General features: G+C 33.5%; 1 protein-coding gene across 4 annotated transcripts; it reads right to left on the reverse strand.

The window, feature by feature from the left end:
• Positions 1 to 7274: 7274 nt before the first annotated feature.
• Positions 7275 to 101759, reverse strand: LOC123566287 (hepatocyte cell adhesion molecule-like). 4 transcript variants are annotated; one of them, XM_045360239.2, is made up of 8 exons: positions 101100 to 101759; positions 16803 to 16918; positions 13201 to 13414; positions 12532 to 12555; positions 12150 to 12260; positions 10138 to 10326; positions 9459 to 9482; positions 7275 to 8244 (listed from the first exon to the last, which is right to left on the reverse strand). In XM_045360239.2, the coding sequence occupies exons 1-8, from the start codon at positions 101185 to 101187 to the stop codon at positions 8090 to 8092; spliced, it is 921 nt and encodes a 306-aa protein (XP_045216174.1). In that variant the 5' UTR covers positions 101188 to 101759; the 3' UTR covers positions 7275 to 8089. The 4 variants fall into 4 exon arrangements, with proteins under 4 accessions (XP_045216174.1, XP_045216172.1, XP_045216173.2 ...); XM_045360237.2 differs by having other exon boundaries at positions 9453 to 9482; XM_045360238.2 differs by having other exon boundaries at positions 9459 to 9485.
• Positions 101760 to 144179: the final 42420 nt, after the last annotated feature.

A 144179-nucleotide genomic window follows, 5' to 3' on the forward strand; every position in this document is an offset into this window, starting at 1 on the left:
TAACACTAGTCAGTAGTAGTCACGAGAATAGATAGAAAGAGCTTTCTCTGATTCCAATCTATTAATCAGTTTAGCGTACGAAAATAAAGCATAAAACTACTTCAGGTCAAGGCGAACAGAACCCAGAAAACCTCCGTTTATAACGATTTTCCTCAACTTCCCTACCATGGAAAAGTCGGAAAATCTGTACCTTTTATTTGTTGTTGATTTAGGTTTTACTATCTACCAACTCAGTACAGATAATATGTCGCAAAACAAAAAAACAAAGAAAAATATCTAACAGGGAATGTCACGCACCAAAAACGTAGCCTCCTCAAAACGAAACCCCCAAGACTAAACTGTTTGGTTCATGTTTTATTTTTCTTTTGGATGCAGAATAAACTGCACTGTTGCATAGGTAATTATATTCATCTGACACTTTGCTGGTTGTGTTCGTTTTAATTGCAATCGTATTTTCCGGTCACCATTACGCGGACTCATTGAACGATCTTTTCGAATTAAAAAAACACACACACACACTCACTTGTATTTGTTTAATATTTATTCAAAAAATATAAAGGTACATTTGAGTCGGCCGTCCAATCTTCCACCCGCGTATCTGTCAAGCAAAAATAAACAACTGACCTTCCATTTTCTTTTCGAATCAATATGTAGTTTTGCACACTATTATTAACAGCTTGGAAGTTTATATTTTGTCCGTCTGACTCTTTGTACTTGAGAGTTTTAATATAAAATGTAATCAAAGTAGAATCTGTAATCAAAGTAGATCCTTGCATATTACAAGTTTTGATTTTTAACACAAAAAGTCAAATACATTTATCATTTTTTTCGATCAAACATACCTTTAGGTTACAAGTAACTCTTTTTAATGTCCAAGAACATAAAAATGTGGAATATGAATACATGTAAAATGATAAATGAATTCGTGAATATTTGACTTGCACAGAAACTAGTCTAATAACAAGAAAAATGACTTCAGTTACATGAATGTGGCACTGTACGGTCGGGTTTAGCTGTTGAAAAGCAAAGCTACGTTTGTTTCGACAAGAGTGTAGGTTCATGGTTGTAAGGTTGTGCATTGGTTTGCAGTACCATTTAGACAACAGTAACTTGCATGGTACCACCAATCTACACAAACAGCATTTTTTAAATTAAATTAAACAGAATCTTCTCCTCTGGAATGTATACATCCATCAATTTACGTAGCTAAAAATTCTATACAATTATAATATAGTTATATAAGATAAAATTGAAATGTTACATCAAATAACATCAATATGTTTTAGGACAAACTGCTTTTCTAATGTTACGTCCATTAACAGCATTCTGAAATAGGATAAACGAAACATACAGAGTTGACGAAACACCATGAAATCCCGATTGCATGAACATGTAAGATGAAGTACTTAATAAATTTTTTTGAAACCTATAACTTGATAAAACTTATACATTGGAACATACTATTCAATATGAAAATATTCTTAGGTCAAGAGGGAGTAAAACTATTCTCATTTAGTTAGTTAAGAACGCTCTACATAGTAGGAAAAATTTAATCACGGTAAGAATGTTATAATTGACTCAAAAATACAGTTTTATTCAAAAAATATTATTCTAGTCATTTTCTACAAGATACATCAAAGGAATGGTGTGATACCAGCAGGACAGTTTAATATTTATATTGCCTTGCAATGCAACAGTCGTTTAGCCTGTAAGTAATGTAAGTGCACGAGAGACTGAAACTGATAGCATAACATGTCAAGAGAGTCTGAAAACGGCATAATAAGAAGGTTACGTCTTTCTTCTGTCTTTTGTTGTTGATTCCGATAAGTCCTGGCAATATTCGATTATTATTTTTTAAAACTACGATCCCGAAATCCTATCACCATATAGCAAATTGAAACAAGCAAATTCGATGAATTGGTATCTCCCGCCGAAAGGGTCTGTGGTGAAAAACGGCAAAAAAATATATCCTGCAAAAAGTTAAGAATGTTACAAAGAAGCAAATAATTTCATTGGTTAAAATCAAATTAACAGAAAATGAATGGGGTTTGTGTGTGTGTGTGACGGGGGGGGGGCGGTACAAAACTTTACATGTTGATTATAAATATTGATGGAAAATTAAAAATGAAAAAATAAAATGGGGGGGTGTGGGTTTGTTGGGAGGGGGAGGGGGTGTGACCAAGGCAAGGTGGCGGCCAGGTGTGGGTACACAACTTCACATGCTTATAATGAATGTTCATGGAAAAGACAGAAAGAAGTTTTATGAAATTCTTCCAATTGGTTGGTTTGTTATGTACAAATCTGTGGATTTATAAACCATTAAAGGGCAATAACTGTATGAAAAATTGACCTATAAAAAAAGCGAAAATGACGGGCATCATCAAAGTATTTTGGTTCATATTTATTTAAAATTTCATGAAATTTTACAAACTTGTTACTGAGAAATGGCTGCAGACGTGTATTTTTCATGAAATCAAGGGCAATAACTCTAAGGGTAATTGACCAATAAAAAAAAAACTTGACGGGCATCATTACAGTATATTGGCTCATATTTATTTCAAGTTTGATGAAATTCTACCTGCAAGATACAAAAATATACTGAGAAATGGCTGCGGACGGACATTTTTGTGCATTTTTCATTAAATCAAGGGCAATATCTCCAAGGGGTAATTGACCAATCGAAAAAAAAAACTTAAAGGGCATCATCGCAGTATCTTGGTTCATATCTATTTCAAGTTTGATGAAATTCTACCTGCTAGTTACTGAGAAATGGGTGCGGATGGACATTTTTCATTAACTCAAGGGCAATAACTCTAAGGGAAATTGACCAATAAAAAAAACTTGACGGGCATCATCGCAGTATGAAATTCTACCAGGTAGTTACTGAGAAATGGCTGCGGACGGACGGACGGACGGACGGACTGACGGACAGACAACGCCATTTCAATACCCCCTCCCGATTTCATCGGTGGGATAAAAAGCAGTGTTGTTCTTGTTGCAATAAAAAAATCCGCTACTTTATCAGAAAGATAAATCACATAATGGTTTGAATGACTGAATGGGATTTAGTTCGATGTGACTCAAACTTCCAATACTCTTTGATTAGAAGGACATTTTACGTGCAAAAGAATCTTTTTCTAAGGATAGATTTACGTGCAAAAGAATCTTTATCTAAGGATATATTTAAAACATCTATATCATCCTGCAAAACAGCTGTCGTGGTAGTGACATGCCGGGTCTTTTTTGAAACAGTGACCTATAATGACGCACAGCAACGAAGTTCCTGTTGGTTTTATCATTTGAAGTGTAACGTTATGTTTTTTTTCTTAAGGAGGTAGGTTACTTTCATATTTGTATGTGCGCATGCCCAACCGGAAGCTAACGTGACGATTTACGACAGCGTTTACGACAAACCAAATGTGTTTGTATATCCATTCGTCAGAAAAGTAAACATGTACCTGTCTCCGATCTGATGCTTAATGGTTTAATTATGCAGAAATAATTAATTAATTGCCGCAGAAACGCTTCAAAACATTGTAGCTTTTAAATAACGTCATTGACGTCATGACGTTACGTGTCAGTTACCGCGTAAAATTAATAGCTTTTATTTTTAAAGTACGTAATTCTGTGCATTTTCTTTATTTGAACTATTTTTAAACAGCCATTATTTACTGAAATATTTTTTATGTATCTTTCGCTCTGAATAATAATCAATATTTTGCTTCTTCTATATAGTTAACTTGAAATGTTATGCGGAATGTAAGAAAATGGATGATGGTAACCAATGTTATTGGGAATATAGCTGGGTGAAAGACTACTTAATACGGCCATTTTAAAATAAAAATTGGGCAGTTTGATTTGTAATACCCATTTTTCAGTTTCCGTTGATAGTTTGTTACTTGTATATTAAAACTGAGCTCTAAAATGTTCAAATTTCACTAGAAAATTGTGATTTATTGAATTGAATTGGTGTTACCATGGACACGAAGCCCGTGACCTATATATCTAAATGTAAAATTCAAAAGCGTTAACACAGGTCTATTTAAGGAACACAGCTTCGGCATTTTATTTTCATTTCATAAATATCCATAATAATAATAGCAGCATGCAGAACGATTTTTTCCATAAAAGATGTCAGACATGGAGTACTGCTGTAAGTATTTTAAGCTGTGAAATTTGTTTAAGTAAATGCAAATAACACGAAAATATTACTTACGTTAGAATTAAAATGTTCTAAAGCTACATTAACAAGAAAGATTATCTTATTTAATATTTTTTTACAAGAAATTATGATAAAAAGCAAGATATAAGCTATTTTAAACATCTCTGTTGCCATGGTTACTTTAAACTTTAAGAAAAATAGGGTACCATGTAAAGTGTTTGGTATTTTGCTAATAATATTGCCCAAATATTCCATGTTGGTCATTGACAGAATGGCACTAAAGCCGTCGAAAAACCTGTTTTCATACATAGTTGTTTAAAAATGAGAGAAAATGCGTTACCATGGAAACACGAGCCCCGCGACATATATATTTTATGCTTATATTAGAAAGCTAACGCGCATACTAGTAAAATTATTAATTATGCAGACTTCTACGGATAACAATGAAACCAAAATGCACTGAAAACTGTTAAATATACGTATTTTCCTTCTTCTTTCTATATAAAATACCTTTAGAGGGTCATGTTCTTCAAACCTGTATAAAAATTGTACTTGAAGGGCCAGAGATAAAAGAAATTGCAATTGTAGCAGTCAAAATATTAAATTACACGAAATACAAAAAATGCTGCGGTTAAACTAATTTGAATTTACCCTGGTAACAAGGTAACCTACCTCCTTAGATGAATTGTCATATGGCATGGGGGTGTCAGATAGGTTTGCCGGTATGAGTAATCCCACAGGAAACGCCAGTGTACAACCACGTGTTTAAGTGGTCATATAGACTAAGGAAACAAACAAAGAACTGGTGCTTTATGATAAAAAAAAAACATAGTGCAAAAGTCGTAACTCATGTTCTTGTAATAGATAATGTTTATAGTAAAAGTGAAAGATACAATATGTTCACTCATTGCAAACTTGCTTATTTACTGAATTCAAGGAAAAGTGGCAATCATGTATTAATTCAGAGACTGGAGTCAGTGGCCGTAACAGTGGCACTAACCTTAGAAAATATAAACGATTCAAGGCTGAATACAAAACTGAAGCGTACGTTACGTCAGGAATCACAGAAGTGCTCTTACAAAATTTAGGTGTGGCGTTGCAACTGGGCGATATCAAGCTTTACCAACTGAACAAAGAACATGTTATAATTGTCAGACTGCAGTTGAAGATGAGCCACGTGTTTAAGTCATCGTCCCCTTTACAAATTCCCTATACAAGAACTTTTTAGAAATGTCACAAAATACAATATGTCTTTCTCAATGTAGATGATGTATACTGATTCTGAAAAATTTATTTATTTGCTATCAAACGAAAATATTGTTAAATACACTGCCAGAACCTGCTTTGAAATATTATGTGAAAGACGAAATAAACTGTATATTACTTAACTTGTACACACATTTGTTATTTTACATGAACTTTTAAAGATGTATACATGAATATATGTATGTACTATTATAAGGCAATTAACATGTATATCGTTCTAATAAAACGGTCTTACCGGCATAGTATATTTAGGTGCTATTTTAGATCTTTAAGAAGTTTGCGTGTATATCTTGATATTCTATATTTTTAGTGCTTCACTGTCTTAGGATTCTAGACTCTCATAAATCTTATAGAGCGGTTTTGTACATGTATTTATATAATAGAACATGTTTTATTATATGTAATGTGTGTACAAATGTGAGACTAACATAAACTATTGTTGTTGCTGTTGTTGTACAGGTATGCAAGAATATAATAATCTGTCAATTTTTGTTGATGCAGATTTGAATATACGGTTCGAGGGCAACTAGTTCCGCGGTAACGAGGTTCGATCGGTCGTGTTACTGCAAAAAATTTACACTAGAGTCGGATATTTCTATATGCATCTACTCCCAGTGGTGGATTATTTTTCTTCCATACCGTGTTTTACAAATTAGAGAATAAATGAAGCAAAAAGAAATACTTTCTTTCAAGTATTCATTCTTATAGTAGCGTATTTAAAGCGCGGAAAATTAACGTACATAAACAGAAGTGACGTTTAAATGACGCGCAACAACAAAGATCCGGTTTAGTCATTTGTAGCGTTACGCTACGTTTTTACCGTGAACTAATTTATTTCGAATCTAGATATATACTATAAGGAACAAAGAACTATGAAGGTATATTTTTGTTTTGAAGTTTACATAAACAGAATATAATCAATACACGAATCGTTAGTTATCATTAACAGCACGAGGGTCATCCGGCATGGGGGTTGTCAGATGGGTTTTGCCGGCATGGGTGAATTCACAGGGAACGTCAGTACGTCAGTACAATATTTATTCTTCAACTGTTTTCACATAAAAAGGACAGAATCCTGTTCATGTTCTTACCAGAGTCATCTCGTCTTTTCTTGCAAATGACAGTCTCGAAGAGAAATCACTGACAATAAAACTAGCTGAAAACTGTAGTAAATGATGTTTTGCACTTCAAGTATGGGCACTTTATTAAAAATGCACAGAAAAAGAAGACATGCAATGACTCTCCAAGCACGGTGAGATATTTAAGGTGATGAATTATGCAAAAGTGTAGCCCCTTTAAGAATCAGAATACAAAGGGTAAGGCAAATAGAAGGCAATATTGTACATAAAAATGTAATATGAAATCACTATTATTTGTGGCGAACTAATTTCGGCTGATATCCAGGTAGAGTCAATCCATGGCATTTAATCCCGACGTACAAATAAACATCCATTTTGTTTTGTCTTTGCAATTTAAAAATCATAAATTTAAGCCAGCCCCAACCCTCCTCCGACCCCTTGTGAAACGACATTTTTTTGCGACACCGCGAAATTCGTTGCCCACGAAATTAAATGATTCTATACTACAATGTACGTGTTTTACATAACAACGTTTTCTTTACATCTTTACACGATTTGGTGATGTTCATTGACCATCCATCTAAACGTTCATTCATCAAACTATTGTATCTTTTATTCACCAACGCTTTCCTTGTAGGTACAGGTAGCTTTCTAATATTACTCCTTCATACAAGGATCAAATGAATCGATTTGATGGATATATGATTAATGATGGAGAGTTTTACACAACAACAAAATAGGGGTATGTTATGAAAATATATTTTTTTCGATCGATAAATAATACATCAATATAACTGCCTAACCGATGTATTTACATATTTACAATAAAAGTTATTCATTATATACATATAATGTTGAATTCATGAGCAATTACATTTCGTTTGCATCAGTAAGGAAACAAAAGTATTGTCCGAACATGGTTCCAGAAGGAACTGACATTTCTATTATACAAAATGGATTTATTGAACAAAAATATATCTTTAATACACAAATGTCATATAAATAATATCAACAAAACAGAAGAAGTACAAAAGCGCCTGACATGACTCATTGACCCACATGTAGAAATTTGTTATGATTTGTTATGATTATGGATGGTACGTGTTCTTTAAACATTGCCACATATTTACTGACTTTGTTATGACGTAAACACTCATTTTGCCTTTTCCTTCTCTGTGAATCTAAGACTTTACAAAACAATTTGGAATAACAAACAGTTTTTGAGTAATATTATTCGATATTTTGTATAATAATATACAGCATAGAAGTTTGTTCATTCTTTTTAATACCACTTCGTAAATAACAATTGCTATTAATGTTTAATTATGATGGGACTGCAATATATTGTCGACTACTTTTATATGAAATTTCTTGAACAATTGAAACATATAAACTAACTGTTATTTCGTCGAAACAATTACGGTAACCATGCTTTCTTTTTATTTCTCAGCATGATTTTTATTTCAGGAAAAAGTAACGTTGAACAGAAGCCAGGATTATCCTCTTTAAATGAAAGCTGCACGTGTCTTGTTTCGATTCATATATATGATACAAATTTAACAAGATTACTTTGAAGTGTATGCTATCGAAAATGAGTCACAAAGTAAGATAAAAATACTACTAAGTGATGTAATTTTATACGTCTATATATTTGTTTTATATGTATGTCTGTTTGACCGGAATATCTTGGATATCCTCCGATATTTCCTGACCCTCCGTGTGTTAACGCTTCATTTTCTGTGAAAAGATAAATGGTACAATTACACAAACAAATATTTCGTAATCAAACTGCTCCTGCTTAATTGATGGCTGGAGTTAATCGTTATTACTTTTTTGTATAAAATCATTACATAACTTACTTATAGTAACATTCATTATTATTCATAAAATTCTTTATCACATCCTTTTCAGTGAATTTTCGAAATATTAGTGTGAATTATATGTAGTATTTTCACAGTGAAAAGTATCAAATATATATCTTTACGTGTAAGAAGTTTTAAAATGAGCAAATTTGGTCAAAACATAATAAAAAGAATCATTGTTTGTTTTACATAAAGATCAAAATATCTTTCACTTTTGAATACCACATCTTATAATTTCACCCACGGCTATGTCACTCGTAAAAATTTGCATCTGGTGTTCACTATTGAAAGATATTTCAATAAACAAATATCCTCTCTATATATCATCACGTGTAAAATTAGAAATATGCATTTGCGTTATTGACAGGATGCGCGCGATTTATGTATCTAAGCTATCCTTTTCATTTCATGCTTGTCAGCGGATTAATAAAATATAGCGGTAAATTATATTTATCTATTTCACTGTTTCAATTAGAGAGATTTTCAATATGATTTTCATTGTTACAGAACTATACTTGAATGCGAATGAATATGTATTATAAATAATCAGAAGGTCTTACATGATTATATAAATACCTATTAAATACATAAAATATTTGCACCGTTGTATTAGAATGTAATTTAAATATCAAAATATAAGATCACATTGTGACGTCATGACTGTTTGCGACAGTACACAATACAATTAATACCGTTTGATAAAAGAATGACATGGAAAAAAAGGAAATGTGTTGTTGTTTTCCTAAAACATTTCGGTTGTGATCATCATTCGTGAATATATTACATCTCGGTGACAGATATGTCAATATCATATTGAAAGAAACAAATAAAATTTATAGCGTATATCAGCTAATATCTATATAACATCATATAGAAACAAATAGTTTATAAATAATATTTATTTAATTAAGCTGTTTACTAGTTCTATACCAGAATGGCATTTACGCATATTTGTCTCCTGTTATGACATCTGCTAAATCCGTCTGACTCTGCAGATATTATGACAAGATTCCAGTATAAATCTTATTTCATGCTCTAAAATTGTTTTCTATGAAAAATATGCTTATACCTATCTGCACTTACCCATACCTCTTTTATCTTTTCTATCGGGGTCTGCTGAAAAATAACACAATATAACAGCTTTACTATAACTATTCTGCAATATACATGTGTAGTAAGAGTAGTACATTTTAACAACGTTTAAAGAGTAGTCCATGCCACTTATTCAGCAACAAAAAATTGTAACGCATTCACACTTACTGCGAATTGTTCATTGTTATTTTTCTGAATGATGCTGGCATCGTACAATACATCGTTATGAAAGACAGCCTATTATCTTAGCGTTTGTGTCTACTTACACTGAACATATAGCAAGTAAAATATGTCTCAGATTTGATACAGAAACATTTCCCGAAAGATTTCAAAATATTATCTACAGTTTGATTAAGAATGATGTTTTATGTATTTGAAAGTATAACGTCTACGTAGTTTATTCCAAGTAGTAAACAAGTTGATGTAGCATTCAATCATTTAATGATAAAATCAATATTAACGATATTATTGAACAAGCAGGTGTAACACTATATCCTTTCCCCCTCTCCCTCATCCATTTTAATGGTGGGGCATAAAAACAATTTCGAATTGACGATGATATACCACTTGCAAACGACAAATGAACTTCATAAGTATATACTTACTTGGGTCAGGCTTTGCTTTTTGAAAATCATGACAACATAGTACTTAATAATTAATGCGTGTTCGTCCTTACCGTTTGGGTGGTTTAATACGTCCACTTTGAACGTGGCAGTCAGTAACTCCGGTGTTCTACACACAAACGTTCCTGTATCTGACATATATGATTTAGCTATTGTCAGCCGACTTACTATCATTCTTGTTGTAAACGATATTTGTTTTTCAATAAGTAGATCACCCCTCTTTTCTGTGGTTAATATATTGCCTGAAAGCACAGAATAAATAACATCTTTAATTTTCTGTCAGAAATTAGTAATTCGTTCACATAATTATTTTAAGTCAATCTACTGTGTGAGGACGTTCGTTTCTACAACAGTTATCGACATACGTGATTCTTTAAAATGTTCTTGCAAATAGACATAAATTCTGTCAAACTGTTCAATAAACTAGATAATGTAATTAAAACTATTGCAATAAGTTCAACAGACAAGACCTATTAGGAACAAAAAGGTACATGTACATTGGCCATAATTTGGAACTACGTCTTATAATTGAAATAATCTGCTCGAAGCAGATGCTGTTCTTCTACAGGCTGGTATAATTTAATATTATCTTGTATAACTATAAAAAAAACTTTTTGTATATTTTTTGATGAAATAATGAAACTATTGATAAAGTATCATGTTGCGTTTTTATCATTCCTTACAGCGAATACTTTCTCTGTATTTTCCTTGATTAATCCACGTTTCTTATAATTATACTTCAATTTCTTTTTAAATATTTGATGTACTTATTTTTAATGAACTCCAAGAATTTCCTGAGCGCCCACATTTACCTTTAAACTAGAAAAAATCTTATATGAAGTTTATGAAACATTTTCAATATGCTCTTTCACATACAAAGTCAAACTATCAGTAATTTCATATCCACGTGCGATGGCTTCGGAATCATCTTAAGAAAACAAATCTGATCTTTCTTAAATGTAAAATAACAATCTAGAATTTCCCACCAGTTAGTAATTATTTTACAGTATGTGAACGAGTAAACGGTTTTTCAGTAAAAAGTATGGGACAATAATTATCATAATAATATTATAAATCAGGTGTCAGTACCACAACCGTTTATTGTATTTATTCCCGTGATGCTGTAAATTGTGATAATAACTTCGATATTCCAAGATTTTATTCTGTAACGTTGGCGAAACCATGAAATATGCGGAGTGTCTTTGCGATATAAACTATTGAACAATTGTTGCACGCTGCACGATGGAAGATAAATTACCACTTTTTCATATGCAAAGTACCCATTTACTGAACTGCACGTTTTAGATGAGAAATGTGCGATTGAAATGGGTTAGTATATTTTCCCGTTCATAGCCATGGTTCTTATGATATACCTAAAGCTACAGTCACACACAGGGATATGTCCGTGCGTTGAGGTACGGTACGGATGGAATTGGTCTGTGGGGGCGGACACAGATAGGTACGGAGCAGTATGTCTTAGTACGGGAAAATGGTGATAAATTCCCCAGTTACACATACGACGCGGATAACTACATCTAGCTATGGATAGAAACGTAGTAATCCGTATCGATCCGTACCTGAGCTGTGAATAAGTTTCAACCAAGTTGGACTAAAGTCACGCTCAAATTGCTACGGATCGCTCAAACTTTCGTGCATGTTCAAAAGTTGGAGAAACGTGCAAGTTTAGGATAAGTCTTGAATACGTTTTGACCAAGTTTTGGTACGGATTAATACGGATTATACTTTGAGGTAACATGTACAGTGGCTTTTCCTTCTGGTCTGGTGCCAGTGGATATCGCCACTTTGGTGCCCTTTCTCAATCTAAATATCGGAAGTCTATCTATACTTCTAATTAAGCTAAGGCCATTTTAACATTGTATCCATTAGCAGAAAAAAGGAAAGTTGCTATAAATCTTAATAAAATAGATCTTGGTGTTAAAGTTCTGTGAAATACGTTTTCTGTCATTATTTTATTCTACGTTGCACATGAAACAAATCACAAAGCATTACTCATTTCTTTCTTTCTTTCTATAATGGTGTTTATGACATACAAAAATAGGTATACCATCCTTATACCAGTCTATTCCCTCTGGAGGAGAAGTTGTTCCTGATGCTTGACATGTCAGATGTATACTTTTGCCTTTTTCTACAACTCTGGTCCCTGTTATTGATATTTCTGAAACAAATAATGACGGTGACACAATGAACTACCGTATTTTTTTCATCAACTTAAATACAAATACAAAAATACCAAGTATTTGAAATTTAGCTAGGAATCTGTAAGGACTCATTTTATGGGAGTTTTACTTTTCATCATTTATTTAATAATTTAAGGTTTGTTAAATTAAATGTATAACGCTATTCAATATGTAATGTAAATGTATAAAAATAGGTGTTTAATCAAATCAATCAGTTTCAGTTTGTATTGTTCAATTTTGAAATCTTACCTGGTTTCAACAGTCCACTACTTTCTGAAATGAAAATGCATTTTATCAATTAGTTTAAATAGAGTCAAACTTGCTCGAAACACCATATCTATTCAGAGACCACTTGCATTAAGATACCACGTTTTCGGTTCCTTCTTTATGTTGTTAATGAACAAATTATTCTGTATTAAGAAAGCGGTGGTGTTAAAAGACCACGTTTGCACTTCCCTAAGATTGTCTGTTAATACAAAGTGTACTGTAAATCATATTCTATTCATAAAACTTCGTATAATTGGGACCTGGAATCTATCTGTTATCTCTGTGAACAGGAGAATAATGCACCTGCCTCTCAGACACTAAGTGTATTTCTAACTCGTAATTGATTGACTGCAATGCCTGCTCAACGCCTCATAACATTATACTTTGTCTTAGGATCCTTTTGTAGCAACACATCATCAATTTATACAACTAGATAATACAAAGATAGTAGTGCAAAATACCGTTTTCTCGAGTAACTTTACACAGGAACACGTGTTATAAAAGCAATCATTATTATACGATTGTGATCTAGATTATTTGTATTAATTGATTTTAATTTGGATTAAAGGCCGGAACAAATCAATACTACAAAATATCAGTCTACGAGAACAGTTAAACGATTAGTTTGGACTTTACTTTAATACAACATACCTACAACATTTAAAGTAATATTTCGTCGTAAAACCTTTTCAGTTGAGCTTATCTGACATTCGTATGTACCCGCATCGAATGGCTGAACATTCTTTATTAGAAGATTCCATTCTTCCCGGTACGGGACATGACTTAAATAAAACCTGTTTATTTCAACAAACTGTTCTTGACCAACTGTTATTGGAACATTGTAAGGTTGTTTTCTCCATATGACCTGAAATGTAAAGATCCACACAACGTGTATCTATAGGGTCATAAAGTTAGATATTAATTAGCATTATTTCTTTTAATAGAGTTCACGAAGGTGTGCGTGCATACTGTCTGACTATTGTGTCCAACAGTTATCTGACTTAGCAAGCCATTATATTTATTTTGCAGCACTGCACGCGTTCAATACAGTTTACTGTTACTGACTGCATGTTTAATCTTGCTTTTAAAGTAAACATGTAACTCAATATCTAACAGTTCTGCTCATAATAACACAAAAGTTCGTAGAACACAAAATGCCCAACCCCCACTTGATGCATTCAGTAATTGCCCAAGGAACAGAAATTACTTGGTCACTGTGCACTGGACGTTTGACGCACTGACCTCAAATCAATAATTATTCCTAAGTGACCTCCTTAACAAATGTGATCTTAGACCAAAGCATTCTCTAATTATTTGGCAAAAAAGTTCTACTGTTCTGAGTCGAGTCAGTGTAAACTTAACCTTTGACCTACTGACCTCAGAATTAATAAGGGTCATCTGCTGGTCATGATCAACCTCCCTTTAGTTAGTGATCCTAGACCCAAATGTTCTCAAGTTATCTTCCGGAAACGGTTTAACTGTTCCGGGTTACTGTGACCCTTGACCTAACAACCTGAAAATTCATAGAAGTCATCTGCTGATTATGACCAATCTCCGTATTAAGTTTCGTGATCCTAGGCCCAAGCGTTCTCATGTTATTGTTCGGAAACGGTTTAACTTTCCAGGTCACTGTGACCTTGAGTTTTGACGTACAGACCTCAAAATCAATAGGGATTGTTTGTTCGTCATGACTAATCTCCCTTTTAAATTTCGTGATCCTTGGTCTAAGCGTTATTAAATTGAAAGTTATTGTCCGGAAACGGTTTTACAGAAATTACTTGGTCACTGAGCACTGAACGTTTGACGCACTGACCTCAAATCAATAATTATCGGTCATTTACCAGTCATAAGTTTGTTTGTTTGTTTGTTTTGGGTTTAACGCCGTTTTTAACAGTATTTCAGTCATGTAACGGCGGGCAGTTAACTTAACCAGTGTTCCTGGATTCTGTACCAGTACAAACCTGTTGTCCGCAAGTAACTGCCAACTTCCCCACATGAATCAGAGGTGGAGGACTATGATTTCAGACACAATGTCGTTTATCAAATAGTCACGGAGAACATGTGCCCCGCCCGAGGATCGAACTCGCGACCCCGCGATCCGTAGACAAACGCTCTTAAGCCCCCTTTACACCAAACTAGTTCTCAAAACGTCCCAACCCGTCCTAAAATATTGTAAAACGGGTTGCGATCTGGCTAGAACGTTTGTACTTTGGCCGGAAAATATCCATAATGCGATGTAGTTAGTTCTTAAACAGTTCTCGATACGTCCATCGCGTCTTTATCCCGTCTGAAGTTCGTTAATAGTAAGTTCTGTTCAGAAAAAAATGCCCATTCACCTCATGTGGACACCGTTTGTAGGCAGTCCAAGTCCGTCTGTAGTCAGATTAAAGAAGTTCGTAACTAGCCGTACTTCGTTCCGAGTACGTCGAAATACGTTCTAACTAGTTGTTAACTCGACCAACTCGTTCACAGGCGGTTTAACTCGTTCTGATTACGTCCTCATCTCTTCCCTAGTACGTTCAGAACGTAAATTGCAATCACGTTCTCATCCGTTGGCTAGTACAAGCCATCACGTTTCGCCCAGTTCTCATTCTCGTTTGTCTCTTCAACCTCTCAAGACACAAAATCTCAAGACACAAAAAAATCCACAGCAAATGGACAGTATGACTGCAAAGAAAAGTGAAGCCAAACAGAGACGGGTTGTAAAGTGTTAAAGCAGTAACAGATGAATGTCTCACAGTAGCCGATACAGAGTCTCCTGAGTCAGCCCCTGAATGCGAAAGTCGAGAGGATGAGCGTCGTAATTTATTCCCTGCACCTTTTGACGACTCTGTCTCCAAGTCCGAGGATGAAGGAGGACAGTCAGAAACCAAAGAAGAAAAAAGCAAAGGCATAAACTTGACTAAACCTTGTGCCCAAATCTTGAACCTGTACGACAACGGCATGTTTTTATACCCTAACTTGTGTAATTGTACTGCAGACGGGATCGACGTTGTAGGAACTGTGAATAAACGTACTAAACATACTAAAAACGTGTGGTGCGTGCTGAGAACGTATTGAAATTCATAGAACTATTTAGAAACGTAAATTGCAAACTTAGTATTTTATTTTGATCGTATTCAGACGCACTAAAGATGTAATGCGGTCGAGTTAAGTCTTTCTATGAACGGGTTAAACGAGATACAAACGGATCCGGTCGGTGTGCACACGTACTTGATTTGATGCCCGATCGCATTACTTCATACCACGTCTCTAGTACGATCGAAGTACGGCGGCTCAGTTCTTAGTACGTCCATCTCGTTTTAAGTACGTTGTCAGTACGTCTAACTGTAGGACGGAATGATCGGCAGAAATTTTTGAGTAGGCTCAAAGTTCTGGAGCACCATTCCCGTTCAACCCCGTCTGAGCCAGTCCATAAATTTCTTAGACAGACCGTAGATCGTCGCTACTACGTCTGTTCCGTTGCCACACAGTTTGAGCCCGTTCGGCTACATTTTTAGAACGTACTGTAAACGAGCTTGGTGTTATGGGGGTATTACCTACTGAGCTAAGCGGGCGGGCTTACAAGTCCTTAGTTACCTCCGTATCAAATGTGATGTTAGACCAATACATTCTCTAGTTATCTGGTAAAAAAATGTTCTGCTGTTCTGAGTCAATGTTACCTTGACCTTTGACATACTGAACTCAAAATCAAAAAGGGTCATCGGCTGGTTATAATTAACCTCCCTTTTAAGTTTCGTGATCCTTTGCATTGAAAGTTATCGTAACTATTCCAGGTCACTGTGACCTTGACCTTTGACCTACTGACCTCAAGATCAATAGGGGTCATTTACTTGTCATGATCTACTTTTCTATTAAGTTTCGTGATCCTAGTTTCATGCATCTCAAGTTTTCGTCCTGAAACAGTTTTAACTGTTTCGGGTCACTGTGACCTTGCCCTTTGACCTACTGACCTCAAAATCAATAAGGGTCATTTACTGGTCAAATCCAGCCTCCCTATCGAATTTCATATCCTAGGCTTAAGCTTTCTTGAGTTATCATCCTGGAAACTGATTGGTCTATGGACCGACCGACATACCTACTGACCGACTGACCGACATCTTCAAAACTATATACCCCTTCTTCTTCGAACGGGGGGCGGAGGTGCATAATGAATTATAGTATTTCGGGAAAGAGATGGGTCATCAGTGTTCTTTGGAACCACTCATGACTTGATACACCTTACACAACTTGTCTTCTTGAACAAAACTCACCGTTTTGGTCCCAAGATTTTCAATAGAGCAATAAAGTATTGCCAGTCCTCCTTTTTCATAGGTTACGTTCGTAGGGGTAGGATAGAATTTTGGTGGAAGCATTTTTCTTTGAAACTCTGCAATAAAAATCATAACAAATTACCACAGGTTTATTATTGCATGTGTCTTGGTTTTTACTGCACATTGTGTTTTAAGGTAATACTGCAAGTTTGAATCAAACTTTATTCTACAATTTGATTTAACCCTAATTTTTCAAAACATTAAGATGTACTTAGAAAATTCAGCAGGTAAATAAGATAAGGGTAGGGTGCTTAACTTTTACTACACTGATTTGAAAAATTTCGAACTGACACAAGTTTTCATAACGGGCGTTCGGGGGAAAATCACAAGGTTGATAACATTTTCGCGAATAGATTATTTCTACAATGTAGATTTGTATGGAACTTTGCACAATTGTAAATAAACATATGATCTTCCGGTGAAATAAAATGTATAGGTCTGTGTGCTTGTTTTTGAGATATTTACCCTTAATAAAAAAGATAGTAACGTTGTCGTTTCCATAAACTTACTCACAAGTTGCCATGTAGAATTATTAATAAAACGATTTTTACCATGACCAGGCTTTATTCTACGTTTTCCGGATAATACCTCCTATTTATCAAACGTGCAGAAATTCCTTAAAACAAGTCTGTGATATATTTAATTCTTAGCGGACGAAAGCTTAGGAAACAATGGATTGATATCTTTTCGACAATTGCGTGGAATATTAACATTATTCTTCATTACATATAAAATCGTTTTGTTTATATTTACACTGAATAACGCATGATGTACACATACATGTATATTAGAATTCTGATATGTGTTCTGTTAAGAAGCATCTCCTTATTTTGATAAAGTCTTAACAGTCACAAACTATCACAATATAACCGGCGATAACAATCAAAATAATATTCTAAATATACTAATATAATATACTATAATAAGACATAACTGTTACTGTTAACAACCTATTTACGTTATATTTGTGTTGCATTTAAATATTGAATTCTGAAAGTGCGTTTGCTTTCAAATACACTTTACTATTTCTTTTATATTACATGTATCTTTGCTTGATATTCAAAATTGTAATATCGTTGATTTTACTTGGAACCTTCCTCCTATAGACCTGTTTATACATTTTCTATCTTTTAAACTTTGCAATTTGTTTCTCTTTCATCATTCTGCTGAATGACCTTGCAATTATTTCACACACATTGTGTTACGATTATGTCGTGTTGGTATTCTGTTTGATCTCTTAATCAGTCGATCTAAATTTGTTTTGATCATCACTTATTTGTATAAACATGTTTTTTTGCCAATGACAACAATTTGGAACATTTTTATTAAAATCAATTTGGCTTGCGTTCAATTTTGGTACTATTCTCAGTAACAAAATAAGACACAGTTACAAAGATTCCCGCTATTTGATAAAACAAAGTTGTTCCTATATTGAGACCTTATTATGTATTATTCGTCTTGAAATGTTAGAAAGATCTTTTTGAAGATTTTAGTTATCTTTGTAATTGTCAAATTGTATGGCCAATGAAGAAATTTAGACCATGAAAAATTGATGGATTTTTTTGGGGTTTTTTTGTTCAAAATTCGATTTTTATATTGATATTTTGCCTGTGTGTATTCGTTCTAAAATAACAGGCCTATTCTATAACAATCAATAAAATATCAAGTCCAAATGGCAAATATATTATATTATTTTGATATATTTGAATTTTATAATCAATACCATAGTTACTTTCATTTCGTCAAAAGTCAGACTAAGTGTATTTGTATAAAATTATACAGAATTAAATCATGTTTTGATTCAGAAAAAATATAGTATAATAAAAAATATGTATAGTCATGCCATTCAGATTTATTAATGCATTTAACGTTTCAGGGTTATATTCTGTTTGTGTAGATAAATATTCAAATAACACATTTTATTTCTAGTTTTTTTCAAACGCTAAATTCTAAATAAAACAAAAACTGTGTCGGGATATGAACTTAAACATAAGATTTAAATGCTCGAGGGGAAAAATAAACCAACGGTAAATTCTGACATTTTGCAAGCAAATTTGGGGAGCTTTGGGACTGTGGGGCTGGAGGTGGGGGGGGGGGGGGTGTCGTGAGCTGAAAATAGGGGTTATTTTACCTAAGCAGCAGCACTTCTAACCTGACTTGTTATGAAAAATACTCTCAATTATTACTCTCAATGACCATTATGGAATACTGTTTAAAAGCTGAAACAGTGTTCCTTAAATAGACACGTGCCAACGCCTTTGAATATTGAAGTTAGCTATATAGGTCGCGTGGTTCGTTTTCATGGTGACGTTAATTTAGTTCGCGATATCACAATTGTCTACTGAAATATGAACACTTTTAGCACAGTGACTAGTATATAGCATTAAATTCTCAATGGAAACGAAAAACAAAATAGGTATTACAAATCAAACTCTCCTGTTTCATTTTGAAAATTATCAAAATGGCTGTGATGATTAACCTTGCATCCGCGTATTTCCCAATTATGAGGTTGACCCAACTGGAAAAGGCAGAAATAATTATTTAAGCAAAGGCTTCAGCCTGAAGATTATGTTACAGTCTATATACCCACCAGACATACAGAAGCATTAGCAATGTTTAGATGTTATGTAGCAGCCCCAATTCGACTAGAAAGAGAGAGATACCAGGAAATATTTTGCCCTATTTGTCATAATTCGATTGAAAATGAAATACGTGTGTTTTATACTGTCTCTGAGTGTCAGGAATTAGTTAGCTTCTAAGGCGCTGACCACTTAAAGCTCTTTACATAGTTTATCTGATGAGAATAAATCACAGTTTTATGTCTCCAATAAAACTAGAATAAAACTGTTATGTAAGTTTTTTAAATAGACATACTTACAGAAACATCATTAGTACATACCGTAATTTTGATTTAATATTAGCAAGTTTTATTGTTATATGTATATCTTAATCTCTTTTATTTTCAAATTAATACTAAAATTGTTCTAATTCCTTTATACTGTTATTTAATATTCTAATGGTAATTATGCGTTTTATACCATTTAAATGAGTAAGACAAATGCATTATTTCTATGTTTTAAATTTATCTGCCTCTTTGTTTTATTGATAGAAATATAACTCCATTTAAATGAGTAAGACAAACGCATAATTTCTATGTTTCAAATTTATTTGCCTCTTTATTTTATTTATAGAGTATCTGATATAGGGTAAAGGTAAGATGCTCCTCTTGATATTAGAATGTGTATCATCCGCCAAGAATTGTCCTATTTCTCTAACTACGGTCTCTTAGATATCATGGCTGTATATTCATGAAACGAAAAACTATATATACCTATCCAAAATAATAATAAATATCAGTCATCTACATCTACTTTCTTACATTCCGCATGGCCGCTTAATACAAGTATAAAAAGTACTTAAACGTCGCAAATTCTTGACCATTATTCAAAATGGAAGAATCGTGAAAAATAGAACCAAATGCTCTAAGTCTCGTACATTCAAGATAAAAGCTATTAATTTTGCACATCCTGACGTCTATAACGTGAATTAAACACAACAATATTTTGTAGCAGCTTTCCGGTAATTCAAGTTACCATTCCAGCATAATCAAACTATCTACCATTATGTTGAAGAAGTGTAATTGTCCAGAAGAACGAGTACAAACATATTTATTTTTGTCAAGACTTTTTGTAAAGAAAGTTTGTTTTAAATTCTCACGTTTTATTTCCGGATGGACATGCGCACAATTGAATTATGGTATACTACTTCCTTAAATAGACGTAGAAGGTCTTAAGAGCGAACACATTAGTGAAGTGGTTGCATTTTCAGACGACGAAACTAGAGGTCGTTAATTCGAGTCCCCGCTCCTCCAACTAAAGATAATATATATTGGAACAAGCGACCCGTGTATGCGCGCCTAACATCTGGCACGCTAACGAAACAGGCAAGCTTCTTGAATCGAAACGTCTCCTGTATATTGCACTATCCTTCCACTAAAATTACTAATATTCTGCTGGAGAAGTCACCCACAATGTTAAGCGACAGTATCTATTAATAAACATTTAAACAAAACAAAAAATAGAAGGTCTTACTATTCTCCGCCGTGAAAGTGTGTACCTATAATTTGTTCAACATTCGCTAGTAATTTGATGTTTTTAGCATCTGTTACTGCGAGGCAACGGCGGTCACAGTTAACAGAAGTAAAAATGATAATGGAAAACATCCATTGTGAAAGGCAATTTACTGGTAGCTTTAGAGAAATATGTTATTAAGTTTGGCTCCCAATTGTCGATCTCTGGTCGCGTTAGACAAATGTTGCTTAACACAAACCAAACAGTCATTTAACTGAACAAAAACAAAAGAATAACGACACTCGTTAAATATACGTGGTTGCATGCGAAAATATGACAGTATTTGATGTCTGTTATGGGTTATGTTTATGCATAAATTAAGACAAAGTTTGTAGCAAGACAGTGTTTAACATTATTTATACACGATGGGTGGTTATACGCCGAGCGTAATTATTTCACGACGAAATAGTCCAATTGAATTATTTCGTACGACGTAAAACCGCCGGAGTATATAAATAGTGTTAACACACGGTTTTTATTGTAAAAAAATAGTTCAAATGTGATAGAACTGTTTCTTCGCGGATGAATGACATCACCTGGTAGGTCGTCACGCTCCTTTGTTTAAACATGCCTGGACCGGAAATAATAATACGTCTTGCGGAATACTAGTAGTTCAATTAGAGTTCAAATGATGGCGAGTTATTCTGCACAGCGAATTACCTAGTCAGTATGTGTGTAAATTAGTCAAAACAGTTGTGTTATGTGACATTTTGTTTAAAATGTGTTTTTAAGTAAAAATATTTATCAAATTTGAAAGCGCTATTTCTCGATGCGTACTTGGCGCTATATATTTTGTCGACGTGACGTTAACATAGTATTGTTCTGATGATTTAAGCATTGCCTGGTCATATGAGAATGCTCATTCAACAGTCACATTTACCTTAAAATTCAGTTTCTTGTTTATTGTGTCCTCTTTGATTATGATATTTAAAATCATATTTGCAGCAGTCTGGTAATGAATTTGCTTACGTATATATTGCCTAGTATATAGAGGATACTTGTTTGTTTCACGAGTTGAATTAGTCTGTATTCAGACCCCATGTTTGTTTTTCAAAGGAGATAACTCCTAAGTCTATCAAAAGTTTGTATAAATATGCCCCTTTGCTTTTCAAAACATAGAATCTATCAGATTAAAAACAAGTCAGAGTATATAGGAGAAATGATTAAAAAAGATTGTCTAGTTGGTAGCCAGACTACAGTTGAATATTCACATTATTGAAAAAGCTTTGATAAAAAAAAGTCGGAATATTGAATGTTAGACGTAAAATGTTAACATTTACGTCTAGTGGTTTGGAAGACTATCAATGGATAATCGTGTTCTACATTTTTCCAAGCAGGAAATTAAGTAAACAACTAAATTGTTTCCTAATTCATATATTAAATTAACTAGACACATCTTGTAGGTGGCATAGTAAAATCCATCGCAAATGCCAACTGTGAATGACACTTTAGTTTTCACAGAAAAATAATCCATCGAACATGCATATTTAACTCAACCTTGTTAAAGAAATTTCTGTTCTAAATCTTCGCCGCAAAAAACAAAAAAATGGAAACTGCAACTAAAGACCATCGCACTGACTGGCCTCGTACAATGGTCTAAAGAGTCAAATATAACGCTCTACGTGAAACTACATGGTCAATGTTTACCAACGACATAGTTATTGTACATAAGAGTGTAAATAATCTGATCAGTCAAATATCTAAGTAGGTAATTAATTTCTAATTTAGGCACTATGCACGTAAGTAATGATACTATATGAAGCTACAATAGACGCTTTCTCAAAAAGGTGTTTTTCTGTCATTATTTTTTCAGATATGATGAGTTATGTACAATACTGTTCCATTATACCTAAAATCGGTACTCAAATGATTTTATTTTTATTTATTTTGTTGGGTTTAACGTCGCACCGACACAATTTTAGGTCATATGGCGACTTTCCAACTTTTAATGGTGGAGGAAGACCCCAGGTGCCCCTCCGTGCACAATTTCATCACGAGCGGGCACCTGGGTAGAACCACCGACCTTCCGTAAGCCAGCTGGATGGCTTCCTCACGTGAAGAATTCTACGCCCCAAATGAGGTTTCGAACCCACATCGATGAGGGGCAAATGGTTTGAAGTCAACGACTCTAACCACTCGGCCACGGAGGCCCCGGTACTCAAATGACGAGCAATATGTTATGTCACTGGTAGATAAATAAAGATTCCTTCTTTCAAGTTTTAGAATGAGAGATGCGTTTTTGTAATTACTGGAATATGTTCTCATGTCCATATATAGCATGCATACTGAGGCAAAGAAACTAAAAAGTTATTCCTTTCAAATACAAAAACGGTGACTGTTAGTTAAAACAACGTGTCAAAGTTTGTAAAGGTCATTTTATTAATGTAGTAAGAAACAGCACGTATTTCTGTGCGTGACCTTACGTACTGTGGTTTCTATAGTAGAGTGTACTGCTCTGTATAGCTCTTACACATATTTTGTTTAATTCTTTTGAAACTTTAACTGATCACAATACCATCTAGACACACTCCTCAACGGTCATGTGTTCAAGTGGTCTTTTGATAGCAACGTCAAATTCAAATAAAACCCAAAAAATACTGTGACTGCAACGCCCCGTTAACATTTTATAACCTTTCTCCGCCATGTTTAAACTAGAAGAACCAAGCTCATCTGCTGCTTGAACTCTGGTAAAATTCTACGTAATATCCGTTAGCTAGAGACAGTTCGTTGGCATAATTGTTAAACTATATAAAAACAGGTGATGAGTAGTCATGTGCTTGAAAATACCTCCCAGTTGCAATTTTTAAAATCTACTCAAAATACAATTAAGAAATTATATTATGATATATATTTAAAACAAATTTTGCATGATAAGTACAATTTTTTTCCCACATGTCATACTTCTTTAGCAGAAAGTATAAATCTCATACATTCAAAAAGAGTAAAAATAATAACTAAAAGTTATCTTATAAATGCAGTCTGAAACCAAAAACTATACAGTCACAAAGAAATTAGATACAGGTATGACACAAATGTACTAGAAGACGTTCACATGTTTCATTTCTAGATAAATTTAAAAAAGACATTTTTATATTGTTTATCGTCTGCAGACGATCTTAAAGACTCCTTGTAATAGATAAGATTAAGATAATAAATTGTCTCACATCTTAATTCCCAACAGAGTATATACGTCTAGTTTTGACATAAATGATGGTTTGCAATGTTCAGACAAATGTACAAACTTTGTTTGATTTAAGGACAGAAATGTTTTCTTTATTCAGTTGATTGCTAAAATAATACTTGAGACAAGTACAACTTGTACTCTTGTATTATTACTTATTTTAGATAGCGCGTACTTACGTTGTGTTGCAGTAATTGATAAATCTTAATTTGTATAATACCGCGCCACTGTAAAATTTCGAAGCTATGCTTAATAGTTGAAGTAAGGTAGGAATATAAGGTAAGGATATACTTTCACTTATATTGATACATTTAGGAAATGTTTACAGTACTGCGAAAATCATTAAATTGTGTGGTTTTCATCAATGAAAACAGCACTTAATTTTGTTTCGAGGGAATATGAATTCGTGGACTTCAGCGTATGAACATGAGATGACTGTGAAGATTTGTTGTTCCTTTGGGATTAAATTTAATATATATCAAATAGTAATGAATAAATGTATAAACCAGCGGAAATCAAGAACTGCCGACACTTCCGCTGACACGCACACTTTTTATATTCTTATAGTGAACAGACGAAAAACGCCATCAGTAACCTAATCTGCTTAATTATGGATGAATGCATTCGCCTGTTTTCCTTCCCACTCAGAGGTAAAGTGCGCATAACTAGACTCATTTGTCTTCCGTGCACGCAAACAGAACTACATACGGGCGTCAATTCTTAAAGCTACTCCTTCATCAGCAGGTGAAACTTTCCGTTTGGGAGGTGAACCTCTGGGTTTTTCCCTGCTTACTACTCACTTTGAAAAATTTCCGAATTGGAAACTTAACTCCCCGATCAGGCTCATTATATAGATTAGTATTGAAAGCTACTACTTCATCCGTTCTGGAGGTCAACATCTAGGTTTTGTCCCTATTTCCAGGACGGGAAACTTGGTACTAAATTTAGTAACTTGCTTCCCTTTCGGGAAGTAAAACATCCTTTTCTGACTTGTTTCTTTCAAAAGACCCTACGCATAAAAATATGCATGGTATCATTAAATAAAATGCAACATTGTAAACCTGAGAAATATATCTAAATTACTAAATTTCAAAACTTCCCGCATTGGAAATTTAACTCCCTGATCGGGAAGCTCATTAAATATAAATTGATATTGAATTGCTTGTTTTTCAGAGTACTTAAGTTACACAAATAATACTAATAAAACACTTTCTAACATTGTCTTGCTTGATAATTGCTAAAACAAAAAATATTTCAAGATTCTGCAACACTCATTTCTAACAAATACACAGCTTATACTCATACATTATGTACACATGCAGTTCTTTCTTTAAATGTTATGTTGCTTGAAGTTAGACTGTCCCAGAATGCCTTTATGCAATAGTGTGCATCATAGAAGCTTTCATAGATTTAACTAATTTTCTTAGTGGAAAAAGAGGTCATAATTCTGACTGAATGCAATTCAATGTTAATATACATATCTATGTTTCCCAATTGATTGGGAAGTAACGTTGCTTTGAAACATAGAGATTAAGAAGTTATTTTAAATTTAATAAATAGAATTACATTTAATGACACCAAGTATACTCTTATGCACCGGGCGTTTTGATGGCAACAACTAACTTACAATTTTTGCTTCCCGAACGGGAACTTAGTTACTATATGTACACAGTGTGACAAGAAAAAAGAAATGAACATGTTCACATATGAATAATTGAAATAAAAGTGCATTTTAGCTCCTACTTGTTTACTGTTGTACAGAACGTGTTGGCACTTCTGGTCTGTAGCTGATTACATGAAAACGTTGGCAAAACAAACAGTTCATAACCATAAGCCAGTTCGTAAAATCATTTTTTGAATTTTCATTTTACAAATATTGTGAAAACAAGATATCGTTTTCTTAAATTGATTAACATGCGACGGTTTCAAAGAAGGACACTTGATAATGTGCAGTCAGTTAGTTTACATATATATTAATAATTGATTACTTTGTGTCTGAGACATGTACCTTATTTCGTGCAGTTAGAAGTAAGTGCAAGTCACTTAATATTAAAACCACGCTTTTCTGCAATATTTTTGTGTATAACATCTAGAAAACAAGAAATTTAACTTCAGTCGAACATATAATTAACTTTGATAAAATTGACAACTTTTGTACCTTTTTACCTTAATATAGTCGGTACATTTGTTTCAGGTACATAATGTATACATGGTGTATTGCGTATATAAAAATATTTTTTATTTTAGTTTGTAGAGCACTTTAGAATCACTGTAAAATCTTGTAGATACCACAAGACATGATCATTTGATATTAAAGGATTCTTAGCGGAAACTAAGTTCATACACAACCATTTCAGTTAAGTGTCTCATTTAAGTTAATGTTACTGTACGCGTCTGTGTATGTGTGTGTATGCGTGCGTGCGAGCGTGCGCGCGCATGTGTGTGTGTATGTGAAATACTTTTCTGGTCTTAAACATAGTTTCCACTTTTCCTTTGCCTGTGTTAGTACTGCTGAGTTTCTTTAGACATTTTAGTATCGTGCTGATGTGTATGTCAGCCCTTGGAAATTTATTTTTAGGTCATTAATGAGCACCTATTTATTTGAAACGTGGATTTTAGGCATTGGTGTTGAAATTAGTTCCTCTATTTAAAAAGTAGAAAAAAGGTATTGAGTAGATTGAGTCAGCTGGAACTGGATGAGACAAGAATTTGTAACTGCTTGATGTGAAGATAAAAAGGTAGGTCTTCTTTAAAGGTCGTTTTTCGTGAGCAAAACTTTGTTTAAATTTTCAGAATATGCAAATGGATTTTTGTTTGTATTTTAAAATCCCTGTACATATGGGAAAGCCCTTTTATTGTTAACAGTATGGAAATAACTATCACCTTAAAAATACATGTATCTACCACTGAGCATTAGACAAGCGAACTGTAACAGGGATCTACTTAAAACTGTCCGATAGTTTATATTTCTCATATATGTGCTCCGGTTTTAAAATGGGTGAGTATCTAACACAAATTTTGACGAAGGTGAATATTAATGTTTTTCGAATTTTAAAACTTTAACAATATGTCAATGTAGCCTTTAATTGAAATGGTATGCTCAACATCTCTATAATTTTAGTTCTTAAAAAGCAACCGTAATTGTTTTTTCTTTGAACGCGGATACAAATGGCAAATATAAAATCTTTACTAAATAGTAAACGAGAAATGCAGTAAAGGCTATTTTCAGTTTATTGCTACTGCAATAAGATTAATTATTCAAGCATTAATTAACCCTGAAACAGAAAGATTTATTGACACAGAGCAGTATCTAGTGATTAACCTTGACTTCCACAATCAACGCAAATATTATACGCAACGGAACCGTCCTACTGGTATACCAGGGTGTTCTAAAATTTGTGATACTAAACTTATAACTCACTATTAATCAAAATAGTGCGAAATATCAATAGAAAGGCATGCTTCGAGTTTAAAAATGATATCTTTATGCTTTACAAACTTAATTACAGTTGTTGTGCAAGCAGCGTGTTGCTGTCATTTCTATGAGGAACTCAAGTCAGTACTATTGATTTTCACAAATAAGAAAACGTGGGTAAATGCAATGCTTAGAATCAATATTTTATCCGAGTTAAAATAGATATACCTTACAGCTCCATACTTTAATCCTTATCATTGTCATTAAGAATTGGCAGTGCATTCATATTTTGTTTCAAAAATAAAACATAATTCGAGGTAATTTCAGTGAGTGGCTTGTTACAATTACAATAACGAAGTTAGTGTTTTTTAAAGGATCTGGAAGGATTTAAATGATCTTTTTACAGATTTTGTTATTTAAATTGATAATCGCAAAATTAGTGCAGACCGCTATGTGGCAAGTCGTTTTATCTGCAGGTAAACCGGTTTGCTGCGAACTTTGCACTCAATAAGAGATAGAATACGCCCTTATTTTGACAGAGGATTTTTTTTCGAAAGTGTACATTAGTTGATCGCAAAACACCAGTTGTGCAGAAAAGAATTAATATAAATTACAGTCCCCATTTTTTTACTGTCGTGTTACGAAAATCACTCAAATCAAATGTGACAATAAAACATTTCAGTTGTCCAAAACATAATTCTTTACTTCTTTTAAATTTTTAGATGGCTGCAGATATTAAAAAATGTTTTCGCTTTTGCTTAAGTGAAACGTTAAATTGTATCTTTATGTTTTCACGTGAGACGTGGTAACACTTATTTAACTTACTTTTTTTATTTACAATTTACTTATTTATCATTTACAATGTACTGTTCTCCCATTGCGTAAATAACGAGAGGTCATTATAAAACAGTTTACGTAAATATATTAGGAGCTAAACAGCGAAGCCTAGTATCGTCATTCCCTACAACTTAATCATTAGACTGGTGAATTGTTTTCTTTGCTGTTTGATTAGTTTGTACTTAATCATGCAGGCACGTAGTTTCTCGGATAATGGTAAATTATGGTGAATTGAGACGCGCTATTAGGACTCTTATTTATTTATGTAATATAAACACTCCAACGAAAGACAAATTTATCTTCAAAATTGGTTTTAAGCAGTATGCAATTGCTTTGAAATTTTCGCGAAAATTTCTAACTTATTCCCTAAATGAGACACTTTGTTTTCATTATCTTTTATTATGTAAATTTTTTGTTATGTAAATTAGAAAGAGAAAAAGCTTTTTACACACGAAAAATAAATACTCGTGTTTATCCCATACAGTAAAAATAATTTACAGAATGCTTTGAAGTAAATATATTTGACTTTATCACATTTTTTGTCTGCATAATTGATAAACAGAGACAGGTTCTTTTGTAACTGTTCAAATGCAAAGATGTCTGTGTCCAGGTACCATTTATCTATAAGAATATTATTCAATTTCGCCATATTTGTTCTTAGGCGTGAAATATTCAACGGACATGGTTCAGAGGTTATATTCAGCAGGCTCCAACCGCTGTTTGTATTGCTAAACTCTGCATAGCTTGTTCAAGTTCGTAGTAACTTAAAAGAATCAGGTCATTTTGAAAGCTGACATAAGATTATTTCTTGTAACTTATTTCACTCCTTACACAAATGTACATGTTTATATTTAATGAATATTTATTTTAATACTATTTTCTAACAGAATGTCAGTCATTTGACGTCAACCGATACATAATACTAGCTTTTCTTGATTCTGTAACCACGCATAAACAACAAAATAAATCAGATGAATAAATGACTGTATTCTGAGAATAGATAGTTGGCCGGATGGTCCGGGGTTCGAATACCGGTCCAGGCACTGGAATTTCTGAGATGCTCTTGAGTGTCTCCCACCTAACTAAGAGGCCAATAGTGATTCTTCCCAGGATAGACGGCTGCGCATGTATCGTTGAGGATGAATTCAGCACCGTGAGTGGCTGCCTTTGCGCCATTTAAAGCACCTTTGAACGTGTTTTTCACGAAAAGGGCGCTATATAAATCTGGCATAGAATAATATATGTCGTTGAGAAAAATTAAAATCTTAGCAATGGTATGATCTCGAGAATTCTCGCGGAAATTAAGGAATTTACCGGCCGGCCCCGCTGACTGAGAAAAAGCATGAACCCATATGTATAAACTCATATATGCTGAAATGACATTATAATAGGAACCTTGCTAATGAAACACCTTATTATTCACTGAAAACATCTGTATAATATATATTTTATCTGTACATTGTTAAAGTAGATTTGTATCAATGATAATAAAACAATATCTAAATATCTTTATCAGGAACGTACAATATCTGGTGTGCAGGTATTAAGCAGAGTTATAGAGTAAATAAAGATGTATTTTCATCTACAATATACATGTATATATGTTCATACACACAAGGAATCTTACTGTAAAGTTTATATTAAGGTAGTTATGCACGTTTTACAAACGTGGTGTAATGGCGTAACGTCATTTATCTGGAAAAAGTAGAATGAAGCCTGTACTCAGTATGCGAAAATGAATATCATTTCATGAATTGATAGCAATGCGTGAGTAAATGTATTAAAACGGTAAATTTACTATCTTTCTAAAGTTAAAATATTATATTTAAACGTTTGACATGTTGAAAATTCCAAATAATGTAATTTTAAAGTGTATAATGTACGAATCTCTTTAATCATGGGCAATTATCTTAAAAATAAGATCACGGACCTACACATAATATTGCACCATATTTTAGGTTGGTTTAAACAATATTTTATTCATATATATTTACAACATGAAACGTTACATAGTTACAGCATGAAGGATTGAGTAGAAAGCCAAGCTTATTTGAAACTCTCTCCTTACGTATTTTGGTATTTTATTTTGGTAACATGTTAACTTCACAATAAACAGTATTGTATGTAGACCGGTTAGACATAAAATGAAGGAAAATAAATATACGTGTATTCATTTAGTATTTAAAGCAAATGTAAAGACAAAAACATATCTATGAGATCGTACAGGAAAGAAAGGACAGAAAAGCAAGAAGCAAGAAAAGATTTGTAGTGGTCACTTTAGAGCACTTGGTTATGTTTGACGGATTTGTATCATACTCACAAAGGGTCTGAATTAAGAAATTAGATAATTTGGAGTCGTGTTATGTTTTGAATCTGTTTGTTTGCTGTATATATTTTTGTACGTGTAGAAAGATAGAATTATTTAGTGTGTTTGTGATTGATGAATTACCATATAGCAAAGTATGTAGTGTTATGTTGGAAATTAGTTGGACGCTGTTGAATAATTCCGCGCGCTCTCTTGTGTAAATAGGACAGTTGAAGAAATAGTGGTATGTATTTTCAGCCTCGCCACATGTACATAGTGGGCTATTAACGATGTTCTTGGAAAAGAGGTCTTCATTTAGAGAACTACAATGTGTTCTGAGTCTACAATGGAGAATTTGGTATTTGCGGTCTCCAACATAGTAATGGTCGGGGGCTTTATGTCCTCCAGAAAAGAGTCTCCTTTTAAAGATGGCTAGTGTGGGAGAGTTTCGCAGATCTAGTGGTAATTGATTCCATTCGGTTATGGTTGATGGTAGGAAAGAGTTAGCATATAGTTGTGTATGACACTGAAAGTTTCTGATATTGTTTGCATTTCTTAGATTGTATACAGATGTTTGGCCAACGGCATCTGGAACCAAGGAGGAGAGATAATGGGGAGTCAGAAGATTAGTCATTTTATAGAATAGGATCAGTTTATGTTTGTTTCTCCTGATTTTAAGGGGCTCAAATCCAGTATCATTGTACAGGTTCTCAAAAGAAACTAATTTGGTTGCTCCAGTAATGATTCTGCAGGCTTCCAGTTGAATTTTCTCAAGTTCAAATTCTTCCTGGTGGGTAATATTACTCCATACCACATCAGAATACTCAAGAAGAGGTCGTATAAAAGACAGATAGATAGTTTCGAGGGATTTGCGATCAAGAATAAACTTTAAGGTTCTCATGATACCGATACGTTTCCACGCCTTTTCCTTGATACTATCTATGTGTTCGTGCCATGTTCCGTCTTTAGAAAGGACAACTCCAAGATGTTTGTGGGATTCAACCTCATTGATCTGGACATCATGCATGGTTAAAGGAGGATGTAAGGGTTTATTAACTTTACGAGAGATAAGAAGAGACTCTGTTTTTCTTGGATTAAAGTCTACTAGCCAGTCATTCGACCATTTAGTTATTTTTAAAAGATCAGAGTTCAAAGATTCAGCAGCAGATATTGGATTATCTACAATGATATATAGACTTGTATCGTCAGCAAAGAGTTTGATGGTAGAGTGTATGTCATGAACAATATCATTGATGAAAACAATGAAGAGAAGAGGTCCCAGAATAGAGCCCTGTGGTACACCAGCAGAGATTACAACTGTATCAGAAGAACCACCAGGAAGAACTACTTTTTGTTTTCTTTGTGATAAGTAGTCACGAAACCAGTTTAAAAGACGTCCAGAGATACCTGTAGATTCAAGTTTGAAAAGAAGACCTTTGTGCCAGACGCGATCAAAGGCTTTAGAGATGTCACAGAAGACTGCACGGACTTCTTTTCCTTCATCTAGTGCATGACAGAATGTATTGTATATCGATACAAGTTGGTTTGTTGTTGAGTCGTTGGGGACAAATCCAGATTGGAGAGAAGAAATAAAGTTATTTTCTAAGAAGAAATTGAAAACATGTTTGTGGATGATTTTTTCTAATACTTTACTGATGGTGCTAAGTAGAGATATTGGTCTATAATTTGATACTAATTGCGGGTCATTCTTTTTAAAGATAGCACAAACGTGTGCAAGTTTCCATTGTGATGGTCATTTTCCAGTGTGAAGTGACATATTAAAGAGTTTACAAAATGGATTTGCTAATTGATGTGATAATTCCTTTAGGATTCTATTATTTACATTGTCTGGTCCTGCTGCTTTTCCTGTTGAAAGTGAATTGAGTGTTACAGTTATTTCATCTTGTGTGATATTGATAGAGTTTAGTATTGTGTGATTCGGATTTAATTGTATGTGTGGCAGTGTTTTGTTATTGTCGTTAAGTAATGTTTGCGATTGGAAAAAGTTATTAAGTAGATTTGCCTTGTCAGTGTCTGATGTGATAAGATTACCATTATCATTTAAGATTTGAACTGCTGGGTTAGTTAAAGGTAATATGAATTTCTTTAATATCTTCCAATAATCTGTTGGTTTAAGATTTTCATTTTTTAATTTATCTGACAGTTTTTGAGAATGATTTGTTTTTGCATTTCTGAGGAGCTGGGTTGTTTTATTTCTTATTTGTCTGTATTTGGTCCAGTGATGTTCGCTCTGTGTACGTTTTGCCTTGTCGTATGCTCTTTTTCTTTTTCTGATGAGTTTTCTTATTTCATTGTGCATCCATGGAGGGTCGGCTGGTCTAATTGTAGTTATTTTATTAGGAATATGTTTTTTTGATATAGAAATGATATGTTGAGTGATATTATTTGCATATGTATCAATATCATCATCTGCTAGGGAGTCCCAGTTGGTAGATGCTGCCTCTTGTCTTAAATTGTCGTAGTCACCTTGGTCAAATTTCCATACCATTCTTTTGTAAGTCTTTAGATGGGGCTTAGAGTAGTTGAGACAACAATATATCGGGCAGTGAAATCTGATATTTTGATCAAGGAATGGATCTCCAACACCTGACGTGTACACATCACATGAGGATGAAACAAGAAAAAGGTCTATGAGAGAGTTAGATGATTCAGTGAAATGTGTGGGTTCATTTATTAATTGTGTCATGTTATATTGTGTGGCTATATCATTAATTTTTCTTTGTGTTCCAGGCTTAAGCATATCTAAGTTGAAGTCACCTGAAATTATAATGTTACTTATGTTCGTGTCAAAAGCAAGACCAATTGAGTTTTCTATACTGGACAGAACAAGAGGAGTGGAGTTGGGAGGACGATAGAATGTTCCATAAAGAAATTTCTTGTGACCAGTTCTAAGTTCTATCCAAATACATTCAATTCCATCCGGCTCCAGGTCATATCTTCGAATAGCTGGTATATGACTTTTTACATAAACAAGGACCCCTCCATGGTTATCTCCTGATCTGTCTTTTCTGAATGGAGCAGTAAAATTTTCAAAGCTAATGGAATCCGACTCAGTATTACTTCCTAGCCATGTTTCGGCAAAAGAAATGACATCAAAATGTTGAAGTTCTCCTTGCAAAATATCCTTTTTATTGAAAAAGCTTTGAACATTATAGTGTACAAGCGAGAGAGAATTTCGAAAGTCTTCTAAGACTTCAGAAACAGATAAAACAGATGAGAGTGTGCTACATGAATCAGGACCTGGATTCTTATGAATATCACCAGCACATAATAGTATCATGGACATCCAGGTTATCAGCTCAAAATTTGTAAAGTGGCGTAGTCCCTTTATATTCATCTGAAAGAAGGCAAAGAGTCCAATCCTCACCCTATACATGGTTAGTTCTATAGCCATTAGGTAATACCAGGACTAAATGCTTCATAGGGTGAGGTTAACCAGTATCTAAAGTGACTAAGACAAAAGGGTAGTAAAACAAGGATAGAGAGAAAAGTAGAGAACGGATCAAAGATATAGAGAAGTACGAGTGCGCAACTGGACATAATAAACATAGATTTAATATACCTCACAACAATTTTGATTTTTAACAAAATATATTTGTTATTACATGCTAGAACTTATTCGACTGTTCTGTATTTTAATTCTCATGGTCATTGATGTGTTTTGATTGACAGGGGTTACACGGGATGAAACAAGTGCTTTTCATTGGCCGATACTGCCAGGCAATTACATGAAGTGTGTATGTTTCATTGTTTGGTCATCGGATTATCTAATTAGTAATGGATTAAGTGTTTTACAACCTGTTACTACTATAATTGTCCAAATTGTGGGTACATGGAATATAATAATAAATTTAATACAGTTTCAAGTTTTCAACATTACTTACAATTTTGTATGAATATATTTATATTGTGTGTATATTAATTCTCGTGGTCATTGATGTGTTTGATTGACAGAGGTTACACGGGGTGAAACGAGTGCTTCATTTTCATTGGCCGATACGGCCAGACAAGTACATGAAGCGTGTATATTTCATTGAATGGTCATTGGATTATGTAATTAGTAATGAATGAAATGTTTTACTACATGTACCTGTTATTTTATAATTTTCTAAATTGAAGGCATGTGGAATAAAATGATGAATTTGACACAATTTAAACATTGGTTACAATTATAAATGAATATATTTATCCTGTGTGTAAGTGTACAATATTGTGTAAATTTCAAAAATGTGTGCTCATCGTCAGAATTTGTTTGTGTAAAGTGGTTATTTTCAAAATGGATTTACTATGGATTTAGTTGCAGGTGCGTTGGATATAGCGTGCCGTACATCTCTGTGAGTAACTTGTATATTAAATACTTTGGTATTACTATCTTGTAACGTTAGAAAGTATTGAGTACAAAATGTATATAATAATATATGTTTGACAGGGATGACACAGTGAAGTTTTATCTAAATCAGTTAAAGTCTTGTTTTTTAGTTTCAAATAAGCTTAGCTCTCTACTACATACTGGTACTTACTAAACATTTATGATACAAATTACATAATACAGTGTATGATATAAAATAATGCTATTTCAAATGTAATATTATAGCACAAATTATAAATCACTCCATACAGTACATAATACATTCTCACACAGAGTACTTAAAATTCACAAAAAAATACAAATGTTTCATTTATTACAAATCTATCAAATATATGACTATTTAATTTACACATTATTCTAATGCAGATCTTATTCTAGATTTCATATCAGTATTCCTAATCATCATCATATTATTATTGATATTATTGTTGTTATTTTTATCATTAGTATCATTATTAATAAAAAGCAAATCATCACAGAATAGACAATTGTATTCTTATAATTTGACCTACATCTCATATAATCATTACACTTATTTCTTAACTGTCACAGTAGTAGTAATCAATATCATCATCATTATCATCATCATCATCACACACTCATACAAATATTTCTTTTATCACAAATCTATCAAATATATGACTATTTAATTTACACATTTTTCTCATGCAGTTCTTACTCTAGCTATCATATCAGTATTCATCATCATCAGCAGCAGCATCATCATCTTATTTTTTTTTTTTTAATTATTATTGTTTATAAAAATTTATTCATCACAAGACCTACATTTCATGTAAGCATTACACTATTTTCTTAGCTATCACAACAGTAATCATCAATATCATCATCATTATCATCATCATCACCACACATCACACAAACATTTCTTCTATTAAAAATCTATCAAATATATAACTATTTGGTTTACATATTGCTCTAATGCAGTTTTTATTCTAGCTATCATATCAGTGTTCATCATCATCATCATCATCATCATTATATTCTTATTTATAAAATTTTATTCATCACAAATAGACAATTGTATTCTTATTATTTGACCTACATCTCCTGTAATCATTACACTTATTTCTTAGCTATCACAGCAGTAGTCATCAATATCATCACCATTATCATCATCATCATCATCATCATCACCACACATCATACAAATATTTCTTTTATCACAAATATATCAAATATATGACTATTTAATTTACACATTATTCTCATGCAGTTCTCATTCTAGCTATCATATCAGTATTCATCATCATCATCATCAGCATCATCTTATTATATATATATATATTTTTTAATTATTATTATTTATAAAATTTTTTCATCACCAGACCTACATTTCGTGTAAGCATTACCCTATTTTCTTTGCTATCACAATAGTAATCATCAATATCATCATCATTATCATCATCATCATCACACATCATACAAATATTTCTTTTATTAAAGATCTATCAAATATATGACTATTTGGTTTACATATTATTCTAATGCAGTTTTTATTCTAGCTATCATATCAGTATTCATCATCATCATCATCATCATCATTATATTCTTATTTATGAAATTTTATTCATCACAAATAGACAATTGTATTCTTATTATTTGACCTACATCTCATGTAATCATTACACCATTTTCTTAGCTATCACAAAAATAGTCATCAATGTCATCATCATTATAATCATCATCATCACACATCATACAAATTTTCCATTTATCACAAAACTATTATATATATGACTATTTCATTTTACACATTATTTTCATGCAGTTTTTATTTTAGCTATCATATCAGTTTTCATCATCAGCATCAGCATCAACATCATCATCATCATCTTATTTATACATTTTATCATCACAAGGTAGTCAATTGTATTTTCATTATTTGTCCTGCATCTCATATAATTATTACAATAGTTATAAGTAATCAACATCATCATCATCATCACCATCATCATCATCATATACAATGCAGATAATTATACCTAATATTTTAGGTTAGGCTATATGGTTGGTTATTCACGAATGAGAGAAGTTTCAATAAAATCTGCCTTACAGAAAATTTTTTTTTAGAGAAACATGTTATCAAAATTGTGATTTTCCTATAGACGTCCATAATCAAAACCTGTGCATGGTTGAAATTTTCAAATCTGTCTAGCAAAACATCAAACATGCGATCCTGTCTTTTCTATTTCCCGAAGTTTCTAAATATATTCTGGACCTAAAAGAATTAGGCAGGTTTTATCAAATGTTTCATTGTAGAAAAATGATCCGAAAGTGCAGACCTACATCAAGCAATAGCGGTTTCAATCTATAGAGTAGTGCAATGCGATATTGTCTGTTGTCAAATGCGTCTTATTTCTAGTATTTCCTTTTTAAAGTTTTATAGATCTTTTGCAATATCCAATACTTCTGACACTAACACCAACATATGTTAAAGTAGGCATATACTAGACATAGTACTAGAGATCAAACAATGACACAAATATTAATCCTATCCTGCATTTACCTGTTCACCTGCATGACACAAGTCAATAGCAATAATGAAGTAAATGTATGGTTAAAAACTTAGTGATAAGTCATTATACTGTAATGTCAATTTTCATGGTAAATACTGAAAAGATTTTTCTTGTTTTTATATATGACGTGTGATATGGTACAAATAACATTAAATCTAAATTTCAGCTGAAACAGTGGGTCTGGATTTATTTAATTAGACTTAAAACATTTTCTGACGTCACAGAATAATTTTGCACTTGACAACATTTTTTCACTGAGATAAGTTATTCCCGCATTAATCCAGGTATAATTGGGGATTAAATATTTATCAATGACTTGATAGGTAGGACTATCTGCAAGAGCAGATACATGGAAATTAAATAAGAAGTTTCAGAAAATCTGAAATAATATGCTTCAAAATGATCAAATTAAGAGTGAAGAATTATGATTATTTAGTCTTAAATGTTACATATTAGCTGTTTTTCATAATCTAAAATTTTAGGTACTATCTCTACATATACAATGTTTTCTTTATATTATCAGAGTGCATTAGGTACAAATAAACTGCTTTAAATTGTCTCGAGATAGACGCAATTACGTTATTGCAACAAATTATTGGTGCGTCTGCAGCATCAATTTAATTAATGCTTAATGCACGATTAACAACAAAAAATGCTTTTAACCGAGTTACGTCTTCTTGTAATACACGTCTAATTCATTAAAATCACCATTTCAGTTTCCTTTGATAAAAGTTTAGTAATATCTTATTACTGACATTCCTCAAATATGTGTGCTTTGACTGGCTTTTAAGGAATTAAAGTATCTAATATTCTCTATATTTAGAAAGAAATATCACCACTTTTAGAACAGCGAGTAAATGTTGCAAAAGTCCAAGTGCAAATAGCTTTTCAGTTTATTTAACTATATAGAAATTGCATCTATGCTCTTAATATTGCAACTGAACGTGTTTCAGGCTTTATGTGAAGAGGCAATGACATTAAGTATAATAAGTACTATTTATGTTATATTTATTTCACGGTGGGCTGTAATAATCTGATGTTTGAAAACAGAGTATTAGTAATCACGCGACTAAGTTTATTTTCCCTGCACTTTGTTATGAAAAGAAATACTGTAAAAGTATGGAAAATCCATACACTTCAAGTCTTTAGTGAATATACAATTTCGCAATTTGTTTGGAACCACAGCTTATATATAAAACGAAAATGAACTTTTTGTTGAGGTACTTGGATTTGGGTATGTGACTGTTGAGATGCTTATTTGAAAGTGCCTTATCTAGTTGTTTATGACAAGCTTAGCTTATTGTCGTCTCTATTGCAGAAATAAGTAATCGGCTCCGGCAATCAGGTCGCTAGAGCTTCAAGTCATCCTTACAGGCGGTCAATCGGCTTTTGCACAAGTAATGGATTTGTTCAGATCTTTAACATCTGATCATTTATTTCTTTAATTTGATACGCTCCATCAAGATAGATTATTTTTAGCATAAAAACTAACTGGATAAACATACTTAGTCGAGGGTTTTATATGAATGTAAGAACTATTTTATTATATTTGCCAAAGATTAACATTGATATTTACATTGACAATGATATATTTAGACAAGACTGCTTTGAATTGCCTTTTGTAAAACTATTATAACCTCCTTTTGCTAAAATACATCGACGACCAAGGTGAGCTTTTAACGAACAATGTCGTGTATGAACAATGTCGTGTATTCTCTCCCTTAGTTATCTATTGTGTTAAAGAAATTCCGTTTGATTAGATGGTCTCCCTTACTTAAGCTAAAGCTTATCATGCAAACTCTATATTGTTTAGTTTCGTCGATTTTGTATAACCTTGCTTTGAGCTCGATATCACTCCGTAGTTCTGTACTTGAGTTTGTTGTTTTTTTATGACCATTTTATTCAAAACATGGTTAAAAATTGGCACCCAAATTATAGGCGAGTTGCTTTAATTTCACGCCTAAGGGTTGCTGGCCATAAAGGTGAGCATTTGCATACTTTTGACGGACAATACCTTAGAAAAATGAAAGTCGCACTAAAGGCAAAATCTCCTACTGCACACGCTCAGAAAAATCATGCTACTATCACGTTTGTTTGTTTGTTTGTTGCTGTTTTTTTTTTGTAAGTTAATTAGTTCAAGTTTGATTTTCAGTGCTAAAATGGGCATCACTGATTTCTTCCTGATCTATACAGGTTGTTGAATTCCTCTTGTGTATTCTATTTCAATACATGTACCCTCTTCCTTTCCCCTCTCGCAAGCTTTCTTCGTTCATCAAAATTTCAAATGAAAAAATTTCCAAAATCTGATTCTTAAGGACTTTTGCCTCTTTCATCAGACATTTCCAAAGTTAGATGGATATATAAATGCACTACGCTTGTCTTAAAATATGTCGTTCCATAGCTTTACACCTGAATGTCACTGTCAGTACTACTCATAAGCTCATTTTTACATTAAAATTTCTCAAAGCTACAGTTTTTTCAATATGCAATAATATTTTCGTATGATCATAATTTACAGTATCATTTAGGTATTTGCAATTCGCCTAAACACTTAATGTAAAATATACATTTGATACTAGCAACACATCATCTAAAACGTGAATGATACAATAGTTTTAAAACTGTGGACCAATGTATGTCATTTACATTTGAAAAATCATAAGTACGGTCTATTTTATAAATGTAAATGCAACTATATCTAAACTTACATCCTTTAAATATCTCGTAATGTAATCATGTCAATAGATAACATCTTTGAAACAATTTGAAAATTATGAAAAAGTCATACAGCGACCGCTGGGGATAAGAACCAATGTGCTTCCTAACAGACTCTCATTTAACTCAACATAACATAGACCATCTCATTTATGTATCTACAAATAAACTGGAAAGTTCACGTAAATGGTCAGAAGTTGCATTTGTCCGAAAAATAAAATGAAAATAATCACTATGATTTCTATATTATTATAGTGTAGTGTCATGCTTCTCCAGACACGACCAAAGAATATAGTTAAAGTGGTACAAAATCGAATGTTATCCAACTTTCCGTGCCCATTTCAATCATGTAACAGATTATATATAATTTAGCCTCGAACGCAAATAATAATCGTATTATTTAATAATTTCTGATCATTAATCTAAAAGATAATCTGTAATAGTTGGCATAATATAGGAGGCACTTATTGCCGTCTAGTGTCTAATATCAAGTTAAATTTAATTCAATAGATCATTAGATCTTGTCACGGATATACGACTTTATAGCCTCCATTGAGACTGTTTTTAACAGGAGAGTGTTTTTTCGTCCTTAGTCGAGATATAATATTTCTAGCAGTATAAAACAGTCACTTGATAATTTTACTAATTACCATCTATATTAATGTAACGTATCAAGAGTTCAATCTTAAAATCAATACGATTTTCCCTAGACATTTGAGCTTGAGAAGTATGCCAATAATTCTATAATTATCTTTCACTAGCTTTATCTACATATTTCATTTTATGGTATTCTGTGAGTTTAAACATTAAACAATCGTCATGAAATGTCAGTTTCCCACGGGCATCACTTGAGTTACAGTTTACTGACCACTGACCAATGTAAGGCTTTCCCCTAATCCCCCTGTAGTAATCCTGCTAGCTATTTCCGTGCCTAGGCGTAAATTTACTTAGATTGCAGGAGGTGAAAAGTACTTAGTCAAATAAAAAGTAAACAAGGACAACGGTCTAACTGAAACAGCCATATTCAATGAAAACAGAAGCCCATACAACAAACCATGGATGAGCACATTAACACAAACGAAACCAATAATAATAACGAACAATAAATACAATAACAGACACACATATACATGAACGAAAAGCTCAGTAGCAAAAACACCAATGAAAAGTTTAGGTCGTTTCAAATTGCTGGCACAAAACCTCGCTATTTAACCCCTCCGATTTTTACATTTTTACAAGACAGCTCACATAACATTAAGCCCATCCAGGTGAATCCCTACATTAGGTAACACACATTGAAACACAAACTCATGTACAGATTTAAATATGAAAAAAAATGGAACCGTAATCGTATGAACTCGAAGACATCTGCAAAGACAGTTCAATTAAAGGCATGACGAAGTAGGACAGGAGTCACATATCAAAGCAGTCCGTCCCTAATGGGTTACTTCAGAGCTAGTTCCCATAGAGTCCTCTACTTTTCCGTCGTCGCACAATCAAAGACGAAAGCGCAGTAGACAACATTATGAGGGCTTAACATTTAACACGCAATCTGTTTCAGGACAGTAAGGTCATGGTTTCTTGCAAAATACGTGACGACTGTGATAAATTTGTTAATTAGTGGCAGGAAATGGCTATGTCGGAAATTCTTAAGAAGTTTGCAATGAACTCCACAAGATGCATATCACAAAAATAAAATGCACTAAATTACACAATATTTATTAAAATGAAATTCTTTGCCCAATGAATAAATCAGATCAGCAAACTGAAATGCTTTCAGTGTAGGAAGCAATGTTTGTTTGCTTCCTTAAATCAACTACTAAATGACTCGAGATGGCAAAATGCCAATATCTCTTAGACATGAAATTAAAGCTACTCGCCAATAGTTTGGGTGACTATTTTCAACCAAGTTTGGAATAAAATGGTAATATGCGTCAAAATAGTAACTAGATACTGAAACAAAGCAGAAAGAAGTTGATTTAATCCATTATTTTAAATTTGTTGCAACACTTTACTCCTTTTTTAAAACATTTCCTTTCATTTCTTAGAACATCTTGCAAAACCCATATGTCAATAAGTTTTTACAACTGGCCATTTCCATAGTACCTACATTTTATGGAATGTTTGAGAGAGAGAGAAATTCGCCTAAAACGTGAGAACGATTCGCTTTAAATATACCATTTTGTAAATTTTCCTGCTTTGTATTTGTATTTAGTGCACTACTGCTAAACCACTAATGTAATACACATTCAATTGATATCGTTAAAAGCGTACAGTCCACAATCATCAACGTGTAAAGTCTGACATTTGGCTTAAGAACGAAAAATATTCAATTTTCCATTAAACTGTTTATAGCATGTCTATGTTTGACCTTTTTTCTGGGTTGTCTAGAATATTCAAAGAACATTTAATTACTTTTAATAATAACAGAAACAAATGGAAACAAACGGTGACGAATACAGGCCCAAGGGTAAGTAAAAGCTATGGTGTTTATTCTTTTTATATAATAACGTCAGCAAAACTGTCATTTTCGACTGAGACAAAATTTCATATTAAACTGTACGGATTGCGTCATAGCTTCCTCGTGGTCTGTCATTTTTGCAATTTCGCAAAAGTGATTGAAAGCAAAATTCAATATTAAATAATTACATGTATGTTATATATCACGTATAACTAAAGGAAACAAACTTTTTGAACCGTTGTTGAAAGTACAAAAGGTAAACAAACAAATAAAAATATTAATGTGTACAATCATCAGAACGGTAGGTTAGGAATCGACAGTCTGTAGAAAGGTTTTCTCCTTTTCTACTCTATTGGTGCCTTTTTGAGTTCAATGTTTTTTCTCAAACATCTGAATTTTATATCATTTTATTTGCATCAGACAAATATACATTCTATCATATGACACTATTCACTTTAGAGTATTGTGAAGGTCATGTGTAGTACCCTTACTTTAATAATCATGTATCCATATCGAGGGGTAAGTGCCAGAAGGTGCTATGTACCATATTTTACGTTTTTCACTTTTTTGCATTTTCTGGTAGAGTTCTTCAAGCCGCACATTTTGCACCAATCTGCGTCCTTATATCATATTTCTTTCATAAGTTATTAAATTGGGATCAAACCAGCCATTGAAGAATCCCTATCAATAATTTATGCCAAAAACAGTTTTCATTACATAGCATGTTATCAAAGTAAGTTTATTTTATTTGAAATGAACCAAAACAATCTATATACTAATAGCTGCTTTTGGTTGACTGCATTTTAAGGCTTAGGGAGGATTTTAAAAAAATCCAAAACATGATATGTAAAGATAGCACGTTTTAGCAGAGCAGTTTTCTACATATAATGCATTAACCCTACTTAGCCAGAAAAAGTCATATAAATATAGGAGCTAAACCTTACTGATGTTATACAGTAGTGCAACAGCCATATTGCGCTATGTTATGATAGAAGATTCTGGTTGAAGGCAGGTAGTAAGATCGTTTGTCATTTTCATTTCAAGAAGCATACATTCCACGATAGGTTTATTTGGCAGTGTCAACTTTCACTGTTTTTTTTTTCAATAATTAGGTGATGAAAACGGACTAACAAGTTTATGAGTGTGTGGCATATATTGTATTATGCACTGGAATGTTGAACATTCATCTTGTTTAAATCTTTTAGAAAAAAGGGTGGAAGTTATTTAAAGTGAAGTAGACTTACTACCGTCAGCAAATGATCTTGTAAGAGAAAAAATCAAACCTTACTGTAACTGCTTTTCTAAGCTAGTTGGAAACAAATCGGCAAATATCCCTCACATTTACGACACTCTTGAATAAAGAATGGAAGAGTAAATTGCCTTTGTGTTCAACTGTCATCATCCGAATTATGAAGAAACAGTTGTGGCTTGATTACGTGTCAGTGGCAGACCTTTTCTCATTAGTACTGGCTAATTACTCAAAGCGCAATGTAATATTCTTCACAAATAATGCTGAAGAGCCAGTCAGCACAATGAAACCAACCAAAAGTGATTCACTTGAAAAAAGTAAGTGTAAAGTCTATACATCTTTTCATGGAATTTTGGAACACTTTGAAGGATACCTTGAAAATCAAGACTCTGAAATATACTTTGCCTCGCCGTTTTAAGATGACATTCTGACTAACAGAAACAACAAATGTTCACCTATCACCAGTGATAAACCAAAACCATAGAAAAGAGCTACATCAAGAAAAAGGCAGTTTTTTTAATGCCTGAGAAGTTCCATACTAGAAAAGGAAAAGCCAGAAACATCGAATAAATGTGGAAAGTTACAGGCTGTCAGGTGCAGAGTATAAATCAGCAGACGGAAAGCCCAACACCGCTAGTTGGCTGAGCCAGTAGGCTGTAGCAACTGCAGACAAAAGATGTGACATAAAAGTAACAACAAAGCAAAGGCAACAATTCTTTAAATCAATTTGGTCATTGATAGTTATGATAGACAGAAAGATGTCTGTTCAGGTATAGAAGAGACAGACATTAAAACATATCAAATCCAAATCCAAAATAGAAACAGGTGTCAAGGAGAATTTCTTTCGAAATTAAAGATATAAAGTATTCAGTCTGTAAGACACTTTTTTTTAATAAAACGTCAATAGATAAGGCATGATTATATTGATCATATTTTGAAGAACAAAAAGGACAGACATTTTACAGTAAGTGATTAAAGATGGAAACACACTCTCATAACAAAATTTATCAAAGTAGAGTAGATGCAGTGAAAAAGCATACTAAATCTTTCCCACCAGATGCACATTATGTTAGAGAAGAGAAAAGGAGACAGTTCCTTGATTTGCATCTCACACTGCCGAAAATGTACGACCTCTATCTGGAGAAGTGAAAAAATTAAAACAAAGCCAGTTTTATTCGAAGGATACAAATTATTGTTGTACCTAAGAAGGACCAGTGTGACATATGTAATCGGTATTACATGGCGCAGCAAGAAGGAATTATGACTTATGAACAAAAGAATGCTTTTGACAAACCTAAGCAAAGAATGAAGTGATCAAGAGAACTGAAAGCTAACGATAAACAGAAATGTTAATCTCAATGTAATAGTCATGTAGCATGTTTTGAAACACACTCCTGTAAAATTTCAAAAAATGCACATAGCAGGTTCTGGCACTTACCCCTCGATATGATAAATGTGCAACATTTCTTTGAAAATGGTGAGATTTTAATGGCGCTACACTGTCCACAAGTGTGGCCCCTTAATGTGGTACCTTTTTGGGAATGCAAGCATCCATCAGTAAATTGACCATCGGTTTTTAGAATAATATATTTATTTTATAAGCTGTGCAATCTTCATATATCTAACTCTTTCTTTCTATGATTTGCTGATGTTCAAATGTCAAGACGTCAAATATCGATCTAATTCTTAAATTGCGACGAAAGCGTTCCTGCGTTGTTAGCTCTTTTCCAGTTGTGGTTATCAAAAATTGTATGAGAGACATTTAGAGAAAACGAACGCTATCAAGCAACAGAATTAAGGCACGTTCTACAAACGCAGCCTTTCAAAACTCAACTCACATCACGTGGACGTGCACGCGTGTAAACTAGAAACACACGACATAAAGTTTTAGTAACTTTAAATGTACAAAATTTTCATCACATGAATTTAACTTGATTTGATAATATATATAAACAACTAAATGTCTCACATTTTTAATGTGCTCTGCTATATATATAAGGTGTATACTATTTATAGCCTAACACACAGTTCTGTTTACGCACACAAATCTTCAACAATTAATTCGGGTGTTATATGTATCGGAAGAAATTTTTATGGTATCTTCACAATCTGCACGTATATTGTTTTGTTCTGAAGTCCACGTTGGTTCTGGTTTTACGACCAATAAACTGACGAAGCGATTTTTCAAATAGATAAAAGGCAGAATTACATAATCAGAAAATGACTACGTACAATAGTGCAAATTACCTTAGGGCCAGAGCCATAAAAGGAGGTAATAAAAAAACGAAATATTCAATAATATGTTCTAGCTCGTTAATAAAATGAATGAACATTTCCCAAAAATCCAACTATTCACCAGTGACATAATGGAATCTTAGCTTAATGTAAAATCAATCGAAATCAAGTTTGTGTTTTCCAACTTATAGTCATACTGAAGTACAAATGGCTTAATATGTTTAGAAATGTAGAACAGTGTTTTGACTATTAACGGAAATCTTATTGTCCTTAAGGGACACAAACACATTACTAAGCATATAACATTTTCAAAATGCTTCATAATGTTTGACAAGAATTTGTCCTTTGAGAGTCATGACGCCAGTCTTCCAGTCTGTATTTGTTTTGATATCATGGCCAGCACTAAACATAACAAGTTCTTGAACTTGTTTTTAAACAACTAAATTGAATATATGTAATATTTGTACTGACATCTACCTATTATACAGCGTTTTATATTTAATTAGCTACGGATTCCTACTTTTGTTCAGTCAGTATATCACAAACATATTATTTACCTAGATAACAGTTTGTAATAGTTACCAAGGGACTAACATTTAGCGTATTTAATGTTTTCAAACTGCTAAATATCTTAACTATCAAATGGAAATCCCATTTGTGTCATTCAGGATTTTATCTAATATCTGACGTATTATTGCAATTAGAAGCTGCTCTTTTAGCTTGAGTATAAACATCGGTTATCTGTAACTTAAATTGAATTAAAAAGAAAATTGCTTTTGACAGTAAAATACATTGCTTAAACATTTAGTCCTGCAAACTTACACGGCCTCATAAACTTTGAAATGGTACCGATTTTGATATTAATTGCATCATGGTCTAACCCTTTGCATTTTGATACGGGTGATATTCTTTTTAAAGGTAAGACAAATAATTCCTCAAATTGAATTAAATAAAATTCATCTATCAATAATATCTCCGGAATCAACAATTATGAGCGTGATGCGGTTTTCAACTGTGGACAAGGATTTACATTAATGAGAGAAAAAGTATAAGTGTAATTGTACAAACAATCCCTAAAAGTGAAAGAATACATTTCTACATGAAAGAAACATTTGACATCATTAAGGAAAAATATTTAAACGAACTGCATGATCATGAGTAGATAGAACTACTACTACTACTAATAATAAATATAATGATAATAATGATAAGGATAACAAGCAGTCTGAATGACAGCTATATACCCCGCCACTGTTATGTGGATAGTGAAAGGGTTGGTGGTATTGGGTGGGACCATTAAACATTTGAGTTGTGACCTTGACCTTAAGCTGGCAGGGGTGAATTATGAATTCTGCACATTGTCTTGATAAGGGGAATATATTACAGCCAAGTCATACTAAAATCCTTCAAGTGGTTTAGGAGATACAGAGCAGACATAAAATGAAAGGCTCAAACCTTTGACCTTGAGTTGTGACCTTGACATTGAGCCAACATGGCTGACTCATGAGTTCTGCACATCGTCTTGATAAGCTGATTATGTGACCCAAGTTTCATGGAAATCCTTTAAGGGGGTTAGCAGATACAGAGCGTAGACAATATGGAAGGCTCCAACATTTGACCCGGAGTTGTGACCTTGACCTTAAGCTGACACGGCTGACTCATGAGTTCTGCACATCGTCTTGATGAGGTGATCATTTGACCCAAGTTCTTGAAATTGCTTCAAGGGGTTTAGGAGACACAGGGCAGACACAAAATTGAAGGCTAAAACATTTGAGTTGTGACCTTGACCTTGATCCGACATGGTTGCTTCATGTGGTCTTCACATTGTCTTGTTGAGGTGATCAAGTTTCATGAAAATCCTTCAGGTGGTTTAGGAAATGTAGAGTGGACACAAAATTGAATGCTCAAATATTTAACATTGAGTTATGGCCTTGACCTTGAACCGACGTGCCTGCCTTATAGGTTCTGCACATCGTCATGATGAGGTGATCATTGGACCAAAGTTTCATGATTATCCTTCAAGGAGTTTAGAAGGTCGTAGCGGACACGAAATGGAAGGCTCAAACATTTGACCGTGTGTTGTGAGCTTGACCTAGAAGGATCATTCTTATAATCCCCACCACTCGTGGCGGGGGATTAATAATTCTTTCTAATAATGATAAAAACAATGATGAATATCCAACAGGTACATGTAAAGCCAAGTTCCAAACACACAGCCTCCCTAACGAGCAACCCAGAGCACGCGTACGTGTATACATCTAACACAAGATTCAGTTCTCAGGAAATGTAGTAAGTGCACATGTATTTTCTCATTCTGAAATATGATAAGTGCAACAGTGTAGCAATGCTGAAGCGCCTTTCAAAAGAGGAATACCGTGAACAAAGAAGTATTTATATATAAGTCGTATGCCACTTCCAGAGGTTTTCATTTGGTAATATTTTGTAAAACAAGCGAGTCGTTTGTAATTTTATTTAATTCTCTGCGGAAAAAAGGATCAAAATCCAGGCTATGTTTTAAACATTCAAATATTTATTAATCTGACCGGTAGGTGTCCTAATTTGGTACCTCTGAGGACAGAAAACATTAATATGTAAGGCCATCTAAACAAGCAAGCGTTCCGTAGTGCATTAGTTGTGGCATTTCTTAGAACTGTTCGCCCATTGTTCCGAATATTTTATGCTCGCATGCTGCCTTTTTCACTCAATTCGTTTAAATCACAGTCCATTACACTAATATGCTGGTAATTTACATTCGCACCCAATTTAGTTGAATGCACATGAAGCTAACAAGTATCTCCAAACCACATGGAATTTCTTTGTAGAAAATGATCAAAATGTAATAGGAAAATTTCATTACGGTTTTAGAAATGTTTGCACAAACTCTTTCTTTAAAAATAACAATTACAAGTCATAATATAGATGACGATAAGTCCCCAGTTTCCCTGTCTCTTTACTTACATATTTGCAGTTTGCAGTTTATACAAACATCCCAGAAAAGGGTACAAATGGTCGTGTTATATTCAAAAAGTGCTTGGATTTCGACAATTGCACTAAGGATAGACTTTATTTAACATCGCATATAATCAACATACAACAGGAACTGCAAAACCCTAGGTGTACAAAACTTTACATGCTGAGTGCAAAGTAAGATACAAGTACTATTTTTCACGTCTTTGGTATGACGCGGCCGGGGATCGAACCTTCCGCAAACAAAGAGCGGACACTTTCACAGAGCTGTTGACTTAAAGGTTGTTTCTACCACCTATCTATTGAGGCAATATAAAGATATGAACAATGATTACTGCAAGAATAACAGAGCGCAGACATATTGCAGAGGGCTCCTGTCATTATTTTCAAATGTGTTGATTATCAAAAAAGATTCTTAAATATGTGGATTGTACATGTGAATCTACTTTTCATATGGAACTCACTATTTTAACAGAAGTATCCGTCTGATTAAATATGCCTTGTAATATAAAACCACACTCTGGTATTAATAACAAAGTGACAAGAATAAAAAAGCGTTTAACCAGTTTCCTACATCTTTCAAACAAAGATTGGGAACAAATTATGTAGGCTGACATATATAAGATAATTTTAACTGTTGTTGTAATCTTTATTAAGGCTTTGGGTGGTATACATAAAAATAATTCTGTTGGGATTAAAATTTTACGTGTACATACAGTGTGTTCGTTAACACCACATTTATCTATTGTATTTACCTAGTATCACAAAATATCTCAAATGCTTCAATAAACATGGCTCCTCGACTTCTGTAAACATTCATTCCAAAGAATGTAATATAGAATGTGTAACTTCATCCCGGGTTTCAAATATATATGTTAAATATAATTCCTTCGAAAACTATCATTACGGTGACATTGTAAAACCTCCCCGCGTCAGTAAATTCGTCACGCATGAATGCAGCGCTTCATTGTGGACTGATAGAGAATCACTGTGCTGAAATGTCTACGCGCAAAAGTGGTAATCAAATTTTGGACTGGGCTTCTGGGGAGGCAGAAGAGTATGTGGAGTCGATCATGACGTCTCAACGCACAACTCGTGTAGCTACACCCGTACAGAGTGGTCGTAAGCGGAATGCCTCAGGACCTTGTGCTACTGATTCTACTGTGAAAAAGGCTAGAGTTACGACCAAAGCTAAACGTACATTGTATCAGAAAAACACACCTGACAGCCAGCCACAGTCGGTGACTAACAGCCAACCTAATTCGTCAGTGGAACACTTAATTGCTACGTTAGCGGCAGATATACATGTGCAGTTTGCTGCTATGAATAAGCGGATGGATAAGCTGGAAGCGGGGCTGGAGCAGCGCATTTCTACCAAAGTGGCTCAACTGTTGGATAAAAGAGTGAACACCGAGCTGAGTCGCATTCGAAAGGATATAGAAAGTAGGCTGGATTCTTTCAAAGAGGAGATCAAGTCTGACATCTCAGCCGATTTTCAGGACATTAATGACAAGTTGAGATGGGTTTCAAGGAACCACAACGATCAAAATGCGCCTGATGAACCGGATGTCTCATTAAACGTTGTCATTAGAGGACTTCCAGAATCTCGAGATGAAGACACCAGCAGAAAAGTCAACTCTTTGATCAAAGATGGCCTCAAGGTTCATGATGTTTCCTGTGCAAGTGCCATCCGTAAAAGCGCACCCCATCATTCGCGACCCGGGATTATTATAGTTTCGTTTAGTTCACATGAGGAAAAACGTAAAGTGATGGTTCCGAAAAATAAACTCAAGAGCAGCCGTCAGTATTCAAATGTTTTTATAAACCATGATCAATCTCATGCTAACAGACTGATGTCCAGCAATTTTCGTACAATATTACGAGCCTTGAATCATCATGACTTAGTAGTAAAAGGATCACGTGTTGTTCATATGAGTGCTTCAGATCAGCATGAACGTTCTAGAGACAGTTCTCGGTCTCGTGATAACGGTAGGTCGAATGACCGTGATAACCGTCGACCTTCTTACAATGAACGTAACAATGGTCGTAGTACTTCACGTGGTCACAATGGCGGGGAATGGGGCAGTCGTCGTGGTAACAACAACTACAATAGGAGCGGTGCAGGTGGTCGTCGTGGTGGTAACGGTGCAAGAGACAGACGCGATTAGTTAATTGCGGGGTTTTGGAATGTCCGTGGTTGGAACAAGAACCCTAATTCTGACAATTATATTTTACGAACTGCTTGTATTTTACATTTTAATTTTGATATTTTAGCTATTGCAGAATCTCACTTAGTTGGTAATTACAGCCTTCACGTTGATGGATATCGTTGGTTCGGTTTAAACCGTAAGGTTACTCACCCTAACGCTAGAGCAGGGTCTGGAGGAGTCGGATTCTTAATTAAAGAGTCACTTTTTGATAGTTTTGATATTTCTATACTGCAGGATTCATATGAAGGTATTTTATGGCTGAAAATGCACTTTACATTGTTGCCCTGTGAATGTTATTTGCCACCAGAAAATACTTCGCGTTATTTTGATGTCAATTCATTTTACGACAACCTTCTTGTTGATATTTATAAATTTCAGAATGATGGTATGATATACTTATGTGGCGACTTTAATAGTAGATGTGGAGACCTAGAAGATTTTATAGCTGGAGTTGATAGTGTTCCCCCTAGAAATGTCATAGATTTTTCTAATAATGCCTATGGTGAACTATTTATTGATTTTTTGATCAATACAAACATGTGCATGCTGAATGGCAGAAGCAATAATGAAAACAATTTTACCTCAGTTTCAGTAAAAGGGTTATCTGTAGTGGACTACTGCGTAACTACAAATGATAATCTTAGCAATATGTTAGATTTTGCTGTTACTTTAACCTCGGATGTAATCAATGCTACAGATCAGTTACAGGCCTTGGCTCCAAGCAGTATACCGGATCACTCTTTGCTTTCTTGGAAGATAGTTACTTCTTGTTTCGAGGATCTGGACGTCAATTCACCAGATTTTAATTCATATGATAAATTTGATTTTAGAAATATAAGTGATAATTTTTTATGCAAAGATGATGTGTTATTACAAGTCAATACAGTTATTGATAAATTAGAGCAGGGTTTACGCTCTCAGAATGATATGGATTCTGTTTACGATGACAGGTGTGGTATAATTAAAAGAAACATGTATACTGATATTCCCTTTAAAACAATTTTTCCTAGAGGAAGTAGTAAAAAGAAGCGTAGACAGGGCAAACCATAGTGGAATGACAACTTAACCGACCTCTGGTCTGAGTTGTGTATTGCTGAGCGTAATCGGTTAAATCGTTGTAATAGGCAGGATAAAGTGAGACTAAAATCTGTGTATGTTAATATTAGAAAGTTTTTTGACAGAGGAGTACAAAAATCTAAAAGGAAATATTGGTATTCTATGCAAGATGAACTTTTGAACGAATGTAATGTTGATCAGTCTAAGTTTTGGCGGTCGATAGGTAGTGTAGGTGTAGGCCAATCTAAAAGTAAATCGATTCCTATGGAAATCGTCAACGAGGATGGTTCAGTTTCTACCAATATTGATAATGTCTTAATTAAATGGAAAAATGAATTTAGTTCATTATTTAATCGAACAGATGTAAATTCTTCTTCTGCTGTCGCTGCTTCCACTGACTCTGTAGATCATGTTACATTTAATGAACATATCACAATAATTGAAGTTAAGAAAGCCATTGATACGACAAAAAGAGGTAAAGTTAGTGGTGTTGACGAAATTCTGTCAGAGGTTTTAAAAAATGATACATCAGTTATGTTTCTTCACGTATTGTTTAACATTTGTTTTGATAACGGCATTGTACCTTCTTTATAGAACAAATGTATCATTAACCCAATTCCTAAGTCATCTACTTCTGATCGACGAGACCCAATGTCTTACAGAGGAATTGCACTAGCATGTACCATGTACTAGATATATTGTAATATATTGAATCTGTTTGGGTAGAAGATAATGATATTCTGGCAGACGAGCAGAATGGTTTCAGAAAGAAACGAAGTACCACCGATCATATTGGGTCTTTAGTAAATCTCCTTGAAACCAGGAAAAAACTGAAACAGTCCAATTTTACTGCTTTTATTGATTTTCGGAAAGCATATTATTTTATCAATCGTTCTAAATTATGGAAAAGGTTACACGATACTGGTATCTCTGGGAAAATGTTAAAAGCGGTACAATCACTTTACTCGTCTGTTGTTTCATGTGTTTGAGTCAATTCCTTTAAAACTGACTGGTTCGATGTCCACTGCGGCTTACGACAGGGTTGTGTGTTGTCTCCCCTGCTTTTTAATCTTTATATTAATGATCTAGCACTGTTTCTTAAGTCAATGAACATAGGTGTCAATATTGATGATGAAATTGTGTGTATATTATTGTATGCAGACGACATTGTTCTGTTGGCAGAAAATGCCCACGATTTACAATTATTAAATGCTTTACATGACTGGTGTGGTCTAAATGATATGTCTTTGAATGTAGACAAGAGTAACATTGTGCACTTTCGCCCTGAATCCATTGATAGAACTAACTGTGTATTTAAATGTGGAGATGACAGCCTAACAGTAGTCGATAAATATACATACCTTGGTATTGTTTTACAAGAACACTTAGATATGAACATAACTGCGAAGCAGGTGGCGCAAAGTGCAAGTCGTGCCTTGGAACTTTTAATAGCCAAATGTAAACTTATAGGAGGTGTTCCTTATAACGTATTTACCAAATTATACGACTCAATTGTTTGGCCTGTTATTGCATATGGTGCGGCAATTTGGGGATATAAAGCATTCTCCTGTACTAACGCTGTGCATAACCGAGCTATGATGGTGTCGGTAAATATACACCAAATGCAGCTATAGCAGGTGAAATGGGATGGCAACCTCCTTGGGTCCGTCAATGGAAGTCCATATTGATTTTTTGGTCTCGTTTAAGTAACACGAATACTACACGAGTAAACAAACGAATTGCACTGTGGGCTAACTCGAAATCGGTCTTGTGTAAAAATTGGGTTTTCTATGTAAAGAAGCAGTTGCACGATTATAACTTAGATGCATTTTCTTATTTGTCAGTATGTATACCCAAAGTAACTATTGTTAATAAGGTCGAGAAGGCCGCGATGGAGAAATTTGTAAATGATTGGTTAGCGTCAGTGAATAGTTTAAATGGTCCATCTGGGAGAGGTCGTAATAAACTTAGGACATATCGTACTTTTAAAATCAATTTTGAACCAGAGCTTTACTGTAAAATGTTATTGCCACTTGGACATAGAGCCGCATTCAGTAAATTTAGATGCGGAGTAGCCCATACATCGAACGGCAGATTAAATTTCATTGAACGTAACTGTAAAGTATTGAGAGAAGTCAATATTAGACTGTGTTATGTACTAGAAGTGAGCTGTCTGAGAAAGCTGTTACTCATGGGTATAATTTTCTTAATATGTGCAAAAGTGATCAACTTAAGGTTCTGTTCACAAATGCTTATTTGGTAAGGTTATGTGCCAAAACCTGTTTTAACATATTACAAAGACGTAGTTTTAGCTTGTGTAAATAATGCTCACATTCTCTTAAATTGTTATAAAGTGTTTTATTTCCACTGAGAAGCAGCTGCTAATTAGTTCACTCTCGATCTGATCGAGGCTGATATCTGATTTTCTAAAATATTTCTTAATGTGCGCATTAGTGCTTGTATTATTTCTTCAGTGTCTTATTTGTGTTGGTTTTAGTAACTTTTTATTCTTCAATTAGCAGTTGTTCCTCAGTTTTATGCTGTATATACCTTTTACTGTTATATGATGTGATGTGGATATACTTACTGTGATAAGTCTCTTATAATTCTTCTATATTGAATGGCTATGTACTATGTATTGATGTAGTGTATATTATGTTTCTGACGTTGTTTGTACATAGATGAGACTATAATAAAGATTAAAACTTTAAACTATTACGGTCATACCAAATTTGATGGACAATGGATATTTCAACGACATTAAACGTTGCCAAATATTTTGCCCAACATCATCCGGTTTGGTATGCGCAGATTCAAATTCATAGTTCCTCTAAGCATTGAATTTTGTTCTGTTTCAAAAATTTTTTTGGCGACCAGCGGAAACAAAATATTCCGTGATGTAAAATCTTCAGTTCTTTAGCATTTGGTCATGGAAGTTTTACTTGCCTCATGTTTATGTCAACTTGTGAAATCATCACATTACAACCTCGATGTCAAAATAGATTTCTTAGAACTGAGATCAACCTAATTATATTGTTTTAATAGGTCATTAATTCAATTATTAACGCATCTATTGTATCAGTCTCTGCAATGCAAACGAATAATAAATAGGGCATAAATTACCTCTCCTTGTGATATAGACATATATTTCCAAATGAAATGATATTAGAGTTCGCGTAAGACTTATATGTATATATAATAATATATTCTTGTATAAAAAGGAAATTTAATGCCTATTAAGAAAAGGGGCGATTTGAAATACCCTTTTAAACGTACATATTGTTTGCTTATTTGTTTATATAATTATATTGACTCGTTTAAAATGTGTTACTGATGTGATGTATTTGCTTTAATGATATAATATGCCTGTATATGTTATGAATACTGTATTATTTTTTAAGTTTGTAACCAATGCCAATTACAGTGAGGTGTAATACAATTATTTTACACAGAAACAAAGATACGTAAAAACAGAATAACCCCATGGCAATGTATGGATATGTACATAACTTACATATACACACAATACACAGGCAAAATCAAATATATATATTACGAGGACTAAACAAATGAGGGAAAGAAAACAGTAATTTTCATTCCAAAAGTGTAATCTCATGAATAGTGAAAGATGCCATGAACAAATTACAGTGTGATATTTCGTATACGTCGCATGATATCAAACCGCAACTATCGGATTGCTTTTATATAAAAACTGTAAAATGAATAGTATTCTCACAAGTGGCGGAAACAAAAAGAAATCATATTATCCTTTTACAAGACAAAAAGACAAAAATACAGGCATTTTTAATTTTGTCCCATGTAATATTCCCTACTTGTAGCCCGTAAAGCATAATTGATCACATACCAGGGCACAAAAACAAAGTGTGCAAAAATGTATCCATACATCAACAACAAGTATTTGTTAGGAATATTTTCTACGAAAGAAATCGTAATTAAATCGTCTTTATGTTTAATATGACAGTTATGAGAGCTGTGAATATTTGTACCATCGCAACGTATGTTAAAACCTTTCTAAATGTTTAAATGAATGACAGTATTCGAGGAGACGTTAGGGGAAATTATTTAATGAAGTTCAAACTGGAGTACAGTGAAAACTATAATTGATATTTTTACTGTAAAATGATCAAATATATTTTTCACTTATATCGTAGTTTTTCATCAGAAAGCATGAAATATATCGTCACTGTTCTTTTTTAGACAACAAGCAAATTCGATGAAATGGTTTCCTCCGCCGAAAGGGTTTGTGGTGAGGAACGGCAAAACAGTATATCCAGCAAAAAGTTAAGGATGTTAATAATAGGCAAATAATTTCATTAGTCAAAATCAATTTAACAGAAAATGAATGCTATGTTTTGGTGGGGGGAGGGGAGGGGGCAGGGGGCAGCGGGGGTGACTGGGTGAGGGTACAAAACATCATTATGGAAAATTAAAAATAAAAAAAAATGGGGAGGGGGCAGGGTTATGCATGCTTGGGGTGGTGGGCATGACTGGGTGGAGTAGTGACGTGGGGGAATGGTACAACACCTTTCATGTTGATAAATATTCATGGAAAGTTTGAAAAAAAAAAGGAATGAAAAATAATCTGTTTCTTTTTTTTTGGGGGGGGGGGGGGAAGGGGGGGGGTGTGTGACCAAGGCAAGGGGATGACCAGGTGTGGATACACAACTTCACATGTTTATAATAAATGTTCATGGAAAAGAATGAAAGACGTTTAATGAAATTCTCCCAATTGGTTGGTTTGTTATGTACAAATCTGTAGATTTTTAAACAATTAAAGGGCAATAACTATAAGGAAAATTGGCCAATTAAAAAAATGACAGGCATCATCGAAGTATGTTGGTTCATATTTATTTCAAGTTTCATGAAATTCTTCCAGTTTGTTACTGAGAAATTGCAGCAGACGTGGATTTTCATTAAATCAAGGGCAAAAACTCTAAGGGAAATTGACCAATCAAAAAATAAACTTGACGGGCATCATCACAGTATGTTTGTGCATGTTTATTACAAGTTTTATGAAATTCTACTTAATAGTTACTGAGAAATGGCTGAAGACGGACAATTTTGGGTAAATCAATGGCAAAAACTCTAAGGGAAATTGACCAATAAAAAAAACTTGACGCGCATCATCGCAGTATGTTGGTTCATGTTTATTTCAAGTTTCATGAAATTCTACCAGCTAGTTACTGAAATATGGCTGCCGACGCAAGCACGGACGCACGGACGTGACGGACGGACAACGCCATTTCAATACCCCCCTCCCGATTTCATCGGCGGGGGATGATATATATGTTATGCAAACTATATTACCATATAAAGCGACTGTTATTTCCCTTTGAGGTTAAATGCAATGTAATAAGTTCATTTTAGATAAGATTGAAAGTAGCGAGTATCATTCAGATTTTGTAACAGCATTACCTTTATTGCTTTGTCATGCTTTATCCAAGCATAATATTACAGAATATTTAGAACCAGTAATCTACGATCTTCTGAAATTTTCATTGACCTTTGAATTTTCATTAAAAGACAACCCATTGTCGATATTTAAATGAACCACCGAGATGAAAATACACGTTCCATTTCAGGAAGTTTTAATCCGAAAACGCTGTTTGTGTTTCATCGAATTTAAGATCAATATCTTTTAAACAGTCTATCCAAGCGTTATTTAGAGTTGGAAAATGTTTCATTTAGTATTAAGCATGCGTCACGTTCTCTTTTTTCTTTAACAGGCTCCTGTTCTCAATGTTGCAGTTCAATGTATTTACCCGTATTCTGAATCATTATAAAGAATGTAGCCGTAAAACGTAGAGATTGAGGTATTCAAAAAATATCCGAGTATTACTCACGTCAAATTCAGTAACGAATACAGAAAAAGAACAAAAAATACGGTTCTGTCAGAGCGTCCTTCTGGAATCTGCTTCAAGCATTTTATAATACTGACAATATCGTTATGTATACATTGCTTTTGTCATACATTACTGGATCTATTTTGTTTATTTCACCAAGACCCATAAAACGTAATATAAAGTGAGGGCAATGGATGAAATACAGTACAATCGCGGTCCTGCGAAAAACCAAGGGACCGGCCATCATTTTCGTAATATCGCATTTTCGTTTGAGCGCAGCTTAGAAAATTTCGTTATGCGACACCATCGTATCTACACGTCGGCACAACTACCCAAATGTACACGTCGTGATATTTACACGTCTAGATTTTCGTATCGGAGTACATGTATACCAGATTTATAATTATGTATAACTAGGTACTAAAAACTAAAAATCTAATTTGAATATGAACTCAGAGGGTATCCGGAATATAAAATATAATGAGGACGGCATGTGTTTTTTTTTTTCCACATTTTATTCACTATACATAAAACATAAATGCATACATAAAACATATACAGGAACGCTTAAATTGCCTTTTCCGATTCAGCTCTCCTTCCAGATGACCTAGCGCCGGACTTTACACATCAAGAATGGAAGGTGTGAAAACATAGCCGGTACAGTTGTTCGTAAAATTGCAATACAAACAAGTTGAAAAAAAGGTTTTAAGGGCATAACAATACATTCGTAGAAGCACATATTTCGCAGAATTGCATTTTCGTAAAACTGCGACTTTGCAACATAGAAATAAGAAGGAAAGCAGCCGAGTATTTCGTTAAATTGCGATTCGTAGCACCGCGAATGCACTGTATAAAGTTACTAACATTTACTTTTGCTTCCTATTGTGACAGAATGTTTTAGGTAGACTTATAGAAATTCAGTTGTTCTAACCTGATATCCGACATTGTGTCTTATCATACCAGAAATGATTAGCAAACATACATGCATACTATCATTACATGTCATGACAAGACTCAATCAAACTTAAACTGGTATTTGTTTAGTTAAGTTGCCTTGCAAAGGGTCCTCGTATAGATTATATATTAGTAAGATACAGTATCACTACAACAACATACAAATAGTTAAAGGTTTGTTGACCTACTTTTTCAAGAATACTATTTAAACAGATGAAAATGTATTATTACGACCAATGTGTGTACGTGTATATAATTATTATTATTATACTTTATTCCTTGCAGAAACCTGAAAGAAACGTGAATGTAACTGATATAGAACAAAAACATATTAGAAACACTACCCACTCCAGCAAGAACATCAGATGTCATAATTCAACTATTGTAAACCGTAAGAATACCTTACTTCGTCGGTGTATTTGTTTTTGGTAGAGGAGTATTACCAGTGCTCCCGAACTACCCCGTTCTTCTCAAGTAATTCACAACAATTTATCATTATGCGAAAATTAGGAACTATTGTAATATTAGCACCACGACCTGTATTCAAATTTATTACATGACTGCTGCTATAAAGTGACAGTCCATAGTTTTTGCTATTTGACCGGTCTATGAGTCAGTGCTGGGCTAAAAATTAAAAACTGAGAAAAAGAATCGAAATTCATTTCCGAAGTCATAAAACATACATTAATCGCCAATTGTCAAATTTAATAGCCCTCGAACCTTATTTGACTTCTATGAAAAGAGAACATTTAAACCAATGTCACTACACTGGATTGTAATGTATGACTGTTGATCGTACGGAAACAATCTTATGGCAAATTTGAGTATCATGTATAGGACAGACTACATTTTTACCATAATAATACATCTCCGACTGGTATTCTTTATTCAATATTTTGGTACATCGTAATTTGCGATTCCATGATACAAATCAATTACAACATATCTCACGCAATCTTCTCATCACAATTTTGGAGCACTTTTTATAATATATCGGAAAATATTTTGCTTATGTTACTATGACATTTTGTTCTTTTGCTATATGTTAATGTATTTTAGATGATTGATCTAACATTAACGACCCAGGTAAACCAATGCTGTACATATTTCAAATGGTTGATCTACGATCGATCTACTACAAAATCAACCATATTTCAATTTCAGATGACTGATCTACGATCTAGGAGCCAAGTCGACCTATTCTAAACGCCTTTAATATTTAAGATAGTTGATCTACGAGCTATGGCAACCAGTCCTTAACGCATTTAAGATGGTAGATCTACAATCTACAAGCCATGGCAACCAATCCTGAACACATTTAAGATGGTAGATCTACGATCTACGAGCTACGGCAACCAATCCTTAACACATTTAAGATGGTAGATCTAAGATCTATGACCCATGGCAACCAATCCTGAACGCATTTAAGATAGTTGATCTACGATCTACGAGCTATAGCAACCAATCCTTAATGCATTTAAGATGGTAGATCTACAATCTACGAGCCATGGCAACCAATCCTGAACGCATTTAAGATGGTAGATCTACGATTTACGATTTACGAGCCATGTCTACCAACCCTGGACGCATGTAAGATGGTTGATCTAAGATCTACGAGCCATGGCAACCAATCCTGAACGCATTTAAGATAGTTGATCTACGATCTACGAGCTACGGCAACCAATCCTTAATGCATTTAAGATGGTAGATCTACAATCTACGAGCCATGGCAACCAATCCTGAACGCATTTAAGATGATAGATCTACGATCCACGAGCCATGTCTACCAATCATGAACGCATGTAAGATGTTTGATCTAAGATCTACGAGCCATGGCAACCAATCCTGAACGCATTTAAGATGGTTGATCTACGATCTACGAACCATGTCTACCGATCCTGAACGCATGTAAAATGGTTGATCTACGTTCTACGACCCATTACCCATTACCCATTTAAGATGGTTGATCTACGGTCTTCGACCCAAATCAACCAATATTAATAATGTATTTTAGATGGTTGATCTGCGGTCTACTATAAGCTGCAGTCAAATATAACAGCTCATCTGTGTCTTTCTTCTAAAGCCACTGTTTACCAAAATAACGCAAAAGTAGTTAAAGGTTTTCTAAAAGTCAAACCCATCAATTACTTTATTTATAACTCATGCTTAAAGGGAAAGAAATGCCTGTCAACGAGTTTATTTCTTATAGGAACAATCATACGACAAATCATGACGATGAAAGCATTTTCTAAAATCAGAAAATTATATTGTATAATATTAAAATTCAAGGAAAGGGCTAACAAGTCATGTTAATGTCATAACAGTGTAGATTCTTTTATTGGTTATATCCTTTAAAATCTGAAAATAATAAAAGATCATTTCTTTCAGAAACAAGATGAAAATGGTGCAGGCTTGGTTTAAATGAGCCTGTTCACAGACGGTATGGAAATGCAAGCTACCGTCAGAACTCAACATCTATTCATGTTACATGTACATAAATACAATTTAGAGACATCCATAGATGTATTCATACGGCAGTGTGCATGAAACATTCAATGAAACACAGAATGCCATTCCATGAAAAATGGTGAATGCCCCCAGTTGAAATAACGTGTGTACCCTAATTAAGAAAACAGCAGGCGAAACTAAATTTTAGAGAAGCGATGTGTGGTTATGGAGCCTGCATATCACAGATTATCATAGGAATGCAAACTTTTGAGGTATCATTTTTCCGCATTAAGACAATACAGTTCATATTAATATTTCAAAATAAATTAGATGATCAAACATTGAAATGTCCATACTTCTCAGTATCCTGCATATTTTGAAAAATAAATGATTTAGGAGGACCCAACAGGTAAATTAACGTAAGTACAACGTTTATTTTTCTCCTTAATAAAAAGACACAGATATAAAGAAGACGTAAAATTTTGCAATAATACAGTCATATACCCTAAACAAATAAATAAAAAATAATCGCTGAGGACTAAATCCAAAATCAATACAGCTCATACATATTTACTTTCCTTCGGAAGAAAATTTTAAATCAATTTAAATATCTCAAGATTAATTCTAATACTGTCTATATATTCGCTCATCTTGAAATTAAATGCAAAATAAGTTGTCTTATTTTGGTGAATAATCACAAAACATTTCGTTACAGTTTTAATAATTCATAGAAATTCCTCAAGGATTTTCCGATTTGTTATTCACTGACAATTTGAGAGATGGCATATGGGATGATCTGATTGTTATTTGATTTTAATCTGATTTACAAAATCAAGCTGTGTATCACTGAAATTGTCCTAATAAAAGCATTTGACATGTAAGAAATACGATTTGGTAATTTATCTAAGACACTATAAATATTTGATGTGCGTATTATATGGTTCTCGAGGAATATCGCTGATTAATTTATTCAAACGAGAGTAAGTTTGATATCCTCATTTACACACGGTTCAACCTAAAGTGTTTATCATGAAACCGATGTAAATGATAAGCGGAGGGAAAACGGTACAAATAAGCAAACATTAATGTTGTTGAAATATGAAAGGCATTCCTACCCTGGATAACTTTTTAAAAAGCAAAACCTTAAGCAAAGATATGTATCTGCGTCTATATCACATAAAACTTTCAGCGAGTATTGTTTGCAATGAACGAGACACTTCAAACTGCTTTTTATTAGAAGAAAACGCTATCACAATCTATGCTGTGTATAAAATCGACCAACAATACAGGTTTGAATCAAACCAGAGATGCACTGGCTACAGTTTTAAACATGTTTGCCCATGGTTCGGTGCCTGTATCGCATTTGAATTAAATAAAGACAGAAACTTCACAGGGTCCATTATACTATTATAGCTGTAATTTACATTCTCTTTGTTGATTGCAAATGCAATTACAACAAAGCACTTAAAATCTCCTTTCATACTCAGTAAAATGCCGATTTCAGAATATTTCATGATACCTCAAAGAATATTTGCTTGTATCTTTTTTTTAATTAAACAAATATACAATAATAAAAAATTTCATAAGGATCTAAAATTGATTAAGCATTTCTTTTCGCGTGGCTTTCGCCAGAATCTTGTTGACTTCGTTTCCCTTTAGCTTTTCAATGTGTTAACGTTTATCATCGTATTCTTCTAAATGTGCGGGACATTTCATCAGTGTACTTTTATGTTATTTCAGTCAAACATCTTCCACAGGGAATAAGATATGAAGTGATAATATACATTACCCTTTATTAAATTATTGGCCATCTGGCCTTTATCAAAACATGAAAAGTTGTATATTTAAGTATTGTAAAAGGTAATTGTCAGAAATATCTAGTGCCGTCAGAACTTCCGATAATCATATAAACAATTCGTCCAAACCAACACAACTACCGAATCAATATTTTATAATACACATATGCGAATATAATGGAAGATAACTGTTCACAAATTTGGAGCCCAGCCTGTAGACTTATGTTTACATCTGCGTTTCTTATTAAATTAATATACATGTATCCCCGTTATATTTCAGAATGAATTGCATAACAATGAAATTTTCTAAGAGCAATAATTTTACAACTAGAAATAGTAAGTATTGAACATTAATTATTTCTACAAAAGTGATTCATAGTTGCACTATTAATTAAATATTTGCAAATAAAATTTGAAACTGTGTGCTCTTGATAAGATGAACCAAGAATTGATTGTTAATACATACAAACCGGCCACCGTGGCCCAGTGGTTGAGGCGTCCGCCTCGGGATCGGGAGGTCGAAGGTTCGAGCTCCATAGAGAGCGTTCGTCCGGGGGATGTTTGTCATCGGACGCGTTCCGAAAAGGTCTGTTCGTGAGCTGCGAGCTAATTAAATGAATGGTTAGCGACTTCTGCCTGGCGCCTGGGATAGTGGTAGGAGTTGGGAGGTAATTGGTACGCACAATAAAGGTGTCTCATAAGCCAAATTGGCTGACCCTTTCAATAGCGGTGACACTATAATAAACAAGACCTTTACCTTTACCTTTTACTACTGAAGCACAAACTTGTTTGCTTGTATTGACATTAACTTGTACGCTTTTACACATTATTCAAATAACAATGTAAAAATTAAAATGGTTTTGTAAACGTTAGTAAAAAAAACAGGACAATAATGCATCTGCGTCTTAGAGACTTCAGTAATTGGTTTTCTCGTGATTGTTTGAATGCGACACTACGTCCCTGGAACCTTATATTACACAAAAATCAGAAATTTAAACAAATGAAGCACAAAGTAATATTGTAACCAATCTTAATTTTAAACAAGCAGAAAAAAAGACGTAGTGATGTTTCAGTGCTTGGCATATACATAGGCTTTGTTTATCTTGAGGTATTAGAATAAGTGGATGGTTCGGTGTCAATCCTCTATCATCCTACGTCCTAGGCCAAATGTCCTTCGTAAAACATTTTACATAAGAATCTTCACCTTTGAAACAAGTTGGTGGAAGTCGATGAAACTTGGCCTGGCTATTTTAATGGTCTTCTACCACACGAGTTCTATGAATTCCAATCTTTATTTCTATGATAATCAAAAGGAAACAACTTTAACAAACTTCTTCAAAACCGCAAGGCTCAGAACTTAGATATTGCACATGTCTAATGACGCTCTTGCATATTTATTAAAGTCATGCCCGTCGTGTCATATTCACTCTTTTTTGTCAAAACCCTGAAGGACTAAGACTCCATGAACAGACTCGATCAAACCGAGCCTGCAACATTTTGGTTTATGTCGTTTTGGGCGACCTGTGCTATTATCATAGCAGCGTTGTTTGTGCCATGTGGCGGCCGTTAAATCACTCCCCGTACCTTCAATCAGAGCTGCTATATTTCGATCTTCTCATATCGTTCAGCACGACATTTATGGTCTGATAGTGTACTGTTTGTTTTTTTAGCTTGAACATTTCGGCCAGGGTGGTTCCAATACTCCGATCGCTTTAAAAGCTTTCGGTATTGTTTAATCACCCCTTATATATGGTGCCTGCTTTTTAATTTTGTCTTATGGCAGTTTCTGTGATATGCAGGCTCCATAACCACAGATACCCTCTCTAAATTCCAATTTGGGTCTGCCCATTGTTTTCGTTCACAAATTGGCTCAATCAAACCGAGCACCCAAGCCCCCCCCCCCCCCCCCCCCCTTACCCCCCTCCTTTCCCACCCAAGACACACACACCACGAGTTGCTCACATTTAAATTCTTATACATCAATCTGTAGAAGTTTCCTGCAAATTTTGTTCAGATCATGCCCTAGCGGTCAAAATTACCCACCCCCTCCCCAAGACACACACACCACAAGTTGCTCACATTTAAATCACACACCACGAGCTGCTCACATTTAAATGTCTTCTTCTCTTATACATCAATACTTAAAGGTTAGATAATTAGCTTATAGCGTGATGTAATGATTTTATGTTTAAAATGTTTGTTCAGATCATTGCTCATCAATGAGGTTCTCTAGTCTTATATATAGGAACAACTTTAGAAATATTTGGCAAGAAACATGGTGTAGCGCTCCACAAAGTTGTCAAAATCATGGCCCTGAGGTCAAAATTTGCAATGCCCTGAGATGTACAAGTTTTATTCAGATTTATATAGTAAAGAATAAACTAAAATTAGTTATACATCTGCCTTAAACCTGGAGCGCGGACTTGAACCATTAAATCTGTATTATGAAATAGATTCGTTAATCTAATCGTATCACGCAAATGCACTTATTTTTATTTCACAAATAAATATAAAATCTGATATGTTTTATAAAGAAAGTATGAATGAAATGCAAATACTACCACAAAAACGGTGCAAATGAATGTGTCTTCATTATTTATTTAATATATTTTCAGTCTAGATATTAAAAATGCTGACATTGTAAATGAGCATACCGTTTCTATTACAGACTTCCTCTTAAGTCATTGCTAGGGGACGTGAGGGGTGTTGCACATTTCATTGCTTCGCATGAACATAATAATTTGTTTTGTTTTGAGTCTAACGCCGTTTTTAACAGTAGTTCAGTAATATAGCGGCGGGCAGTCAACCTAACCAGTGTTCCTGGATTCTGTACCTGAAAAAAGCATGTTCTGCGCTAGTAACAGCCAACTTCCCCACATGAATCAGAGGTGGAGGACACAATGTCTTCTATCAAATCGTCACGGAGAGCATATGCCAAGCCCGGGTATCGAACTCACGACCCCGCGATCCGTAGATCTGCGCTCTCCCTAATGAGCTAAACGGGCGGGCTGCTATTATTTTGCTTGGTTGAATTCTATGTTTTTAAAGGATCTAAATTTAGATTTTATCATATAAATCCAGAAACGAATACAATAAAATGTTTATTTAGTGATCTATTTAAGATTTGATTGAATGCATGGAGATGCCGTTAAAAGGACAGTTTTGTCTAGAGTGCCGCTCTCCACTAGTATCTCGTTTGGCAAGTTCTCAATAACTCCTTTAGTGGAAAACAACAGCCCTCATTGTAAATGTAGTATCTTGGAAAGAACAAAGACGGAAACGCTGCAACAATTTATTCTAAAAATTATAGAGATTCCGAAACGTTTTGTCACAGATTCCTTTGAAAGGACCTTTCAGTGTAATAAAATTCGTGACCGAGGAAATATGATCCTTTGTTAGCATCAATGTATGTCAGTATTGCTTTCGTGTCCTCTGATTAAATTATAAGATAAAACTAATTATGTTGCATTCAATTACCGATGCGCCTGCAGTTTCAATCTAGACATTGCATAACAAATAGGCATTAACTTCTATTGATTAAATGACCTTTCCGTGTTTTATGCGCACTATTGTACTAGAGGAAGTGTACAAGAACAGCGGGCAGCGTTTGCAATCGCTTTTACTTTTATATATAAACAAAACATTGTGTCAATGGACAAAGTAGCAATTATACACGGCCCCTTAAATGCATTACGTTAAAATTGTATATTACATGTTAAGTTCAATTCTCTGTAAGGACCAAAGAAGTTGAAAACTTATAGTCACTGATTTTATTTTATTCCTTGTTTGTTTTAACAGCATGCGAAGTTAAGAAAATAATGGGGTTTTTTTCTTCATATTTTCGATTTCATATCAAATTTAGTATTTCCAAGTATTTATTTGATTCTTGTCTGATCTCGATTTGCAAATGCAGGAAAAATACCCGGTACATTTATGGATTAAAACATACGTTATATACTGTTTACTTCTTGAACAGTGCACAGGTCTCGGTATAAATATATATATGTGTCTGTATAAAGGGAAGATGATATATATTAAAAGAAACATAAATTGTAGCGGGACATTTAGACACATTTAAGTAAACATATATATTTCACTGCCACATTTCATACTTGATATTATGAAGAAAAATAGTATTCAGGTTCTTTGTTAAAGTTTGTTTTAATATTTCTTGTTTATATTTAAAATTAGATGAAATAAAACTGTTTAACTCATAGTTGATTATGTAGGACGCAAGCTCAGCTAAAAGCGATAATAACTTTAAGCTATTGACATTTGAAAATCAGGGGAGTGATCTTACGACAAAATATGACGGATTCCATCAATAAATCGTAACTGTTTATTTCTGCTTTCTTTCCTTCTCTTGTCCCGTGATAGAACAATTCAAGAACAGCTCATAAATAATTCCGAAACATTGACTGATGAGAAATCGTACAGCGACGTATTGGGACGTAAACTATGTTTTTTCACAACACTAATTGTAAGGTTAATGACCCTCATTTGTTTTCAAAGATAATATATTATCTAATTTTATTTTTATATTTTAATGTCCATTTTACAGAATAACATATTTCCATATGTAGCGACAACATTTTTGAAAATAACATTTTAGAATAGATTAACTGACATGATTTATAAATGTCTTTGCACTGTACCTTACTTTGACTAGTTACTACATGTACATGGTAGGCTTGAAACACTACACGTTTCTAGTAGCACTGCATGTTTTCTACATTCATTAATGCTATCATAAGTATATTTTATATTTAGTTTTTACATCTTTGTTAATAAGCTTCATGAAGAGGTGCATTACAATATGAGCCTACAAACAATATAAAGTGCAATATGTATTCAGCGATATAGTTGTAATATTTCAATACATTTCGTTATCTCCAAGGAATCAGTTGATAAATGGTTTACAATATACCGATCTGGCTGTAATAGCAAAGGTTCGCATGTGGTTTCATGAAACACACTCAACGTTTCCTGAGGACAAAAACTTCCGTATACGGAGCGATAATTGACACCTTGAGCATGCCCCTAAACAGCGACAATAGGTTGCTTTGTGATTAGTATTAAAATGTCAGAGAATATTGCGAGTAAAAGATTAAAGTATTTTATTTGCTCTGTGACTGCATGTTTAATACTTACATGCCAAAGCAACAGATATCATACTGCTCCAAAATGCAAGGTTAATATGTTTTTTCGTGCTTCTTTCGATCTTATATAGTAATGACAATGTTTGACGATCTCGTGGGTCTTACGTGTAGTAACAATTAAATTCAGTTTTTCCCTAAATGTTGAAGGTCTTTTAAGACAATTTTCCAAAGTAAAGTGTTTTCGTTTAATTGCCGTAAAACATTTTGTTTTTGCTTTTGTAACCAATACAGATACAGATATTGTGGCGACAGGTCAGGTTTTTACGACGTACCTTCAAGTATTATTTCAGGTAATGGCGGGCACCCCGGTAGAAGCAGCGGTCTTTCGCAAGAAAGCTAGATGGCTTCCTCACATAAAAGATTCAACAGGGAAGCCGGGTTTCGAAACCACAGCTGTAAGGATAAAATCAAAGTAAAATTTATGTCGGTGTAATTTGTTAACATGGTTAAGCATTCAACTTAAATTTTATCAGTTGATGTTACCTAATTTTACTACATGATTACATTAAGGGTCATAGTACTGACAGTCCTACCTTTGCAGTATTATATCAACATGTACATTATATCATAAAAATCCTATAATGACTTGGTATAATTATTAAAATCATATTGTCAGGTTTTTAGCTCACGCAGATTTTGATCAGGATGAGCTATTATTAGTATATGTGGATGCTCTGGAGTCCATCGTTTATTGTCCTTTCATCCAAGAAAAAAATTTCACTTAAACATCTTTTCCAGGTCTGGTAAAAATTATATCAATCTTTGTTTGTAGCGCTATGTCATGGACGTCATTCAAATTAGTTCATGCTTTTCCACTGACTCCTTTCATAGAGCCACGAGGGCTAAAACTATCCGAAAGACTTCTTCTCATAGATATAATTATGTATCCTCACCAAACCTGGTTAATAGCATACAGGTCTGGATTTCTATCAAAGTATTTTTAACCAATTTCGCTAGACCCACTCTATAGGTTGTTACAGCCAAAACACAACAAAACTTCCTTATTATGAATGACATGATTAATCTTCACCATACTTAGCCTGTCACAGAAATATACAGTTTTCCGCTTCGCCAATTTTACGGGTCGTCAAAGGTAAAAATAGAAAAGCTTTTGTATCATGAATCACTTGATGAACATCACCATGTCTGTTGCAGCACGATCATGCTCTGATTTTTCATTAACTGGGTGGCTTGTATATAACCCAAGCCCTCTCCCGAAAAGTAGCTAGCATTCGCGACCTTGGACAAAAATCTTTGAATTTAAATTGTTAAATTGTGAACAGAAACACTAAAAATGTGGGTAGTATTATATCTTTAAGTTTAAATCGATAAAAATTAAATGGCACCGTTTCCTTTAGTTTTAGGAAGAGTATTCCCTTTGAACACATGCTTTCCGTCTAAAGACAACTATTTACTAGTGACTATGAAGATTGTTCACTAGCAACCACAATCTATTTTATGAGTTTGTACAATCAAGTTGTACGGTATACATACACCAAGCTACTAGTGCAATGCAAAATAGAGAACAATGTATCGGCTGTCTACGGGAAACTCAACATTCATATTTTGAAGGCGTTTATTGGTTCTGACAAGTATTCTTCCTCTGGGAGTTTTGATATAATCTTGTCCCGTGTTTATATGCTTTTTCCTCCTGGGTTAGAACTATATATAATTAGTTCTAGATTAAGATACCTACTGGATTGATCATATATAATAGTATACATTTACTGAATGGATATCATCCATCCACTAATACAGTTGTAATAATTTTGTTTATGGGAAGAAAGACAAAAATACACCTAATCTATAGTGACATTTCATAATTGAACAGTTATTAAAAGCTAAAAGCTATTTTAGTAATATCTTCTGCGACACAGTTTTGACCCAGGGCGTTATAAAAAAAGTAAAAAACCACAGATCGCCCAACATGAAATAAAGGAAAATGTTGCAGGCACGGTTTGACTGAGCCTGTTCATGGCCGGTAGAGGAAATGCAAACTACCGTCTACGTTCTTTAGCCACGGTTTGAGCAGAACTCAACATTAACCCATGTTTGAAGTACCAGAATATAATTTAGAGACATCCGCAGATGTATTCATACGTCGTTGCACATAGAACCTTCAATGATACACAAAGTGCTATTTAAAAAAAAAAATTGAAGAAAAGCAGTGTATGGTCTCCAGTTAAGATAATGGGACTGCCCAAGTTAGAAAAATGGCATTGCCCTAAACGAGAAAACGATGGGCAAAACTGAACAAAGGGGTCTGTGAGACAATAAAGCCTGCCTATCACAGAAACTACTAAAAGACAAAATTAAAAGGAAGCACCAGAACCAAGGGGTATTTAAACAATAAACAAAGCTATTTATAAGGGAGTATTGGAACCACCCAAGGCGAAATGTACAAGCTGAAAAATTAAACAGTACACTAACACAACATAAATGTCGTGCTGAACGATCTGAAAAGATCGAAATATAACAGCTCTGACTGAAGTTACAAGGAGATTTTTTATGGCCGCCACACGGCACAAACAACGCTGCTGTGATAATAAAATAGAAAACGTTGAAAGACACAGGCCGCGTCACATTCTTACATCTTCGTCTGATTTACATGTACATAAAATTTATTACTTTAATTGGAATCAAGGAACTCACACTAACGTAAGGCCAGAACGGGCAGATTTGCAAATGGAATAAAATGCCTTTAAAACAGAGAAGGCAAGTTCTCATATCAAATCAAATCAAAATTTAATTAATTATATATACTACATCACTTAGAAACAGCTGTAAGGATCATTCATCTTATAGATTTTCCAAATGTTTCTGTTTCCTTATTCAAATATTTTTATTGACAATGTGATTCATAACTCAATTGTTTCAGACATTTGAAATTATATTACCTCCCTTTAACGATGCAATCTTGCAGATCTAAAACAAAAATGACAATCAATCTGAAAATAGATTAGAACAAAAATGTACATTCAAGTGGAATAACCACCAGTAGTTTCAGAGGAGCAGTCCGGACAATGTTTTTGGTACAGACGGAGAGACTTGCAGATTAAAAGATTAACGGACAAGACAAAATCAATATATCTACCAACACATGGGGAGACGTAACTACCCAGGAACACGAAACCATCAACAATATCGTAAGTGAAAATTAGTGGATTCCTCTAAATGAAGCGTTATCAGAAATACGTTAATTCCCATGTGCATAAATAAAATAAAGCGTCTTCTATTTGTGGATATCCGAACATACAGTCCGTGACTGTTTCAGGAAGGCACCCACTTACTGTATTGAGATATATAGTCGATAATCTTATCCTCAGAGGGAGGAAAGTGTTTCTTCAATTACCTCAAGCATTGTGCACATGTCATTCTGAATTGCATACAACTTGAAATCAGACTACAATATATTAGTTTCTCGTAAGCTTGCAAGATGTGTCTAGCAACGGTTCATCAGTGGGGCACTTAGAAGAATAGCCTAAACATAATACTTACATATGTGTAAAGCAAGGAATTTAAGTGACAAAAGAACGGCATAAAAGCAGACCCTTTCCGACAATCACTCAGTGTGTTAAAGTAGTGTAAATTGTCAAATAGGAATAAAAGGAAGTTTACCGACAATTCAAGACGGATGAATCCATTTAAAACATTAACTTTTGCAAAAGAGAAATACAAAGTCATGCAATATGTATTGGTGACATTATTACTTAACATACAACGATAAGGGTGTATTTCCTAGAAGCACGAAGCACGCACAACAAACATCGTTCGGGGCAATAAATCGCACGGTAGCCCACCAAAAGCAGAATCTATAGTGGAAGACGGCTCTTTTCATAAAGCAACGGTAGACATCTTTGGTACCATGACATCGTCATTCTTTGCTTACATTTTACACTATCATATGTTAAACTAATTAATTAGTAAGATGGTTATCTGAATATGAAAGTTAATACCAACTTCGTAAAAGATAGTGGGCTTAGTACAATTGAATTGGTCTTTCTGTTTTTGTTAGGCTTAGTGTCCAACCGATGCAATTTACGTCATATGGCTAGTTCTTCAGAGTTTGATGATGGAAGACCCCAGGTGCCCCCCCCCCCCCCCCCCACCCCCACACACACAAACACATGGCATTATTTCATTAGGAGCGGGCAACTTAGTAGAACCATTGACCTTCCGCAAGCCACCCAAGTGTCCGCTCCTAATGAAAAAAATGCCCGGAAGGACATCCTCACGGTGAGGATGCGTACACCGGATATTGCCATTTAGTGATAAGGTATTTTCCGAAAACGTGTTTATTTTTCGTCAACAAGGTAAGTAAAACACCTATTTACTATTGCATTATACTTCTATAGAAGAAAAGATCATTGTTTTTAATGACTAGATACTGTGTATATGCTCTCACAAGGGTAAAATGAGTCAATCTTATGAGGAAACGCTAAAATTTGTGATAAAATGGCATCTTTATCATCTGATAAATGCAGGTCGGGGACACATTTCTCCCGGTATCGTCACTTACTGTCTTGTGATAAAAATTCTGAATCGTATGATTTATTTAGTTACATACAAAGAAAATATGTGCAAAATTTCAGCTTTATAAATGTTCAAATGACGGAGAAATCGATGATAAATGAGCGTCGATGGTGTACTGTGTATTGCAAATACATGTACTGAGTATTGACTTGTATCACATTTTACTGTACTGTGTATTGTTTACATTATCGCTGAGTTTTATAGAATTAATCTTACAAAATGTACATTATCATTTCCTTTCCAAAGTACAAAACAGTAATTTCTTTAGCCCTGAAGATACGTGATGTTTTACATTGATATTTGTAGCGTTTACTCTGTTGTAATTCATGTAATAAGCTCTAAACGTAACTCTCAGTCACCATAGTGCAACAGCGGGCAATTTTTTTTTTGTTACGTTAAGCAGTTGTAAATGTATATATATTTTTTATTCTTCCACTGAGCATTGATCAAGTTGATTTTACACGAATTATCTCATTTCTTGACGTCGCAAAATGTTTTCATCGACAACTTGGTTAATATGAGGTATAGTGAAGACTGCAAGTTGTTTTGAAGAGCAGGCTTATAACTCTTCCACTGATTTTAAAATTATACAACTTCTTGCATAACAGAGACCGCATTTCTGACGCTAAATTAAGAGGAAAGAGAAAAGCAAGACAGACGAATACTTATTGACATTAAAAGAAGCAGCTAGTTACTGCATAAATGTGATGAGTGTACATTACTTCCACATAAGATTGGGCATTGATACTGAAATAGTTTCTGTTGTGACAGATTTATTTTACCACCAAGTAATATTGTAAAAGTCATGTTTTACTTTGATAAAGAAAAAAAAGTCATATACATTGAAATATTTATTAAACAAACTTGAAACGTGAACAGAAATTCATAAAATAGCAAAGATAATAATAAGATAGTAGAAGAACTCTATAAGATTTGTCTTTCGTTCTAATCCTTTCCACCAACTGTACTTGTAATGTTAGTATATAAATATAGTTATGTATATTGTTGGGAATAAATATGTTTAAACCAAAGATCATAAACATTTGACATTCAACAGTTTGAATACATGAAAAAAATCGAAATGATCTTCAAGTGAGTTCCCGATCGTTTTTTATAGTTCAAAGTTGACCTTGACAATAAATATACAATTTTGGTCAACAGGGAAGTGGATCACATTAAAGTGATAACGAACTGTTTGCATAGAAATGACATATATCTTGCAAATGAAGTGTGCAAAATACTTTCAAGAATAACACATGGCACTGTTTCCTCCTACTTTTAACACAAATTGCTCAGTGCATATGACACAAATTTTGTTTCGTATGAAGCAAGTGGTGAGCTAATTACCTTTCAGAACAATGCATTTAAACCAATAAAAATAGCTTTGACTATATTATTTAAGAAAATTTCAAGTGAAACTAGTTCGAAGGTTTTACGTTGAATGCGTCTATGGTTATTGAGGAGAAACAACTTTAAAAGTTCAAAGCCCCTACCATATTGACCTTTGAACTATTATTATTGAACCATAATCGATAAAGGTCGTCTACTGACCAAGGTTTATGTCTCTTTGTAGTATGAAAGTGAAAGGATAACATATTTCCATGTTTGCTCTTCTTATAAGGTGAGACCTTTTCCACACTTGTCGTCATCATATCCTGTGTTCCATTATTATAAAACTTAAATTCACGGCTGAACTTGTGACTGGGTCTTTACTCGGCAGTGGCTAGTCTTTAGACAGTTTCTCGGAGTGACTATTGGCATGCCGCTGTAATTGTAAGTTGTAATATCAGTGTTCAAACTGGTGCTTGTTATTTTCGATGTGAAGTCTAAATTCATCTGCAAACAGAAAAAGATATTCCGTCATTTAGGCCGATGAAATTACGTGCCTCGTCTATCTAATGACCATAAATGCTGAAAATATGCACATTTTCCAATAACAATACTCAGTACACCAAACTGCAATACACAGTACAAATATTACTTTGAAAACTCAATACACAGTACACCATCGACGCTCATTTATCACCGATTTCTCCGTAATTTGAACATTTACAAAGCTGAAATTTTGCACATTTTTTCTTTGTATGTGACTAAATAAATCGTACGATTCAGCTTTTCTCCACAATGCAAATAGGTTATGGTATCAGGACAAATGTTTTACGGCATGCATTTATCAAATGATAAACATGTCATTTTATCAAAAATTTTGGCATTTCTACTTAAGATTGGCCCATTTTACGCTTGTGAGAGCATATATATAGTATCTAGTTATGAAAAGTAATGTTTTTTTCTTCTGTAGTAGTATAATACAATAGTAAATCGGGATTTTACTTACCTTGTTAACGAAAAATAATCACGTTTTCGGAAAATACCTTATCACTTGGCGGCAATATCCGGTGTACGCATCCTCACCGTGATCCTGGGATCAAAAGCTGGAAAAGTCGCCATTTGACCTAACTTGTGTCGGTGTGACTGAAGACGTTTTTCTACTTATGATGTATAGATATATGTTTGTTTGTGTAATATTAAAATGTATTTCACCGTCACTGAAGACCAGGTGCAATATTCTCGCGCGGGCGTATCCACGAAGAAATAATGATTGATCTAGAGTAAGTAGATACTTTTTTTAGATTTTACAAGTAAATCAAACAAAATGTATTTTTATTTCATGTGTTTCAATGCATTTAGCCTAATGCTGAATTTTAATAATTTTCAAGGGGAAATTACCAGATATTTTACTACTTCTGTTGAAGAAAAGTAATAAGTAATCAAAATAGTTGTGATACAGTTTAAATATTCACTTTAACTCAATTGCAACAGCCAAGATAAGAATATTGCAGTAACTCATTCATTTGGTGTAACAATCCAGCTCTGAACGCTGACTATAGAATAGATTAAAACGTCACTTCTATTTCATACGGGAAATTAGAAATTATATCTTATATTGACCATTGACATTTTGGCAAATTGGAATTGCATGCAAAGTAATGCGAAATGTTGGCTATACCGACCAAGTACTTGTCATGCCTTCTAATTTTAGAGTCGGAATCACCCTGTGTTGGTTTTTCCCGTCAAGGTTGCGTTAAACTCTAAGCATATTCGTTGTTTTACTGTATAATTAAACGGTGCACAGACAAGGCAATGAACTCAACATACTTCAACGTTCGTACAATTTTAAGTAAGTATTATCTGATTAAATTAACATAGTAAATAAATCGCGTTAAAAGGCAGAATTAAACGTGACTGTAGGAAATCATAAAATTAATTTAATCTTAATTCGAAGTAAACTTGTTTCCGCACAAGTCGTTCTTTTTGTGATTTTTGAAATCCTCATCTAAAATTTCAGAACAATTGTTATCAAATGTTGAATCCTAACCGTGATCTTAGGATAGTATTAAACCTTAACTAGGAAAACAAGTGCTTGTGTTTATGTGTTCCTTTCAGAAATGAGAAAGATACTGGTTTTTTGAATTATTACTTCTAACTTATTAGCATTGGTGTAACGCTGAAAAACGACATAAGTGGAAAAAGATAAACAAGGGGTTCATCAATGTTCATCAAACGGAGCACCTCCTTTAACCGGCTACTTATATTAAGAGAAATGCATAAAATAAAGGGGAGGGGTCGGGGTGGGGTTGGTGGGGTTCCACCTTCGCAATATTACCTGTGATTGTATTGGCGTTACGCTAAACCCAACAGAAACAAAAACAAGTACATGAGACAAAACTGCTAAATGTGACCGGAGTGAATCCTCAAAATGTAATGACATTAACAAATACAATGATAAATCGTTCTTCGTTTAGATGCGTAATATCATACCGTTCCTGCTGCACCCTCGCTATACAATTCCTTCGCATCCGAACTCCAAACAATGATTTTATTCAAGGACAAATCATAAAATGAGATATATTATTTCTTAAACAATAAACGTAACAGTAAATTAAATAATGTCTGAAAAATAATCGTCATAACAGACAATGAATCATTTAAACAAACGGTGATATTAGTCTCAGTTCAATAGGATTGGCAGTCACAAAATTAAGTCATGATAAATCACTCCCAATGTAGTTTTTGCTGTGTGATTGTATTTTATTGTTTTTCTAACGGAAAATACATTACTTACATTTAACGCTGTTAAGAAACAAGGATCGGGCCATCTATAATGATTATGAAATTGTCACTACAGACACCTCATTACCCGTACTTTTTGTAGTCTATGAATTAGTAATGACAGAAAGTAAATAAAGTATATACGTTCGTCCTAAACGATCATTAATATGTAATGCTTGCACACATAGGGATCCGCCACGTGTTATGATAGGCTTTTAAATGTTTTGATGATTTTCAAGAACTTATTTGTAAAACAAATCACACATAAAACATAATATAAAGAGACAAGGGGGATAACATGTTGAATTTCAATGTTGACTTCTACGTTCTTTTATCCCATGCCAATCGCGCAACATTTTGGTAATATCCGACTCATAACTACTGAACTGCACGAGCAAAGGATGATACTACCAGAAAATGTATACTTTTTCCATCCTAAAATGGACCAAAAAGTCGTAAATTATAATTTTCTAAATGCTGACACGGCCGTGTGTACAACCTGTACACGATCGCGTAAAACATTGACACGGTCATGTTTAGGTGTAAACTGCAATAATTATTATAGATAGTGGTAGAACTTGGTGAAACAAGTTATGATTCACAATAGAATGTTAATAAATACTCTACCTGCAAACATTTACACACCTCTATCGAAGAAGAATATGTGTATTTTGTCTTTCTCGCTATACGTTCCTGCAATTTATTGCAGTTTACGTGTGACAATGACCGTGCTCACGAAAAGACTTACTTGTAAAGAAAACTTGACGCTGATTACACTTGATTCATTGTTTTGGGACTGAAATTACCATATAAAATATATTTATCGTTTTTACTTGTCAAGTGACAAATTACAAAAGATAGACTGCCTACATTCATATTACAACTGTTCATCCAGTTTTCTAAATTCAGTGATTTATCCTTTCCTGAATGAAAACTAATTATAGAATATTTCAAGCAATACCCTCGTAAATCTAATAAGAAGTTCTTAGTCATATATCGGGACGATATATACACGTTCTTACGGTGCTAATTATATTGCTATAGTTTCCTACAGACTAAATGATATAGTAATATAGGAAACTGTCCATTCTGTCGAGTTAAGCTCAACGTTTATTCGTCATGCTTGACATGCGAGTGTTAGTAGTAAACTAATGTCGAATGTGTACCTTGGTATCAATCGTGCTCCAAAATGAACAGAATAGTACAAAAGACAAACTGACATTACTTAAGAAATAGTAAGTTTCCAAGCGTGGTTTATAGTAGAATACCCATGTTTTGAGTTCTTGTGCGTAAGAATATATCACGAAGGCCGTAGTCTTGAGTGATATTTTGTTTCGCATAATAATCAAGAAAGCATTTTTATAATTATTATTCAAAAAATAAATAAATCTAGATTTGCACAAGACTAACATATTTAAGCACTATTAAAACCGTTTAAAGGAATTTGCGATTTGTTGTGAACTGTCATCTACTACTATAATTTTATTGAAATGAAATTAACACTTAGATTAAATTTTATGATATATTTTAGCAGAAAATGATCAAAATGCCATATCAAAATACAATTATTAACTTAAATTTTATATTTGACATGTTTAATATGCAGGTATAGTATTCATGTCGATACATTGCAAGTTTGGCTATACATACATTTTGAAGTGTTAACTTTTTAGATATCTTTTGTATCGATTTACAAATAAGGAGTGAGTGAGTGGGTCGACACAAAATGGTCATATATCGCCGAACAAATAAGGAAGAAACAATATTTATGATAAGTAGGGGTAAATATGAAAAATAGCATAACAGATAAAAACGGACAATGCAGCCTTAATACAGCCTTAATACAACAGAGTGTAGCATTTTCCTGTGTTATGGGGATTACCAAAATCTTATGACCAAAACATGCTTTTTAGACAATGTAAACATCTAATATGTCCCCAGAATAGAGGCTTCTCGAAGAGCAACCACAGAGCAGAGTATGTATAGATGTTTATATGATTAACACATACACAAAATACAAAGAGAGAGACAACGAGGACGAAGCGAACAAATGAAGGAAAACAGTTGCGCACGAAACAATTATTTAAGCAGCACTCGGGATATAAAACCGGTTACTGGTGCAACAATTCCGACAGGGTGCACATCAAAGTTATTTGAGCTAGAAGGTTTGAATGCAGAAGGCTTGATAAGTCAGGGAAGTGCAGTGTATTGGACAATGAAATTAATTCTCAGTGTTGACTTATGATACAACTAGGGATGCATGTTTTATGTGACATGACTTACATACTTTTATAATGAACATTATTTAGAGCGGGTGATATTTATTTCACTTTTGTATATAAATCCAGTAGTTCTTTGCACTTTCAAAGAGCGACACCTCTGATCAAATATGTTTTAAAATACCACACTGACTTGATCTAATATTGTAAAGAATTGCCAGCATGAGACTCAAGTATAAATAAATGTATCTAGAACCCAAAAACAATTGGACGCCCTACCAATTATTAAGTGGAAATAAGTCAATTGCTGCCCGTACGATATTTGTAGAAGCACGCCAATTCCCGTGTGTAAGTAAAATAACATCTTCAATTAATGAATATTCTAACAAACCGTGAATAGCTGAGGAAGTATTGTCTTCTGTATTAAGATAAATAGTCAATGATCATATCATATCTTCGGGGGTAGCAACTGTTTCAATCTTTGCGCTACTGTCACTGTAAATATCTTTTAACATGGATACGCACTATTTGTTTACGCGTTCTGTTTCTACTTCGATATTGCTCGATGCTGTAGTTTTTTTTTTTTTTTTTTTTGAGAAATACTTAGATAATAGCTTATAAACCAGGATAAGTTGGTAAAATATGATTAATGGTTATATGCTATATTTAAATAATGTCAGAAAATGAACGACAAAAATACGGATCTGAAAAAAAAGTGAAATATATTTGATCACTTGACGTTACCTTAATCTAAAAACAGACAGGCAGATGAATCCAAAGTATCGCACACACTAATGCTGTTGTTAATGCTTTGTACTAAGTAAAGCATCTATTATGTTCTACCAAGTTAAAACGAGTAAATCAATTACGTGAAATAAAGAGTTTGCTCATATGCAATACTTTATGAGCCTTTGATCCCTCCTACCTTGAAAATAGGATGAGATTTTGTTTACGTGTTCCCTGTTTATGAAGCTTCAGCTGTAACACTGAACAAAAACCACCAGCAACAAGTATCTTCTTTGTATTTTTCGTGTTAAAGCGCTCGAAACCTTGGAATTAGAGCTACCGAGATCCAACTTGGCAAGATGGGTATTCAAAAAGAGCTATGTATCAAAATGCCTGTACATAAAGAAAATATATCAGAATGAATTGTCTAAAACTACTGATGAATCACTTGAAAAGACTATTCTCATATTAAATTGTGCAATAGCGCATAGAATAAAAGAAAAATAGTCTATTTTAAAGCTGATTTCCATAGAATCGCAAGCAATCTTACCATTTGTCTATATTTCTTTATGGTTTCAGACTATGCAAATAGCAATTATTTTATCTAAATTCCATTTTCTTACTTTGTAATCGCTTATTTTCCTCGGAGTACCGAAACCTATTTTTAGAATGTGAAATTGAAAGTAGAATATGATAATCAAAAGAGCGCACACTTAGCTGGCAAACAGTAACAAAATGGCTGCCCTAGCGCACAGTTAGGCTTCTGGGTAAAGAAATTCGGTACTTAACGGCGAATATTCTAATATACGGCCTTATATGCAATGTAAATGTTCGTTGGGGGTATATTCAACAGCTTAAAGACAAACTGTCAGGGAATGTGACACAATTTATCATACATGAATTTTAACGTGAGGTTAATTTCTTTTAAATGCATGTATGGCAATGCGCATACTTTAGAATTAATAGGGTGTATTAATCAATTTTGTATGTAGCTGTCGAGGGAGAAACGCCGTTAGTGAACATAATGAAGAGCAAACAGTTACTATGCCAGGGAATATGACACCACTTACTGTACACCATTTTAAAGGTATTTATATTGTCTTTCAAATGCTTGAACATGCAATGTTCTATCTTGGGGAAAGCACTTCTAACGGCATTCTCATAGAAGACATAAGGTAGAAGATTGAATGAACTACCTAAATCATACCAGAGATAAGAACCTGGGCCATAATGAATTTGAAAGACAGTAAATATCTTTAAATATCTGTAAAATTATGTATGATGAATTGTATTATATATTCCCTGAAAGGGAACCTGTGCTGCACATTTTTAAGCTCCGTCGACCAATAAACGTTAGTGTTTGCAAAACGGTGTTACTGCTGTTTCTGTTACTGTTGGCCAAAAAGTGGTTATCTTATAACTGCTAAGTGTCGTCGACGACAGTTAGTAGTTTACCATTGAAATCTTTGAAAGTACGCCGCATTTAACAATTATCAATGTTTCACTATTGAAACCAGAATTATTTGACCACGTACACGCAGAATTATTTTTTCCTATAACGAAATTTAATTAGAGTGTGGAAAGCAGCTTTAATCTACTTTTGTAACTGTTATGTTTATTATGCAGAGGGAGGGCACAATGATAATAAAAGACATGTAGTATACTTAGGAATACGTTTAATGATGTTCTACATTTTTTTATGTTTTCATTTGACTAACTGCGCAGATGTTAACGTAAAAAATCAAAGCACCTCCAGTTACCTGCTGAATGAGAAAAAAAACGTTCCTACAATGTTGATATTAATCCTTAAACGTTTTATAAAAATCAAAAACAAAACAGGACTTTCCAATACTTGTTTAAAACTACTTTCCATAGAATCACAAGCAATCTTATCATTTGTCTATATTTTCTTTATGGTTTCAGACTATGCAAATAGCAATTATTTTGTCTAAATTCCACTTTGTTACTGCGAATCGCTTATTTTCCTCGGAGTACCGAAACCTATTTTTAGAATGTTAAATTGAAAGTAGACTATGATAATCAAAAGAGCGCACACTTAGATGGCAAACAGTAACAAAATGGCTGCCCTAGCGCACAGTAAGGTTTCTGGGTAGAAATTCGGTATTTAACGGCGAATATTCTAATATATACGGCCTTACATGCAATGTAAATGTTCGTTGGGGGTATATTTAACAGCTTAAAGACAAACTGTCAGGAAATGTGACACAATTTATTATACATGAATTTAAACGTGATGACTTTTAAATGCATGTAGGGTAACGCGCATACTTTGAGAATTAATAGGGTGTATTAATCATTTTTGTATGTATCTGTCAAGGGAGAAACACCGTTAGTGAACATAATGAAGAGCAAACAATTGCTATGCCAGGGAATATGACACCACTTACTGTACACCATTTTAAAGGTATTTATATTGTCTTTCAAATGCTTGAACATGCAATGTTCTATTTTGGGGAAAGTACTTCTAACGGCATTCTCATAGAAGACATAAGGTAGAAGATTGAATGAACTACCTAAGTAATGCCAGATATAAAAACCTGGGCCATAATGAATTTGAAAGACAGTAAATATCTTTAAATACCTGTAAAACGATGTATGATGAATTGTATTAAAATTTATTCCCTGAAAAGGAACCTGTGCCGCACATTTTAAAGCTCCGTCGACCAATAAACGTTAGTGTTTTGCAAACGGTGTTACTGCTGTTTCTGTTACTGTTGTCCAAAAAGTGGTTATCTTATAACTGCTTAGTGTCGTCGACGACACTTAATAGTTTACCACTGAAATCTTTGAAAGTACGCCGAATTTAACAATTATCAATGTTTCACTATTGAAACCAGAATTACTTGACCACGTACAAGTAGAATTATTTTTTTCTATAACGAAATTTAATTAGAGTGTGGAATGCAGCTTTAAATACGAAAGTCTTCAAACCTGACAGAACATAATATAACAAATCTTTATATTGATCTATTAGAATCATATTCATTTGGTGGTAAGACGAATAAATCCCTGAATCATGTTTTGCTGTAGGAAAAAAAACTTACTAAGATTTTCTTTAACTATGACAATATTTAACGGTAGGGAACTACATGATCGTAATTGCATAACCCTCGTTCAAAATATTCATTTTATTTCATTTATATTAAGACTGTCGGCATGTTACATTAAAAAGGTTAATCGGGATGAACTATGTAGTAATCATGCAAATGTTGTTTTAATTAGAATATAATTTGACTATTTTTCACCAAATAACATTTTAATGACTTTTGCTTTAGAGATGAATAAATACGACATTTTCGAATGAAGTTGTATGACAATACATATTGATTTTAATACAGAATTATGTCTTATGCATGATTGTATTAATACTTTTGCTTCATCAACCCTTCTGAAATACTTCAAATATATAATATTCTTTAAGAAAATATCATAACGTATAATAAGGCTTTTCTATCGCTGATAGTTATGCCCTATTTGCACATTGTAAGAAATCCTAATTAACAAGATGGACATTTGTTACATTGTCACCCTGGCAATTTTTACTACCTTTAGTATCTTCATAGTTGTATCCTGTATGGCACCTTTTTATACTTTTATTTCCACTATCCTATAACGAACAGGAGAGGTTTGGATCCCGAATAAGGGTTTACGTTCATTTAACCAGTTTAAGCTTACCAACGGTGTTTGCCTGTTACCGTTCCAATGCGGTGCATCACTGTATTCCTTTATGTGTTTGTTTTATAAGTGTACATTAAAGGCTCATAATGCCATTGTTTAGAATGTGGCTGCCACATTTTCCATTATAAACATAAAATACATTAATTGATTGTTAAATCCTATTTCTGATAATTACTTCCTTAAACATTTTGAAAGGTTTGAATACTGCTGAATACACTAGTCTTGAATGTTTTATTGAATCTTTTTTTATTACCTCCATTTATGGCTCTATCTATAACATTTCATGTGCAATATTAAAAGTAATGCTTTTTAAACCATGTAGTATGCATCTATTTGGAAAGCTGTTTCATCTGTTTTTAAGATTAAAATTTAAAGCATTATGGACTTTTAACAAATTCATATAGCACCTGTTTCGTGATAAATACTTACTTTCAAATATGCTTTTCATACATATGGCAGCTATGCAAGTTGGTTTTATAACGTGGTTTTATAACGTGCATATTGTAAGGTAGCACCGACACACCTTAAGCTATTTTCCTAGGAAGAACAAGCATTGACCTCTTAGTTAGGTGGGAGGTACTGAAGTTTATCTCAAAACGTTCCATAGTCTGGACCAGGATTTGAACCCCAGACCTCTGGTTTGACCTACGATCAGTCTATCAAAACATTTTATTTTGACCCCTTAAAGACTTTCTCATGAGGCAAACTCATTTTTAATTCTTTGTCTATTTGTTTTACGTTGTCTATGCATATTTGTGTCCACACAGCCATATATAAACTGCTGAAGAGTTTTGTTTTGAGGAATGTAGGTTCTTTAAACGTAGCTAGTCCTGTTGGACCTCTAGTATGTAAGTCATACGGTGTATGATCTTGCTGTTAATGGTTTTAAATTATGTATGCATAGCGTTATCTTCTATTTCAAATCTAACACCAACGTATTATATTAACCATGTCTCATTTCATAAGGAATAGGTATTGTACTATAATATGTTTAACACTAGTCACATGAATAAATCGAAATAGCTTTCTCTGATCAGTTTAGCGTATTTAGCGTTTGAACAACGCATAAAGCTACTTCAGGTCAAGACAAACAAAACCAAGCAAACCTCCTTTTAAAACGATTTTTCTCAACTTCCTCACCATGAAAAAGTCAATAAATCTGTATTTTTACTGGTTGTTGATTTATGTTGTACTATGCACACCAACACAGTATAGGTAATACGTCGCAAAACGGGACTAAAATGTTTGGTTAATGCCTCATTTTCATCAAAATACGCAGCTTTTGAATGCAGAGTATATTGCACTGTACACACGTAAACTCCAGATAATTATGCAATTATTTTCATCTGCATTTTTGCTGGTTATATTCTTTTTAATTATAATCGTATTTTCCGGACGTCATTACGCTTTTTAATTTTATACGAACAATTTTTCACCTAACCAACTTCATAAAGTAGGCCGCGAAACTTTCAATTTTACGCATGCTGTCTAGAAAATATAGTACTATGAAAAAAGAACAAAGAACAAGTAAAATACCGGTCAAAAACAGAAATCTACCAATTCATATCCTCAAGTATATCTTTTCGTGACATAATATAACCAGAGAAAACCATGACGTTTTGACCTTTAAATGCTGAGACACATGAGAAATGCCTAACATCTTGAAATGGATTTTACCCTATTGAGACCTCACAAATGATCGTTGTCGAGATCATGTTAAGTTAGCAAACTCAGAAATCCATTGTATCAGTGCCCAAAGGACTTTAATATTTAGAAAAGAACCACAACCTGTCTATATTGTCTGCAATATTGATAGAGCTATTGTCTGGTCAAACGACAATAGAGATGTATTTGTTTGGGTTTTTTTGTTGCTGGTTTTTTTCTTTTCATATACGAGTAACAAAAATATCATTGTATTTAGTTTGCAAATAAAGGTCAAGAAAGAAACCAAAGTTGCTTAATGTCATATGAGGTGGACTCATTGAACGATCGTTTCAAATTTAAAAAAAAAAACTTGTATTCGTTCAATATTTATTAAAAACTATAAAGACACAACTGAGTCGTCCGTCCAATCGTCCATCCGCGTATCTGTCAAGCATAAATTAATGAACTTCTATTTTTTTTCTGTCTAGTTGTGAACACTATTACTAACAGTTTGAAAGTTTATATTTTATCAGTCTGACACTCTTTGAACTTGAGATGTTTAAGACAACATGTAATCAAAGTAGGTCTTTCACATAAAAAAAGAAAATACCCACACATACAAATACTATACTAAAACTAAAACCCATTGAGATTTGTAAAGATTTTAAATGTTTAAGGCTACGTTTAATTCTAAATGCTCAATAATAATGTGTGATAGTAAACAATACCTTTGACATCTTATTGAACAAATTTAATATTAAACTACTTAATTGTGGACGATTGCATTGTCTGAATACTGACTCGTGTGTCTTTTGCATCTTTTACATGTAACTATCAAACAAAAACCAATTCCACACAAAATAAGTAACTAAAATCTATTTATTCTTTAGTATTCAAACTGTGTGTATACATTCAGTAATGGAGTATCTCTGTTATCATTTAAGCAGTTTGTATGATATAAGGGGAAAACAATTTGCAAATCAAGCATCGAAGGCTCAGCTACCAATTTAAAGTAATTACTAACTGATACTCTAGTCATTTCATTGTGCCTTTTAAAGTGCATAATGATTATTATTGGCATTGCTTTGAGCAAAAGAAAAAAGTCATATATAATATCCTAATTGATCAAACATGTTAATTGTATATAATCGTGCATCAATAAAAATTTTCTGAAGTCAAGAGGTAGTAGCACTATTTCATTTAGTTGGGACAGAACGATTTGCATAGTAGGAAATTAAGTCACGAGGGGAATGTTATAATCGAAGGCTTTATTCAAAAAATATTATTCTATTCATTTTCTACAACAGACATCAAAAGTGCGATGTGATAACAGCAGGGTGAGAAAAGAATAAATCATGATTTTTTTTCTTTCGTGCATCTATGTTTGTCGCGTGAACAAGATAGGATGATCTTAAATGTATTCTAAACAAGAAATGATGAGAAATATAATACGGTTATTGTCAAGGGACTTTTGAGTGTTATATTTGTCTGCTTGTATAGCTAGTGCCCATTATTTGACTTCCAATATCGCATAATTATCAATTTTATTTTAGAACCAGCTGGAGACTTTATAATACGCAATTTATGTGCGTTTTTTAAATGACCAAGCGTCTATAATTCTACTTGTCCAAAATAGTATTTTTGAAAAAAAATATTATCCTGAATATTATAGAGGATGTGTTGTTATATTTTGACAGTCCATTTTTTTTTTAAAAATCCGTAATTTTTTGAAGTTACCTGCTTTCAGCCGGAATATCTATTCGTTGGGTTAACATATTCTTTCTAAAAGCACAACGCTTGAAAAATATATGCGGAAAAAATCTATTCGTTCTTATTAAAGTAAACTTGATTGAACAAATATAAATAAAACATTTTGTAATTCCTTTAGATTTAACAAAGAACTTATATGAGGACTAATGAGACGTCATTACACTGTTTTCACAAATATGTTTGTTTCCGATTCCGTCGCCATTCCAAATGCTATGACTTCTTGATCTCGATAAAGAACTGTTCTACATTTTGTGATAATTGACATGGTCAGTTTTTAGCAAAAAGAATAATTTATTCGAACATTCCTTTTTAAAAATATTTTTGTTGGGTTTAACGTTGCACTGACACAACCATAGATCATATGGCGACCATTTTTGATGGTGAAAGAAGACCCGAGATGTCTTTCCGTGCTTTATTTCATCACGGGCGGGCACCTGGTTAGAACCAACGACCTTCGATAAGCCAGCTGTCTCCTCACGTGAAGAATTCAATACCCCAAGTGGGGCTCGAACGCACATCTGTGAGGGGCAAGTGATTAGATGTCAGCGACCCTAACCACTCGGACATGGAGGCCCATTGTATTTTTGTTTAAAAAGACGATATCGATATTTAAGAGCTGATATCTAAAGATATGGTTAACAACATACTTTTAAAGTCAATAGGCACGACAGGAGACGTATTTGTTTATACATGTAGCTTGTTTTTACTTAGACGACATAAACATTCATTGAATCAGGAAGGTGTTACACTGGAAGACCATAAGTAGATTTACTTGTCTAGGCCATAAATATTGCAGACTGTATACGTACTTCGTTAATTATTCCTGGACAATATTCAGCACTTTTCATTTAAAACAACTGATATCAATATCCTTTCACACTCTATTTCAAGTGATTGTAACGAAAAATTGTCCGAATTGTTTTAACAACTGGAATCCACGTAACACATGTTTGGAAACTTTTTAAAATATATAACGATTACAACGACGGAGAGTCTGATAAAAGTCCATTTATTCGTAGAGGCATTTTTTATATTTACAATGAATAGAAAAAAAAATGTTTCAGTACGTGTGTTACGATTTTACTATTCAACTTCAGACTAACCTATCTGGAATGCTAGACCACTGGCACCAGATCAGAAAGAAAATGCCTCCGTACGTGTTATACCCTACCCCTAGGTATTCTATAAGAACCATGGTCGTGAACGGGAAAATATACTAACCCATTTCAATCGCGTATTTCATACCTAAAACACGCAGTTCAGTAAATGTGTACTATTGATATTAAACAAGCGGTAATTTATCTTCCGTTGTGTACCGGTCACATTTCTTCAATACTTCTTATCTTAGAAAAACAACGTGTAGTTTACAGTTTTTTCAAAGGTACACAAAAAACTTGCTTGAACTTCCCTGGTGAAGTTCCGTTCTAGATTACAGACACACTCTGATTGCCTGATGTGGAAATGAATGTCAGTCGTCATTTTACTACTGTTACAAATACACGTGAACGCTAAAATGTTTATATACAGCATAAATGTGCAAAATGAATTAAATAAACAGAATAGATGTATAGCAATGTATGATCTCAAATTCAAAATCATATACAAGATGAATTTCATTCATCATTTCGAGTCTTATCGTAAAACTGTGAATATATTGCATTCTGTTTTTGTTTGTTTACATTTCGTTTAACATGTGCACACTGCTGTGACCTCTAGACCGGATGTTCATTAGGGGAGTTCACGCAAGTTTTTTTCTGTAAAGTTGACTTATGCATAAAATATATGGAGCATCTCTGCAATATGGAGTATTGAGACAATGTGACTAGTGCACGATGGAAGATAAATTATCGCTTGTTTAATATCAATAGTACACATTTACTGAACTGCGTGTTTTAGGTATGAAACACGCGATTGAAATGGGTTAGTATATTTTCCCGTTCACGACCATGGTTCTTACAGAATACCTAGGGGTAGGGTATAATACGTACGGAGGCATTTTCTTTCTGATCTGGTGCCAGTGTGCTAGACGTGATTACAGATAACCTATGTTTAAAGTTTATGTATGGCTAAAATGTGGGATTTTAATTATGGGATGTTGTACCTCATAGAATAGTGATAGTCATTTAATATATCACATTTAATTTATTGAAATAAGTAGATATCATTTTTTGTGCATTTGTAATATGTGTTTCAAAATGAATTTAATGCCCTGTAAAACGTAAACGTAAATCTAGAGCATCACACATTTTCCACGATATTGTTGCATTGATTTTATAATAATTATGTGTGTCACACGTCCCAGTGGAAATAATATTCAAATATTGTTCACAGATAATTGTCAAATATTCAAACTAAAAGTAAAAGTAGAACTGTACAAATAAGGTATGAACACTGAGTATCGAATTGTTAAGATATATATCAAATATATATTAATGTAACTGTTATAAATATATATTTCATTTTAATTCATTACCGTAAAACCAATGTAGTTACTTACTACAATAAGAAATTGTGAGAAAGGACGACATTGAAATATTAAACATATCTTTAAACATCATTAGCGGGATAAAAACATGTTAAGCAATACGGGTCAGACAATTTGTTCATTGCATTTTATCCAACATTCTGCATTTGAGTAAGATTATTTATATAATAGCAAACTTTGATCTTAATATTTCAGCATCAAAACCTATTTCAGTTTAACAATATATCAAGTCCAAAAATTAAATGCCAAATTTATCATATTTCGAAGGGATTATTTGATTATTTACAGCTTCTACGACGTGAGCGCAAATTATCTGATATTGCCTTTAGTTACAGACACTCGGATACTCCACATCTATATTATGTTAGAAAAGTGTTTCGTTCAAAGAAGAAGTAAGACTTAGTGATCTTGTAATAATAGTGTACACTTATGGAATATTTTAGAGACCAAACAACACAAAAGAGAAGAATGCTAATAGATTCGATACACCCGTTGTCGTATTTTATGTCCGCCGATATAATGGAGATCAATATTTCAATGGTCAGTAAAACACAGTATATAGAAGAAATTAAATTCAATATAAGACATAAAAGAAATATACGCTACCTTCATCCCTGTTTAAACTGCTAAAATTTTGTAAAACGTTTCTGTTTTTGAGAAACATATTTTGCATACAGTTAGTTACGCCCCAGCTTTACGTGTTACTATAGAATAAAAATACAAGTGCTTTTGTTGCTGTTTTTTCTCCTCTAAGCAACAGTTGATGTTAACATTTTACTGCCACAGTTTGATATTTGCTAGCTACTTTCACACGTAGGTTCAAGTATATGTTCATTAAGATTTAAGTGTGCTAATCAATAGTAGGAAGCGAACTGGTCTGAATAAATTTTATGAGATTGCCCGGCCCAGTTTAAAAACAATGACAACGGGCGATAATTAACAAATAGGTTTGGGGAAAATATTGCTAAGTGAAGTAAAATCACACCTGATGTCCTGTGGCAAACATGTGATTATGACAAATGTTTTAACACACAAACATACAGTCACATAAAAACTTTAATCCAGAGCAATTTGAAAAATATATTTCCTGCGAGACCATTTAATGCTTATGATAAAACAATATGTACGATATGTCAATAGGATTTAAGTCTATTTTGTTAAGGTTAATTTTTAAAATGGTGTACCAATTTATTTTTCAATCCAGTGCTGTAAATGAAGATATTTATTCCAGTTTATTTTATGATGTACAAGGACATCTTTTTTTTTACTTTTTGACACCAAAAAAAGTAAAAGGCAAGGGTAGATTCCTCTTAAGCACAGAGCACAGCAAACTCAGTCTTAGTCATGTATCGCAAAGAAGGCCCACAACAAATAAAAAATTTAGTGCAAAGATATAGTAGATAGGATGCTTCGAAATCCATTAATTTTAAATATATGCAAAATGCAAAATGGGGTATGGGGTAGAGAAAGGAGCAGGGTGTTAGGGGATGTGAATATTCAACAGTAAAAGCCATGCTCAAGGCTCCCTAGACTAAGAGGCCTGTACTGGTTCTTCCAAGGAAAAACGGTTTTGCGTGTATCGGTGCTATACACCGGGCACGTTAAAGAACCAGACTGTCTATTCACAAAGAGCTAGGCTAAGTTAGCCGGACAGGCCTGTATCTAAAAAGGATTTCTCTCTATCTATTCTTAGGTCTTTATCTCACTCTGTCCCTCTGGTCAGATCGCACTGTCTGTACTAGTAGAGGATGAATTTCGCGTCCTTTGTTGCTGCGTTTGCGCTATGCAAAGCGCCTTTGAACGTATTTATCACGAAAAGGGCGCTATATAAATTTGGTATAATAATAATGATAATAGACGGAAAAACGCAGTTGTATAAACATGGGCGCACACAAGTCCAATACAAACCAAAAACTGGCAATAACCTACTAAAAATATTGTAAAATAAAAACATAATCATGCAGAAAAGAAAACATTAAACATGTCTGACATTATATCAAAAGGAAATAAATAATTCTCGTTCTCTGCTGTAGAAGAATGAAGTCAATTCCCCAGTGCGCACATGATAATATTTTAGATTAATGGATATCCCAATCAACAATCCGTGAATGTTTCATTGAGCACTGTCTACTGTATTAAGACAAAAATGTCCATGCTCTTAGAGAGGCTTCTTCTTCTTCGATTATTTCATGAACAGTCAGACCTTTCAGAGTAAGCTATTACTGCAAATACACTAATCGACTATTTCTTCTATTTCAATGTCGCGTGCTTTGTATTGGAAGGTCTATTAAAGACCCTTCAGGAAGATACGTGTGGTACGAAGCATGCATTATGCAATTGTATTACCAGAGTCTTAAATGAGTTTTGTGCTGTTAACCTTGCATTTGAACATATCCTAAGTCATTGCCAGTAATAACAAATCAATTAAAAATAATGCAAGAATATATGCTTCAGCACTTTCAATTGGTATGCTATATTTTCTAAACATCACATTTTTCATAATTTTAGGTAAACTTTATTTATATATAAAATACAGGAATTCAGTTTGCAAATACATCGTTGTACAATGAGAAAATGTAAAACAGTGTACTATAGTACGATTTCAATAAAAACAACCTTATATACCAAATAATACTTTCACAAGAACAGCAAAAAAGAACAAAACAACAAAATTGTAAGGCTGTGTTCTTTGTAAAAATGTCAATATTGCTTTCATTGTCCGGCAATCTACGCTAGCGACACTAATTCAAACTTATCAAATATTATAACCATGCCAATTTCGGATACTTGATATTTAAAACAATAGAGGAAATCTATGTTTTGTGAGTCAGGAAATTGATGCATTCGTGTAAACAGTACCTGATTTACTACTATTTATAGTTACATTTTAAAAATATTATGCACTTTATATGCATTGTTACCAATAAGTTCGTAATTCTCCAGAATGTTTTGTCATTGCAACTAGTTTATATACTAGTATGTTCATAACGTTCAGTAACTACAACTGTCTGAATTTCCAAATGATCTGTTTCCGATATTGCGGCTCAGTGACCTTTGACTGAAAACGAAATTAAAATATCTTTGCCGTTGTATAAAGGAAATTAGAAATCATAAATATATCAGTCAATGACGTTTTGGTAAATTAGAAATTGTTATGACGAGGCAAACAGTGTACCGATGATGAGCACATGCTTCGGTTTAAAATGCCTCGCGCTTCAGTGCACACGCTTGAACGCTGTGCATGTTTGTTTCATATGATCAATAAAATGTTGTTGTTTTTTTTTGAAGCACTAGAATGAATATTTTGTTTTTTCCAATTTTTATTTCATTTCAGTACATTGATATATATACATATACAGCATGTTCATTATATGGATACAATATTCATAAAATTTCAACGTTACATGTTTCAACATATATTTTTGTCCCAATATTTCAACAAGGTCGAAACAAGTACATGTTTCTATCTCTGAAATGTTTTTCAAATACTAATGAATGATGGCGGATATCCTTCAAGAGAAAAAAGGAAGAGAGTGGTACATATTTGAAGAAAAAAAAAGTTTTTATTCTTGGATTTTGTAAACCGTAAGAAAGAAGGTTTAAAAAGGGGAGGGAATTAAAAAAAGGATCGAAAGAAAATAGACTGCTCTGCTCAATCAAAAGTTGTTGGTCTACATCACCAGATATCCATTTCATTTTGAATGGTATACATGTAACTTGTCCTTCAAACAAGCGATAGTATATTTGATATTATTTCGTTTCTCGAGATAAAGCTTAAATGCATTACAACTTGCAGGTGTTTTACTATATTGTGTTTTTAATGATTACCATCCAAACCGGTTACTGAAGGAGCTCTTATCCTGTTGTAAGGGCCCGCTTTAGCTTATGTCTTGTTGGTATATTAATATACTTGTTGCGATTTAATCTCCTTTTGTGTCCTTTCAGTTTTGCACATGGAAGAAGAAGGTCGTTTGCAAATAGATGCGAGGGTGGATTTTGCTTCTTATCGAAGGAATCCTCGATTGTTTATACTTGCTGATGTTTAATATATGGACTTAATTATTCTATGCGCATTTAGATATTGTGAGCGAATACTTAAATAGTATTTTGAGATTTTTGTTGAGTGATTTAAATCTGTAAGTTATGCAGTTTATATAGCAGGGAGGTAGGCTGGTACTATTTGCTTATTTTTAATATAGTTGTATTTATTGTACGGATATATCTGTGTAATTACCGAAGGATTTAAACATTGAATTGATTAATAGCTTTTCTATTATACTTTGCAGTTATCATAATCACTATTTGTTTTGTGACCTGCTACAATTTAATCCTGGAGTATTGAGGTCTTTATTTGTGTGTTACTGGAAGGTGTACACTTAAACGAGAGGTATAAGAGCAGGTCGATATCCGAAGGTAATATGAATTATTAAATTGGTAATATGTCTTGCAAATTTATGTAGGTAATTATGTGGTTTCCCACGCGAATTTTGATAACAATGCATTCCTTTGTAATGCAGGGTTAAAAATAGACATGTGTAAACATCACTGCTAGCAGTGTAGCAGACGATTTCTGTATACAAGTGGCGAGTTATTCATGAGTCTGTTAAACTATATGTAGTATAAACACGTGGAAGAGTCTATTATTCATGATACCTGCTTACAGAGTAGGGTTTAAGCAACTTTATCAGATTTAATCTCGCTGAAAAGTATTTTCTTCTAAAGTGAAGTAATTAAACTTCCATGGCACATATATATTAAGCAAAGTTAAATTTTCATGAGCACGGATCAAGTAATTAAGTGCGCATTGTAAGGAAAATAAGTAGGTTCACTTTTCAATATACCACCGTTTCTTGCAGTATGTTTGTTTTTGGTTGCGGGTTTATCCCGCGACCAAAGTTAAGTGTATTTCTGACAATCATGTAGCATCTTTATTTGATTCCAAATCACATCTGAAGGAATTTGTTCATGTGCTACACAAAGTAGTCCCATTCATGAACAATGCGGATGAATTATCAATGACCAAGCAGTTCTTATTCATCCTCTATCCATTCACACTGGCTATTTAGATTATATAAGTTCTGTCAATGATTAGGTATTCCGGCCCATGGTTACATCACTGACTTCCAGCTGTTCATGTAAGGTCAGGCAGAGTTTATCTTAGATATGAGGCACATTAGTATTTGTTTCTTATACATGTATATTTATAGATTGGCATTTAAAATGAAAATAACTCTAGCAAAACCCGCAACCACAAGACATCTCAAGGCTTTGATTAGTCCTGATGGCTAATGTATATGGTTTGTATAGAAGAATATTGTTAATAAAACAATCAAATGAATAAATATAAAGCAAGTTGGCTTCCTACAAAAAAAAGAAAAAAAAAGAAAAGTAGTTATAACTTATTGTCATTTGTAGAAGGATGACTGTGTTTGACTGCTCTGCTCAATCAAAAATTGTTGGTCTACATCACCAGATATCCATTTCATTTTGAATGGTATACATGTAACTTGTCCTTTAAACAAGCAACAGTATATTTGATATTATTTCGTTTCTCGAGATAAAGCTTAAATGCATTACAGCTTGCAGGTGTTTTACTATATTTACTTCTAAAATGAAATTTTTGGCAAGATGAAGATTATAATTAATGACACTTTTTTCATTTTTCCTTGTATTTCCAAAGAACACTAAAGATACAGTTTGAGAGTCTAGTGGGTGTCTAATTGATATTTCATACTAAGATAACGTCCTATATCACTCCAGAATGTTTGGATCAGCTGACATTCCCAGAACATGTGGGTGTATGTTTCTGAAGACAAGGAGCAAAATTCGCATAAATTTTATGGGGATGGTTAGTACTTTGCTGGGTACTATTTTCATCAGATATCTATATTGGAAAGCTCTAAGCCTAGTATCATTTGTTCACTTTATAGCGTATAACTTAAGATTTTCTTCCATTTTGTGTTTAATAATGTTTTCCACTTTTATGTTTTGATTTATTGGTTGAATGTTGTTTTTAAGTTCCAAATTATACAGCATTTTATTTACTTCTGTATCTACAATATCGTTTCGATAACGTAATCTGACTCTTTTCTCTTCGTTTAAGTCTTCTAATACAAGCTTATTCTTCCAACACTTTTTCAATGCTTTTATTATTTGATATTACCGTAAATAATCACCTTTAGGAATATTGTAAACAAAGTGCAAAACATGCACTAGAATGAATAAATCTATCGTCATTCAATGGACTTTGATAAGCAATGCCATAAAGCGGAGTTTAAATCACCTCTCGTCTTTTTAGAAAAACAATATATGTGATTAAAAATAAACTATTCCAGTGCAAGCATCTGAGATCAAATGTCTCAGCTCAATAATGTTGAAAATAGCCTAAAGTTTTTAATCAATAATCAAATTAAACCAAACCATGCGTTTCGGCTCATTTTCTACTTTTTGTCCATATTCATCATTAGTCCGTCAATTATTTCCTTCAAACAAACTGGCTGCAGTAAACAGTCCCAATTCTTTTTTATCTTAGAAATGGGATTGACAATCACGAACCCAAACATGTTCAAGTAATAGCACTCCCAAATGATTTTTTAACTTTAACTGGGTTTTTCTAACTACTAATTGGAACTATAGGGAACGGTAGCAATTGATTATTATGAAAGTTATCACGACATGCAAGTGCATTCAATTCAAGTTTTAAACGCAACAAACCGATTAGAAAGAGTAACATATCCCTTTTGCTTATCTGACATTTGGTCATTAAGTAAATTAAAAACAATCAAGTACTTATTCAAGATCCTTCACGAGAGATTTTATTGATATAGAACGGGTATATGGTGCCATTGTACAACCGTTACCTTTACGTGTATATTGTGCTTTTAATATGTACAATTTAAATATGCAAGTAACACCGCTTTTATACTACTTTCTGTTTCATCATATTATGATATGCTTCTCATTCATAGTTTGAAAATTTACGCGAGATAAATCAAAAACATCAGGGGTTCAAATGATATAGATAGATTACGAACTGCTACCCAAGATCTTCTCTACGATATTAACTTGAAACAGATATGGCTAAAAGAAGTGTTTTGCCCGTTGTGTAAAACGTATGTGCAACGTATTAAACAAATTTTCAAGGAGCTCAAAAGATAAGCAGGCTGATACAATGTACTAGTAATTTTGATATAACAATATGGTCTAATATATCTAGTAGAAGCTAAAGTTTCGAAACGTCCTCTTATTGGAAGGAACACTTATGTCAAGTTATTTGAAAATATTTCAAGGTGTTCAAAGATGTTGTGACGGAGGATAAATCAACAAAAAGACAATATTATGATGAATGACTGAATTTTTCTGAATTGTCATTTTTGTTTCTACTGAATTTATTTTTGTACGTGTTGTTATTTTAACATGACAATGACCTTGCCAATCTAAAGGATACATGTATATATGAATCTTAGTCAAAATAATACATGTCGATAGATACAAAGTTATACATTCTGGCATGCATTTATTATATTAACAATAAAACTATAAATTGGTTGAAAATTAAAATTATTTTCGATGTTTAGGTATTGTGCATGATTTTCTACACATTTATGAACTGCCTGCTGTAAAATCTTGACAACAACAATTTAAAATGTAAGGTTTAACGGTATTGTGTAATCTCTGATCTATTCTGTAAGCTTTAAAAGTTTGATTAGGTAAGGAACTGTTTTCCTATCGTTTAACATCCACTAACTTGAAACATAGAAGTACGTAGAAGCACTACGTAGTTTCAGACATTCAAAATGTGAAATAGGTTTGGTATGTTTGATAATAATACACTTGGCATTTTCATATATCAACAGTATTCGTAAATTTGCTACTGGGAGTACTTCTATCAACACCGTCTGGTCATGGAGACAATTTAGATCCGTATAATAATCTGACAATTTGCTTACAGGCAACAATAAATCAAAAATGTTGGTTACTCAGTTAAGGCACATTGCATTTTGCTTTACTTCAATTACTGAAAAACAGCCGACGTTCTTATATCATATATCAATTCATCCTATTTTTTTCTTCAAAACCCTTTACATACGTCATTTTTTAAATGTGTTGGATGTTTGGCCCTGAGTTACTGAATTGCACTCGAATAATCAAGTGACGGTTAGTTTATTCGAAAAAAAAAACTGCATGCAATAAATTGACGCAAATCAAAGCAAATCTGGTATAACTATTGAAAATTATTTGAATATTTGACTCGTCCAATACCTCCATTGTTATATGAAACTGTATGGTGAATTGCTAATTCAAACATGTAACTGCTAACTGGCTGACGTGATCTGTTTGATTATCATGATATAAAACAGACCTCTGTTATTCCCTTTAAAAAGCTTAGATTACTACATTAAGAAACCCTGAAAATATTCCACTACTAAGATGTAGATGTATTCATTTGATTATATTAATTTAAAAAATGTTTTGCAGCTTTGTCAAAGAAAGTAATTGCAACATAAAGACGTAATAAGCGTTTACATGGAAAAAGCATGTTGCTGTTTTAGTTATATTTTTCGCCCCGATTTGTAATAGTGTCTCACAATGTCATGCAATTCTGACTAAAAATGCTATATAAAAAGTTATCTTGACGTCATCTAAATCTTCACATTAATATTATCGTAACACTTGTTAGATCAAAGGCGTCGAGGAATTTTATGACGTTCAGTAAGCTTTCAGAATAAAACAAACATACAAAAGACACATTCAAATAAAAGCTTTGAGACATTAGTCAGGTTATTTCAAACAACGCATCATAACTGACAAAGCAGTTAAGACAAACAAACTGCACTGGGACTTCTCGGAAATTTTCCAAGAATCGCAAGCAGTGTCTACAAGGTTCGGATAAATGCCAAATATATGTAGATGTTGTTCCACGATATATGAATAGTTTAAATATATCCAATGTCCATCTTTCACTAAATTATTTTATCTTCAGTTATGTATTTCAAAAGTCCTCAGAATGAATACAAATTAGTTTTGTATGTAGAGCTTCCTTCCTTATTCATTGTCATGTGGTAACATTCAATTGTTAAAAAGAAAACAATAAACATTCGGTACATTTTTACTATCTTTAGTAAAACAAAATTGTGTTTATGTTATGTTCTCATTAACTTTATGTAGTAACTGTTGATATTTACCAATATGTAATTTTAGACTAATACCCCTTTAATAAATAAACACATTTAAGACGTTTTATCTTAGATTTAAGCATAATATATATAAGTGTGCAATCGCTTCAAAGATCAACTGAAATGTTTTTTATTACGACATCAACCATGTGGATGTCAATACTATCAAGAGCCAATATGTATGAACCCTTTACACGAAGGTATCGAGCTTTCTTTGGCGTAGAAGTTGTACACCTATTTAAAACACAATCAATACAGGCAAGAGGAGTAGGATCATTTCTCGAGAATCATTTTGTTAATTTTTCAGGCATTGTTGACAGGTCTGTCTGAGCGTTTAGTTTAAGTTGGGTGTTCTATATATTATACATCAGCCTAGTAACAGTCTTTGCCAACCTTTTTACAATGCATATGAAACGCATATTTACTTAATTTACACTAAGTCTTCCAGAAGTATGATCATGCTTTGTTTTTCTAGTAATTCGTTTTAAGAAATAAGTCAGTCTTTCTGTTCTTTTATACAGTTAAAAGTCGAAATAAAAAGTTTAAGTTCTCGTGTTATTATATTTTGTAATGTTTGCTAAATAAATAATCATCGTGGATTCAACACACTGACACATGTCGAAACTGTTAAAAACAATATCTTAATATATCATTCCGAAAGACTTGGCATTTGTAGTCGACTTAAAGAAAACATGACATCTGATATTTTATTCATAACAAATTACACCCATGTTCGCAATAAGCCAATTTGCTAGCAAGTAAGAAAGACTTCATATTCTTATTGTTTAAACAAAGTTGTAAATGTATCAAGGTCGAAACGTAACACAGTGAAAATTAAACCACTGATTCGCTTTTAACCCATGTAATTAGTATGAATTAATATTTGGTGAATAAATTAGTAGCCTGGCAGACGAAATACAAAATGTTTAATACAATATAAGACAGTTAACCAGCGAAAACACTCAAACAGATAGCAGACCATATATCATTTTATTTCTGAAATATCCTGGGCTGTCAAGTATATTATTCTACAGAAATGCAGATATAAAATATTGAGAATGAAGACTTGATTTGTCAGTCAAATTTTATTCCATCTTATTAAAGGAATCTTTAAAACATATAGCAACAACACTGTAAGTAGTGTGAAAATATTTTTTTTTTCTATTTGATTAGCAATAGGTGAACGTTGAAAACGCTAAAGGATTGACGTATGACTGTTTCGAAATTGCTATACTATGTTTGAATGAAAAATAAATTTATTTGTTGATTTGAATGTTAATTTAGCATGAGTTTAAATTCAAGACCAAATTCATTAATGCTAACTTAGATATACAATTTTGAAAATGTAATGCTCTATTTACACATGTAATTCGTTTGTAACGTCTAATCCGATCAAATATTTTATATATCACATAAAGATGGCAGTGCCAGTACTGCTTATAATAAAGATATAATGTAACATTGGCACAGCTGTGTTAACATCTTAAAATTAAATTAATATCAATAACGTATGAAAAAAATGGCTAAGACGGAATATTATCTTGTGAACAGATATATCATTTTAACAAAGAATTTTGAATGACGATAAGTATATTTAAGGAGAAACACGTATAGACAAAATCATTCTTGAACTTCATTTGCTCTTGACATACCCTCTGCAGTTATTGCTAGGACGGGTATATTATACAAGAATAAAATAACACAAGTGCAATTCAAGAAGTGGTTTTAAGAATTTCTTTTTTCTGTATATTTGATTTACTGCGTAATAAGTCAAACATTATTCAATAGGTACTAAATATCGAAACTCTTTTTTTTCATTATATCTAAGAAAACAAAAAGTCGAGACGAATCATTTGAACAGACTAGAAATTGACAGTTTTATTCCACACAATGGTATAAAATTAACTGATAAAATAAAACAATATGCCATGGTCTGTTGTCGTGCAAATGATATGACTAAGCTTACCCTTGTCAAGTAACTTTGCCATTGGCCATTGAACACATGTCTGCACAATCCAAAAGATGTAAAACACGTTATGCATACCAAAATCCATTTTATGCCAGTAATTATATCCTAGTAAATTGATTTGATTTCATCCATCCCATCCAGGAATTCCTTGAATATTTATATGTTTGTGAAAACGTTTGGTTAACATACATCCATAGGGAACGTGATACTTCAATTCAATTTTTTAAAATTATTCTTCTTTGAACCGTCGTAGACTATTAATTCTTCGGCTGATTTGTTTTTCTACCTCACGATAATTCTAAATATCAAAACATGCAAAGGTAATATACTAGCATTTCAGATCACAATTTGGTACTAACAATATATTGAATACTTTTTTGAAGCATAGAATACACAAAACATGTATGAACAAGGAAGCATTATTACAAATGTTCCCCTAAACACGATGCTTGCAAAATGGTTTTATATTTGTAAATCCTCAACTGCTTCATGAAGAACTTCAATGCGAATTTTTGTTATCACATTTTGGAAAAACGAACATTGTAATTGCCTTCCGTCCAGAAACGCAATATCTTTTAAAACCAATATAGGAATTAAACACGTATTACACTCCCAGGCAGTTAGAGCAAAGGAGACGAATAACAATGCCCAATACGTGAAGGCAGAGTATCTCTACTGCTCTGCTACGTACGTTTTATTTAAGCCGATATAAATAATTGATTTACTTATGCACATTAGATGAACCAAACTAAAAATCCCGAGTGGAACGTCCAAGGTGAAAATGTCAAGGAAAATGTAATTCAAAGAGTAATTTTTGGTGTGTGTTCTTTTTTGTTATTCTTAGGAATGTTTTCTGCTAGTTGCGGTTTTAATTTGCACAACACACGGATAAAATAAGCTAGAGAACACAACATAAGAATCAGGCACAAAATATATTGTCGCTGTCAAGATGTCCCATTATTTAGTGCATAAATGCCAGAAGTCAATTACTGCACATAATGATAAATAGCCCAAAGGAATAATAAGTATAAAGTTATAACTTAAAGTACGAGATCACACACGTTCTATGTCTAGCTTTTTATGACAGACAGTTTCTCTTACACTTCGTAGATAAGACATGTCAGTACAATGTCTTGCGAAATTATGCATAAAATACTGATTAAAACATGCTACATTCAGACACACTTGACTTGACAATCTACTTCCTTTAATACAGTGAATGTTATTGCTAAACAATATCGTTATTTTGATTTCGCCTAAGTTTCAAAATTCTGGACTTAGTGGTTCTTAAGTTATGAAATGGAAACTGTTTCTCATGTTCAGGTCCAGTGACCCCCAAAATAAATAGGGGTCATAAACTCTGCATGTGCAATCATCCTATTATGTTTTAACATTCTAGGTAAAGTGGTTCTCAAGTTACTGATTGAAAAAAACATCTATGCTGTACCACAAAAAGGTGGTCTTAGTTTTTCCATATGGTCAATTACAAAAAAAGTTACAATGTAAGTTATTTATAGTAACAACTAAGGGAAGTTAATCTTAAAAATAAAATCCCCCCCCCCCAAAAAAAAAAAAATTGCAAGTCCACACAAAAATCTTACCAGGTAGAGACAAGTCAAAATACATCTCAGAATTGGATGTATCATGCATGTTGCACTACAGAAAAGTGATCTCCATTTTTCCCTACGACTAGTAATGAAAAAGTTGCAATATAAGGCGTAAAAAAAATTGTTTGTTTCCGGTATCCCTACCTATCCTAAATTTGTGGCCCGACCCTAAATGTTTTTATGGCCTTTGAGAATATTTTTTTCAACTTTTTAACAAAAAGTTGAAAAACTGCACTTTTTATGTTTAAAACATGGCCAGTGATGTAAGAAAACAACTTACTGATGCTTTAAAGGCATAACCTCCTTATTTGTATCCATTTTTTGACACAAAAATAATTTCTGAAAAGTCTCCCTTAATAAAAAATATTCAAAAAAAAAAATATTTTCCGACCTACCTACCCTAATTTTTTTGAGCATGTTACCGGAAACAAAGAATTTTTTCTTAGGCCTAAACTATTTATAGTAACAACAAAGGAAGGTAATTCTAAATAAGGGACCTGCGCATAACACTCCGTCTCATGATGGTGTACAATTGTGCCAAGTTACATCAAAATCCCTCTATGCATGAAGAAGAAATGCTTCGGACAATGTTATTCTTGTATCTGAACTTTAGCCTCTAAGTATGACCTTGACCTTAGACCTAGGGTTCTGGTTCTTGCGCATGACTCTGTCTCGTGGTGGTTAACATTTGTGCCAAGTAATATCAAAATCCCTCCATGCATGAAGAAGAAATGCTCCGAACAAAGTTTTCATTCTTGTATCCTTTGACCTCTAATTGTGACCTTGACCTTAGACCTAGGGACCTGGTTCTTGCGCATGACACTCCGTCTCATGATGGTGAACAATTGTGCCAAGCTTCATCAAAATTCATCCATGCATGAAGAAGAAATGCTCCGGATAAAGTCATTATTGAATTTAACCTTTGACCTCTAAGTGTGACCTTGACCTTCGAGATAGGAACCTGTGGTTTGTACATGATTCAGTCTCACTGAGGTTAACATTCATGCCAAATATAAACGAGATTACTCCATGCATGTCAAAGTTACAGTCTGGACAATCAAATCTGGACACACGCACGGATGCACATACTCTGAACAGCCCTAGTGACCTGGTTCTTGCGCATGACACTCCGTCTCATGATGGTGAGCAACTGTGCCATGTTTCATCAAAATCCCTCCATGCATGAAGAAGATATGCTCCGGACGTCACCTGCCGGCCCGCCAGGGGCGTTCCCATAATACGTCCAATTTTTCAAACGGGCGTATAAAAAGGGCAATAATTCTTAGAAAATGATCCTTGATAGAGTTACCTCCTCTTGTTTAACAAATTGGGTCATCACAATAAATTATGTCTAGTATCATGTCAATATCTATGATAAGATACTGGGTAATTGGATTGAAAAAAAAACTGAAAATTTAAGGTCGAAAAAGTGCAATAGCTCAACAAAAAAATCATTGAAAGTCACCTAGTCAGCAGAATGAGGTCACCACTGTAAAGAAGAAAAATACCTTGTTACATTGTATTGAGAAATTGGAGACTGACAGGCAGTAAGAGGTATTACCTCTGTAAAAACAAATCACAGGGTTACCTGCAATGCAATGAATAAAGTGTGTAAAAGTGAACAAGTTTTCCAAGTTTCAAATGGTTACCTTTGACAGTTTTTGAGAAAAACAAAATTTAAGTAACGCAGACGATCAATAATTTGATTTTCTGATAAAAAATAGTAAAAGAATAAACAAAGAATGTGTTAGAATCAACTCTCTTTTGACCTTTGACCAAAGTGTGACCTTGACCATGGTTATATGGATGCGACTTGTGTGCAACACATCAGAGTGAAGATTTGCGACAATAAATTTGAAATTATCTAAGGGGTCTCAACAAAAGACAGCGCGCTCCACTATTGGGCGATTTGACAGTAATATGGCAACTGGAGAGTCTTGCATCAGCTCGTGTTAGCGCGTTATATTATTTCACGTTATATTATTTCAAAGTGTTTGCCGATGATCAAATCAACAGATGCTTACTGAAGTATTAAACTGGCAGTACAGCCGGTGTAACATTAGATATTGACCCCATTGATCAAAATTTAACGTTGAAATGTTGGTGGGGCCATTTCTCAACGCTGAAAAAGGATCTTTTGATCAAAATTTAATGTTGAAATGTTGACGGGGTCAATTCTCAACGTTGAAAAATGACCCTTTGATCAAAATTTGATGTTGAAATGTTGACGGGGTCAATTCTCAACAATCGAGCCCATTTTACAACAACTGTTGATTTCTCAGACTTCCAATCAAAAATTCATTGCTTTCCTGTGTAGAAAATACTGATAACATTATTAAAAAAGTACCATTAGCATTATACAGAAACGATCAAGTTTTCTTATTTCAAAGCATTTGCTGACGATCAATTGTGATCAAGTATGCTTACTAAAACGAGATCTCATTCAGTTGCCATGTGATGTTGGCGAGATTTGCTCTATACGCCTTTCAAGTTGCCAATCTATTTTTCTTTGGTATAATATACAAGTTTGTAGTCATACTGTGAAATATTTAAAGAGCGTGAAAAGTTTTTGAGTTAATTGAAGAATATTAAGTTATAGATAATTGTTTTACTAAGATCCTTTATGAATACAGGCCCAGATCTAGTTTAACAATATCAATAATTTAAATCACTACAGTATGTTTTTATTTTATGCCTTCTTTTGGTTCATAAATATCATTCAGAGATCAGGCCATATGATTATCTGTATCGAGCAGTGAACTTGTTCACTTTCTACAGTATATAATCATGGGCCTATATCACCAATACTGGTATTAAACAAAAGCTCATGACGTCAACAAGACCGCTTCAAAGTTCTTTGAGTTATGTAGTTTGAGCAAATTGTCATAGCTCAATTTTGAAAACTGACATACTTACACACACACTAAAACCCTTGTGAAAACTTAAATCACACGCAAGTCCACATTAAAGACATTGCAGTATATCTCCAAATCCTCTGGCTGACCGTCAAATCCTCCCTGCCTGCAGTAGCCGCACCCGTCACACCTTTCTGTAATAAAATTGAATGTTTTTGTTTTAATATAATTCATTAATATTAAGTACTTGTGTAAAACAATATCAATGATAGAATGATTCTGGAGCAAAGACACATTATTTGTTTAAATTGTTTCTGAAACTTAAATTTATGTTTTAAGCAAACTTTAAGGATGAAGATTTGGTTCTTTAATTTTATATCAGTTCAACAATCCTGAATCCTGCAGTAAAACCCGAATCAAATTATGCTGGCCTTTTTAGTGCAACACCAAAAATAAAAAAGTAAAGCTGAAGATTATCAAGAGCTCAAGTTACACTGATCTTTAGATACATTTAACTGTAACCTAAGTCAGTTTGCCCTTCAAAGCAAGTGCTGTTTTAATGTTGTAAATTTTCTGACTTATCCAAAAAGCATCAACACTGAACAATAGAAAAGCAATAGAATCTATAAGCCTACCTTAAATTTCAATCCACCATTTTTGAATGGAACATGTTTTAAAAACAGCATCCTCAGCTTCTCTTTTTGTTATTGTCTTATGAGTTTTCATAAGACCATCTGAAAAAAAAATCATTACAGTGGTGTAAAAGTTGTAATCAAATTGCCGTTATCACAAAAAAGGCATCCACATTAGGCGCCATGCTCACATGTATGTTAATTTAAATCTTATATTCTATTAATGAAACAACAAACGAGATTTAAAACAGCTATTTAAATGGATTCCCGATTGATTATGATGTTTTAGATAAAACAACAAATGAGACTGAAAAATGGTTTGAGAACATGAGACCCAGCTGAGTTTTTTCTTTTCTGAATTGTCCTAAAGAAATACCTGTCAATGATGATGATTTATGTTATCAATATTCTAAACATGTTTTTTTTTAATTACCAAGCTACCTATCCTCTTTCTCTGGACATGTTAAAAACAAATTTACTCCACACTGTAACAGTATACAGAATTTACTCAATATTGGCCTGCAGCCAGCATTGGCCTGCGGATAGGCATGCAGGTCTTCCAGTTTCTTTTCTCCTCTTGTTCCTTTCAGGGAATACAATGACCAAACCTTATTCGATCCTGTAAAACTCACCATCAGACGACATTAGGTGTCAACATCTTTGCTACCGAATTGCAATAATATTGGGACTGTAAAAAGGAAACAAAACAGTTAAAGGGATTTTCCTATAGTTTTTAATGCGCATCTTTCTGCGCAGCCGACACTTTCTATGGAAAACTGAACTGAAGTCAACATTTGTTGAAACATGTTACAGACAATCTTAAATATGAGGAATCTTGAATGAAGTAACATTTTTGATAAGTTATATCAGTAATCAAATGTTGATACTGGTTTATGTTGTATTGACAAGTCTCATGCCTGACAGGTATCTTGCTATTTTTGTGGTTGTGTTTTCACATCGCATTTTAGTATAAAGACAGTGTTGTTCATATAATGTAAGATAATTGACTTAGTACTGATAAGACAATATCACCTTTCAGATTATTAAGTATGCAATTATAGAAAGAATTAAGAATTTTAAAAACTTTTTTTAAACTTTTAGCAGACATACATGTAATCAATTTGGGCAGGTTCGCGCCATTTCCGTCCGAACAGGTGTTTGTATTCTAGCGGTCTTAACATGAAATTTAGCCTGGTGGCCCATACATTTTTCGCCATTTTTATGCTCACAATACAATTATCTATACACAAGAAAAAAAGGAAAAAATTCTATGAAAGAGTTTTTTCAAAATTTAAAAAAATATTCTTCACTATGTGTATTTTTCATTGAAAAAAGTTCACAAAATTAAATATGAAACAATATTTTTTTTTCATTTGTACCCATCATTGTAAGGATAGAGTATTACAAATATGACTATGATATCAAGTAAGTATATGATAAAATCTGTAATAAGAAAAAACCGTATTGTGCTGCCTGGATGTATATTTTGGTTGGTATTTATAAAAAAAGCAGAAAATTATGAAAATGTTCAAAAATCGCTGGCAGTTTCAGCAACAGTGGTGTGTTCAAAGCAATTTTTCACAAAAACAAGCCTGGTGACCTATTATTTTTATTTGTTCATTGTTTTCAGCACACATTTTCCTATCATATATATGAATTTAAAAAAATTCTATGAAAGGAAAAAAAAATATCGGAATTCTCTTTAAACTGTTGTAAATATGTAGGTCTAATCAGTTCTACAGCAATCGTATTGACAAAAGTAGATCGCATTATAAGAACAAGACAGTACTCATTGAATAATTTTTTATGCCATTACTGGAATCAAATGATTCAATTTCAGTCATTAAATCTTTAAAATTTAAATAACTAGAGCTATCACTGAAGGTAATGAATACCTTCATATCGTACGGCACCTAAATTGCTTATTTTCTGAAGACACTGACTTTAAAAAGTATCTCAAGTCAAGGTGAAGGTCAAAGTTACATGTAAATGCACGTGTTCCTTGCGCTCATGATGGTGATGTGCATGCAAAATTATTTGAAAATTTAGAGAGCAGTTTAGGAGACCTAACTGTAGATGGACAGACTGATGTGACTCCCATATATAGCCATGATACTAGATCTCTAGGTATGACGTACTTAAGAATTTACATCATGCAAAGCTTGGTATCTACATGCATTTATACCATCTCTCATGTCTCACTTGACATGAGGATCATACCAATTAAGGTATTCGCCACCTCTCCGTGCCAACAGGTCTGAAGATTGACAAAGAAACATGAGATAGCTTTCAGATTTGAATTGGTTTTACTATGTATAACATACTTAAATATTTACATCATGCAAGTCTTGGTATCTACATGCATTTGTACCACCTCTCCTAATCTATCCTATTTGGCATGAGGATCGTAACATTTAAGGTATTCGCCACCTCTCCATGTAAACAGGCCTGAGGATTGACAAAGAAACACGAGATATCTTTCAGATTTGAATTGACTTTTACGACGTATGACAAACTTAGGTATTTACATCCTGCAAGTCTTGGTATGTACATGCATTTGTACCACCTCTCCTGTCCTACTTGGCATGAGGATCGAACTATTTAAGGTATTTGCCACCTCTCCATGTAAACAGGCCTGAGGATTGACAAAGAAACACGAGATATCTTTCAGATTTGTGTTGGTTTTTACGACGTATGACAAACTTAGGTATTTACATCCTGCAAATCTTGGTGTATATACATGCATTTGTACGACCTCTCCTGTCCTACTTGGCATGCGGATCGAACCATTTAAGGTATTTGCCACCTCTCCATGTAAACAGGCCTGAGGATTGACAAAGAAACATGAGATAGCTTTCAGATTTGAATTGAATTGGTATTTTTAACCTATACTTGTTGGTGTGCCGTAAAACCTAAATAAATTAATTAGTTTTACTATATTGTATGAAGTACTTAAGTATTTACATCATGCAAGTCTTGGTTTCTACATGCATTTGTACCACCTCTTCTCAGTCCTACTTTGCACAAGGATCATACCATTTACGGTACATTGCATTCGCCACCTCTCCATGTAAACAGGCCCGAGGATTGACAAAAGAAACATGCAATAACTTTCAGACTTGAATTCGTTTACTATGACATACTAAGTAGCGACATGCAAATCTTGGTATCTACATGCATTTGTACCACCTCTCCTGTCCTACTTGGCATGAGGATCGGACAAATTAAGGTATTCGCCACCTCTCCATGTAAACAGGCCTGAGGATTGACAAAGAAACATGAGATATCTTCCAGATTTGAATTGGTTTTACTATAGCTTTCAGACTTGAATTAGTTTACTATGATATACTAAGTAGTAACATGCAAATGTTGGTATCTACATGCATTTGTACCACCTCTCCTGTCCTACTTGGCATGAGGATCGGACCAATTAAGGTATTCGCCACCTCTCCATGTAAACAGGCCTGAGGATTGACAAAGAAACACGAGATATCTTCCAGATTTGAATTGGTTTTACTGTAGCTTTCAGACTTGAATTTAGTTTACAATGACATACTAAGTAGTGACATGAAAATATTGGTATCTACATGCATTTGTACCACCTCTCCTGTCCTACTTGGCATGAGGATTGGACCAATTAAGGTATTCACCACCTCTCCATGTAAACAGGCTTGAGGATTGACAAAGAAACACGAGATATCTTCCAGATTTGAATTGGTTTTACTATGTATGACGTACTTAGGTATTTACATTATGCAAGTCTTGGTATCTACATGCATATGTACCACCTCTCCTGTCCTACTTGGCATGAGGATCGAACCATTTAAGGTATCTGCCACCTCTCCATGTAAACAGGTCTGGGGATTGAGAAAGGAACATGAGATAGCTTTCAGACTTGAATTAGTTTACTATGTTTGATGCACCTAGAATTGACATGCAAGTTTCGGTATTTACATGCATTTGTACGACCTCTCCTGTCCCACTTGGCATGAGGATCATATCATTTAAGGTATTCGCCACCTCTTCATGTAAAAAGGCCTGAAGATTGACAAAGAAACCTGACTTAGCTTTCACACTAGAATGAGTTTATAATATGACCTTAGTACTGACATGCAAGTCTTCGTATCTACATGCACGATTAAAAGTAAATCTGTAGTATGTATTCACACAAAGTTTTGTTTGTAGACGAGTATCGACATCTATATTTTTTCAGTAAATAACAGGTATCATTACTTATTCATTAGAAAATCCTTGAGGATTTGCTAGCCGTCTGGTAAAGGGATCTCAGATCGGCTAAATCTCAGACTAGGCATTCGGAAACCCGGACGGCTAGACACGTCCTTGTGTTAATTTTATTAATTCAACCAGGCTTTCTGAAAATTTATTTTCATAAGTACGCAACTTATCTGAAGCTCTGATTTAATACTTATATAGTTAAAAATATAAATATAATCTGAAAAGTAGATCCCTTGGAAGCACCGAGAAAAAAAAACAATTTTAACAAACAGTGAAAATTGCAGACTCAGTTTGATTGAGTCTGTTCATGAGCAGTTATGGATAATGCAACACTGCCCACGCCCCCTATCACCAGCTTAAGCAGTATTCAATCTTCAAATCTAAATCAGTAAATGAGTTGAAATCAATGATCCTGAAGGACCTGAAAATATATCAACACTGAAATGAAGTTGGGGCAACTTTTTTATGGCCGCCACACAGCACTTAACAAATCAAATCAATATTTATTTTATTGTCTGTAGATAAAATAGCATTGTGCTGTTGTGCTGTAAATATAATCTGAAAAGTAGATCCCGTGAAAGCACTGAAAGACTTCGAAACAGAAATTAAATAGTTGCGGACGCATTGGTCGAAAGGGCTAAGACGCTTTCCTACGGAGGTGAAGGCCCCTGGTTCGAATCCTGGCTACTCCCACTGCGGTGTGTCCTTGGGCAAGGCACTTTTATCACGATTGCCTCTGTCGACCCAGCTGTAAATGGGTACCAGCAAATTGCAGGGGGTGAGGTATAATTGGTTTTAACTGTTCTTAATATAGGGTCGCAGAAAAGCTCTAGAGAGCTTATGTTTATTGTTTCACCAAGCGACGGTAAATAAAACTTACCTTTACCAGTGCTGAATATTATATGGAAAGTTTCTTGTTTAACAGAAGTCGGTGGGGTTGGGCAGCAATTTGCATTTTTTTTTCTTTACAGAAACTAGACTTTAGGGTTTTTACTGAATAAATTTCATGTTGCTGTTAACGAACGCATATGTAGATTGTTTGATCTGCAACAAAATCTTGACTTGGCCCAAATCTTGGGATAACTTAAATTTGCGCCAAAATGAATTTAAGAATTATCAAGATAGATCAGTGTATAAGTATTATAATTTATATGTACTTACCTCAGTCTTACGTAAAATACCAGGTATATCGATAGTTAATTGAAAGGAAATTTTATTCAGTAGTTCTAATGTGTAATAGTATCACCGAAAGACACCAAAAATACTGGACATTCCTTTTGTAAACATCGGCGCGCATGCAGATATTCAGGTCTCAGTACATCCGAATCAACGTTTCTTTTTAAGAAGGAGATACTCAAAGTAAATTTACGAAAAACTATTTAAGTTCAATGATATTACAGTATATTCGACAACTTGAATTAAAATAAGGCATAAAATAAACGAAATTATAAATGCAAAATATAGATTCGAACCTATCGCTACGAAGTCAGCTTTACATAATGAAATACTACAACAACAACAACAACAACAAAATATTGACACTAAATAACCTAATTTATTTCAAGAAACAAGCTTATTTTTCAGAAGTTTGAAGTTCAGGTCATCAGTATTTCTGATGTACTCTCATAAATACATAATTTGCTTAAGCGTAGGTCCCAGGTATGATAGGACGGGGGTGGGGTGGCGGGACGGGGGCATATTCTTCTAAAAATTGATACTCGCAGTAATATTCGGACTTTGTACAGTATATTTCTCCTTTGAGTTGAACTGCTCTTTAGAAGAAGCTCAATTCTTTCCGAAAATTTAAACATCTTTCGGTCAATAAATTTAATTAAAGATTTGGTGTATTCATGTATCGATATCTGAATTACAGTTTAGTCAAAACTGCAGGGTTAAACTTAGAATGCATATGAAGGTTTCTTTGTGTGATTTTCTGTCAATATTGACAACTTTGAATTTTTGGAAAATGTGGAAAAAAATAAAGTGATCCATCTGTATAAAATAATTTCTATGTTTTTAATCTAGATCTACATGCTAATGTAATGAGTGAAAAATTTCATTTTAACTTGCAGTTATGATTTAAATTGTAATTTTAACAGATCTCATACAACCAGTCTATATAAATTTATACTGAAAAATCTTCTGGACTTCAGATTTATATGGATTGTACATATATTTACAGAATATCTATAAAAAAAGGAGAAAATTCTAGACCTGCATACAGCATATGCTGTACAAATTACCTATATAATTGGCAATGTTTTGCGGCAGAAGGGGAGTGGTGGTGTTGGAGACAAGGTGCCGGCTGCTTACCACGGAGACGTGGGTTTGAACCCTAATAATGGGTCATGACAGTTAACGTCCTCATTAAACGCCATTCCAACGAAGGTTTTCCCGGATATGGACTCAAAGCTTTATTCTTCACAATCGAGCGAAAAAAATTAGCATATAAGGGAGTAGCAAAGCAGTTCATGTATGAGGCAGTTGACAGCTGCTGAGCAGGCGACCTCGGTAGCTCCACTAGTAGGCAGGCTTTTCTAGGCAACTGTCAGTTTTGAATATACTTTCATAACTACCCTTTCACTGAAAATTGGCAACATTGTATAAACGTTAATATAACGTTACCTTAACAACGTTGTGATTCAAACTTGAGTAAAACGTTGTGACAACGTTACTTAACAACGTTGTGACAATGTTACAGCACTGTTACGTACACAACGCTGTAGCCCAACGTTTACACAACGTTGTACTAACGTTGTAGATTTTACAAGATTTAGATAAAAAAACTCACTGTGTCTTTTTATAGGGTTTTTTCAGTACATTCACACATTGCTTGCATAGGGCTTTCTCCTATACATTTCAAATCACTACTTTGAATAGTTCTCAACGTTGTAAAATAACACAACTAACATACAACTAAAACACAATGTTGTCTTAACGTTGTGTGATTGCTGGGTTTAACCGTAAATGCGGAGCAAATTATCAGAATCCTATAGTCAAAATATGCTTTCCTATAATTGTTCAAACCTATTAACGAGAAATTTAAAACATTGTGCAAGAAAATCGATTTAAACATATATACATATTAACCAATTTGAATGTAACATTTTGGTATTTCTAAATGCTGTGTAAAATCCTCCCGAGTATGAATTGTGGATTAAAAATGCCACAATCAAAAATCTATATTCTGTGAAATGAAAAGTGTTTTTTCCTGTTTGGAAGCAGTAGGTAAATACATTTTCATCACTGTTACCTTACATAGAATTCACCGCAGATTGAGAAACCTGTTTTTCTGGGCAACAATTTTTTTTTCACGCATAAATGGTATTAGAAATTGTACGTATTACTAATGGGTTTAAAGCTATATAGATATCAAACAATATATCTAAAGTATTCCCAATAGGTTTTGGCACAACTTTAAAAACTGTGCATTATCCAAGCAGTTCTCAGAAAACTAACGGATCCGGTCAGATTTTGAATCGAAAATACTGTTTTCAGTTCAACAACTGTCTCCGAAAATATTATTTACGTTTTTCACCTTTTCACTTTGATGAAATATTACCATTAAAGAAATATAAGTAAAGAACTTTGCATAAAATAATGATATTAGAGCGCTATTTCGAAAAAAAAAAACACAAGATTTTGTTCGTCAACAACGCATAGAAATGCCCCCGTCCAGTAAAAGTTGGTTTAAGACACACAGCCATAATCCTTAATTTTTGTCACATTTCAATCAAAAAGGTTGTACCAGTTTAAAATGAATAACACAACCGTCTCTCACTAAAAACAGAATGGTGAAGTTTCAACACATACTGGGTTTATATTACGCATTGTAGACATATATATATATATATATATATATATATATATATATATATATATATATATATATATATATATATATATAGGGAAATATTTTGCTTTTACCTACCAAACACTTATAGTGCATGGTTCGAAAGATCGAATATAAAGGTATTTTAAGTTTGGTCACCCCTCGAACATAAATTTTATTATTATGTCTCCCACCACACAGTGGTGTGGGAGACATATTGATTAACTACTGTCTGTGTGTCGGTGTGTCTGTCTGTCACAAAGCTTGTCCGTACTCTAAGTCGAACATTTCTCATCCGCTCTTCACCAAACTGGAACAGAATGTGTTTGCCAATAAGTCCTCGGCCAAGTTCGATAACTAGCCAAATCGGCATAGACACCTCGGAATTATGGCCCTTGAATTACCGAAAAATGCTCAGGTCTTGGGTACATAAATCACCCCGAAAGTCCCACTATACTACTAATTATTATAAGTAATATAGGTGTCCTTTTGGGGTCCTTTAGCTTTCATCTTACAAAATCTGTGCATGCGCTCTAAGTCTAATCTTCACCAAACTTGAACAAAATGTGTTTGTCCATAAGTTCTCGGCCAAGTTCGATAACTAGTCAAACCGGCCCAGGCACTTCGGAATTATGGCCTTTGAATTACCGAAAATCGGCCTTTTTACTCTTGTCCGCGCTCTGAGTCGAACAGTTTTCATCCGACCTTCACCAAAAATAATTCAAATGCTTTTGACCATACCTCCTCGGCCAAGTTCATTAACTAGCCAAATCGCCCGAGGCACTTCAGAATTATGGTCCTTGAATTATCCAAAATCAGCCTTTTTACTCTTCAAATGTTTATTTGTATTGAGTAAACAGTATATAAAGATTGACTTACTATTAAGATTATTTAGGCAGTTGTGGGAGACATGCGCTTTTCTCAAAAGCAGCTCTAGTTTCTATATCAAATTAAAAAAAGTAGTGCAGAATAACTTGACATGCGCACACGGACACCTACGGTACGAATACTTATTAAGGACGGGAAATAAGTAAGTAAGTAAGTAATGAAGTAAGTAAAGTAAAGTATTTAAATACTGCGGATGATTAACTTAGCTGAAGCGTTCTATTAGGCACTCTTAAGTAGCAAACAAATGGATAGAGAACATAGCGCATACCAGTCATGAGTAAATGTATATTTTGTTGGGTTTAACATCACACCGACTTAGATATAGGTCATAAGGCGACTTTACCAGCTCTTTATGGAAGAGAAAGACCTCAGGTGCACCTCCGCGCATTATTTCTTCACGAGTGGGCAAGTGGATAGAAAAAACGATCTTCCGTATGCCAGCTGGATGGTTTTCTCACATGAAAAAGTCTACGCACCGAGTGAGCTCGAATCAACATCAGTGAGGGGCAAGTGATTTGTAGTCATTGACCTTTATTCGGCCACAGAGGCCCCCTTAACAGTTGTCAAGAGGCAATTACTTTTTTTGGAGACAATAGATCAGTAGATGAGCAGGAAATTGCAATTTTGGGTAAGAAACTTATCTGCTTGAATACACCAAGTATTACAGGTCAGAGGAAATTCAAGTCATCTGCTGCCTCTACCAAATAATTTGCTACTTTCAATAATTTAATTTGTACAAAATATACACAGGTGTTCTAAGCTAACTGCAACAGATGTTGACATAATACCGGAAAATGAGTGCAAAAGAAACATTGATTTTGACGTAGAAGCCGTATATGCGGCATGTACGATGAACACGGTGACAAGTGAGGTTAATACCCTTACGTACGAGGTCTGTTGGTGACATGTCAAATCAAATATGAAAGTAGAACTGAGGATTCAAGTATGTATGTATTAAATTGTCTTGATCTGCAGTCTTTATTCTGATATGTCACTAACATGCAGAATATGTTTTGTACATTTGCCTTTAAAAAAAAGTGTTATCAAAACATTTCAATTATTGACTCATTAAATTTTTACGTTAAATATGATTGATGATATGTCCAAAAGAAACAGCTGCTAAGTGAGGTGGAAGTAACGCCAACAATCAACACACAAGACCAAATTAACCGCGATTTCAAAAACAAGATAATATCAACAAGTTTTCTTGATTGAAGAAAGGTAAATTGTAAATATTCATAAAACGCACAAAACCGATACGAACACAGAAAATTCAGCGCAAAGATAATATCTCGTTCTCTTAAATTTTCATTTGTTCTGTACTGTTGTAACGTAAACCGTGATCAATGTTATCGGGTACATGTAAATATGCAAATTTTATAGCTTTCATCTTACAAAATTTATTATTCGTTATTTCATCTATTAGTTCCATCTTTGAAATAGCATTATTCTAAATACGTCATATAAAGTTCCTATTAGCAAACACTTAGCATGTATGACAAATAATATGACTTCACAACTATGACATATTCAATTACTCAAAGAACATTTTATGAATTCCAAATGAGGTAAAGTGGAATAAAACAATAAAATATTCAAAGCATTTGCATTAAACATGTGACATCTACAATTACTCAGCTGATATCGAGTGAATTTACACTAATTGTTAAAGGGTAAATCGAGAGTTTACTACTGGGAGAGGCTGTAAGTTTGAAACGTTGATGTATCTATTTTTTCTCCAGTTTATCTCCGTTGGGACATTTCTGGCATCAATATACTAATCTATTGTTGGTGTGATGAACGAAACACCAACTTAAACTTGATTGCTGCATTTAGATATCCTAGGTTTAAGAGTACATTTGAAAAAAGTATAAATGACATTTATAAGACACCGGAAGTAATTACGTTAGCCATCACATGTGTACTCAATTACTTTTATTTCTGATCCGATTGATCAAAACCTATGAATGCAGCAAAATATTTCTAAATTTAGTTCGTGACAAGAATAGAAATGTGCATCAGACAAGTAAAATATTCATTACATTCTTGTACAAACTAATTACTACAAACAATTTATAGACTGTAATTTCATTTAGTTTGATCGTAAAAAAGCATAAGCTAATATGTAATGAAACGAAGAGCATTTATCATCATGACATCTTCCAAGTGAGCCACTTATTTGCTCTACACATTGTATTTGCCTCTATTTCTATACTCAGTAACTTTACTAAAAAAGTAAAGTAGTTTCACATGTTTGTTTTTTACAAAATTTGAAATGTTTATATGAGTTTTTATTATTTATATAATATTAGTAACATGATAATAGAGAAACACAATAAAACAATAACATTCTAACACTGACGAAAATATATTTCTGTTAATCATGCTGTTGAATCACGTAATAACGTAATATTCACAATATACTAAGTTAATGAGAGAAAAACAGAACCAAAAAATTGTTTGTCCTTTTGTCCGTACGCTCATTAGTCAAAGTACCTTTTGCATACATTTTACAACATCAGTTGATTATTTTTCTTAACTTGTAGGTACCTTTGCGAAATAAGTTGATTTTCTAGAGTTTTTATTGAAGTGCTTATCACTTTTTGCATTAATATTGATGTTAACCTCTTAAGAAAAGAAAATACAAGATTTCTTGCAAAGGTAATTTGGTTGTCAAGATCTACATGGTAATATCGTCTCGAATTCACATGATAGCATACAGATTACGTAATAATGTATATTTGCTTCTGCTTTGTTGCAGTGCTTAAGCAAGCCATTAAATGATCGTATTATTATGTCTTTAGGATCGTCTGTATTCGAAGTATCAACACAAATTGTTAATCATTCACCAAAAGATAGTTACTGAGGCAGAAATTGTCAATTTGCAGACCGTTCCGCAGACAATTTATTATGTTTATCGACTTTAACTCTTAGACTAATATATGAAAATATTGACAAGATGTCTGTAACTTAAAGAAGATCCTTTGCAAGCACAGACCGTAACCAAACAAACATACAACAGACTCAGTTTGACCGAGTCATTTCATGAGAACTAAGAAAAATGCACCCGCCCCCCCCCCCCTCCCCTCCCCATAGCAGCGGCTTAAACTAAATTCTAATATTGTAAATTTGAACTACTTCATAATCGAAAATAAAAACCAAGCATAATTGAATAGTACATTTTGAATTTCAAAATTGTAGAGACAGTATTATATTGTTTATTCTAACGTTTTAAACATATAAGGTATCCAATAGTTTATATGACATATTTTAATTTTTTAAAGTGATAGGATGAATCCAATATCTATAATGAATGCAATATAATTAATTACAATTGATTGATAATAAATATTTATCAACCTCAAACACCGGTCCTTTCGCTTTTGCTCGACAGAATGGCCTACCTGTTCAGCAGTCATTTTAATTCTAAATTATCCTTACATATCTATTTCTAACTGTATGAAAATACCTTCTAATTGGTTAATTTATATACGTTTGGTGATTGACATTTTAATTGACCCATGATGTGAAGGCTAATGTCTTTAATAGTTTTAGCAGAAGATACTTAGCCCTTCGTTGGACAAAGGAATATGTCACTTATTTAGTTACACGTGTTTAGTAGTAATATGAGCCGTGCCATGGGAAAACCAACATAGTGGGTTTGCGACCAGCATGGATCCAGACCAGCCTGCGCATCCGCGCAGTCTGGTCAGGATCCATGCTGTTCGCTTTTACCGCCTATTGGAATTGGAAAAACAGTTAGCGAACAGCATGGATCATGACCAGACTGCGCGGATGCGCAGGCTGGTCTGGATCCATGCTGGTCGCAAACCCACTATGTTGGTTTTCTCATGGCACGGCTCATATGTGTTCAGTTTTGGATGAAAACAATGGATTCTACTTATCGTTGTCACACCAATTGTTTTTTTTAGCGGCGGTGGGGTGGGGTGGGGTTGGGGTGAGGGGGTAACGTCGCAGGCAATATGGTGACTTTCCAGCTATGGTGGTGGAAGAAGATCCAGGTGCCCCTTCGTGCAATATTTCATCAAGGACGGGCACCCGGGTAGAACCATCCACCTTTCGTAAGCCAGCTGGATATTCCTTAGGCCCCACTAAAGGAATATGTAAAACTAAAAATAAGTATACAGAAAAACAGCATCTAAACTGGCATTACAAGATGAACTGGAACAGAACATAATTTGTGTTTTCTGAAATATATAATTTAGTTAAAAGCTGAATCTATCTATGAAGACAGAATTTATCTGTGAAGACATTTTTTACAAGCAATACAAAACAGTGGACATTAATATGTATTTAACATAGCATTTATAAAATATCGGCTTAAATATAATACTGATGTACATTTACGATTTTCGATGTCTTGTAAATATTGCAAGCTATGTTTTGTTATATTTGTTATGAATGATGCTTAAAAACTATTCTATGTGATATGTTTGTTATGAGCAATGACATATGGAGATAGACCTCAGCTTTGCAGATAAGAAACAAGTGATATATCATTAGGGATATTGTACTGTTTCAGACATTTCCATTGATTAGTGATGTGTATGTTACCAATTATCGCTTTGTTCTTGACGTTGTAGTCAATATCAACGGTATATAAATAGTTCTTGGAAAATTACATGTAAAGTCTCATATAAAACACACGAGAATGAAATCATAAGAAGAGGCGGATAGAAAAAATGGAAAGTTACCATGAATCAGTAACCTATAAATGTGTCGGTTTAACGTTTACCTCCCACTCTCCCTAAAATCAACACTGAATCTGAGCCAATTTCCCTCACTTCGTTACTTGTTTGATAAACATATTGAGCGTTTACAATTATGTTGGTATTTTAAAATGAAGCATACATACAATTTCAAATTTTCGGAACAATATCTATATAAAAATAACTACTAACATAACATTAAAGAAATCAATGTTAACGACAAATTATCATTTTTGCACATGACACTGTCTCAAAACATTGTACCACAGATAATGTGATCGGACAACAAGATCTACGTGTCGATCAAAAAAAGTGTGCATTCGGAAGTATCGCCTTGTTTTTCCCATACTCTACTTAACAAACACCCAGATTTGGGTTCATGACCTATCTCATGAAACCTGGACTCATAAATCAACCAATTTGGACAGGAATTGCCAATAAACATGTTTATGTCCGAGAGATACAGCTTCTATCAATACTTTTATTAAGCACATGTATTTGACTTAAACATATAAACTAGGTTAACTTGAGCAATAGCTATCATAAAAGTACGCAGTATTACTTGCTAGTACGTTTTATAGATTTTATCTAACCCGACGAGACTGTGCAATGTCATACTACCATTAAAAACTGACTGTTTGTTTTAACAATCTGTTACCGAATGACATTTAATCATAAATATAGCTTTATATATTATATCATATATATATATTATATATATTTAATAAAGTTAAATACATTTGATCAGTATTTTTATTTTAAGTAAATATCTAAAGATCAAATATTTTTGTGAAAAATTGCCCTTGGATATCTTTAAAGCTGAGTTATTCATACATTACATACAAACACCTCCGTAGGGCTGTCACGTTGCTGTTATTGGGGCGTGGCTATTCTTATTGTATTTTACCCCTTTATGATTTCCCTTTAGCGGTTTTAATAGTTTCGTCATCATCATTTTAAACAATGTAGATCAGCTTAAAGCTAGAATCACACTGCCCCGGATGGGATTGCGGATGACTTCCGGATAGCATTCGTAACGCACCCGTAGAACTCCTAACTCATTCGTAAGTCAACGGCGTATCCGTTCAGAGATTGGGGGCATCCGGGGGCAAGGATGCAAAGTTTTGAACATGCTCAAAATTTTGCCACGGATAATATATCCATAAAGAATCCGTAACAGTTGACCTATGTCTGAAAAGATCGTAACATCTTAAAAGATCGTAACAGTCCGGAAGACAATCACTGTGGTAAAAATACGAGATTTTAGCTGAGTTCGTCCATTACATGCGGCGGAATCCTGGACTCATGCAACAACAAGATTACGCAGCTCCCCATTCAGCGAGGTTGACAAGAAATTTCCTTGAGCAAAATAACATCGGCTTTATTGATCCGTGGTCTGTCATGAGCCCAGACTTGAACCCAGTAGAGCACGCCTGGGCGGACCTGAAGCTTAAACTCCGTGACAATAATCTCCGTAATGAAGCGAAATTAAAAAACTTTCTCCAGCGTGAATCCGTGATTCTTGCAGACACTTGTTTTCGCAATGAGAAGAAGATGTACAGCCGTGTGCAATGCAGGCGGTGGACATACCCGTTAGTAGCGGTGATTAAATCGATTTTGATGGTAGTGTTAACACAAATTGCATAAAATGTTTTTGATTAATCAAATGTGTTCAAATCTGGGATTATTGTGTGAAAAAGAATACATTTGGATATCAAATTAAAATACTGGTAAAACTGATACGTCAATTTATTTCATTTAACTTTTTACCCACCGTGCAGAACTTATTGCCTTAAGTGTGTAACTATAGACTTCTTACTAAGATTTCTTTGGATATTCGACACCAGGAAGGATATCACTGCAATACACAAAAAAAAAACGTTTTTATTTGTAAAATTTGTTTTATTATATTTTGAAAGCTACACATTTGAAAAAGTGTTAAAAATAACTGTACAGATAAAAGAACACCGAAAGAGAAAGTTACTCACTTGACTGGTGCTGCTTTAAAATGCTTAACGTTATTTGCGAAACTGTGGAAGAGCTGAGCAGTGTAGGTGAGTGGCCTGACCTCAGATGTCTGTGGTAGTTTCTGCTACAGTATAGAAAGGGGCTTTAAAATATACTATTCTCGATTTCTGATTACAACATTCATACATAAATTAATTTTCTTAAGAGATAAAATGCGGAATTATTCTACAAGTCTCAATATTTGGATCCTTCGATTATCATTAGCCTCGTAAACACGGAAATCAAAATCTTACATTTAGATTATTCACGGTCAATAAAGTGAATAATTGAACACGCCGTAGGAACATAACTGGAAAAATATGACAGCTTTACTGATAGACTGAGGATAATAAAACGCCACACTCGATGCTAATGACCATAAAATGGTCATCTGTTTTTATGTCATTGAAGTGTCAATATTAAGCTTCATTTCCAATATCCAAAGGAAACATATGGTGCTATTCATCTTTTACCATACATTAGGAACTGTTTTGACGTATACAGACTACGAAAACTCCGGATAGGAAAAGGTAACAAATAAAGCTGAATTAAACTGAATTAAACAAAGTTGTGAAGAGTAACTATGGTACATATGATGTGAGGATGTAGTTATGCACTTTTGACCTATTGTCATATATCCGCCATCATGGCCATTTAACATAGAATAAAGCATGGACTTGGTGTACCGAACGAAAACCCATTATAATGTGTAAAAGTACTGCCAGAATAAGTACCGTTGTTCTTGTAATGAATATTAGCTCATTTTAAGACTGCCAAATAAGTATGTTAATGCATTACAAGGGAGTGAATTTACAGAACATATTCAATATTTAATATATGCTAAGGATTCAACCATATACAGAAATTGTCAATTTGAAGACAGTTTGGTAGAAATCTTGTGGTATTTGTTGCATTTTCCGCTCTTGTATTAAGGTTTAGGAGTATATCACCAAAACACAGAAATATTTTATAAACGAATAACATCGTTACCAATATTTTACTTAACCGTTACATGTTCTGCCGTACTGTCCCGTACTGAAAATATTCTGAAAAAGTTGTCCCCCTTTGAAAATGAATGCCATTTGTAAAGAAATAAAAATGAACAATTGCTGAAAACTGTGTTCCACTTAATTATGTGAATTTTCAACACTCGCATGCGATTGCAAATGAATCAAAACTAGCATGTGTAACAGTTCTTTGAAAATGGTGAGTTTTTGAAGGCGTTTGACTGCCCGGAAGTGGGTCCCATTTAGGCAGTCTTTTTTTCGGAATTCAATGTTTATATTAGTATACTGACACTTGTTTTGTTGTTTTTGTAATGATAGCGTGTATATTACTTATATTACTCTACAAAACAAGTAACAGTATACTGATATAAGCATTGAATTCCGAAAAAAGAACTGTTTAAATAGGCCCCACTTCCAGACAGTCAAGCGCTTTTAAAAACTCACCATTTTCAAGGAACTGTTACGCATGTTTGTTTTGATGCATTTGTAATAGTGTGCGAGTGTTGAAATTTCACATAACTAGATGGAACACAGTTTTCAGCGATTGTTTATTTTTATTTCTTTACAAATGGCATTCATTTTCAAAGGGGGACAACTTTTTCAGAATATTTTCAGTACGGGACAGTACGGCAGAACATGTAATGGTCAGGTAAAATATTGGTAACGATGTTGTTCGTTTATAAAATATTTCTGTGTTTTGGTGATATACTCCTTAACCTTAAAACATTGACACGCATAATCGAACTTACATTTTAAATTCCACTAACATACAAATGATTTTGTTATTTACCACTCTACGAAACAGTCTGCTTAAACAGTATTAGGCATCTGTAGTTTATATGACATCTGTTTTTTTTAAATCAACGTATAACAAAGGGTTAAGATAAAGCTGACATTTGCAATGAATAGAAAATATTATTTATTGATAATTTCTCGAAAGTATATACCTCCGCATTTCCTCGACGTAGGTTCTGGGGAAGCTATTGAACAATAAGTTTATTCCGAAATGCTCAAGCGTATCCGAAGAGGGTATACAATTTCTAACTGTATCAAAAATACTTGCATTTCAATGCGTTTGGCGAATTGCATAGAAATGTATTCATGGTGTAACGCCATAGACAACTGTAAATAAAATCTGTAAAAAGGATCCTTTGGAAGGCAACCAAGAAGAATAATAGCAGACTCGGTTTGACTGAGTCTGTTCATGAGAGGTAATGAAATGTGCAACAACTCTTACGTCCCCTAGCACCGGCTTAAGCGGAACTCTATTACACATATGTACATACATGATCCCAAACCATTTTGTATTTCTGTACAATGCAAACATATCACTTATTTTTCAAAAGAAATTTTCATAATATCTCGGACAATATAAGTAGTTACAAATTACTAAATCTCGATGTGTAAATCGACAAGATATTGAATAACCTGTCAATACAGAGACACAAATTTATCAAAAATTAATGAAAAAAGACGCGTTTTCCTTAATTTTTGGAAATCACAGAAGTGAGAGTACTTTCACACATTATTATATTTACATACACGGGAAACATAAATGTCTTGACATGACGGTTTTATAAATGATTAGAGAACAATATAAAATTCCATTCTGCTCAAAAATGGTGCTACATTGAAGGAAATAGCCATGAAATTGGCATCTTTGCTTATTATAAAGAAATAAATCACATACAGAGTGACAATGTTGCAATAATATTTTGCCAGTTTCCTATGAAAACTTAGGGATGCATTTACCCTTGACAAAAAATAATAAATACAATTGTAACGTTCCCATAGCCGTACTAAAAGCGGAAACATAGAGATCCAGTTGCACCGAAGTACGTGAATTAGTAAAAGAAACCATGGTAGAAATAATCCGTGTATTCTATCCTGCCCACGCTAAAGTATTTGAATAAGTACCAACACAACAGTACTAACTCGTGTATTCTACCTTGCCAAAGGCAAAAGTATGTGAATTAGTAGTAACACAAACTAGCACTAACTCAACTGAAATTTTATAGGTAAAAGTATTCTCAAGGCCTGGTCACTAAACTTATTTTTGTAGGATTTTACGTCACAACGACAAAATTATAGGTCATATGGCGACTTTCCAGCTTTTGATGGTGGAGAAAGACCCCAGGTGCCCCTCCATGCATTATAACATCATGCGCAGGAATATAGGTAAAACCACTGACCTTCCGTAAGCCAGCTTGATGGCTTCCTTGCATGAAGAATTCAACGTCCCGAGCGAGGATCGAATTAACTTCTATGATGGGCAAGTGCCTCAAAGTATAATTATATATATTCACTTTTACTCTATGGTATAAATAGTATCTGGTTGAGGGGATTTCTGAAGTGAAATCAATGCTTCAAAATTAAGAAATTTAATCTTTATATCATAGCTCGTTATTTCATCAATTTATCTCTAACATTTTTCCTTCAAACATTATGAGCTATACTGAATACTGTTGTGGTAGTAGTCTAAAACATATCTGTAAATTGTTTAGTAATTCCTAGACAGAACTAAAGCATACAACATCAATGAAAAAAGACTACGTCGAAATCACATAACAGCTACATTACGTGTTCCCTTGGCATATCGGCATCATAAATATTAATGCTACAATATGGTTTGTACATAAAACTGTTAAGAAATTGAAATTGAAAGAAATCTTATGATAGCATATAGGCAGTAAATGTCTTGTATCGCATTTGCAAGCATTTCCTAATTTTACACTTTCAAGTTCAACCTACATTCATGACGCTGTTCATTATTTGTTCAAAGAAACTGTTTTCATATTTTTGCTACAAATTACCTACAAGCAACTACTGTACGAATATAAAACATTTTGATCCTGATGTAAATGTTGGTGCTTTTTATGTCAGATACTTTATTTGAATTAGCGATCATAAAACTTGATAAATATGAACTATAAAAGGAGAACCTGGATGGTCATTGCCACATGGGCTGTTATCACTAACAAAGTGTGTCTTACGGGAAAAAGTATAAGTGATACCTTACCTGTATACATAGTACGATAGACATTATCATATGCAGGGATTGCAATCACGTTTTCTCATCTAAAACACGCAGTTGTAATATGGGTATTATGCTTGGTGAAGAATGGATCATCGTCTTCAGTTATGCACCAGGTTTTAATGTTTCTTATCGCAGAGACACTTTTCCCCTCCGGTTTTGACGACAGCCTATACTCCGATAGGCTGATGTGAAAACGATATGTTGAGCGTCTTTTCAAACACACGTGCACGACAACAGGTGTAGATGCAACATGAATGTGCAATGTGATTTTCAAATTAAATAAAGAAGACAAACGTTTTTTTGTTGTTTTTTTTTTAACATTCATACAGTGATCAACTGAAAGTCGATGTTAATACAGTGATGAAAAAATGGATTTTATCTTGAATTTAATGATTTATTAAAAGTGAAAAGTAAATGTAGTTACTGGAAATATAAATAAGGATATTTAGACAATTTTACAGGGGAAAGGAAAACGGATAAGGTCAGAAAGAAGGAAGAAAAGTAGCGAAGGAGAGAACAATGGGCAAACACTAAAGGCGGGAAGGTATAGGTCGAAATCTAGTTCAAATTCAAGTCCGGTAGTAGTGAGCGAAGTTCTGAATGAAACTAACGGCATTTTATACAATAGTGAAAATTTTAGTGACTGTGTATTTGATCTTTCATGTACTTCCCCTGATACCACCTACGCAATCAATATGGCATCAAATGTAAATAAGGAGACTAGTAATGATGATCTTCTGGCGTACATGAAAAAACTTGTTACCAAAATTACAAATATGGACACTAAACTAGTCATTAGAAAACCTAGAAATGAAAGTTGATTGTTTTGACAGTGAATAAAAAAAGAATATGGACTAAGCTACATGACATGGACAAAAAATCTAGTGAAAAAAATTAACAAAATCGAAGAAAAAACGGAGTGTAATGATTTTGCGCTGGCGCAGACTGCAAGCAAACTAGCAGAGTTAGAAAAACAAAGAGAGGACTTGCAAAATGAGGTAACCTATTTACAATCACAATCTATGCGCAATAACCTTATTTTCACTAACATACCGGAGGCCCCTGCAGAAAAAAAATGAGGAAACAGAAAGCAAATTAAGACAATTTATGACTGAACAAATGAAAATTGCGCAGGACCTTGTCGATAAAATATCTTTCGAGAGGGTACATCGTATGGGTAGTAATGCAAACGGGCGCTGTCACAGTATTGTGGCGAAGTTTACTTTGTACAAAGAGAAAGAGCTTGTACGCAAACAATGGAAGACCCTGTCCGGTACACCGTACTTTGTCAACGAACAGCTCCCGAAAGAAGTTGTCGACAAAAGGAAAAAACTTGTTCCTAAGATGAAAGCTGCCCGGGAACAAGGCAAGACTGCATGGATATCTTACGATACCCTATACATAGATGGAAAACCAGTCAGGGAATAGGAGTTCGCCGGAGATGAACTTAAAATTCTTTAATGGAACATTAATGGATTAGGCAAAGATAAAAGAGGCGATACTGAACTCGTGAACATTTTATTAAAGCATGACATCATTTTTTTGTATGAGACATTCGCTACTAAAGACAGTAATATTGAATTAACAGATTATGTATACCATAACTTTTATAGAAAATTTCAGCATCGCAGAGCAAAAAGATCGAGTGGTGGAATAGCATTATATTACAAAGAAGCAATTTCGGAAGGTATTTCTGTTATTCAAAACAGGTATGACACTTTAATTTGGATAAAATTAGATAAAACGTTTTCTCATACAAAAAATGATATGTATATTTGTGGCGTTTACCTATGGGGTGAAGACTCACCTGCCTACAATACAGTGAATGCGGACCTTTTTGAGTGCCTTGAAAATGACGTTAGTCTCTATGAAACTCTAGGCTCAGTGTATTTAGCTGGAGATTTTAACGGCAGAGTTGGTGTTAAACATGATTTCATTATTTACGATGGCATAAATCAGGCATTTGATGATGACTCTTATGTTCCCGACAATTACATGGACCGGGCCTCTTTAGATAAGACTTATTATAACTACGGAGTTAAATTAATTGACCTGTGTCGGTCTAGTAATCTTCGCTTAGTCAACGGGAGATTAGGTACTAATTGTAATGTTGGAATGTATAGTATATGTTTCTGAAAACGGGGCGTCCGTTATTGACTATGTTATAACAAAAGAAACTATTTTTTCTAGTATAAGCTCTTTTTGTATACAAAATACAAATGAATTGAGTGATCACGCCCCCGTTACTTTTTCATTGATTACGAACTATAGTGCACCTGTGTTAGAAGAAGGTGATAGTACTAGATATAAATGGGAAAAATATCTGCAAAATAGCTTCCGTGTAGGCCTGATCGCAAAATTGTCCGATTTTAATCGCCTTACGAGCGATATTGATAAAAATGATCGCGGGTCCATTAATACTATGTTAAATAGTTTTACAGGTTTAATTAGAGAAGTAGCAGACCCACTTTTTTCAAAAACTTTTAGAAGTAAAAAGCATGTTACATTTGCAGAAAGTTATTCTGTAAGTGATGCGGACTGGTTTGATGCTGATTGTAGGTCATTGAAAAGAGTATACTTAGACGCACTGAGTGCTTTTAATAGTTGTAAAAATTTTGCCAGTAGACAATATTTTTGTCGGTGTAAAAAAGAATATTAAGATTTAATTCGTTGAAAAAAAGAAAGCTTATATTAAAATGAAACACTCTGAAATTGAACGATTACGGTTTTGTAATCCCAAGCAATTCTGGAAACATTTTAAGAAAAAGAAGTCTGCTGTTACAAAAGATAACATATCTGTAGATGAATTTAGTAAATATTTCGAAAATTTGTCAAACAATGTATTTCAGTCACAAAATGATGAATGTAAATCTTTCTGTAATGAACATGATTTTAATTCTACTGACTGTAGTTATGAGGAATTAAATGTCCCCATTACACTTGAAGAAATACAGAAGGCTGTAAAGTCACTAAAGTCAAACAAAGCTGCAGGTTCAGATTGTCTTTTAAACGAGTATTCTATTTCATCTATAGACGTATTGTGTTCACATCTTTGTGATGTATTTAATGCTATTCTAGAGTCTGTTTTTTCCAGACAAATGGACAGAGGGTATTATTGTACCTGTATTTAAAAAGGTGACCCCAACGTTGTAAATAATTATAGGGGAATAACTGTAGTTAGTTGTATGTCTAAGTTATTTACTACAATATTAAATAATAGAATTGAAACATTTTGTAATAATTATTCAGTCATTTCTGATTGTCAGTTCGGTTTTAGAAAAGGAAAGTCGACTGTTGATGCTGTGTTTATTTTGCACTCTGTTATACAACATTACCTTAATAATAATTAACGCCTTTATGTAGGATTTATTGATCTAAAATCTTGTTTTGATAGCATCTGTAGAAATTCATTATGGCTGAAAATGTATAAATGTGGCATACAAGGAAAACTTTTGCGTATTATAAAGGATACGTATGATAAAGTAAAATCATGCGTAAGATGCTGTAATTCATATTCTGATTTTTTTTCCAATATGCAATAGGCTTACGTCGAGGGGAGGTAATTTCGCCCATACTCTTTTCTCTCTTTGTAGAAGACCTTGAATTGTATTTGCAAGGCAATTTTAATTCGGGTTTATTGATTGATGACATTGTATTAATTCTATTACTTTTTGCCGATGATATGGCAATTATGGTTAAAACTCCGAAAGATATGCAGAATAGCCTTGATTTATTACACACATACTGTATACAATGGGGATTAGAAGTTAATGTTATGAAAACTAAAATTGTTGTATTTAGGAAAAGGGGGCCTATTTTTGCTAGAGAAAGATGGTTTTACAATGACCAACCGATAGAAGTTGTAGATTGTTTTAATTATCTTGATACATTGTTCAACTACACAGGGAGTTTTGTTTTAAACCAAGAACATTTGACTGGTAAAGCATTAAAAGCTTTAAATGTCTTATTATGTAACTGTAAAGATTTTGATTTTAAACCAAAGTTATTATGTCAGTTGTTTGATTCTTTTGTAGGCTCTATTTTGTCATACTCTTCTGAAGTATGGGGCCACAATAAGTCAAAAGATATTGGGCGTGTACATATGAAATTTTGTAAAAGGATCTTACACGTTAGAAGTAGCACGTGTAATTCAAGCGTTTATGGTGAGTTAGGTAGGCATCCTCTGTGTATTAATAGGTATGTGAGAATAATAAAATATTGGTGCAAATTAATAAACACTGATAATATTATATTAAAGAAAGTCTATGAGCTTGGCGTATCCGACTGTAATATAGGTAAAAATAACTGGGTATCGAATGTAAAAAAATATTAGATATGTATGGCTTTTCTGAATGTTTCAATAATACTTGTTTGTTAGATTTTAAAACGTTTCCAAAGATTTTTTTAACAAAGACTTATTGATAATTACATGCAAGAGTGGCGTGCATCTGTTGAAAATAGTGCCGTGTTAGATCTTTTTAAAAATTGTAAAAGAACTCTTGTATATGAATGTTACTTAGATTTATTACCTAAAAATTATAGATTTTTTGTTACAAGAATGAGAATGTCTGCACATACTCTTAGAATTCAAACTGGCCGATACGGGCAAAATAGAATACCACGTAATGAGCGATATTGTCTATGTTGTAACACGATAGATATTGAAGATGAATACCATTTCATTTTAATATGCCCATGTTATATAGATATTAGGAGAAAATATCTTAAGAAGTATTATTAAAGCAGACCATCAATGTATAAATTTATTGAACTTATTACTACAAATAAAAAGACTACATTATTAAATCTTGCAAAGTATATTAAAGAATCTATTAAAACTAGAAATATGATTATGAATGTTAACAATTAATATTAACATTTTCGCCTTATATTAGCAATTTAAAGGACATATTTATGCCTATTTGTTGATAGAATTATTTTGAATATAATTTATTATGAATGTTATATTATAACTGTTCATCCTCCATCATCAAACATTACTATTTATTGAATAATCATCATTGTTTGTTTAAAAGATCATGATAACGTGACAGTGTATTATACTATTGTGTTGTTTATTATGAATGACGATGTACTATGTACAAGTCTTTAATAAAATTCTGTTCTGTTCTGTTCTGTAACAATCAGTCTGTATGATTTCGCATTCTTAATCATTTATAAGACGGCTTTATACATTATTGTAAGTATTATTGTAAAGCTATGACTACTGCACATTTGTTTTTGTACGTTCCGTCTTTTTGTGTACAATGGATTTACCGGGAGTACTGTAGACACTTATCTGTCGTTGTTTTTTTCCGGATACACACAATTTACATGATTTCAGAAATGTATCTGCAGTGGGTAAGTTTTGGAAAAAATGACTTGTCACAATTAATTTAAAAGAATGTTCATAGCACGCATTTGCCGAACTCATTTAATCCGAGAAATGTGCGATTGAATTGCTCTTAGATATTTTCAGTTAATGACAATGGTGTTTGCTATCAATAGGAGTAGGGTGTGACGAGTACACAATACATTTCTTTCCTTTTGGTCTGTGCACGTAGTCGTGACTTTTATAATTACACACAAGGAACAACGGCAGTTGTATCGGATATAAGGTACCCTACGACTCCTTTACGATGCTTTAAATGAAAACCTTGCGGTTCATATATATTCGTCTAGCAAATTTTTTGCAGTCTAAATTAGCTAGAATGACTACAACTAAAAACTAGATGTCCCTCATTGGACTAATGCTTAATAATTAGTATTAACTTCTTACTCAATAAATCGTTAAAAATGTATTGGTTTTATTCTAACGGACTTGTTGAAACCTAAGCATTCTTTTGCTTCATAACGTAATCAGGGGCCTGTGTCACAAAAGTTCTCATTGCAAGTTTCACTATCTTAATATTTAGCCAGCTAAATTTCGAAAATGGACTTGTCCATCATTCGATCTGGGAAGTACCATTCATTATTTGAAGGTGTGTTCAATGAAAATTTACTGACTGAATAGTAAACAGTGCAGACCAGGCACTGGTCGCAAAGGCAGAGTCACTTGCCGGCAGCAGTTGAAATTTAAGAATAGCCAAAGAAACATCGTGAAACATCTTACTCCTAAGTTCAAACTTTGATCAATGTAGGTTGCGCGAAAAGGGTCCGATTGCTTTTAACAATCTAGGTGTCCGAGTTCTCAAAACCGGACAGACATCATGAGGTGAAAATCTTGTAATTAATGGGTTTTGGGTTTCTAAGCAACTAGTTTACCTACAGAGTTTTATACAATTTAAGAATTATAAATTCAAAGTAATCACGACATTTTTAAGAAACAAATAAGGTATTAGGTTTTAATATCCGCATTAATACCAGTTCTGTACATACTGAAATGCATGCAAAGAGAGACAATTTTAAGTTTGATATTGTGAAATGTCATCGTCCAGATTGAATTATAATCCCATGCTTACTCCGTTTATATTTCACAGCTTATACCATTTGCTAGAGAGTGTAATGATGTCTTGGATTTTAACCCTCGTAGAAAAAAAAACACACTTTTCAACGCTATCTTTATCCTATACTGCTCAATGTTATCTCCGAAGTTCTTAATTTGTTATTAGAGTCACTAGTAATCAACTCAAGACGCTGCTATGACAAGGTTTATTACAGCCACCTGATGTGTATGGAGCAAGATTCTAGGTTAATGCCATTTCCGAACATTTTTCTCTTAAAACCATTGAACCAGTTATTGAAAGTGTTTAATTGCCGTGTCAAACAGCGCGTTAATCGTATATCTCTTGTTACAGTTGATAACTATGCTTTCCACTTTGATTGTAAGACGACATGACTGGCGAGGGACTATACATCATTTAGCTCTAACAATACCACATAAGACAGAAAGGTTACGTAATTGTACTTTTTTTTGCTTTCAAATATTTAATATTCATTTATCGCTCTGTTTTCAGTAGTCATTGTGTAAATGTTCTATAGTTACTGTAATGGTTCTCCGGATTTTGATTTGTTTTCTATACATGAGTATAGTTATGTTTTATAATTTGCTTATGTGGTAATTGTTACTGACTTAAGGGATTCACTTGATGGTTAGTAGTGTTCACACTGTCTTGTAATAAAAAATGCATAATTGTTATCTGAATGGGAGGGTCCAGTTTTTTCTTTTGCTTTTTACGGTTCCAAGGCGTGCCCTACTGAACCTTTGTCATACATGTATATGTTTTACAGTTTTCGTGTATCTCGTATTTGCTAATGTGTATACACAGTCTATATCACCTATTTTACAATTAGAATACTCGTTTTTAGGGCTGTCGTTTGTGAACGTGTATGTTCATTCCATTTCGATATATCCGTTATTTGCTAAAGATGGAATGCTCTTTCTTTATTGTGTTTCAATTGTTGTGAAATAATTTGTAGGTATTTCTATTTGATTTATTAGTTAAAGAAGTATGTTGCCAACATGCAAGATGTTCTCTAGACCTACCGATTGATATAATGGACATATTATACAATATTATTATACAATTACATTTTACGATTCACTCTCTATGTAAGTTTGTGTGTTCTTCAAGCTCAAACACCATTTGGCGTCACGTCATGACAATTACAGTGGACTATATCAATATTAGTTTTTCCAGATATAACTGGCATTTTACGACCCTCGCGTGCAGCGCTCTCAGTAAATCAAATGAGCGTGTTTCAGGAGGGTGTATAATGTTACTTTGTAGCAATCAATATTTTTATAATGACGTTAGGAAAAGAAGGAGAAAGTGCATTTGTTTAAGAAATTAGTCTTTCTTATCATTTCTGACACCATGCAACTATGTCCATTGTAATAGGAACATGTCGAGTTACAGACATATTTATGTATTAAAACATATTTGATCGCCTAATACGAAAGTTTCAAATTTATCTTCAAAATCAAATCTCTGTATACATTGCTGTTGATAGATTAGAAAATGCGGTGCTTTCGCATATATTTTATATACTTTACAATCATGATAAAGCATTAAACACATTATTCAATCGATTCACCTTCGCAGAGCTTTTACTACTTACATTTGCCTGTATTTTATCTAATAAACCTTCGAGAACGTAATTTATAATCTAGATACTTTATGAACGATTTCTCTTGCCTTATTATTGTACAGTGGAGCGCTGAAATTAAATCCTACTGAGAATTAATGATTGAAAGCATGATTGCACAGCATAGTACGCATTATATCAGAAGTCGAGATTTTAAAAGCAAACAATTATCTCAACCATTCAAAGCATAGTTTTATAACATGATGCTATATCCAAGGCAAGGGCTATTCTAATCTAACAAGAAGTAGCGGTACATAAATTACAATTTGGATCATTTTCAGAGCATCGCTGTCTATATCTGTTGTTTGTGAATCACAACATAGCAGTTGACAAAAGAGAGTAGATAAGAAAAAAGTTCCCAACAACTTACAGGAATATGATATTGGTTCGCAATTATGTTTTTATTAAATAGTGACTGTTTTATATTGAAAATCAAAATAGGTAATTTAATTTTAATTATATGAAGATTAATATAAATGAGCTGTCATCATAAAATGCACCTTATTGCGTCAGGGTGTTTAAATATAATATCCCTTATTGCGTCAGAGTGTTTAAATATAATATCATCAATATATGAATGTAAAGCAATATAATTTTGAAGAGTATGAAGTTCTCCTAAAGTTCTTTTGTTTTAAAACAAAGAACATTTAGGATAAAATGATACTTAATGAAATACTTTTGTCATGAATTGATGCGGATCTATTCTGCCTAGTGCTTTTATGGAAAGTGTCGGATACTATCTGGCTGTAGAAAGCCGCTTTAATAAAATAAAATATAGAATTATAATTACTAAAGTTTATTTTACTCATTTACATAAAGGACACTGTGAAAGACATTTAATCAAACATTCGATCACACAACGGTCACACATATTCATTTCTGGTAGTAGACGACCCAAAAGACGCCGCATTTAAACTAAACACTGACCTCGAAAAAATCATCATTGGGCTAAAATTCGGCTAGTTGATTTTAATCCTAAACGGAAACTCTTCTCATTTCTAGGTAGTTAAATAAACCACATCTTCCTAATCTATTTATGAACAATATTCTTATGAAAGCAGTAGAAGAACATAAACATTTAGGAGTAATATCTTTAACATGACATTTTTCGTAAATCAGTTTCAAATAGTCCTTACTGTAAATGCGGTGGTAAAAAACAGCAAATTACTACCTTTTATCATGTCTGATTTATACCCAAGAAAGATATTGCACCTAGATGACTTACTTTGTCCGCCTATCATTGACAACCTATTATTTGGTAATGAACATCTTACTACAACTCGAATATATGTCTTCGCTAAAGTGCAGCAATACATCTTTGCCCTAGAAGTGATTCTCACGTGACCGGAGCACCGGCACGCACGGGTGACCACTGGGATGAACTGGTAACATGCAGCACATTCTTGGTACTAAGCAGCATTTCTCAGTTAATTTCCAAATTTTCATTTTTTTTTCTAACTAAAATCTAAAGATCGAGTTTAAACTACCTAATTTTACTGTCAAAGAAATAAATTAGTATAAATTTTCAATGAAAGCTTTTTTTAAGATCCTATACATCATTTTGATTGTTAAGCTTTATTGTATTCATGTGATTTATGTACATGATTATAAATGACCAGAAGTTTTACCAACACTGAGTCCAAATATGGGGAGACATATTTCGGTTTATAAATCTCTGGAAGCATAGAATGCAACCAAGCAAAATGATAGCCTATGTCAGAGTTTAGTGTTGAAGAGGACAATGTGATAATGTCTAAAGCTTCACAAGTTATATGTTTGCCTTGAGTAAATGAAACAAATCGTTTTAAGAAATGAAATTGTGTTTTCGGAGTTCACGCAAAATGAACGACAGTACATATCGGAACATCCATGAATTTGCCGATCGTATTCTGCCGTTTATTTTGAAACAATAACTTCATTTTTCTTATATCAATTTATATATGTCCTCCCATTTATTAAGGACGTATGCTAGAATTTGGTGCGAAAATTTTCCCAATAACAGAATTTCTTCAAACTTTGGATATTGAAGGACAATCATCTAAGAAACAAAAAAATGCAATAAAAATCATAGGTCACCGGTATCGAAAAAGTGTTATCTGCCCTTGAAAACGGCATTTCCCCCCAAAATGACGTTTTCAAGGACAGATAGATAATTGTCCTTCAATATCCAAAGTTTAAAGACATTCTGTTATTAGGAAAATGTTCGCCCATCTCATATACAGGGAATTCTAGCATACGCCTTTAACAAGTTCTTGTTTTTTTTACACTCTCAACATTGGAATCTGCTTTCCGGTCATCTGTTCACCGGACAGAACAACTGCGACGTCATCAACAGGGACGTTGTTTTTGACTTAGTCTACCGTAAAGTTGGAGCTTTTTCCTTTTGCGAACATCAACAACGAAAAGTGAGAATTTAAATATTCTCTTATAATGCTCGACTGTCAAAGATATATTTGTAGCATGCCAGTGTACAGAAAAACACGTTTGATAATTACCGATGTCTGTCCTAATCAGCTCGATACAATCCTGTCAATTCTTTCCTGGTGTTATGATGGAAATCAATTAGAGGTAGTGAATGAGTTCAATTACTTGGGTGTTGTATTTAGCTGTTTTGGAGGTTTCAGTAGCAATCAGCAAATGTTGTCTGGAAAAGCTTTAAAGGCTATGAATATACTTTTGCATAACTTGAGAATGTTTGATTTTTCATTTAAAACATATTGTCAATTGTTTGATTCTTTTATTACGTCTATTTTAAACCATTCATGTGAAATATGGGGATATACGAAATCAAAGGAAATAGAAAGAATCCACTTGAAATTTTGTAAGAGGATTTTAAACGTTAAATTATCAACAAGCAATGTAGCTGTGTATGGGGAGCTTGGAAGGTATCCATTGTACATAAATAGGTTTATAAGAATATTGAAGTATTGGTTTAAAGTATTAGATACAGACAATTGTATTCTGAAAGTGTCTATGCCTGTATATATGATGATTGTTGTAAAAATAAGAAAAATTGGTTGACAGATGTTAAAAACTTATTATATAAAAGCGGCTATGGGTACGTATAGGACAACCCTTATTGTGTTGATCATAAACGTTTAGTTAATGTTTTTAAACAAAAGTTAATTGATTGTTTTCAACAAGAATGGTTTCAAGGTATAAATAACAGCTCTGTACTGACGGTTTACAAGGCTATTAAAAACACTTTTGAGTATGAAAAATACTTAGATGTAATAAAGAATAATAAACATAGAACGTTATTAACTAGATTGCGGGTTTCAGCACATTGTCTAAGAATAGAAAGTGCGAGATATGGCCGAAATAGGTTAGAAAGAAATGAACGGTTTGTCTGATATGTGGAAATGGTAGTATAGAAGACGAGTATCATTTTATTTGTATTTGTGATAAGTATAAAGATATAAGAAAGACTCTTTTACCGAAATATTATACAAAAAGACCCAGCATGTTTAAATTTGTTGAAATGTTGACATGCAATAAGAGAAAAAATTATACAATTTGTGTACATATGTTGAAAAAGCCTTAGTAGTTCGTGAAAATGTTTTAAGAAACATACAAATGTAGTAACTGAGAATATTTGTATATAAATAAGGATGCAGTTTGTTTACATATCATCCTCTATTATATGTAACTATATATTTTGACCTTGTATATGTATTAGTGATTATGTTTATGGATGAGAAACTGTAAAGTTTAAATCCTAAATAAAATGTTCTGTTCTGTTCTGTTCTTGTTTAAATTTTCATCAGTTTCTCAGTCGATGGCATTTACTGCGGCATTTCTTTACATAACTCGCAGTCTTTTTGTAAAAGCAGTATGAGAAGGTTATTTTATTCATCCGTGTAAAATCTCCCTAATTGTTATTTTTAGTATCATGGAAACAGACATGTAAACAGATAAAAGAAATTATCAAAACCACGGATATAACTAAAGCCGCTATCATAAAAAGAAAACTCTCATGAATCAAAGACGCAGCTATATAATGTTGTTGTTTTTTTATTCAGATGACAGAGCAACAAAGAGCAACAAGACCTATATAGTAAATATCTGACAGGAAAACTGAAACTATATAAAGGAAACAATCATTTACGAATAAAGTTAAACTTATAACTGTTGTATTTGTTCGCTTTACTTGTAATTCATTATCTAAATTAAATGTCCGTTTGTGCTGCATTGTACTTATTAAAGGCAGTCAATTAAAGTCACCGGTTTTCCTAGATAAAAGTATACATGTTAACCGCGTTCAAAGTCAACAAGCTTGACGAAACCAATACTTTTAGCATATTAAATAGAGAATAAGATTTCTTTGTCTATTGCATGCGATACTTATGATTGTAATGTTTCTCAAATTCTTTGTTTGCCGCCTATGGTACATGTTGGAAAGTTGACTAGAACAGATAGATTCATAATAATAGTTCGTTACCTTTCAGAAAATCAAAAAATTATAAATTTAAAATAACGTATTCAGTTATAATTGTTTCTTTAGAAGCCGTTATGTTTCCTAGAGCATAGTTATATCGTTTTATATTCAGATAGTTGAAACTGTGTGTAGATTATCCCTTTATGATGTGTCATGAGAACACTTGAAACGAGTTGATGTACATCGTCATAAGTTGGGATTGTTCCATAATGCGTAATATGTGTTAAATTATTGATGCGTAACTTTGTATCATATCACATGTTAAGGAATATTATTTAGAACAGAGCTACTTCTCTGACACCGTCTGGTCTACAACTATGAACGACTGTAATGATCAATTACATGTAACCGAACGGACGCGCTTATGTAAAATATACTATTTTTCTCATCATTTCTGAACGACAGATAGTTATAAAAACTGCTGTGGTTGCGGAAAGTAGAATCAATGAATATTGACGGATTTGATAATACCACGGGCATAAGATCAATATTTTTTTATCTGTCACACCCTACTCAATGTACATTTATATAATATAGAAACATTTGTTAGCCCGCCCGCTTAGCTCAATAGTGAGGATCGCGGGGTCGTGAGTTTGAGCCCTGGGCGAGGCGTATGTTTTTTCCGTGACGATTTAATAAAAGACATTGTGTCTGATATCATTCGTCCTCTACCTCTGATTCATGTGGGGAAGTTGGCAGTTTCTTGCGGAGAACAGGTTTGTGCTGGTACAGAATCTAGGAACTTCGTTACATATCTGAAATACTGTTCAAAAACGGCGTTAAACCCAAAACAAACAAACAAACAAACAAAAGATACATTTGTTACCATTACGTGTGTTAAAGATTCACCTTGCTTAGAAACAGTCCTGCAAAATTATCAATACAGAACATTTTGGGGGAATATTAGAGAAAACGTGTGAAACTCCCTAGTATTGTTTTGACGCTGACAGTGCTAAGGTGGTACTCACTGACTCACTGTGTACCTGTTTGATTTTGTTCTTTTGTCTATTGCCTTTATCATGACCAAAGTGTAAATGTTTATCAACTACCCATCTCTTCAAACACTATTAAAGTAGTTGTTTATAGGGAAACATAGACAGCAAATCAAAAATTGTTCCTGTCAGCAGCTACATTTTATGGATCGTTACTGATGAAAAGTACCTAGCCACCTAAGCCTGCAAAAAAACTATAGCCAAATAACTCTCTTGTAGAAATGATCATTTTGTTTTTTTTTTCAGGTTGCAGTAAACTGTAATTTCTTTGTCTTAAAGTGGTAGTGCATACTTAAGTTTGTGCTTTTTGTTCCATTACCTCTTGGGTGGAATTCAATCAATATCGGATATTCATATTAACAACTGTGAACTGTTTTACATGCCTGCTCAATACAAAGTAAAATAGAGAGACATCAATGAGTTTTTTCTAAAATATGTATGGAAATTCTTAGAGAAGCTACTTTTCTACTTTATCGAATATCCCTACATGTGTACTGCATCGTAATCTACAATGCGAGCGGCGGGCAATAATTCTTGACTTATCTAAGTTGACTGTAATTTCTTTTCTCGTCTTTATTATGATCCCGAAAACGGTTCAGGATTAGAGATCATACTAGCACACACATATACATATACCCAAGAGAAATATGAATTGTCTGACAGGAAGGTTTTATAAATGACATGGGAACTATATAAAAAGCTAGTACGCTAAAAGCTGTTCTAGGTTTTATGAAAAAAAGTCCTAAAACCGGCATATGTTCCAATTATAAAGATCTCTCACTGGTATTTTCAGAAAGACCTATTTCTGTTTCAGATAAACACAGTGGCATGTATCAAGCCGTGTCAGAAATAATGGATACAAACGTAACGTTCTGAATATAGTCGTTCTGAAAAGGATACGGTGCCGATTGTATATGAATTAGTAATGAAAGAAACGCAAACTTTTTATGTATTCGTGCAGTTATTTATTGTGCTTTATCATATGCTCGTAAATATAGCTTTAGAAGTTTTTGTTTTGTCATCCTATGTATTTTAGCAGATTTCATAAAACAGTACTTATTAGTTTTAGGATGACTCTGAGAACAAAAATGGCACTCAGGACTTTTAAAAAGTATTCAAACTTTCTTACTTTCTTACAACAGATAAAAGGTAAAGACATAAATTTCCTTTGCTCAAAGAAAAATCTCTATGCCCGTCCCCTAGAAGCTCAAATTGTCGGCCCTTTAGAAATAACAACTTTAACGCAGAACCTGCAAATTTTGTTTCGATTGTTTTGTTGAACATTTTAAAGGTCTTTCAATTTTCGTTGTAACAAAACGGTACATCAGCATTATGCGACATATGTTATTATTGTTATCTTTTTATATTGCAACATCATCAATAAAAATGTTAAAGTTGGTACTGTATACACAAGTGTGATGACAACATTTAGTCCGTAAAAGCTGCGTATCATCTTAGGAGCATTTGCATTATTTCGTACAAACACTGAAAGTTATGTTAAATTAATATTTTCTACACCATGTTAACGATAAAGACATGACAAAGTTTGTGTCCTAGGAGTATAGTAGCTTCTATCAATATTTATTATTTCCGATGTCAATTATTACAGATATTGTATTTGACTCAAACACATCAACTAGCTATAGGTTAATGTGGCAAAAAACGATTATCACAATTACATGCAGACACTTTTGTGACTTATGTCAAGCTTGAACATGAAAAGTCTAAATCAAACGGACTCTGCTGTAATTTTACTTTGTTTCATTCTAAGGAACTTCTTTTAGATTTTATTTTCCAGAACGAAATATGTATAAAAAGATGAAGCTATGCAATAGCTTAAGCAGACTTTTAAATAAAAATGATAATGCTGAACCGTTTTTTCCTGCATTGTTGCCTGCCTTTTGTAAAAAAAACACAACCTCAGTTCTGTTTGTCTTTCTAATTTTTAAATATTTATTTCATAACCTAAAGTGGTTTACACATTTTCTTCTGGAATTATTTCTGCTTACGGTGCAAATCAGTGCAAGGGATATGAATTTGGAGTCGACGCTTCATGGGACTAATGTTTCATAATTATTTGCTTCTGACGCAGTAAATCTTAGATAATACGTGTAAATTCATTCCGTGACAAAGGATTAGTTTCTTTACAAGCACACATGGTATTGTTAACAAATGATCTCAAATTTATTTTATCAGCACCGTTATAACAGCGTGCACTATTTAAATAACTAGTATCAAATATCATAAAGGTCGAGGTTACAAAAGAAAGGCATCAGTTTACTGGGTTACAATCTTGACAAATCATTTATTTTACACGAAACGTTTTTCTATCATTTTTTTGTGTGGTCACTGTGCATAACATATTTAAACAGTTACTACTAGACTGAATGTGTAAAAGACTAAAAACTATAATTATTTATTGCTAAAATAGAAAGTGGAAACTCCACAGGTCGTTCAACACGACAAAAACGAAAATGTTGCAGGCTCGGTTTGATTGAGCCTGTTCATGGACGGCAGTGGAAATGCATGCTACCGTCCACGCCCTCTAAAACCTAACTAAATCTGAAACAACATATGTAGTGTAAATTAAGAAATTGACCACTACTTCCATGTTTATGTACGGCCAATGTAATTAATTGCATTGTTATCGAAAGCCAATAATTCTTTTATTCATAAACTCAGTACAAATAATGCATTATTCCTACTTATATGGTAAATATGATTAAAGTAACCACTTGACGTCGTAGTCAATGTGGCAAACTAAGATATCCTTAAAGTTGTAGAAGTGTCGACCAAGAAATCACTCTAAAGGTAACTGCAATGGCTTATATCAAACCGAGTCTGCAACGTTTTCGTTTTTGTCGTATTGAGCGACCTGTGGAGTTTCCAGTTTTCTATTTTAATTCTAACATTGTCGATAGTTGTTTCATAAATAGAGACCGGCTTCAAAAATTTGTTCCGGATATATATAGTATAACTATTACTGTTATAACCAGTAATGTGTCACCTAACTGTATTTATTAGAATAATATGACGTCACTCAGTACAAAAAAAGAATATGTTTTCCCATGAATATTGTTTCGGTCATCCTACGTAATCATGGAATTTATTTATTTATTTATTTGGGTTTTACGGCGCACCAACACAGTATAGGTTATATGGCGCCAAACAGAACTACAGATTTTGGTTTCACATCTCATTTACATCGGAATAAAAACATGAGCTGTGGAATCAAAATTTGCATACCTGCTAGGATCACAGAGTTACAGCAAAGCCAAGTGTTAAGACCCTATTAGTTGCCTCTTACGATCATGCAAGGGTAAGGCAGTGGGTCCAATTCTTTTCATACACAGATCGTCCCAGAACCACATGGGGCTCGTAAGCACGGAAACCTATTGAATTTTTGCCTATGAGTTAACGTAGCAAGGTAAAGAAAACATAGACACTGTTACGTACATATCAAATTCTACTCAAAGCACCGCTCGTTCAAAGAAAAGGCATACATCAACCTCATACGACAAACATGAAGTAATAATGATAATCGTCATATATTGTTTTCTTCTTCCAAGTTATCATGATCCAACGTTCATATGATATCATTCAGTAAGATATAAAGCTTCATTCAAAATAGCGTGATGACTGTAGCATGTGCATATCGTCATTATTTCTTCGAACTTGCATATTAACGACAAATGTGCACTTATTTTATCCTCTTCGCAGATCATTAAACTTCATCAGGGGGAGCTGCCTGATGTTTAATACCGTTCCATCAGTTGATTTTATATCGCGTGTCGATATATTAGGAAACATAATAAATTTTTGTACACTTCTCCCATAGCACATGACTGCGAACTACAATATTGTACTTTGTGTTAAACCTTTATGTAGATGCCAAATATGCATATTCGGTAATTAACACGATTGGTGTAGAAATTATCGTTTCAGTATGTGTCACATTTTCATATATCCGTTAGGTGCTACAAATTAATCATAACACACTTTGATATAATGCCATGAAAATGGATGTAGCTCAATTAGATCTAAAAGTTATAATAATATAAAAAGTAAGTGTAGCTACATATTTAATTTAACCATTTTCCAGTTTATTGGTACAGTACATGTATTAGCTATAGTATACAAAATTTAACATGTAACTTTTTAATATACAACAAACGGACAAAGTAACATAACTTTTAACAAGTTATTACTGTATGTAAACATAATGGCATTTCCGTTTGACAAGATAATATTGTCAGTAGACAAGACAGTATAGCAAACTGATAAAATAGCACAGCTCTAAACAAGTTAATACTGTATATAAATATAATGACATGTCTGTTTGACAAGACAATATGGTCAGCAGACAAGACAGTATAGCAAACGGACAAATAACACAATTAGATAAGGCAGTATAGCAAACGGACAAAATAACACAGATTAAAACTAGTTAATACTGTATGTTAACATAATGACATGTCTGTCCAAAAAGATAATATGGTCAGTAGACAAGACAGTATAGCAAACGGACAAAATAACACAGCTTTAAACAAGTTAATACTATATGTAAACATAACGGCATGTCCGTTTGACAAGATAATACGGTCAATAGACAAGACAGTATAGCAATAGGACAAAATAACACAGCTTTAAACAAGTTAATACTATATGTAAACATAACGACATGTCCGTTTAACAAGATACTATGGCCGGTAGACAAGACAGTATAGC

Source organism: Mercenaria mercenaria, chromosome 8 (genome assembly GCF_021730395.1).
Source record: "Mercenaria mercenaria strain notata chromosome 8, MADL_Memer_1, whole genome shotgun sequence".
Lineage (NCBI taxonomy): Eukaryota > Metazoa > Mollusca > Bivalvia > Venerida > Veneridae > Mercenaria > Mercenaria mercenaria.

What these genes read in the sequence shown, in the direction of transcription:
- LOC123566287 (XM_045360236.2), bottom strand. Translation starts at nt 101,187, where the DNA reads ATGGATTTTGGTATGCATAACGTGTTTTACATCTTTTGGATTGTGCAG. An exon ending in AAAATCTTGGGACCAAAACG is followed by an intron (nt 13,415 to 16,802) that starts GTGAGTTTTGTT and finishes TTTACATTTCAG; the next exon opens with GTCATATGGAGAAAACAACC. An exon ending in AATAGACTGGTATAAGGATG is followed by an intron (nt 10,327 to 12,149) that starts GTATACCTATTT and finishes CTGTGCTTTCAG; the next exon opens with GCAATATATTAACCACAGAA.